General features: G+C 37.1%; 3 protein-coding genes across 3 annotated transcripts; 2 read left to right on the plus strand and 1 right to left on the minus strand.

The window, feature by feature from the left end:
- Positions 1-942: 942 nt before the first annotated feature.
- LOC106136528 (protein boule) lies at positions 943-33,289 on the minus strand. Its single transcript, XM_013337106.2, has 4 exons — positions 32,456-33,289; positions 8,597-8,659; positions 8,186-8,342; positions 943-7,732 (listed from the first exon to the last, which is right to left on the minus strand). The coding sequence occupies exons 1-4, from the start codon at positions 32,828-32,830 to the stop codon at positions 7,587-7,589; spliced, it is 741 nt and encodes a 246-aa protein (XP_013192560.1). The 5' UTR covers positions 32,831-33,289; the 3' UTR covers positions 943-7,586.
- Positions 33,290-34,017: 728 nt separating this feature from the next.
- Positions 34,018-65,872, plus strand: LOC106136517 (dual serine/threonine and tyrosine protein kinase). The gene is made up of 22 exons (XM_060951600.1): positions 34,018-34,246; positions 40,094-40,244; positions 40,834-40,994; positions 43,147-43,263; positions 43,620-44,054; positions 44,907-45,103; positions 45,866-45,972; positions 46,356-46,600; positions 47,274-47,390; positions 47,907-48,021; positions 48,351-48,586; positions 49,262-49,430; positions 50,862-50,949; positions 52,380-52,547; positions 53,438-53,567; positions 55,085-55,203; positions 55,842-55,933; positions 59,075-59,207; positions 60,510-60,700; positions 61,908-62,133; positions 62,333-62,418; positions 62,803-65,872. The coding sequence occupies exons 2-22, from the start codon at positions 40,130-40,132 to the stop codon at positions 63,039-63,041; spliced, it is 3,486 nt and encodes a 1,161-aa protein (XP_060807583.1). The 5' UTR covers positions 34,018-34,246; positions 40,094-40,129; the 3' UTR covers positions 63,042-65,872.
- Positions 65,873-78,276: 12,404 nt separating this feature from the next.
- Positions 78,277-83,500, plus strand: LOC106143219 (trypsin 3A1-like). Its single transcript, XM_060951462.1, has 6 exons — positions 78,277-78,283; positions 78,852-79,000; positions 79,794-79,915; positions 80,814-81,075; positions 82,284-82,433; positions 83,348-83,500. The coding sequence occupies exons 1-6, from the start codon at positions 78,277-78,279 to the stop codon at positions 83,498-83,500; spliced, it is 843 nt and encodes a 280-aa protein (XP_060807445.1).
- The last annotated feature ends 60,679 nt before the right edge of the window (positions 83,501-144,179 follow it).

Below are 144,179 nucleotides of genomic sequence, written 5' to 3' on the forward strand. Positions count from 1 at the left end.
GAATATAGGAACATCTTATGAATTATTCTTTAATCCTGCTGTTAAAGAAACAATACATACATGAAATCACGCCTCTTTACTACAGACTAGAAACTACATCAAACTACATCTAGAGACTACATCATTCCACATGCCACGATCCCTGCATACTTCTTTTGCTTCAATCACTATCATAGCTCTCGCCATGCAGGCTCGTCGACTCTTCAGGACACTTGACCTGGCCTTTCATAGACTTGATCAATATTAGTTTATTAACTAATTTATTTAGGCATCTTTTTCATATTCTGTGTATGTTTAAAATTGTATAATGTTGTATAGTGAACTTATACCTATGTATGCAGATGGACATATAAATTCTACGCTGTGCCGTGTGGTTCCCAGAACTTCAGAAAAGGACTACTATTAAAATTCTTTGCCATAGATGTCGTAAAAAACATATAAATGTATACATACACATTAATTACGAACATACTTCGAGGCTGACTCAATTTGTGTAATTTGTCCCTTATATTTATTTATTAAATTTTAGCTTTGTTTCTCCTTAAAGATTTTGTTTGTCTCTGTCCCAAATACCTACCATCGTAATCGGTACAGTTAATTTCGAGTTTTGTCTTAACAAAGAATCAACCAATTTTTTTTCACTTGTGTGTTGTGTGATTCCCGACACTTTATAACAGGACCACTTCTAATTTTTCCCGTGGATATCGTCAAAAGCGACTAAGGAAAAGGTTAATAAAGTAAAGATTTTTGCTGTACGCGATGGGACAGAAACCTGTCACTATCTGATCTCAATTACATCCTGAACTCGGCCTTTCAGTCTTTTCAAGACTGTTGGCTCTATTTACCCCGCAAAGGACATAGATGTGATTGCTGTTTAAGTATGTTTGTACTTTTAAGGTAGGTGGAAGCCGCGGGGGATAGCCGGTTAGAAATAAAAAGCCCTTTTAATCCATTAATTAATTTATTAATACGTGACTTAATAATAATTATTCGTTATTGCTTCATTATTTATTGTACTTCTATTACAGTGAGTTAGCATCCAGTGATATGGACTAGAAGTGGCTTGCTTTTATGCTAGAAAGTGTAAGAATTCATAAATAAATAAATATTGTACAGTTATGTAATGAAATTTAATTAAAATATAATAATACTGTCGTCTTAATGGGTGTTACAATTTAACTGAAAAATTTTACCTTTTCACTATATATGATTTTAGTTTAAATTTTTTTTCATAATACCTAAAATAAGTACATACCATATATAAATCAACAAATATTTTTTCTGTGTTTTTGACTTTAATTGAAAACTTATTTGTGTCCCCGTCCAAGTGGCGGTAACTAAAATAAAGTTTAATTTTTATATATCTTATTATATAAAAAAAGAAAATATAACTGACCCCAGACATAGACAAATATGGGACAAACTAATGAATATAATAAACAACAAACAAAATTATTGAATGAAATTATGACGAAACAATATAATTATATAAGATATTAGATATATTCTTTAATTAGTTCGGGTTATTATCAAATTTTACACTTTCTAGCCAAGTTGTATAATACACAAAATGCTGATAAATGATACAAGCAGACTTGCCAGACGCCACTACATACAGCAGTGATTTTGATCAACATCCCTTATAAATAATATATAATTTTACGTCTTAGGAAAGATTTAGCCTAATACACACACAAGTCAACAAGGAGAATATAGAATATTGATAAATTATTTTTATTAGCATTTATATATCTATTACTTCAATAACAATATCACATACGAATAATAACTAGACAATTATTTTTAATTATAACAATCAACAATTACATACATTCGATGATATTATGGTGTAGTTTACATAAAATATTTACTTAGTAATTAATTCGTATATAATTTAATTAATTATTACTTATGTGCGTAATGATTGAATATGATCACGATAGCGCGCATTCTATATTAATAAATATTGTTAGTTATACACTAGTAATTAATGTATATACTATTTTGAATTATCGAAGAAATGTTTTGACCATTAAATTGTAATTTATATTGTGAAGTAGTATTTTTTTTTCTTTATAATTAATTAACCATATTGTAAAATTTTTAAATTAGGTAATAATTAGCAAATTTTAAAGAATCACCTTCTAAAACACGTAGAGTATTAAAAAAGAAGGTAGTAGCAATTTTATTTTTGATATAAATACAGTCATACATAGACTGACTGTGTTTTACAGAGTTATATTACTTTACGTTAAATGTGGCTTCATTTACATGACTTTTACTATCCCAGAAACCACGCCTTCATTCGAGATAAAAGTACTCAGATTCAAAAATTTTATTTGTTCTTTCTCATCGGTATTTCTGATAATATTATGTAAGGAAAATGTCAACAGTCAGCTGAGTACTTAAGGCATGAGGCGAGAAAATCACACCTTCTCAACTTCAACATTAGATTCTATTATTTTTATATCTAGTGGTCAGTTAAAAAGCATTACAACGCGTGGCGATCTACGGGGATCCTTAAAAGTAGTCAACAATAAAATATTACTATGAAATATTTCTATTATCAATCAACAAATCATATTTCGCGACAAATGTACGTCTCTCTAAAAAGGTTAAAACTATCTTAACAAAACGTTGGACTATAAACTTGTAAAGGTTTATCAAAATTTCGTTTATTTTAAAGTGACATTGTTGAAATTACAACCAAACTCGCACTGTTACTGATAACATGATGATTTACACGACCATTTCTAGTTCATTCCCATTCATTGAGCACTCATATCTGTATAATTAATTAATAGTAAACTTTATGCTCAAATGTCTCTTTAAATACAAACGACGAATACAATTCGAAAAATTGGACATAAAATATATTTAACTAAAATATGAAGATGTGGTGTATTTTTTGTTTGGACATTGTTTCTTTTGGTATCACGATACATTTTATTTCTGTGAAGATTATTAGAAAATAAATTTCTAAATCTTCATCAAAGCTGTCTTGCATGAGTTTTTGTGTTTAGATAAAAAAACAGCTGAAAATTTTCCTTCCAGCATTCTAAATTTTCGACAAAAACTGAATAATCTTAAATATTTTCCAAATCATTTTGTTTTTAAGAATGCAATTGCAAAGCATTGAGAGGAAGAAAATTAGAAAAATGGGATTTCATTCAAATTGTTTTTCAACGCAATATCCATCTCTGTTTGAAAATCAACCGAACTGGACGTTTTCAAATTACCCTTTAAGGGCAATAACTACTCAAAATAAATTCTCTTCAACAAATTTAACGGTATTGTCATCGTCCCTGTACAAACATCAAATGGATTTAGAGACGGTATTAAACATCAAACACAATTTGAAATACGACTTTCCCATAATTTAAATGTCAGTCAGAAACAATAATATAAAAAACAAAAATTAAATTTTAATTAAGCTTGTGACCACAAATAAATATATAATTATATATTATATTTAATATTGATTCACCGCTTACAACAATATTTTTCTAAGCATTGTTACTAAAGAGACGTGTTTAAGATAATCTTAAAAATATACCTAAATTAATTAGATTAATATTGTCTAATCATTTTAAATTCACGACACTAACTCCATCTAGCGACAGTATATACAAGACACGTTTACCAAAAATAAATAATTTTAGCGTATTGATTTAGATATTCGATATGTTAGGCAGTAGAGTTTCTAGGCCACAGAAGAAAGATAGCTATGCATTATAATAGTACATAAAGTATAGAAAAGTAGCAACTGAATTATATTAAAATACTTATAATTAAAACTGAAAAAAACTTAAAACATTTTACCTTTGTAGGTAAATTGTTTACAATTTAAATTAATTACAAACAGTTTGTTTATACTTTTTAGTTTTATTTAGGAGTAAACAGATAATAAAATAACATTAAATAGTATTTAAACTGTCCACAAAAATAATTGTAGATTAATATAAATAAAATAAATATTATTATAATTAGGTATAACATTATAATTAAAATAATAATATAAATCAACAAATACTTCTCTGTATTCTGTAAACGATTATTCAAGCAGTGACACGTGATAGAAAATTTATATTATATTTAAAAACATTTCATTATATTAGATGGATATTAAAAAGTTTCTTGTACTTGGAGGTTGGATAATACAAAAATCCATAGAACTATGTTCTATACGAAAAACTAATTATTATGTAAACAATTTCTCTACATGATGATAATTATTTATAGGTTTTTTTTTTAATTGTAACTTTCTTACAATATTTATTTATACGATTTTTTGTTGTATTTTTTTTATCCAATATAATGTGCAAGTTTATATATTAGTTAGTTACAGTTAAAAGCGATAGAATACAAAAAAGGAAAACAGCGTAACTAAAAGAAAATCATTATCATCACGAGAAAGATTTAACAAATCATGAAAGTATAACCAAATTTTGAGCACTGAAGCTTTTAATACTATACTTACAATAAATAGTAAAAAGACGACCAATTGACAGCATTTTAGTTACACTAGTCGTATATAATGTATAATATAATAATAATTGAGATGAAGCCTTATTTTTATAAGTTCAGAGCAAGCTACGTTAGTGATACACCCGACTCGCATAAAATCTTCTAAAGAGACCAATCTCATTAAGAGTTTAGTAATTTATGAGAGCTATAGATAACACTATATCAATTTTCTAGTATACTTCGGTTGATTTACGTTATTTCATAAAAAAAATCATAATGTTATTATGATTATTGTATTTGCATTGATTAAAAAAAATTGGGCATTCGTCGCAAAAATTAAGAAAATAAGGATTCTTTTATATTTGCGCTACCGACCATTCTGTGTTTAATTTTAATATTAATTTTTAGTACATTTCCAATCCATATTTCAGTATCTATAGCTCTTTATAAAGATACCTTACATATTAATAAGACAAAAGACTTACAATGAGTGATAAAATACTATATCGGAAAAGATAAACATCCACGTACAATAATTTACGTATAAGAGATTTGTGATTTTATGTAGATCTAGAAACTGACTTTTGCGCACAAGAAATATATTTGGTCCTAGATTGAATTCCAAAAGCTTTGTCGCTGACGATACAGAAAGTTCAAGAAACTAAGTGACTAAATAAAACTAATGCTACAGTATTGAATATTCCATATCACATACTTGACGATTCACATTTATTTATCGCTCCAAAATCACTAACGATGTTGATAAAAATTAAAATTAAATTAATTTTAAAATTAAATTAATATTAAAATCACACCTACAAAATAAGGAGCGGAATTGGGGGGCATGTCATACTTCAAACTTTATTAACTCGTATCTACATGGAAGTCTCTATGATTCATTTAGAACATTCAACATTTTACACTATTGTTAATCTGAGATTGTTAACATAAACATTTTTCTCAATAACATTCAAGAGTATAGAAATGTTAACTTCAAAATTTCCATAACAAGATAAACGCCTAGCGGTTTTCAATAACATGACCGTATTTCAAAGTTGACGTTCCTCTAACGCTTCTTGGACCCCGGGTTCATTAAGACAGCATCACAAAACTATATGATCTGGTTAAATTGTGACATTAACATTATTTATTGCGTGAAATTCACAGTCATATATCAATACGCGACCAAGGGATAGGATAAACTTGGGATTCTTCTTGCGGGCGATAACCTAGCAACGTGTTACTATTTGAATCTCAATGATATCATACCGCCTGAACGTTTACTTCGCAAGAGATATGTACATAACTATATGTATGTATGTATTCACAGTAATTGTACAACATAAGAGTTGTGAGTAATTCCTTCTCGAATAAGACATCGTTGTTGATGAACTTTTAAATAATAACCTACATACATACATACATATAATCACGTCTATATCCCATGCGGGGTAGATAGAGTCAACAGTCTTAAAGAGACTGATAGGCTACGTTCAGCTTTTTGGCTTAATGATAGAATTGAGATTCAAATAGTGACAGGTTGCTAGTCTGTATAGTTAACAACCTAACATTCAGTAATAACTTGAAAAATAAATACTACGAAAATAATAAGACGTTTAAATCATATCGCATATAATACTCCAGATCGCATAGAATTGTGATACTTTAAATGTCAAACAACAACAAGTAAATGAAAAAATTGCTTTTAAAAATAGGTATCTCTGTTCTAAGTCTTAGGGTACAAGAAAACAATCTTACGTTAAGAATAAACAAAACTCCTTCGCAAGGATAACAAGCAATTACAACAAATTTGTCTTTTATAAGAGGTAACGTATTCTATAGTCTAGCAAACTTAGCCATTTGTGCTTAATTCGTTATTTTTATTAAGTTGTGCCTATAACGCACGTAAGTAAGTATATTTCTAACAATGATAGTCATACAATTATAGTATCAAATGTCTCTTGAAATGTGCTATGTATGTATATATATCTAAATGTATCTTTTTTTCGTAGTGATTAAATAATAGCAGAGTATTATCCAACTCATTTTGATTGTATTTATAGTTAAAATATTATTTATTTATTTAATAAACTTTTTTATAAATAAACTTAAATATAAAAAAAACTAAATAATATTTTTTTCTGATTTTTAATTTTAAATCAGAAACAAGATCATTTGATACTAATACGTCACAAATATAAATAGCACACAACTTCACGATTTACATTCTTATAAATATTTGAAGCTATAAATACTTAGTTCTATAAATAAAAGCCTGACATCCTAGGACAAAATCGTCGAATCACACCATGTATAGCCAAATCTTGAACACTTTCATCACATACCTTCTATGACTTTGACTAGTTTAGTTTAGGATCGCACAGATTTTTTTTTTAATGGAGCTTGCTGACTTCAGTTTATTTTTTTGAGTTTAAAAATTTTTGTTGGTATTATTTTTTCTGTATATGGTAACATTCTTGTATAAATATATCTATTTATTTGAAATATGTAATGGATTGCGAAGTTTTTAATATTTTTTATTTGACATGACATTTTTTGTTAGATACAAATAATTTGGGAACAAAAGTTAGCAAGCTCGAAATGGATCCGTTAGTTAAAGGAAGTTACAAGTGAAAATGACGATGACTTGGAAGACTTGAGCAAAAGGAACGTAATTTTTTAACAGTTTGCTAACATCGAACTCATTGAAGCAAGTATGATAATTTTAGCGTTGTTTGACAGTAGTTGAAAAAGACAGCTTGAAATCAACAAGATATTTTAATTTCATGGATGCCTATTACTTAAACAATTATTTAATAATATATACTCGTAAAAACATTACAATTTTGATGTCATTTTAATGGAATTGGAATTATGTTTTTTTACTTGTCAATTAACTCTTATTAACAAAATTGTTATAAAGTTTAAATTTAACAAGTATTTAATTTAGAGATGTCATTTGGTCATAACTCATAACCGTTGGAAAATTAGAATTTAACTTAACATTTCAATGGCCAGTATTGACATTTTTATACAACAAATATTAAAAAAAAAATGTTCATTTCAAAAAAAGAAATTCAAGCTGTCCTTTCAAAAAAAGAAACTCAAACCAGCGTGTTTCAGTAAATGAACGCCGGGTGTAGCGGCGGCGGGGGCGCGCGGGGCGTCTTGTCCAGCGGGCCGCAGCACGCGGGCTCACAGCAGGCGCTGTACGGTGCCGGCACTAGCGTGTACTGTGCTGGGGGGCCGTATATAGCGGGAGTGGCTGAAACAGTTATATACATACATACATACATAAAATCACGCTACATCTTTCCACTTGCCACGATCTCTGTATACATATACATACATACATATAATATACATACATAAATAAAATCACGCCTCTTTCCCGGAGAGGTAGGCATAGACTACATCTTTCCACTTGCCACGATTTCTGCATACATATACATACAAATAATCAAGTCTATATTTCTTGCGGGGTAGACAGAGACAATAGTCTTGAAAAGACTGATAGGCCACGTTCAGCTGTTTGGCTTAATGATAGGATTGAGATTCAAATAGTGACAGGTTGCTATCCCATCGCCTTAGAGAAGAATCGCAAGTTTATAAGCCTATCTCTTAGTCGCCTTTTACGATATACAGTGATACCAAAGTTAAAAATTTAATAATTACGAACATAGACTGCAACGTATTACTTAATAATAGTTAAACTTACTGTCAAAAGGTAATTGATAGACCGCGTAAGGGGGCGGGGGTAGTTCGCAGGGCGCGCAGGCGGGGAGGGGCGCGAGGGGGGGCCCGCACAGAAGCTGGTAGCATAGCGGCGCTTGGAGGGGTGCCGACTCTGTGCTTAATACTGGTAGCTGGCTCATCTGGAATTTGAAATGAGAATTTTTACGTCGACAATACTTAGACTTTATAATAGACTAGCTGTGGCCGCGACTTCGTCCGCGTGAAATAGTTATTTTGGACATCATTGAAGCCCACAAGGATGATTATTTTTTTGCCTTTTTTTTCACATTTTCCATTACTTCTTCGCTCCTAATTACGCTTCGCTGCAACTAAGATATAACTATAGAGATGATAATATATGTATGTTGATTTTAAAGCTACAATTCTTCTTTACCTGTTTTCTAACAGCTTGAGCAACCCGCAGTCTCCCTAGGGGCGAAAACATGACGCCTCCACTCTGAAACAAAAATTTTTCAAATTACTTACGAGAAATTGCCGTGTGGTTTCCGCCTACCAATCAATCAAGACCCGCAAAATATCTAGTACTAGCAGTGCTCGCGACTTCGTCCGCGTGGAAAAGTTATTTTGGGCATCATTGAGGCTTAGGCCCTTAAGGAAGAATGCCGTGTGGTTCCCGGCACCAATACAAAAAAGAATAGGACCACTCCATCTCTTTCCCATGGATGTCGTAAAAGGCGACTAAGGGATAGGCTGACAAAGTTGGGATTCTTTTTTAGGCGATGGTCTAGCAACCTGTCACTAGTTGAATCTCAATTCTATCATTAAGCCAAATAGCTGAACGTGGCCCTTCAGTCTTTTCAAGACTGTTGGCTCTGTCTACCCCGCAAGGGATATAGACGTGACCATATGTATGTATGTATGTACTTTTCCCTGTTTTTTCCACGTTTTTCATTATTTCTTTGCTCGTTATACTACCAGCGTGATGTTATATAGCCTAAAGCCTTCCTCTATAAATGGTCTATTCGACACAAAAAGAATTTTTCAATGCGAACCAGTAGTTCCTGAGATTAGCGCGTTCAAACAAACAAACAAACTCTTCAGCTTCATAATATTAGTATAGATAGTTACACAAGTGGGTGAGCTTTCAACCAAAGCTTCACAAACACTTCCTCCACACGTACAACTGCACCGGAAATGGCGACGTTTCCGGTGCCACTGTCACGGCAGTTCGGAGCTTTGTATTTGGAGGCTTAAATATTGTTACATACATACATAGATAAATCACGTCTATATCCCTAGCGGGGTAGAGAAAGCCACCAGTCTTAAAAAAGACTGATAGGCCGCGCTCAGATGTTTGGCTTAGTGATAGAATTGAGATTTGAATAGTGACAGGTTGCTAGCCCATTGCCTAATAGAAGACTCCCAAGTTTATAAGTCTATCCCCTAGTCGCATTTTACGACATCTGTGAGGAAGGGATGGAGTGGTCTTATTCTTTTTTGTAATGGTGCCTGGGACCACACAGCACATTATTAATCATTAAAATATTGATTTAATAAAAAAAAAACTAAGTTAGCTTATAATGAGTGCTTAAAAATATTGACCTATTATTTTATAAGTATCTACATTTGAATATCTCGGGTCTATACATCCCGGATTTCTGAGAGGCTTGCGTGGGGATATAAATCCAACACGTAGTGGCCCTTTGGAGAAGTTGATGTTATGTCGGTCTCCTGCCAAAACCCGTTCCCAGGCATATTAATGGATGATATGTTCGTTCATGAACAGATCTCGGCAGGAGGTGAAGCTATTAAAAAAAAGGGAAAATAATTGGATGGACTCAAAAAGGACTGTTGCTAAAGAAGTTCGGGCACCAGTTTTTCAAGTCTGCTGGCTCTGTCTACCCCGCAAGGGATATAGATTAAATGAATGAATGAAAATAAAGCATCGATTTCAATATTTTTTTGTTTTTAGGTAGGTATATTTATTTAATATGCTTACAAACACACGTTTACAAAGTCGTACTTTTTCCTTTAAAGGTAGGTAACTTTTAACAATCTATACTAATATTATAAAGCTGAAGAGTTTGTTTGTTTGTTCGTTTGTTTGAACGCACTAATCTCAGGAACTACTGGCTCGAATTGAAAAAATATTTTTGCATTGAATAGACCATTTATCGAGGAAGGCTTTAGGCTATATAAAATCACGCTGCAACTATAAAGAGCGAAGAAATAATGGAAAATGTGTAAAAAACGGGGGAAATTATTCACCCTTGAGGGCTTCAATGATACAGCTAGTGTACTATAAACCTAGTCTTAATGTATCTACGCCTTACGAAGATATTAAATTTCCCGTTAACTCGCTTTCCAAAATCCGCCATTGTTAATTTTGCCGTTCCGTTACAAAGATTAATTACAGACGCACCGATTTGAAAAATATTTCAAAACAGTTTTAAATTATTATCATTTTATTTTAATTTATTTTTTGTTTTAATTTTTTTACAAAATGTAATTAAATAATCATCTCTTTTCCACGCATTTTGTATAAAGCGACTAAGGGATATGCTTATAAACTTGGGATTCTTCTTTAAGGGGATGTTTGAATCTTAATTCTATGATTGAGCTAAACAGCCAACGTCACATATCAGTCCTTCGAGATTGTTGGCCCTGTCTACGCCGCAAGGAACATAGACATGACTATATGTATGTATGTACGTAAAGGCAAATAACAAAAGAATATTGTACCAGATCCAAATGTCTCAATCCGAACTCGAAACTTCACAAGTGAACGAAGACTCTTTTACAATAGAACTGGAAGAATATTATTCTAATATTGAATGTGGCTAGTCAGCGGTAGCGCATTATTGGAACCTCCTTTTGTACGCGAGAATCTTTATTCACCTTCGTTCATTGATCAAGTCAGGGTCGTATTAATAAAGGTCAGGTCAAGTGTACCCTCAACCGATGAGCGTTCACGAAGAAAATAATATCGATGCTTTCGGCAACAATTGTCGTAAAAGCCAATTTGGCTAAAATGACTTTTTGATACAGCCCTACTCAACTTTTGACGCTCTATCGATGTATATATATCGTATTTAAATCGGGCTTAAAAATTTGCTTTTACACCCAACATTTTACATTGGTCTAGACGTGCTTTTCTTTTTAAAGTGGTGTGTATAAGACACATTGCTTCAAAGCCTTGATCTATTAGGGTGTAAAATATGCTTCTCAATATTTGCCAGTGACACAAAACATCGTAAATACAAATGATATAAAAACTTGCGACTTACACCCCGTTAATATTATGAAGATGAAATTTTTTCTGAGAAACAAACGTCATAACTCACACCTCTCGTTGAATTGGATCATTATTTGTGTCGTATTTTCAATAGCTATTATTTTTTTTGTAGAAAATATGGCGTAAAACAAAAACTAAAATAGTATTCGAATTACAACCCAAAATTTTGAAAAAACATGTCACTTTTCAAAAGTTAAATTGCATTACGTCGTACGCATTCTGTCCAATATAGTGATCTCTTTTGCGTATGTAACATTTCAAGCAGCGAGAGAACAAGACAAATAACTATTGGTCTATATTTTATTACCGCACGACTGCGAAGCACATACTGACCAAGTACTTTAAGACCTGAAGAAAAGAGCAAGTTATACTAACTAGGACGAAAGCGGGGGTGCGAGGCGGCTCATATTTAAGTGGCTCATTTCATCGGTCGCATGCGTCGTGTTGATACGTTGACAGCCATTACTAACAATAACAATATTTCTCTCTGTTACGTTTAATTGAACTTTTAGTGATTGTTTTATTTTTATTGTGCAAAATGGATGAAGAAAATAAAAAGGAAGGAAAGCTCAACTATTTGTTAAAACGGAAAAGAGCCGTAGAATCATTAAGAGAAGCTATGCAAAAATCAAAAAGGTATGTAGTATCAAAGTAGGTACCTACCTATACCTAGTTTATAAGTTTGTTAGGAGATACTTGTTTTTTTTTTAAATTATTTTGACGGTATGGGTCTCATAAATGTGTACTCAGTATATACCTATGCATTAGGATTAATAACATTTCTACTAAGTAAGTAGTCATACTAAATTCAGCAAAATTATAATGACTTAGGTAGGTACCTATTTTACTTGATTTTCATTTACGCTAATATGTCTTTTTTTGGTTTTTACGACCCAAATTAGTATTTTAAATGTTTGTACGCCCAAACAACTGATTGGAAAAGAATACTTATGTTAGAATGTTTATAAGTGTAAAACACATGTAGGTATACTTTAATGTACTAACAAACTGAAATTACCCTACCTTTGTGTTCATCGGTTTTATTCATATTCGTATTCTTATGTCATCATAATCAGTTCGGCCGGTTGGAGCGTGATTTACACAAACAGACAAATAATACAAACTTTTACTTTTGTATTAGGTAGGTCCACAGAGTTTTGAATACTTACTTTAAGTTTTATGTATTCTTTTATTTATATAAATACTTACTATTAAATTAAGAGAAAGACATACATTATAAATTAAACTAAATGATTTATTAAGTACATTTTACTTGCTTTACATTTACGCTAACATGGCTTGATATGGTTTTTACGACCTAAATGATTATTTAAATAACTTTTACACCCAAGCACTGATTGCAAAAAAAAATATGTTTAAATGTTTGCTGGTGTAAAACATTTAAACATAATTTTATTTTTAAAATCAGTTTTCAAACCCGGGGTTTCGCTTCCGCTATCTTTAAGTATTTTAAAAAAATATTTGGTTTTTCATTTTCAGGACCCAGGATATGAATATTAAGAGCACAAATAATTTGGAAGATACTAAAATAGATCAAAATCTTGAGTCAGAAATAGAATATATAAACAAGCTAGATAAAAAGAGGAAAGTAAGCCCTAAGTCTAACACAAGTAATGGAGGCAGCCAAAGCAATAGCACAAAAAGTGTATCAAACTTATCATTCAGTCCAATTCATACAAATGATAGCTTTACCACTTCAAAGAAAAAAATAAATATTTTGTCAGTTTATTCAAAATCTACGGATTGCGACACATTTACTTTTGTAAAATCGCATTCTGATTCCCCACTGATTACACCACAATTAAGTCTATGTACACGTGACGTTGATCCGTGTTCATCTTCAGGTCTTCCTCAGCATCCTTACCCTCCTATTGAAAGTACTATTGACCTGAGGATACCGTCAAGTCATCATACAATACCCACCGATTTCCCTATCGCACCCATCAAATCTCTGATGCCGACCCTCTTAATGGACCGTCATTGTGAAGACCCTACTACAGCAGACACTGACAAGCATACGTCTGATTTGTTATTCGCATCTAATACTTCACAGCCGAGTCCATCAAGTGAAGTTTCGTTACCAATATGGCCCACAGGAGATGATCAACCGACGATGCCCACTGAGCTAACTATTGTACCTCTGACAAAGTCGCCGGTCAAACCATCTGTAGACGGTCTGCAGTCTGAAGATCCTACTCCTGCCGATACTGACTTGTTGGTGTCTCCTACCGATTTGTTGGTCGTGCCAGTTACTGCTCTGCAACCAAGCTTATCAAGTGACGTCATAGTTCCGGTAGGTAACGCAAATCGACAACTGGCCGTACCTGTTAAACTACCACTTGTACACTTGAGTACGCTGCCTCCCAATTCACCTGTAGACGGTCTACAGTGTGAAGATGCTACTACTGCCGATACTGACCTGTCAACGTCTCCTACCAATTTGTTGAACGTACCAGTTACTGCTCCGCAAACAAGCACATCAAGTGACGTCATATTACACCTGAGTAGGCTGCCGCCCAATTCACCTGTAAGCGGTATACAGTGTGAAGATCCTATTTCTGCCGATACAGACCAGTTGATATCTCCTACCAATTTGTTAATTGAACCTGTGAATACTTTGCAACCAAGACTATCAAAAGACGCCGTTTTGCCTGGATGTTCCTTTGATGATAACCTAAAGCAAAAGCTTAAGAAAAGACGCAAAGTTTCCATAAAGTCGTATATGGACTTTCTACCTAGTGATGAAGAAAATCCATTTTCCGCTGGCAGTTCAGATAATTGGAGCCTAAATGAAAGCGAAAGTTCAAGTGACAATGATGGTAAGAAGAAAAAAAAACGATTTAAGAAAAAGAAACCCGTAGAAAACATCGTTAACGATTTTGCAGAAAGAAATGTTAAACCAGTTAATAAATATAAAAAGAATAAAAAGCTCAAAGATGCAGGATTATTGTATGAAAATAGAAAGGGAGAAATAAAAGAAAACAAGAGTTTAAAAGAAAATCCTTGTCATCCAGAAAAATGTAAAAGAAAATGCTTTGAAATTAATGAAGAAAAACGAAAATCAGTTTTTGAATTTTACTGGTCTCTCGATCCTCAGCGCAGAAAAGATTGGATTGTTCGGTGTGCACGTCCGACACCAATTAATAGAAAAAGGACTGACTCTGCTAATAGTAGAAGACAAATTACGTATGAATATTATATAAATGAAGGAGAAGGTAGTAGAAAAGTTTGTCAAAAATTTATATTAAATACATTGGACATAACACAAAAGTTTTTACTATATACACTCGCAAACTCGAAAGAAGGTATGGCGCAACTTGAAAAAAGAACAAGAAATTATTCAAAGTATTCAGAATCGGCTAAAAATTATGTGAAAGAATTTATTGATAAACTACCAGTTAGACCGTCACATTATGCTCGAAAAGATAGTAATCGTGTTTATTTATCAAAGGAAATAAAAAACGTTTCAAACCTTTATCAAATTTACTTAAAAGATTGCACTAAGGAAAAAAAAGAAAACGTTAGTGAAGGATTATTTAGGAACATATTTTCTGAGAATTACCCACACGTAGGCTTCCATATCCCTAAAAAAGACAAATGTGTTGTTTGTTTAAATGCAGAAAACCAGAAGGATTTACAAGATGAGGAAGATAAGAAAAAATTTGACGATCATGTCCTGGAAAAGAAAGCAAGTTACAGAAGATTTACAGCTCATCAAAAACTTCATGTCATTAGAAATGAAACAGTAACCGCTAGTTTCGACTTGCAAAAAGTTTTGAATACCCCTCACGGGGAAAGCATGCTATTATACTATTCCCGAAAATATGCTGTGTTTAATTTTACAGTTTATGAGAGTAGAACTCAAGATGGATATTGCTTTACATGGGGAGAATGTGACGGTAAAAAAGGCAGTGATGAAATCGCTACTTGTTTGTATAAGTATTTAAAAATTGCAGATGAAAAAGGCGTCCAAAATTTACTTTTTTATTGTGACTCATCTGGGGGTCAAAACAAAAACAAAACGGTTTTAGCAGCATTAAATTATTATTTAATGCATTCTAATAACTTAGAAGTAATTCAGGTAAATTTTTTACTTCCGGGACATACTTACATGCCAGCCGACTCGATGCATGCAGTTATAGAAAGAGAAGTGAAAAAACTTATAGTTTGGAGTCCATCTCAATGGCCTACATACTTCGAGTCAGCGCGAAAACGGCCGAAACCGTATATAGTCAATGTGATGGACCACACGGATTTCTTGGACTGGGGTGAAATTGCGTCAAACACTTTTACAAAAGAAACATTGAAAGATATAAAATGGAGGAATATCAGAATAGCAACTTTCAGAAAGTCAAATTTAAACCAAATGGAGCTTAAATATTCGATGAAAGAAGATGCTGTAACACATACGATAAACTTGTTTGAAGACATTAAGCGTAAAGGAAAGGGTAGAGGCAAAGCGAAGAATAAACCGAAAGAAAAGACAGACGAAGAAAAATATAAACAAGTAAGAGACTTGAAACCAAAAGCACTCTACACGAATAGACTACCCATTACAGCCGCAAAATATAAAGATCTTGTGCGACTGTGTGATCAAGGTACAATTAACAAACGATTTCATGCTGAATATAAGCAGCTGCCCTATCAGTCTCGAGATATTGTAGAAACTCTTCCTGAGACTGACGAGGAAGATGAGATTTCTAGTTAAATTAGTTATTAAAATGATGCCACTAATTACTTTAATCACCAGGGAGAAGATTGTGTTTTATTTTTCAGTTACCAAAGTAACTTCTGATAATATCGATTCTTTACGTTGTTTTGTTTTGTACTAAGTTTGTTTCTTTATCGTTCTAGTAAGATTTTTTTTTCTACTGATTTATTTTTTGACTCTTGATAAAAAAAAGTAAGGTCACAATTTAATTTGGTCTAAAACAATAAATAAATTAATTAATATAAATTATTTGTGTTTTATTTCATATTTTACATTAATATTAATTTAAAAATACCGCAAAATCTAAATGAAATTCATGATTTTTACGTAATGTTATTTTGAAATTTTAATGTTTACATCAACAGTTGATTTAATACGAGGTTTTTAACTCCAATTAATAGCTAACATTTTTAAAAATTGGTAAATACTTCTAATTTGTAGTAAACGCAGCAATAGATCTTGTTATATCGGAAGTCGTAAACACCGACTTTTAAAATTTTCTGGGGTGTATATCCAGTTTAACTTTTAAGATACAGGCTTGACATAGATATAAATAAAACGTTGCGAAAGATCATGAAAATTCATGTATTTCGTGTATACATCATTATTTTATAGGTTTTAAAATAAAGAAGATATTACGGAAAATATTTTTTTTCATTTGTTTTTAGCTTATTTCCAAAAGTGCCATTTTGGTTTTTACGACAATTGTTGTCGAAAGCATCGATATAAGTTGTATGTGGAAAGATATTAATATCACCACATAGTTTAACGCAGCCTTCAGTTTTTAAGGCTGTACTTTTTGGCTCTGTCTACCCCGTACCGGATTTGGACGTGACTGTATGTATGTATATTTTTAAATAAATATAATATATTATAGGTACAGGACAAATTACACATATTGAGTTAGCCTCGAAGTAAGTTCGAGACTTGTGTTACGAGATACTAACTCAACGATACTATATTTTATATTAAATATCTACTTATACAGATACACATCCCAGACCCAGCCCAATCAGAAAAAAAAAAGAATAGGACCACTCCATCACTTTCCCATGGATGTAGTAAAAGGCGACGAAGGGATAGGCTTACAAACTTGGTATTTTTTTTAGGCGATGGGTTAGCAACTCACTAGTCACTATTTGAATCTCAATTCTATCATTAAACCAAATAGCTGAACGTGGCCATTCAGTCTTTGCAAGACTGTTGGCTCTGTCTACCCCGCAAGGGATATAGGCGTGACCATATGTGGAAAGATATTAATATCTCCACATAGTTTAACATGGCCTTTTTAAGACTGTACTTTTTGGCTCTGTCTACCCCGGGATATGGACTTGACTATAAATATGTATATTATCATGTATCTAAATAAATAGACTATATGTATGTATATTATCATGTATTTAGACACTTAAATAAATAAATTTAGTCACTAAAAGCCGTAGACGCAAGGCAAAGCCTTCGGTAATTAGGCGTAGTTGGCGCTAGTAATTTAAGTTAATAGTACTTATAGTTAATTGGCTCTGTACTGTACGCTCGTGATAAGGACAGGCAGTAACTAAAAGCTTAAATAGGACTAGTTCTTGGCACTTGGTCTGTTTGTACATACATACAAACATACCTACATATGATCACGTCTATATCCCTTGTGAGGTAGACAGAGCCAACAGTCTTGAAAAGACTGAAAGGTCACGCTCAGCTATTTGGCTTAATGATAAAGTTGAGATTAAAATAGTGACAGGTTGCTAGCCCATCGCCTAAAAAACGAATCCCTAGTTTGTAAGCCTATCCCTTAGTTACCTTTTACGACATCCATGGGAAAGAGATGGAGTGGTCTTATTCTTTTTTGTACTGGTGCCGGGAACCACACGGCACTGGTCTTGTCTGTTTGTTTAAGATATATTCATCACTAGCTGTGCCCGAGACTGCGTCCGCGTGGAATAGTTATTTTGGGCATCATTCAAGGATGAAAAATTTACCCCTTTTTTTTTGTTTCACATTTTCCATTATTTTATTCGCTCCTTATAGTTGCAGCGTAATGTTATATAGCCTAAAGCCTTCCTCGATATAATGGTCTATTCAACAAAAAAATAGTCACTATTAGAATCTCAATTCCATCATTTAGCTATATAGCTGAAAGTGGCCTTTAAGTCTTTTCAAGACTGATGGCTCTATATACCCGCAAGGGACATAGAAGTGATTATATATTGTATTTATGTGTAGGTATGTAAGATGTATAAAAGGCGGAGTTAATACTATATGGCATTTGATGAAAATTTTTAAGTTGATATCTATCATAATACATAAAATATATACAAGAACATAATAAAAATACTAGCTGTGCACGCAACTTCGTCCGCGTGGAATAGTTATTTGATTAATTATTCATCATTGAAGCATCAGTCAAGGATGTTTTTTTTCACATTTTTCATTATTTCTTTACTTCTTATAGTTGCAGCGTTATGTGATATAGCTTAAAGCCTTCCTCGATAAATGGTCTATTCAACGCAAAAAGAATTTTTCGATTCGAACCAGTAGTTCCTGAGATTAGCGCGTTCAAACAAACAAACTCTTCTTCTTTATAATATTAGTATAGATATGTATACCTCAAGTTTCAATTCTAAACACTCGTTATTTCTTTTTTATAACCAAACTTTCTCGTCCGGAAGGGATTTAATAATGGCCCAGTTACACGGAAATCGTTAGGAGAAATAGAAAAGGGGGGAGAATTACGAAGTACTTATTTGTCGCGTGTTTGCGAAGTGTTACAATGTTTTATTGGATATTTTTAAGGGTTTCCAACTTTGGATGATAAATGATAAACTTTTGACCCTCCGAACAGAATAGGGGTTAGGTTTAATAATAAAAGCTAGCTGTGCCCGCGACTTCGTCCGCGTGGAATAGTTATTTTGGGCATCATTGAATAATGGCCCATGTTTTTTTCCATTATTTCTTTGCTCCTTATAGTTGCAGCGTGATGTTATATAGCCTAAAAGCCTTTACTAAACTACTATAAATGGTCTATTCGCGGACGAAGTTGCGGGCACAGCTAGTTATAATAAATTAGTTTTAAGTAATTTATCGATATCAACCAACATCGTAAAATCAAAATATTATTATGTAATTACTTTTATTTATTAAGATTTTGATTGGAAAAATTGAAAATGTTTGAATTTGATTCAATGTAAGATTTATTTTTATAGGCTTTATTAAGACAATTTGAAACATGCTAAAGATATTAACTTATATAAATAATATTATTATTATATAAATAATATCAACCGACAGGCTCAGTTCTGTACGTCATAAATAGATCAACGTGACAGATTGATTTACGTTACGGGAGTTACGGGTCCAGAAATGTATAACATATATGCCTGTCTGGATTAAAAGCTTACATTGGAGACTATAACCTAGACTTAAAAAGGCTTTCAAAATCAAATTTATTATTTTTTTTTTTTTTTTTTTTATGTAATTACTCGTTGTTGCCTGAAGGGCTTAACAACTTAACCGGACTTTTAGTGGCGGGGCCTGAAGGGCCTCCTGCCGACGCAGTGGCTGCTCAAAGGGTTCCCAGAGTGGGACGAACCTCGGCTTTGGCGCCACCCGTGTAGGTTGAACCTAGTGTTCAACTGCCATAAGGGCTGACTAAGTGGCGGATCCACCGGGTGCCGCCGCGGGGCGGTACCTAGTGAACCGGCCACTAGTCCTACTTCTCCGCGTTCGCCGGCGAACGCGGTGAATGTACGCGACTATGTCGGCACGGTGCCTCTGTTGGGAAGGTAAGGGGTCTGAGGGGGGGACGGCGGCCGTAATTGGGTCGTCCGGATCGGAGAGGATATCCCTAGGTCTTCTGTACCTTGCGTTGGGTGCGGGGGCATAATTGGCAGCTTGCACTACCAGTGGGTTCGGGTGGGAGGGCGCTCGCTCAAAGAAACGTTGGGACGTTTCTTTGAAGTAACGAATTATCGATGGGATTTCCAGTTCCCTGTGGAGATCACTCATTCTGGTGTACCGGGGGGCCCCGGTAGCCTTCCGGAGGAATCTATTTTGTATGCGTTGAAGCAATACAATGTTGGATTTTGCCGCGTGCGCAAAACACACGCTGGCAAAAGAGAGGACGGGGCGGATGCACAACTTGTATAATGTCAGTTTATTTCTAAACGACATTTTTGGGTTGACGATCATGGGGCTGAGCTTGTAGAGGTACAAGGCAGCTCTGTTTTTGACGCGTTTGATATGAGGACCAAACGTCATGCGACTGTCTAGGGTGACTCCTAAATATTTGGCTTGTTTGGCCCAGGGAATGGGCCTGCCATAGATCTGTAGGGTGCCAACGATCGGCGTTGAGCCTCCCCGGCGGGGTCTCGTGGTGATGTTGGGGTCCCTTGAAAAGTACACTGCTGTACTCTTCGTGGGGTTTACCTCGATCCTCCATAGGCGGAACCACTCCTCCAGAGCCTTGATGGCCTGTTGGAGTCGTTTCACTATGGTGGTCGATTGTTTGTGGGCGGAGTAGAGTGCCGTATCGTCAGCGTAGAGCGCTACTTCCACATTCGGGGTTCGCGGAAAGTCGCTAGTGTATAGCGAGTATAGGGTCGGGGATAGCACGGATCCTTGCGGGACTCCGGCTCGGATGGGGCGGGGCGACGAGAGACAGCCCTCCAGACGGTAGCGGAACGAGCGGTTTGACAAAAAGTCTCGTAAGATGCGCACGAGAGAGGATGGCAGCCCCATGCGAACAAGTTTGAAAATCAAACCTTGGTGCCATACTTTGTCAAACGCCGTGGCCACGTCGAAGAAGACCGATCCCGTTTTCCAGCCCCTGTTTTTATTGTATAGGATGTGCTCCGTGAGGCGGTGCACTTGTTGGACGCACGAGTGTTTGGCCCTAAAGCCAAATTGCTCGTCGGGGATGAGGCTTTTAGACTCTATATAGTCTTTCAGCCGAGCGAGTATAATGCGCTCGAAGATCTTGCCCATGGTGTTGAGCAAGCTGATGGGTCGGTAGGAGGAGGGGTTAGCCGGGTCCTTACCCGGCTTGGGGATACCAATGACTGTTGCACTTTTCCATGCGTTAGGAAAAGTGCAGTTTTCCAAAGCAGCATTGAAGATGCATACTAGGAGAATCAAGAGAGATTGGGGAAGGCGTTTGAGAACGTTATTAGAGATGCCGTCGGCTCCGGGGGCCTTTCGGGGTCTGTATGATTTGATGATTTCCTCGACTTCGTCGAGGGTGGTGGGGCGGAGGGGTATGTCCGGGAGGGACTCGTCAGAGTTAGCGGGAGTGAGAGTTTCCGCAACGTTGTTGACCTCTGCGAGATGGACTGGGTCTACCGGCTCGAGACTCGGGGAGCATTGCTGCTCCAGGTTGACTGCTAGGCATTCAGCCTTTTCCTCGTCTTCGAAGGCGATCGACCCGTCGGGTCTGTTGAGTGGGGGAGCTGGCTCGATTCTGTTTGAACGCAGAGCTCGGGTCAGATTCCAGAATGTGGTGTGGGATGGTTGGAACTGTGATAAGGTGTTATCCCATCGTTCGTTTCTCAGTTCTCGGATTTTCTCCCTCACTTGACGTTGAAGGGAGCGTAATTCGAGTCTGGCGTCCTCGGTGGGGTATGCGTCATAGTGTCTCGTTGCCGCATTCTTACGTCTCATCAAATCGCGTACGTCATCGGGCAACTCCCATCGATGGGTGGGATCCATCGATGCGACTTGCCTGGTGCAGCCTATTACAGCTGATTGTAGGTGATTTGTGAGGCGGAGAATAGCGTGGTCTGTCTCGTCAGGGGTGGTGATCTTATCGGGGATGTCATCTAGATCGGGAGACGGCCGGTCGAGAGCTGCAGAGAGCTTCTTCCAGTCGGTCACCGTTCTATGATGAACAGGTTGCCCGTTGTCAACTGGACCGAGTTGCAAGAGCACCGGGCGATGGTCGGATTCGAGTTCGGCGTGTACCTCCAGAGCCACCACCTCGAGGGCGATGTTCTTGATGAGGGCCATGTCGATCACACTCGGGGTGTGGGAGACTATGCGGGGATAGTGAGTAGGGGCTACGGGAGCGACAACTTCAAAGTCCAACTCGTCCATGAGACGTTGAAGGGCTAATCCATTGGAGCTATCCGTGGCAGAATTGAATAGGATGCTCTTGCTGTTGAAATCGCCGGCTAGAATAGTGGCGTTTCCAAGGTCGAATAGTGATTTAAGATCACTTTCGAGAAGTCTCTTTGCGGGAGGGAGGTAGCAGGAGGCGATGTTGACCGACTGATGGCCGGTCATGCTCAACCTGAGTATAGAACATTCGATGTTCTCGAGAGTCGGGGGAGGGAGAGGGATGCAATGTAAGCATCTTTTGTAATAGATGAGAGTGCCGCCTTTAGGGCCGACTCTATCATTACGAATTACGTTGTAATTAGCAATTCGCGGGGAGCGATTTGCGGGTTTGAGAAAAGTTTCTTGCACCAAGAGAATGTCGACTTGATGGTCGACGAGGTACTTACTGACTTCCTCTCTTTGTTCAGAGAGGCCATCAGCGTTGAAGAACGCCAAGGTCAGGGAGACTGGTTTAATTCTCCGATTCGAGCTACCCATTACGGTCGCTTGTTGAGGGTGGATTGGGGAATCTGATATTCCCCGATCTGGTCAAAAAAGGATTTATAGAGGAACATAACCTCCATCCGTTTAATGATGTCATTGCCGGCCGCAATGAGGGCGCGCCCAATAACGCCGATCATTTGCAGATCGGGAGCGCTTCTGAGCACGCCGAAGAAAGCGGCCGACGCGTCCTCGTCCGTGATGCCGTCACCGACCGCGCCATTGACGCGGGCGGTGGCGATTTCGCGGGGACGCTGGTCCGTCTGTCTCGTCTGAGGGGGGGGGAGGTTTTGCACTGCTTTTGGCGGTGATGATTCAAAACCTGGGGGGGGGGGGAAGTCAAAGCCGCAACAGGTGAGGCCTGAGGCGACGGAGCATGTTTTGGAGCCGTCCAGGGATTCCTAACCGCGGGGGGACGCAATTGGACGTTAGTCACGTCCGCATAAGTAGCGGGGCGGGAGGAGGGAGGGGTTGGGGCCGTAGGTGCAGCCCTCTGAGGGATTTGGGGAGGCTTGCCTTGGGGCTTTGGAGTAAAGCCTTTTTGCTGCCTTTTTGGTGCTTTCGGGCAGCCCCGCCAGTTGGCTGGGTGTCCCGATTCACCGCAAAGGACGCAAGCGGGCGGGTCGGAGGAGTCCCGAGTGCGTGGGCACTCTTTAGTGGAGTGGGAGTTTAGGCACTTTACGCACCTAGGTTTGGCGTGACAATGTCTCGCCGAATGGCCGTACAGCTGACAGTTGTGGCATTGGCCGACAACGCCGCGGCTGAGGGGTTTCTCGACGTTGATACCGCCGAGGCCAGCCACCTCTTTAATTTGGAACACCGCTTTCGCGGCCTTTGTCATTTCTAAAATGACAAGAACAAGGTTGAAAGGCTGCTTAGTGCCTTTGTTTGCTCGGTACATCCTATGTACCTCGAGCACGGGGAGATTTTGGGACTTTAGATCCTGGAGGATAAAGTCCTCCGAGATCTCGTAAGGGACGTTGCGGATTACGACGCGTAGTTGGCGTTCGTCCTCCAGGGCGTATGTGTGGTATGATATGTTCCGTTCCCTCAGAAATTTCTGAAGGGCACGGTGGTCTTGTTCGGTTGGGATCTTGATTCTGATCCCATGGCCGATGTTGGTGGCCGAAGTGAAACGGATGTTCCGTTCGTTACAGGCGGCCGACACCATCGTCCACTTGCTCTTATCTTGGAGGATAAGAGGAGGGGGGACTTTGGATCGGCTGCCGTTATCGGGTTTGGGCGCGGGATTGGGTTTAGAGGGCCTGGCCTCGCCCGAGGGCTTGGCGGCCTTGGTAGGCGGGAGAGCCTTATCTTTTGACCGTTTTTGGCGTTTATTGCCAACGGTGATGAAATCTTCATCGTCCGATGAAGAGGGAGAGGCGGGAGAGAGAGTGGTTGTCTCCATGTGGGTGTTCATGGAGTCATCGGCGGGGGTGTCCGGCTCCGAGGAGTCGGATTCCTCCATAGCAGTCTGGGACGGGGGGGAATTGGCTTCAGAGTCCTCCGAAGCCTGGGATTTGGCCTTCTTGGCCGAGGTGCCGATTAACTTCGGCAGATAGGGACTGAGCCAAGGCTGTTTAAGCCTGGCGAACAAGCAGAACTTGTTTAAGTGGACGCTTGAGGTCAGGTAGTCCGTTAGGACATCCCTGAACGTCTCCACAATATGCTCCGGGAGTTCATCGGGGTCGGGGGGTTTCTCCATTTCGAGTAGGAGGGGAGGGAACGCGAGCTATACTTTGAATACGTACCGGAATGGGCCGCGCTGAAGATGTTATCGCACTTCACTTTTTACACAGTCACAGTCACACCACTTAGGGTCCACAAAACACAAACCGCTTTAGGATGGAATTCGAAATGTTTATCGACCGGGGCCGTAACTCACTGATGCTCACCGCGCTTCCAAGAACACACAGCGTTGACGGGATGGGCCGCACTGAAGATGTTATCGCTCGTTCGTTGCCTTAGAGTACACCACACTTAGCTTGGCTGATACAGATGCCGAAATTGGTAAGGGTGCCGGGTGCCGAAATTGCCTTGTCTGACTGACGTCTGGTGGCCGAAACTCACTGACTCACTGATTCTCGTTAACTCGGAGAGGAGCTCGGAGAGGAGCTGTGAACTCGAACACGACTTGTCGACGAATGGCCGTCCTCAAATTTATTATTCATACATACATACATATAATCACGTCTATATCCCATGCGGGGTAGACAGAGCCTACAGTCTTGTAAAGACTGATTGGCCACGTTCAGCTATTTGGCTTGAAGATAGAATTGAGATTTTTATTCATTATTATAGGATACTATCATATCGCTTAATAATTGTCAAATCTTTTGGTTTCACAACATTGGTTGACGTCAAATAAATTACTTAAAACTAAGTTTACTGCCGCTTTCAAGGCGTCAGTGTCGAAGAAGCGGTAACAAACTGCACTGCAGCATTTTCTTTAGACTAAACATTTCTTTTATATTGTAGAACAAATATATTTATAAATACTATCTTTTGCATGTGAATTCGCTCCAGTGGTCTTCTCCCCCTTTTTCGAAATTAATAGCATATTCCATTCAATAATTCCTATGTTTTACCTTAGGGACAACTCTATCTCTGTACCGAATTTCATCAAATTAAAATTTTTTATTCATTGTTATGCGACACTTTATTATCACTTAATAATTGTCATATCTTTTGGCTTCACAACATTGGTTGACGTCAGATAAACTATGTTCTTAAAACTAAGCCGAATCTGTGTAATTTATGTATGTATTTTTCAACCGATTTCATAACATAAGTCTCAATTCGGTCGCATTGCAAAAGTCAACTGCACTTAGTAACAAAATATTGGCAGCGCTAGCGCATTTTTCAAGGATATGCATGAAACGCCAAACAATATAAATTATAATTTAATGGTGTTCTGGAATCATCCTGGCTCTTAAACTGACTTTAACTCCTCAGTTAAACGAAGTATATTGTGATAAAGTTAAACTTTACATTTAACCCAACGTTATTTTCTGTGCTTAACACTAGGTATGTGTGCAAAATTCATGTCGATCGGTTCAGTAGTATTGATGTTAAAGATGGACAAACAAACAAGCAAACACACTTTCATATTTATAATAATAGATAATAGATGCTCACTCTCGTAAATGATTCAGTATTAGTAACATGTTATGGGTTCAATACTCGTTTTTATTTTTGTAGGCTCTCTGTACCTAAATTTAAACAGACCTTCAGAGACCTCTCAGCTTTGATTGAATAAATTATAAAGTTAATGGTAATGTGTCGTGTGGTTCTCGACGCTTCAGTTACACTTAAGTAAACATAATTTTTTACGTTTTGTCAAGTATAGGTATACATAAATACAAATTTTCATATATACGTACATATGGTCACGTCTATATCCCTTGTGTATACGTTGTGTCCCTTCCCAAATGTAGAAACAGTACCTACATTCGTGTTGTTTATTTATTAAAGCTTGCTAACATTAACCCTACATTTTATTAACCCTCGCGACGATCTGAGTTGGCGATACGGACGCGAATCAATTTACTTAGCGTCTCGCGTGTTAGAAATCAAGATGGCGGCGGTGTCGTGTTATGTGACAAATATTTATGTGTAAACGTTACATTCAGATTGGGTCGTTTGCGTTTACCGGATAAAATGAAATTAAAAATTTGTATTTTTTTTTTAGGCGACAAGCTAGCAACCTGTCACTATATGAATCTCAATTCTATCATTAAACCAAACAGCTGAACGTGGCGTCTTTTAAGACTGTTGGCTCTGTCTCTCTGTTACAAGGGATATAGGCGTGATTATTATGTATGTATGTATGTATCATGGTAGCGTAAATCTGAGTTATGTGCCTTAAGCTGAGAGGCGTAGGTTCGAATTGACAGCGGTAGAATTTGATCCTGGGTCTTTTAGCGCCAATTATCACATATTTTTTAAAACAGCCGACGCACAAAAGTCACTTCAATGTCAGGTGAATACACCACAGGCCGATCTAACATTTTATGAGGGCAAGGAACCTATATTTTTAAAGTAAAAATTAATTTATTGCTCTCCAAAAAATCTTATTTTATTCCGTTTGGTTCCCGGCAGTTAAGAATAGGATCGCTACATCTCTTTCCCATGGATATCGTTAAATTTGACAGAGGGATAAGCTAATCGACTTAGGATTCTTCTAGTAGGCGATGGGCTAGCAACCTGTCACTATTTGAATCTCAATTCCATAATAAAGCCATACAGCTGAATATGGCCTTGTAGTCTTTTCAAGACTATTGGCTCTGGCTACCCCAGAAGGTATATAGATGTGACTTTATGTAGGTATGTATGTATTTCCCTTACTCCTGGTCAGCCATTAATTAAAGCATGCAAATTATTATAAAATTACACATAAGTCACTTAAGTCAAATTAATTAATTCTTGATAAAATGATGATAATATTATGTCAATTTGTTACAATAAATAAAATAAAAAATAACTTCATACTTGTCAATATTTGATTACAATAAAAATTTTATCTAAAATTGAGGAACTCATGGACGGTATAAAAATAATGTTCAATGAGCCAGCAAAATAATTTCTATTTGAATAAATTATAATTCCCACACTTATGTCTTCCGGTATTTTGTTAATTATGAATATGCACATAAATATGCACGTAACAATTCTTTTTAAGTCTTTCGCTTTTCGGTGTTACATCTATTTAACACTAGTCTATGCACATTTCTTGTGCTTCTTGGGTATACCTCTTCAGCCTCTTTGAACAATTTGTAATTAAGTTTTACAAATTTGCCAATTTCAAATACGTACAGACAAGGAAGTGGAAGAATGTTTAATAATTTAAAGAGAGCCTTACTAGTGTATGTATATATGTGAAATAACTCAACAAGCACAACCAATCCGCACCCAGCCCTCTCAGACGTCCCGAAGCGGAAAGCTCTCGATAAAAGCTTTGAACGTGAAGCGCTATTGTCTTGTACGAGTAGCTTTCTGAAGCCACTCCAGCGCCACTTCTCAATAGCTTAGGGTTTTAAGATTTTCAGTGTTCAGGATATTTTTTTATTAATTTTTTTTTTTTACTTTTGGATGTGATTCCCGGCACTAATTAAAAAAAAAAAGAATAGGACCCGTTCATCTCTTTCCCATGGATCTCGTAAAATGCGACTAAGGGATAGGTTTAAAAATTTGGGATTTTTCTTTTAGATGATGGGCTAGCTAACTGTCACTATTTGAATCTCAATTCTATCATTAAGCTGTTAAGCTGAACGTGGCCTATCAGTCTTTTAAGACTGCTAGCTCTGTCTACCCCGCATGGGATATAGACGTGATTGTATGTATGTATGTAAGATGTTTAAATAACGGAGTTGTTGCCGTATGGCATTTATGAATGAATGAATAAATTTTAAAAGGCAAATCCATACTTACAATTTACAGAGAAATCATAATATATCTTATATATAAAATTCTCGTGTTGTGTATGTTCGTTCCCGTACTCCTCCGAAACGGCTTGACCGATTCTCCTGTAATTTTGTGAACATATTAAGTAGGTCTGAGAATCGGCCGACATCTATTTTTCATACACCTTAGTGATAAGGCTTGTACACACTTAACATTTTTTTTCACTAGAAATTATTTTAAAATTATTTATATGGCGAATAACGTTTGCCGGGACAGCTAGTTATATAGAGAATTATTAAAGCAAAAAACAATATATGTATGTAATTTTGGAGCTTCGATGGTCGTTGGGCAGCGAAAAAAAAATAGGTTACTAGTGTGTGCCTGCTATTTCCCTTCCCTAAGCACAGTTTGTAAAAGTCAAATAAGGGCAAGTTTAATAAACTTGGGATTCAACTTTTAGGCGATGGGCTACCAACCGGTTTAGTTGACAGCTCGTCATTTTACGTATTTCGGCATTATCTTAATACGTGGCTTAATTAATTAGATTTAAAATTATAATGTGATACTAAGTAGGTACCTCTATGTATAAGTTTGTATGTCTACTAATACATAAAAAATGTTTGCAACATCCGAAAGGGTAAATATGTATGTAGATCTGTTATACATAATATTTAAGACCTTGTGGTACTCATATTATGCAAATAAAATTTTGAATTTGAATTTGATACGTGGCATTATTATTACGTCTCTTGGCTTAACTAGACAATATCTCCTACTTATCCTACCATTATTTGATTCTCTCTATCAATGAGCCCTATAACTGAAAGTCCTTTCATTTTTAGACTTAGTTCTGTCTGTTCTGTCTAGAGCCGTGTGGTTCCCGGCACCAATAGAAAAAACAACAGGACTACTCCATCTCTTCCACACGGATGTCGTAAAAGGTGACTAAGAGATTGGTTTATAAACTTAGGATTCTTCTTTTAGGCGATGGGCCAGCAATCTGTCACTATTTGAATCTCAATTCTATCAAAGAGCTAAACAGCTGAACGTGGCCTTTCAGTCTTTTCAAGACTGTTGGCTCTGTCCACCCCGTAAGGGATATAGACGTGATGATATGTATGTATGTAGCTACCCCGTTAGAGATAAAGGCGTGATAATATGTGTGTGTTTTAAAGGTTATGTTTAACTTTGCGTGCCCATTCGCTCGGCATATTGGCCGAATGGTTGACCTAATTTTAACTGTACCGTCAGCATATAAGGGTCGTTTACAAGGTGAAATCGATCCTTCATACCTCATCATATATTTTTTGTACATACATACATATAATTATGTCTATATCCCTTGCGGGGTAGACAGAGCCAACAGTCTTGCAAAATACTGATAGGCCACGTTCAGTTGCTTGGCTTTCCTAATGATGGAATTGAGATTCAAATAGTGACAGGTCGCTAGCCCATCGCCTAAAAAAAGGATCTCAATTTTATAAGCCCTTAGTCGCCTTTTACGACATCCATGGGAAGGACATGGAGTGGTCCTATTCTTTTGTTTATTGGTGCCGGGAACCACACGGCTACATAAAATCACGCCTCTTTCCCGGAGGGGTAGGCAGAGACTACCTCTTTCCACTTGCCACGATCTCTGCATACTTCCTTCGCTTCATCCACATTCGTAATTCCCTTCATGCAAGTTCGGCGGTTTCGAGTACTTTTGACCTGACCCTTTATCAGGACGTCCTTAATTTCCTCATGAAAGCATTCCTTTTTCTATTCCTGACGCTATATCTCCTTTCACATCAAAACATTCTCATCTATACATATTGCATAGTATGCAGGGATTGTGGCAACTGGAAAGATGTAGTCTCTGCCTACCCCTCCGGGAAAGAGTCTTCTTCCTCCTGGCTATAGTCCCGGTTGCATCCTCACCTCTCTGGAGAGGAGCCCAGGTTATGCATTTGACCATGGATTCTAGATTAATTGACTCAGGTTTTTACAAGAAGCGACTCCCATCTGACCTCCGCAACTATTGCAAGTCAACCTAACCCGTATTGGATCCATGGTTACACATCCAGTTGCCTGAATGTGCAGGTTTCCTCGCGATGTTTTCCCTCACCGTAAGAGCATCGGTTAGTATTCAAAATAATGTACATTACTTTGAAAATAGTGATTATGCTCTAGACATCATGCATTTTGACCGGCCACTTTACCATTTCGACCAACGACGCTTGATTTTTTATATGACGTATGTATGTATAATTATTTCCGGGTCACCTACAATTTAATTTATATAGGTAGGTATGTACTTATTACTTTGATCAGCGAAAAAATGTTCCACGCGATTGAACCCGCGACCTCTTGGCCAATTTGTTTGCTCTTTAATCAGAAAACATGTGCGTGATAGTAATTTAGTGTTGTTACATCAGATAATTCTAATATGTATAAAGACTTTAGAGGGTTTTGTCCGCGAATACGCTTCCGTTGGAAAATACAAAAAATAACTGTATGTTAGGTTGCTTAATTTGTTAGTGGGTGTTATATAATATCTGTGTTAGTATAGGTAGTGCCGTGTGGTTTCCGGCACCAATACAAAATAGAATAGGACATCTCTTTCCCATGGATGTCGTAAAAGGCGACTAAGGGATAGGCTTACAAACTTGGGATTCTTTTTTAAGGCGATGGGCTAGCAACCTGTCACTATTTGAATCTCAATTCTATCAGTAAGCGAAATAGCTGAACGTGGCCATTCGGTCTTTTCAAGACTGTTGGCTCTGTCTACCCCGCAAGGGATATAGACGTGACGCATGTATCAAACATAAGGTTGCCTAATTTGTTAGGGGGTGTTATATATCTGTATATGTATAGGTAGTGCCGTGTGGTTCCTGAAACTAATTGAAAAAAAATAGGACCACTCCATCTCTTTCCTATGGATGTCGTAAAGCGACTAAGGGATAGGTTCATAAACTTGGAATTTTTAGGGCGATGGGCAACCTGTCGCTATTTGAATCTCAATGCCAAACAGCTGAATTAGGTCTATCAGTATTTTTAAGACTGTTAGCTCTGTCTACCCTGCGAGGAATATAGAGGTGATCATAAAAAATAAATAAACATAGGTACCTAAGAATTAATTCAAAAATATTTCCAATTTGAAGGAAATTTATTTGCCTAGTAAATATAATGCATTACGTCCGTATAAGTAGTTCTACGAGTACCTACCATCATTAAGTTCTATAGATGCAATGAAAAAAAATGCATTCAGAACTTGCGAAAGTATCTATTGTTATTTCATTTCGGTAACTGGTATGATTTTAACCTTACTAACTAGGTAGGTTAAAATCATTACCATTGAAACAGCGATTACATCTAGTTAAAAAAATATTCAATTTCAAAATTTTTCATTCATACATACCTAATACGGTATAAAATAAATTTTGAAGGCAAATTGATAGAGTGACCTAAAATAAGTGGGTTTAACTAAAACACTAAGTAGAATATTAAATTAGGTCCGAGATTTAGACTGTAAAAATAGTTTCTGACCTTAAAAAAAATTTGACACAAGCGCTTCAATAACAACGTAAACTACTTATATATACATACATACATACGGTCACGTCTATATCCCTTACGGGGTAGACAGAGCCAACAGTCTTGAAAAGTCTGAAAGGCCACGTTCAGCTATTTGGCTTAATAATAGAATTGAGATTCAAATAGTGACAGGGTGCCCATCGCCTAAAAAAGAATCCCAAGTTTGTAAGCCTAAACTACTTATCTATGTATATAAAAATCTAAATTGCCTAAATATAATACCTACATATAGATAGCTTGCCTACATTGTAAGTGACATATGATATGATGGTCTACTTAACACAATTTTTTTGTGCCGTGTGGTTCCCGACACCAATACAAAAAAGAATAGGACCACTCCATCTCTTTCCTATGGATGTCGTTAAAGGTGACTAAGGGATAGGCTTACAAACTTGGGATTCTTTTCTAGGCAATGGATTAGCAACCTGTCGCTATTTGAATCTCAATTCTATCATCAAGCCAAAAAGCTGAACGTGGCCATTCTGTATTTTAAGACTGTTGGCTCTGTCTACCCCGCAAGGGATATAGACATGACCATTTGTATGTATGTACGATTTTTTTTTTTTGTAAAAGGTATGTATACAAAGAATTTCGTAGGGACTTTGATAAATGAGCAAAACCTACGAACGTACGCTCGGCAACAGATTCCGCAAGGCCGACCTTATCTTGTGATAACGAGATACTAAAATTAAACATACCTGCTTCACTATCAGCCGAGCCACACGAGGACTTGCAAAGGTCACGAACCCATAGCACTTGGAGACACCAGCCCGGTCATAAATCACCCTAGCGGCTGTCACCGTCGAAAATCCAGAGAAAAATTTCCACAAATCTTCGTCTGTGGTCGTCAGTGAAAACCCTCCCACGAAAATCCTGTTATGTATAACAGTCCCGAATTTCGGAGCGTCAGTGGGGGGTAACGCATCGTCTCCCTCCTCCTCGGGGGAATTCAACAAAGCCTTCAACTTCTCGTGAGGATCAACATTCTTTCTACAATTTGCAGCACTCTCCTCGACCATGTGAGCGCAACTCGCCGATTCACTCCTTATATACCTTTTAACACCACCTTCCATATTTAAATTAAGTCTTAAAACATGTTCCCTTGTTTACTAAACTAAAAATTTCTAGCGATTACTAAAACGGTCGACTAATGATCGCGGTACACAACAACTAGACCCGTTGTGGACTGATATTGATTCGCGAGGTACGTATATTGACTTGCGCGGTAGCCTTCCTCACGCATAGCAAAGTTTAACTGATTGTTTAATAAAAATACCGCGCCGTTTTGAGATAAGACTCGTTTGAAATGATACACACTAAAAATAGTGGTTGAGCTATTGTGGAACGCTATTTTTAATGTACGCGGGAATTGGGTCGGCGCGCGGTTCGTGTAGACGTCGAATGTTTGCCAATTGGTTTGATTAGGTGGCGCTGTGATCGCGTTTGCAAATTTTTTTTTAACTACCGCCTTTTTAAAGTTATCTAACTGCTGAGTTTAGGGTAACAAGGGTGGTCCAGCGGGGATAGCGTGATACGCGCTACGCCGTTATTATCGCACGATAGACTATCGCTGTTTCGCTTTTATTGTGATGTGAAACGGGACAGCGATAGTTTATCAGGCGATTAAAACGGCATCGCGCGTACCAAGCTAGCAATATGATGATCCATTACGCAGATAAGCTCGATTTTGTACTGACAAGTCTAAAATCATAAATAAGAATGTTTTTTTAATGTTACAGTTTCCAATTTTTTTTGTAAAATTGATTAGGGAAGTACCTAAAAACCGGGAAGTAAAATGAAGAAAACCCATGATGAAAACAAACATTATGAGGATTGCCCCTAATCTTTGTTGATAAGGTACGTGTAAGCTTATGGGGGTCAGTAAATTAAACCTTCAATTGTCTTTCCAACCAGAAACTGAAAAAAGAAACAAATATTTATGTGATATTTTACCTTAACCCATTGTCTTGAAATGATGTTTGTATTTGAATTTTGAGCCTTTTGAAAAATAAAACAGTTACAATACCTCATTGTGCATGGTGGCACTGTTTGATCAATCTCACAGATAAATACAGATATAAATAGCAATCTCTACCTACTTCAATGTAAAAAAAATACCAACGAAAATCCAACATTTTATTATTTTCAAATTGGAAATTTCAAACGTTAAATAGGCAGCACTGAACTTGTAACTGTCACTGTCATGTCAATGTCATCTCTTCATTTGTTGCTCCTATCTGTTCTGTCACTGTCACTATTGCACAGTGCCTGGCAAGGTGACGTTATATTGTGGGGCCGATTTATTTATTTTTGTTGATTTTCCTTTCGTTCATTGTGCGAATTTCACTTTAGAACACGCAACAAAATACAAGGACGATACAACAAACAGGTGAAATTTTGTGCTGTATTTGTGCGGTTAGTTCAGAAGCGAACTATTGTTGTGGTACCTCCAAGAGTATAATCAAATTAACTTCTGATTCGACATCAAGGTGAGTGTTTTTCTTCTGTTAATCAACTCAAATGACCCGCTAACAACTCTTTAAAGATGATAAAAGTGCAAGTAGCTCACTATAATAACGGGAAATCATATTTATTACTGACGGTGTTTTGTAAGTCACCCTCAAATTGTTTCGCTATTATAGTTTGTAAGCCGGTTTGGGTGCTGTACCATTATATTTGTGTGTTGTGTACGCAAATAGACTTGTGTAACTAGTTTCTTGTTATTTGAACCATAAAATGCTGATCTAAATGCTTTGTGGCATCATAATATGAAGACAATTGTTTTGGTTTTTTATTTATGTGCTTGGGGTAGAGTTATTTATAGACCTGATAACTTAGAGGAAACTTACTATAAAAGAACTTTTATTCTATATTTTTTTTAATAAATTTATCTTTTAAAGATGTGAAGGTAAGTAAAGAAAATTATATTTAAGTTTTATATGTTCTGGGGGCCAACCACAACGTCTTATAGCAGTATTAGTTTAATATTACATTGATTTTTTGCACCACGAGGTCTTTAAAACAAGCTTAAAACAATATTACTTTTTCAGATAGTTTTGGTGACGTCACCTCTATTTCGTTCATTCAAATTGGTACCATGACGTGACTTTACGCCTATAGCATTATTGTTTTAATGTCAAATTTAGCAATCTTAAAAAAGTTCCTCTTTCGCAACGGATACAACATTATTTACTATTATTTGCTGAAATAAGTGAGTAAATCTACATAGTTTCGGAAAAAAGCTTATTAGAAAGTGAACGTGAATATTATAGGTAGTGACTGCAATTGTTTAGCAATGGATTTGAACTTCGAAATTTTCGATTTCTTGGAAGCCGACGAAGCCGCTAACTCCGAAGAGGTTAGATCAAGAAAACGCCGTCGTATGTCGTCGTCTTATTTAGTAAAATTATTTTAAACCACATAACTAAAGTTTTATTCTTGAAATTGGTTTTGTACAAAACTCACTTTATTTCAATGGTGACGCTGAAGAGACGAATATGAAAATGAGCCATAAGATTAAAATAGGCCTCACCTATTATGGCTCAGTCGAAGAAAGTTTTTTATTCACCATTTAAAACTAACATAAATCTTATTTAAAGTTTGAAACACTTGAGTTGGGTTTGTTTACATTTCAAATTTTTTTTCGCCTATGACAGCATGCGACCTTGCGTTCCGTTCACGATTCACCTCGTCATAAAGATTAGGTTTCATACTTATTTATCAACATTTTAAATCATATGTTTGAGATATTAGTTTATATTACATAATAAGTTACGTAAATATCCTAATGTTTTTGTAAATAAACACTTAAATAATTTACAGCAACTTTTATACTTATATTATTATAAATTTTTATCATCGTACTAAATGCGTTATACGGAACGACAATTGAAAGCGATTGAAGGGGATGGCGTTATGTATTATATATAGCGCTGTTTCTTTTTATCCTTTAGCAGGGAATAGACAAAGTCAATAAATCATTCATTCTTTCGCAACACTAAGCAGGAATAAAATAAGATTGCGTGATAGAGGTCATGGTACGAATATGAGTAATGTTATTACAAGCTTATAATAAGACTTCCTTGAAATAAGATTGTTTTACAAAAGCTTGTGGTTGGCCCCAGGTTAGTAAAATTCTAACAAATAAATATTATTTTTCTTATTTCCAATTGAATTGTCAGCTGTTTCAACATATTTGATTTATGTATTTTACCCATGATGCCTGACTATTTGAATCTCAATTCTATAATTAAGCCAAATAGCTGAGTGTGGCCTATCAGTCTTTTCAAGACTGTTGGCTCTGTCTACCCCACAAGGGATATATAGTGACCGTATGTGTGTATGCCTGACTCCAATATTATCTTTTTAAATCTTGTTAAATAACTAACTGGTTTTTTTTTTTATGGCAAGTAGAAAGACGTAGTATCTGCCTACCCCTCTGAAAAAAATGTGTGTGTTTATTACACCCTTTCATCATTTAATTGACAGATCTTTGAATAACAAATACTTAAGTACCTATCCCTTGTAATATGGGCCATGGCTGAGATAAAAAATAAGGTTGACAATGATTAGTGATGCACTATTGTTTTCTCTCCCAAGGTCCTTGTCCTCACTCATTAGGTTATCAGGTCTGGGTGACCTGGGGTATCAGGGGCACTATTAGTACAGGGATCTGACCCTGGGTTCTGTTGTGTAGGCCCTCTAGTCATCCATAAAAAGTTTTGATCACATATTTCTTGTTAAATGATCTCAAACGTAACATCTAGGTCTTGGATGTTCATCTATACATATAAGTATTTATTACAATTCCATATAACTATTCCATGGGCACTAGCTGTGCCTGCAACTTTGCGTGTTAAATAGTTATTCTGGGCATCATTGAAGCCCTCAAGGATGAATAATTTTCCCCAATGTTTTTCACATTCTCCAATGTCTCTTTTCTGAGTTACGTATATTAGTTTGAGGGCTAACCAATGCTCTTATGGAGACAACCTGCACTTCAGGCATCTAGAAGAGCAACCATTATCCATTACGGTTTAGGTTCTCCTGCAATGGTTGACTCACACAATCCAGGATCCATGGTCAAGGGTCCACCCCAGGCTCCTCTCCAGAGTGCTGAGGATGCAACCGGGACTATAGCCCGCAGGAAGAAGACAACTCCAGCTGTTATGGTTGACAAACCCTTGAGTTTAGCGCCATTGCGTTACCAAGCGGAAAGCACTGATGCTATTAAAATAAATATATTTAATAAACAAAAACTATAAATTGTAGATAAACTTAGAAAACAGCGCAAGTTGCATAGTTATCTGAGTGTGCATACGTTAACCTTTCACCGAGCTTCCACTGATAACACGGCGTTTTAATTGGATAAGTTAACTTTTTTCACTAATTAGTTTTTAAATAATAAAAAAAAAATATTGGAAATCTACAAATTGGTTAAACAAAAATACGCTAAATGTAGCAGTATAGCATTAGAATAGAATAGATTGATTTTCAAAATAGGATACAAGGTATTGACGTCACGTCACTTAAATTTAATTATGTAACTACTACCGCTTCCAAAGCGCATGTGTAGAAGAAGCGGCGGAACAAACTACACTGCAGCATTTTCACCGGACGTCAATTTACAAATATAGATCTGTTAAATCTAAATCGTGGACGAATGCACATTGTCATTGTCTACATTAAAAAACATGAATGAATGTTAAACTAATGATTTCAATACGAATATTTCGTCAAATTTGCTGTTTTTACGTATAAATAAAAGATTTATTCAGAAAGGTTTGGATGCGCCAGGCGGAGGATTCAATTATTTATTTATTTAAACTTTATGCACGTTAAATGTAACAACAGGTGGACTTAATGACTTAATTATCGGAATGTTCAGGTTCCCACTACTTTTTATTTCAGCTATTTGACTACTTTTTCTAGGTACTATTTAAAATATCTACTGGGGGAAAAAAATCTTTTCTACTCCTGCAATACACATTAATGTTTTAAATGTGAAAGTGAGTTTGTTTGTTTGTAACCTATTTATAATTAAACCACAAAACCGAACTGCATGATTTTTTGAATGCATATAGTGTGGGATATGTAGAACTGCTTTTATCCCGGTAAAAACGAAAGTTCCCACGGGATTTGCGAAGAACCTGTATTTAGTAGGTGGAGTTGAATTCGCGCATGCGAAACTGCGGGATAAAGATAGTGTGGTCATAAATCGAGTAGGTCTGGCCTGCGACACAGGGCGGAATCGAACGTGACAATTGCTTGGAGGATAAATAATAAATATATATACATTATACATACTACCTGTCCCGACAAACATTGTTTTGCCATATTAATAATTTTGAAGTAATTTCTAGTTAAGAAAACATGTTAAGGGTGGACAACCCTTATCACTAAAAAAATTGATGTTGGCGGATTCTCAAACCTACTCAACATGCTCAAAAATTTCATGAGAATCGGTCTAGCCGTTTCGGAGGAGTATGGGAACGAACATTGTGACACGAGAATTTTATATATAAGATGTACCTATACAGAGGTTGTGTTATCCTCGAAGTAAGTTCGAGACTTGTGTTATATGAGCTTAGAGCAATGCAGGCTTCCGTTCCTCGGAAGCCAACTGAACGATATGATATCTATACTTATATTATAAAGCTGAAGAGTTAGAGATATAAATATCGGATATGGCCAGGGCCAATCAGAATTTTTTTATTTTCATAATAAGGATAATGTTGAAAAAAAAAAAACTAGTTGACTGAAAACATACATACATATGGTCACGTCTATATCCCTTGCGGGGTAGACAGAGCCAACAGTCTTGGAAAGACTGAATGGCCACGTTCAGCTATTTGGCGTAATGATAGAATTGAGATTCAAATAGTGACAGGTTGCTAATCCATCGCCTAAAAAAGAATCCCAAGTTTGTAAGCCTATCCCTTAGTCGCCTTTTACGACATCCATGGGAACGAGATGGAGTAGTCCTATTTTTTTTTTGTATTGGTGCCGGGAACCACACGGCACATGATGAAAACATGACATTCTTTTTTCACATGTGTGATAGAATGCTACATTATATTTCAAGGATTGCACAACAAAGTGCTATGTTCACGTCACCGCGAACGAGATAGATGTATGCGATATTGAATGAGTGGGAAAGAGATGACGCGTATTTCCTCTCGGCTGCGTATGAGTCAGACAAATTACGATGCTTTGAAGCGTTTCGTTATTAGGCTTAGTTTACATTGTAGGATTTTTTTAATAAGACCCTGCATGTGATCTAACCTTATGACCCATAGATGATATGGTTATATAGTCCAATACGTCTTCCGTGTCAATGATTCTAATATGTCATGAGTTCAAATCTCATGGGAACTTATAGTTCTTGGTTTTTAGTTTGTGTAGGAAATTTTTCGAAACTCGTGAAAATTTTCTATCTACATTTGGTTTTTACTATAGATTGTTTTTTTTATTGAACCTCGTCCTTTTTTGAGGTCGGTTAAAAATTATGATTTGGTAACTGGTACTTATACCATCGGGTTGGTAGCTCTTATAACGCCAGGTTTATAATGTTAACCTTTTTATATTTTACTCTACATCCATCCATCCCACCTATATAATCACGTCTTTATCCCTTACGGGGTAGACAGAGCCAACAGTCTTGAAGGGAATGTGAGGCCACGTTCAGCTGTATGGCTCTGTATCCCTTAGTCTGCATGTAACTCTAGCTTTACATCAACCGGGTTTTTCCTGAACCACAAACTGCGATAGTTGAATAAAGCACTTTTGTATGTGTTGAATGTTGTTTGTATGGTCTATGAATTATTCCTCTATTGGTGTTCTAAGCAAAGGTTAATACTATATTTAAAAATAGAACGTAATTAATTAATATTACGATACTAGCTTTTATCCGCAGTTTCGCCCGTGCGAATTTAGCCTTACCAAAAAAAGAATGCAAGTTTTTCACAAATCCTACGGAAACTATAGTTTTTTACTAGGATAAAAGGTTAACTGTCTACCCTGTAAGGGATACATACGTGTATAGATCATCGCCAACCAACCAACCGCCGACTAACATATAAGTTCTGAGTTTATAAGTAAATATAACCCATCTTCTTGAAATATCATGTATATATAATGAAGAGTCTGGAGAAGGACATAAGGTAAATACCTCTCATCCCGCTAAAAACGTCCCCGTGGGATTTGCGCAAAAACCTATATTGTTTTGTGGGTGGCGTTAAATTCGTCGTTTTTATTGATGGCGCTAAATTGGGGCGGGCGAAGCTGCGGGTAAACTAAATAAGGATGGTAATTATGAAATAATTTATATTTTCCAGTTAGTATTCGCATGACATTACCATCGCACATTAAAAATGGCGGGCGGGTGCGCGTGGTCGCGTCGCGTGGCGGCGCGCACGCGCACGATGCGCGGTCTCGTGCGCGACACGCAGCGCGCTTTGCACGACGTCTGCGATATATTGAACTATGGTTTGTGTATTCCTAATTCAAAGTTTTGATTATTGTGAAGTTGACGTTGAAGAAAATGCTGCAATGAATGCAATAGAATAGATTGGTTTTCAGAATTGGATACAAGGTGTCACTTATTGACGTCACATCACTTAAATCTAATTATAACTACTACCGCTTCCAAAGTATGCATGTGTAGAAGAAGAGGCGGAACAAACTACACTGCAGCATTTACACCGGACGTCAATTTACAAATGTAGATCTCTTAAATCTAAATCGTCGACGAATGCACATTGTCTACATTAAAAATATGAATGAATGCAGTTTGTTACCTACTGCTTCTTCTGAACTGACTCTTTGGAAGCGGCACTAAACTTAGCTGTAAGTAATTTTTTCGACGTTGTGGAACCAAAAGATGTGACAATTAATGACATTGGAAATGTCCCATAATAATGAATAAAAAATATATAGTCAGTGTATATATATGTACCGTGTGGCTCTCGGTACTTTAGAATAGGTCTACTCCATTTAAGATAAGATCAAGAGTACCGCTCAACTGTCCAGTTGTCCTCGGGCAACAGCTAGTATTTTATAAAATCTGCCCTTTCAGATCAAGAAATCCTAGGCACAGTGCAAGATATAGGCACCCAGTGCAACCGACCCACAGCTTTGGTAGTCCTGGGGAGCACTCCCGCCGCCCGCGCTCGGCTTTTACACTGTCTTCTTGGCAGGAGGCTGTTGCCTGAACCCACGCCCAGGGGGTGTCGCTGGGTGAGTATCCTACCTTCACCCATGGCTCATATCTATTGAACCTAATCTCTAAACAGGAGGCTGTTGTCTGAACCCACACCCAGGGGGTGTCGATGGGTGAGTATCCTACCTTCACCCATGGCTTGAATCATCATCATCTCTTGAACCTCACCTCTAAAATAACATCTCTTAAACCTCACCTCTAAAATAACAGTATTTATAAAAAGTTAACCCCCAATGTGTCGTGTGGTTCACGGCACTTTTACAAATAGGACCACTCCATCTCTTTCCCATGGATGTCGTAAAAGGCGACTCAGGGATAGGCTAATAAACTTGGGATTATTTTTGTGAGGCGATGGGTTAGCGACCTGTCACTATTTGAATCTCAATTCTATCAAAAAGCCAAATAGCTGAACGAGGCCTTTCAGTCTTTTCAAGACTGTTGACTCTGTCTACCCCGTAAGGGATATAGAAGTGATGATATGTACATATGTATGTATGTAAGCACAAAAAAATATATAATCTTATATGGGTTAGCAAAGAGCTAGTCTCTGCCTACCCCTCCGGGAAAGAGACGTAATTTTATGTATGTATGTACTACTCTGTCAAGAAAGTAGCAGGAAAAGATCAATAATACACAAACTGTTTGTTATTCATCCAAATTTATTTTATCACCTTCAAAATATGCTCCTTTAGAAACGATACACTTACGCCAACGAATAATCCAATCATCAAAACATTTTTTAAACGCTGTTTCCGGAATTGAGGTCAGTTCTCGCCGCGAATTCTCTTTTATGTCTTCTACCGATTGAAAACGGGTGCCACGAAGTGGTAATTTGAGTTTAGGAAAAAGAAAAAAGTCGGCTGGAGCCATATCTGGTGAATATGGTGGTTGCTCGATGGTATTTGTTGAGTGTTTGGTTAAAAATTCGTTCACAATGATGGCCTTGTGCGAAGGTGCATTATCATGGTGCAAAATCCAAGAATTTTCTTTCCACAAATCTGGCCTTTTTCGTCGGATTTGCTCTCTTAAACGCCGCATAACACTCATATAATATTCCTTATTTACCGTTTGACCTTCTGGCAAGAATTCCGAGTGCACAACACCGCGATAGTCAAAGAAAACAGTCAACATGACTTTGACTTTTGAACGACTTTGGCGTGGTTTTTTCGGTTTCGGTTCAGTTGGAAGGCGCCACTCCGAAGCTTGTTGACTAGTTTGCATGTCAAACTCGTAAACCCACGTCTCGTCACCAGTAACAATGCGTTTCATGAATGTTGGGTCGGAATTGACTCGTTCTAGCATGTCCTCAGCGACTCTCATGCGATTGAGTTTTTGAAAAAAATTCAGGTCTTTTGGGACTAGCCGAGCGGCAACATGTTTCATACCCAAATTATTAGTTAAAATGGTACGGATCGACTCGTGAGATACAGAAAGTTCGGTGGCTATCTCTCTCAAAGTTGAATGAGGATTTTCAGTCACTATTTCCTTCACTTTTGCGATGTTAACTTCAGTTGCAGACGTTGATGGCCTACCAGAGCGAGGCAAATCTTCCATCACATCTCGACCGCTTTTGAACGCTTTGTACCACTCATAAGCACGAGTTTTTGATAAAGTCGATTCACCGTAAGCCTTCTGTAACAATTTCAGTGACTCCGAACACGATATTCCATTGGCAATGCAAAATTTAAGACAAACTCTTTGTTCGATGTTTTTATCCATTATGAAATTAGCAATACACACTAGATATGATATAACTAAAAATAGCACTGTATTTAATGTAAACAACAGATGCAACTCAAACTCCGCGCCAAAATGGAAAACAGTTGTGCCAATCTAACAACAACAACAAAAACAAAAATTTGAATTTGGAACCATAAATAAATAATCCATTCCCGATACTTTTCTGACTGAATGTATGTATGGGTTAGGTTCCCCTGCAAAGGTTGTGGAGGTCAGACGGGAGTTGTTTCGTGTTGACAACTTGACTCACCCAATTAAGGGTCATGGTAAAAAACCGCATCCTGGGCTCTTCAGAGATGCGAGGATGTTACCAGGTCTTCTTCCACCTGGCTTGAGTCCTGGTCGCATCCTCACCTCAAACCAGGTAGCTGGAGAAAAAAGAAGATCAATGGGACAGTGACCTAATATAATGTTTTTTTATTATTACAGCTAAAAATTCAGTACGGCAGCAGCACGCAGGTCCACCTGACCCTGGGCAACTCGGAGTTTGAGCTGGTAGAAGAGTTGGAGTGCAATAAGAGACCGTGGGAGACGCTGCCTTTGGAGGTAGGTACACTGCTATTTTTACGGTCATCATCATTCTGCGATCCAAGTAGGTTGCTAGCCCATCGAAAAAGAAGAACCTAAAATTTATTGAAGTGTTTGAATCACAAATCTTTCCCGCGGTTGTCGTAAAAGGCGACTAAGGGAATGGCTAATTAATTTGAGATTCTTCTTGTAGGCCATGGGGCTAGCAACCTGTCACTATTTGAATCTCAATTCCATCATTTAGCAAAGCAGCTGAACTTAGGCTACATTCAGTCTTTTCAAGACTGTCGGCTCTGCCTACCCCGCAAGGGATATAGACGTGTCTTTATGTATATATATGTAAAAAAATTGTTAAATATCCTTCTTTGTTCCAGGATTTACTCCGCCATCAGCACAACGACCTATCAACCGTTCTGGAAATCGAACTGAACAACTCATTCCTTAAGGACGGCCTTAAGATCATTGTACCACCGGACATACACCCAAACCCGGGGGCAACAAGCTATCAGACATTGAAAGAAACCAATACAGACTTGTATACTAAACGTGAAACAATACTAAGACATTACAATGCTATATATTTGTACGCTTTAGACAGAATAGGTAAAAGTGTTTTTAGTGAAAATATAGGTGACGTTATGGTGACGTCGAGAAGTGATGAGGACTTTTGGGCTTCGTTCAATTTGTATAGCGTGTCGCGTGTGAGTGATGTCAGTGAAGTTAGTGAAGTGAATGTGAGTGCTAAAGAGGAAGTGCCAGTGAAAGTAGTGAAGGAGAGTAGCGGTGAGCCTTCGGTTTTTGATGGGGAGGTAAGTTTTTTTTTAATCTATTTTTTTGATAATAAATCTATACTTAATATTATAAAGCTGAAGAGTATGTTTGTGTGTTTGAACGTGCTAATCTCAGAAACTACTGGCTCGATTTGAAAAATTATTTTAGCGTTGTTTAGACCATATATCAAAGAATGCTTTAGGCTATAGAACATAACGCTGCAACTGTTAAGAGCAAAGAAATAATGGAATATCCTTGAGGGCTTCAATGATGCCCAAATTAACTATTCTACGCGGACGAAGTCGCGGGCACAGCTAGTATAAATATAAATGTATATGGAACAAATTACACGGATTGAGTTAGTCTCGAAGTAAGTTCGAAACTTGTGTTATGAGATACTAACTCAACGATATAAAAATCACAGGTATTAACGCGCTCATAACGTACTTTTATTTTATCTCGGACGTTATGAATCGTGTTACAATGATCCGCGGTCACCGAGCGACTGAGAACCAGCCGGCTACTGCTTCGTCAGGCAGAATGTTCTTCTACCGCCAAATTGTTAACACGCCAACTATTGTCACGATACACACTAACAGAGTCTGTATTTAACCGTGTGTTACCAATAAAAAAAAACACTAGGACCACTCCATCTCGTTCCTGTGGATGTCGTAAAAGGCAAATAGGCTTATGAACTTGGGATTCTCCTTTTAGGCGATGGGCTAGCAACCTGTCACTATTTGAATCTCAATTCTAGCATTAAGCCAAACAGCTGAACGTGGCCTATAAGTATTTTCAAGACTGTTGTCTCCGTCCACCCCGCAAGGAATATCCCCGTGATCATATGTATGTATGTAAGTTTAAAATCAGTTGTAACAATCTCCTTTCAGAACTGCCTCGATCTTCATCAGATCAAAGAAATCAACCCTCACGTGCAATTGCTGTTCGTTCTATTCTCGGACAGTGTAGACATGTCCGCCATTAGGGAGCAGGAGGGGGTGAACGAAGCCACAGAGTCGGCAGAAGACATGTACAGAGCTGATGATCTGCCGGAGTCGGATCAGGGTTTATTGGAGCCCGTTATGAGGTATTTATTTACTAATTTATGTACACAGAAATCATCGAGACTGATAAATAAAAGAAACAAAATTACAAAGGTTCTGCTTAATTCAAAAGAAATCTCTTCCAGCAGACCCGAGATAGGAAACATGATGGAAAGGGTGACAGGCGTGTACTCCACTCACACAACTATTAATAGATATACATAAACAAATACATAAATAAAATATAATAAAATATTAGGTATTTTTTTAGATAGTCTCCTTTTTTATTTGTTTATTTATTTAAAACTTTATTGCACAGAAAAATGTACAAAAAGAGGACTTAATGTCGTTTGGTTCGACAATGTTCACGATTTAGATTTAAGGGATCTATATTTGTAAATTGACGTCCGGTGAAAATGTTGCAGTGTACTTTGTTCCGCCGCTTCTTCTACACATGCGCTTTGGAAGCGGTAGTAGTTACAATTAGATTTAAGTGATGTGTAGTCAATAAGTGATACCTTTGTTTCCAATTTTGAAAATAAATCTATTATCTACCTGTCAACCAGCTGACCAAACAGAAGAACTTTAAGTTGGTGGTGCGACAAAGTATATTCTTCTTTCTATATTATATATCCTGGTTGTCGGCCATAAAGTTTTTCAACGAAAGTCACTCAGTCAGTCAGTGCCACTCGATTTTCGTACGTGAAGTGGCGTTGTTCGCTCAATAACCGACTGAACTAGATATCAATCATTCGTTCAATGACAAATTCGTTTTTTCAACTTATTTCCATTAATTTCATTCACAGAAGTGAACAAGAATCTCCCATCGAGAGTAAGAGAAGCGCTGCCAACAGAAGATTGAGAGAAGAACAGATTGGCTTCATGAATGAGCTCCTAGACCAGTGGGAGATGTGTGAGTGTCTGTGTTAAATACATACAAACATACATACAAACGTGGTCTTTCACACTCTTCAAGACCGTAAGCAATGCCAACCCCGTAAGCATTAAAGACGTGATTATGTGTATATAGCGTGTATATGTGGTGCCGTTCTCGGCACCAATATAAAAAAAGAACTCGTAAAAGGCGACTAAGGGATAGGCTTACAAACTTGGGATTTTTTTAGGCGATGGTCTAGCAACCTGTCACTAATTGAATCTCAATTCTATCATTAAGCCAAATAGCTGAACGTGGCCATTCAATCTTTAAAGACTGTTGGCTCTGTCTACCCCGCAAGGGATACAGACGTGACTTATATGTATGTATATGCCCATTCATAATCTTTCCCCTGTTTCCAGGCAGTCCACCTCCGAAACACCATGCGAAGAGCAGATGGCTTATAGCCAACGACACTGATATAATGCGTACGGTCGACCACAAAGTTGTGTCGCAATACGCAGGCGCGGGCGCACACAGCGCCGGGGAGACTTGCGAGCGGGGGGGTACTGTGAGCTCCCGGCCGGCGCTGCTGGGCGCGGTTGTCAAATTTGCGACAGAGTGCGCTCAGAGCGCTTTGTTGGAGTGCAGCACGCAACTAAGCGAGGTAATTAAAATTAAAAAAAAATAAAATTAAAAATATACGGCATTTTACAGTCCATTCAAAAATGGATCTTGGAGTATTGTAATAAATAACACAATCTTTTATTGCAATGTATTAGAACAAATTCAAAGAACGTTCTCACTTTATGAGTCATTTAAAAATGGATTTTGGAGTATAGCAATAAATCACACAATCGTTTATTGCAATTTATAAGAACAAATTCGAAGAACGTTCTCACTTTATGAGTCATTTAAAAATGGGTCTTGGAGTATAGCAATAAATCACACAATCCTTTATTGCAATTTATAAGAACAAATTTAAACAAAGAATGTTCTCACTTTTATTAGTCATTTTGCAGTCTATCAAAAATGGATCTTGGAATATAGCAATAAAGCACACAATTCTTTATTGCAATGTATTTGAACACGTTCAAAGAACGTTCTCACATTTATAATTAATTTAACAGTTCATTCAAAAATGGATCTTGGAGTATAGCAATAAAGCACACGATCACTTATTGTAATATATTATAACAAATTCAAACAAACACAGTTTTCAATTTTATAAGTAATTTTACAGTTCATTCAAAAATGGACCTTGGACTATTGCAATAAAGCACACAATCCCTTATTGTAAGGATATTTATTTATCAATTGCTTTTTTAATTTTGTTTAAGGTCCACGTGAAGCTTCTTCAACAGTTCATATTGGCTTCGTTCGACCTTGCGCGGGAGTTGCAAGTCGTCCCCAAGAAGATACAGTATGTGGCAACACAAGAACAACAATTATATGAAGTAAGTTGGGTCTTAAATATTAATGAGGTGTTTGCTAATTTTTTATCTAAATCATTACATTGTACATACATTAAAGTATTTTTGAAATTTGGCTCATTTTAAAATAAGGTTACGACGCAATCGCGTCATTTGTATGAAGTTATAGAGTTTTTATACCTTTAAGGGAATGTTGTGATGTGAAAGGAGATGTAGTTACAGGAATAGAAAAGGGTATGTTGAGATGATGGATGAAAGCAGGTTGACTAAGCAGATAGACAAGGAGAGAGTGGAGGGAAAGGTCGGGGTTGGAAGACCGAGACGAACGTATCTTGTATCTTATGTATGTATGTATTGTTAGACTCTCAGTTGATGAATTGAAGCTAGCAGCAGAAGATTACGATATGTAACTATCTTCGCTTCGTCATAGAGATGACGTCACAGATTTCATACTGGATTTCATCAATTTCCTAAAAAATCTATAAAAAATTTCCATTATGTCGATTGCGTATTTTTTTTAAATTTTTTTTCTCAATTTAGACTATCAACAACAAATTCAGTGAGGGTGACAAAAAACAAGAACTGGTCGGCATTATGCAAGAGGTTCTCCATGAGATGCAGACGGAAGTCGATAATATGGATTGGAGCGTAGATGGTAAGACATCCAATTACATTATGACATACATATAGTCACTTTATATCCCTTGCGGGGTAGACAGAGCCAATATACTTGAAAAGACTGACCGTTCTGACCGGCTTAATGATAAAAATTGTTTTTGATTTTAGCTCATGGCTAAAAGGAGGATCTCAATTTTATATTGGCTTTTCCCTTAGTCGCTTATTACGACAATCATGGGACAAATGTGCGAGTGGTTATATTCTAAAGTGTCAGTTTTCATATGTTTTTACAATTACCTCTGGCTGTCTCTCAATCGATAATAATGATTGACGTGAACATAATTATTCCACACACCATTGTTTCAGATCTGCCCTGCCACCGAGACACACGCTTCCTCACCTCCAACTCCATGTTCTACTCCACGCGCTCCTCCCCTCCCCCCTCGTCCTCCCCGCCACCACCTCCCCTCTCCTCCTCGTCTCCGGGGCGACCGGAACCAACTTCGGACGGTGAGGAGGCGTTGTCGTATGACAGTTACAATTTCGATGATTACGACATCATCAATGAGAGGGAGGAGAGTTTGAGCGTCAGTTATGTAAAGGTTTGTGAATGAAAAGTGCCTTTTTGAATACCAGCCATTAGAATAAATAAGGTACAAGTTACACAGAACGTGGTTCCTGGCACCAATAAAAAAAGAATATCACCACTCTATCTCGTTCCCGTGGATGTCGCAAAAGGTGACTGAGAGATTGGCTCTGTCTACCCCGCAAGGTATATAGACGTGAACATATGTGAGGCGACAGTCTTGAAAATACTGAAAGGTACTTTTGAGCTGTATAGCTTTGTGATGGAATTGAGATTCAAATAGTGACAGGTTGCTAGCCCATCGCCTGCAAGAAAAATCACATGTTTATAAGCCAATCCCTAAGACATCCGTGGGAAAGAGACAGATTAATATTCTCTTTTCTATTAATAAATAAATAAACATAAATATATACGGGACAAATTACACAGATTAAGTTAGCCTTGAAGTAAGTTCGAGACTTGTGTTACGAGATACTAACTCAGCGATACTATAGTATCGCTGAGTTTCATAATAAATACTTATATAGATAAACATCCAAGACCCAGGCCAATCAGAAAAAGTTCTTTTCTCATCATGCCCTAGCCAGGATTCGAACCCGGGACCTCCGATATCACAGACACTCAAGACTTCTATTATTGCCGGGAACCACACGACACTATTTATTTATTCATATAATTTATTTATTCACAGTCGAACTCGGACGACGCGTCAGTAGTGATATCCCAAGCGAACAACATCCGGGTGGAGAACGAAGAGACGTTCGGCTTGTCCAACGCCGTTTGCTGGACGAACGCCACGGTGTGCACTAACGCCGGCAATGTGTCCGTCAAGGAGGCCTCGCTTGATGTACAACAGACGGGTATGGTTACTCATTTCGTTTCTCATTTTGTTTCTCATCGTTTCTCATTTAGTTACTCGTTTCGTTTCTCATTTCGTTACTCATTTCATTCCTCATTCTCTTACCTACTTTCTACCTCAATTACCGTCTCATTTCTTGATCCTTTTATCATTCCATTTCCTCACTTTCTTTTCTCATTTACTTCCTTATTTCTTTTTGATTTTCCTTACTTCTTTCTTAGTTTGCTTATTCATTACATTCTTCAGTTATACTCTTAACTTCTTGATATTTTATCATTCAATTCCTTATTTACATTTAAAAAATTATGCAAATTAAGTGGTTGTTATTTAATTCCTAACTATCGTCATTACATTTCTCACACTATTTTTTAATTACTCGCTGCCTCGCTTGATGTCCAACATACAGGTAAGATTTTTCTCTTACTTTCTCATGTTTCTCGCTATGTTTCTCACTATGTTTCTTATTTTCTTTATTTTCGTAACACACTTTCTCATTTAATAATCTAGCTTACCTTATTACATTCCTCACCTCCTTACGTTCTTGCTCAATTCCTCTCACATTTACTCTTTCATTTGTCATTTTCAATTCTTCAGTGTCACTCATTCTTCATTTTCGCATCTTTCACCACAGTCTGCACTAACGCCGGCAATGTGTCAGTCAAGGTGGCGTCCCTTGATGTGCAGCAGACAGGTGAGCTGCTATTTCATTTCTCTAGTTCATTTCTCACTTCATTTCTCACTAACTGAATATTTGTTTTATCTCTATATTTCTCATTTACTCTTTAGAAGATAGTTTTAATTATTATTAGATTTATAATTTAAGTAAGACAGGTATTGCAAGCGCACGTTCCGTTTCGACGGGAATATCAGGAAATCTCTGCTTACTGTGTTGCTGGATCTTGTGACTATAACTGAACCCACGCTATTTTAAATTGTTAAACTAGTCCAATAAAGATTGTCGTCGTTGTGCTACGTATTTTAAAAGTTTCATCACCCTTACCTGGGACGTTTTATCTATTTTTTTTTTTTATTATTATTGTATGAAGGATCTTTACAAAACATTAAGTAGGTATTAACTTAGCATAGCGAAACCACTGAGAAATGTCACATTGTGCAGCAAGAAGAGATTTCTCTAGGTAAGACACCTGCCAAATTTCAGATATTTAGACTCCGCTGTTTAGACAGTGTGTTGGCTAGTCAGTCAATCACTTAGTATCAGAAGAGTGTTATATGTTTATAGATTTAATTAAGCTATTTTTGTCAACTGGAGTTGGTAACATTCAGATTATCTTGTATGTATTGATATTATATTCAGGTTTGCGAATTTATACATACATAGGTACATAAAATCACGCCTCTTTCCCGGAGGGGTAGGCAGAGACTATAGAATTTATAGGCGAATTTATTATAGGTTTTAATTTCTTTGTTACAGTTCTCTCCAAACTCAGCCGCAAGATCAGTCTAAAACTAGTCAATTTCTTAGACTGTCTACGCGAAACATATTTTGGGACTTTGCAAAGGTATTTTAAATCTATATTTGCGTTTTTATGCCTCAAATTACGTTACTGATTCCAACATATATACTGGAAACATTATCCAAAAAAAAAAAAAAAAAAACAGACAGACAGACACGTGTATCTTATAACACCCCTTTTTTGCATCGGGGGTTGAAAAGAAAGTTTACACATCCCATTATGGAGTGAGACCGAAATATAGTTAAAATTGGGGGTATTATAAATACTAATATACGTAAATGTCCCCAAAACGATTGGCACAGTTTTTGTGTTAGTCAATAGGTAGTAATAAAGCTAAAAGATTCGTATGTTTGTAACAAATAAACTCAAAAACTTCTCGACTGATTTTTGACACAATTTTAGGATAGATATTCGGGAGAAACATTGGCTATTTTTCCGGAATTTCCCATGCGACAAAAGCCGCGCGCAAAAGCTAGTTTTACCATAAACTAATCTTGAAATCTGCATAATCAAATAATTCTTCTAAAATTGATAATGGTCACTTTCCTCCCAGAAGCCAGTTTACTATAAACTAATCTGCATAATCAAATAATTCTTCTTCTGAAATTGATAATGGTCACTTTCCTCCCAAAAGCCAGTTTACTATAAACTAATCTGTATAATCAAATAATTCTTCTGAAATTGAAAATGGTCACTTTCCTCCCAAAAACCAGTTTACTATAAACTAATCTGCACAATCAAATAATTCTTCTTCTGAAATTGATAATGGTCACTTTCCTCCCAAAAGCCAGTTTACTATAAACTAATCTGTATAATCAAATAATTCTTCTGAAATTGAAAATGGTCACTTTCCTCCCAAAAGCCAGTTTACTATAAACTAATCTGCACAATCAAATAATTCTTCTTCTGAAATTGATAATGGTCACTTTCCTCCCAAAAGCCAGTTTACTATAAACTAATCTGCACAATCAAATAATTCTTCTTCTGAAATTGAAAATGGTCACTCTCCTCCCAAAAGCCAGTTTTCTATAAACTAATCTGTATAATCAAATAATTCTTCTGAAATTGATAATGGTCACTTTCCTCCCAAAAGCCAGTTTACTATAAACTAATCTGCACAATCAAATAATTCTTCTGAAATTGATAATGGTCACTTTCCTCCCAAAAGCCAGTTTACTATAAACTAATCTGCACAATCAAATAATTCTTCTTCTGAAATTGATAATGGTCACTTTCCTCCCAAAAGCCAGTTTACTATAAACTAATCTGCACAATCAAATAATTCTTCTGAAATTGATAATGGTCACTTTCCTCCCAAAAGCCAGTTTACTATAAACTAATCTGCACAATCAAAAAATTCTTCTTCTGAAATTGATAATGGTCACTTTCCTCCCAAAAGCCAGTTTACTATAAACTAATCTGCACAATCGAATAATTCTTCTTCTGAAATTGAAAATGGTCACTTTCATTTCCAGGTGTCTGGAATCTCTGGAGATGTCGTGCAGACAGGAACTGGGGGGGCGACCGGCGAGCGAGGCCATGAGGCAGCTGCTGTCTGTGGCGAGGCAGGTCCAACTCCAGCCGACCGGCTCGTTCTCATTGCTCAGGTCGTTATTGGACTCGCTACGGAGATTTTTGCATAGGTAACTTGAAATTGTTTAAAGGATAGGTTTGTAAACTAATAAGTTTACAGTTTAATAAAATACAAATTAAATGCGTTATAGATTATCTCACGAAATGACAAGTTTTCTATCACTAACACATGCGTACAACGCCGCCATCATGATGCTTCACATTTTTTAAGCCGCACTCCGTCCGCCTTTTTTGCTACGTCTATTGTAATGATACGTGGTCTTTCAGCCTTTTAAGAGTGCTGGCTCTGTCTACTCTGCAAGGGACGTAATTATATGAATGAATGGTAATGATATGTATTATCCTAAGGCGGCGACTAAGGGATAGACTTATTAACTTGGGATTCTTTTTTTTAGGCGATGGGCTAGCAACCTGTCACTATTTGTATCTCAATTCTATCATTAAGCCAAACAGCTGAGCGTGGCCTATCAGTCTTGTCAAGCCTGATGTCTCTGTCTACCCCGCAAGGGATATAGACGTGCCCATATGTATGTATGTATCAGTATTTTTAAGGATTGTTGACTCTACCCCGCATGGGATATATAAGTGACTATATGTATGTATGTATGTATGTATATGTACATAATGTATGTATGTATGAAGAGAGTTATGAATGTGGATGAAGCGAAGAAATATGTAGAGATCGTGGCAAGTGGAAAGAGGTAGTCTCTGCCTACTCCTCCGCAAAAGAGGCGTGATTTTATGTATGTATGTATGAAGAGAGTTATGTATGTGGATGTAGCGAAGGAAGTATGCAGAGATCGTGGTAAGTGGAAAGAGGTAGTCTCTGCCTACCCCTCCGGGAAAGAGGCGTGATTTTATGTATGTATGTATGTACGTACATGTATGTATGTACATGTATGTATGTACATGTATGTATGTGTGTATGTATGTCCGCCAGACTGCGTCTGTACGGGTCGGAGTCAGACATGGCGTGCTGCGCGCTCAGCCCCGCGTGGCGGCGCCGAGTGGCGCTGCATGCTTTACACTCCCTGACTCCGCACCGCCTCGCCAGGATCATATCCGCTCAGGTGACTTACTGAAACATACTGTTATTAATTTTATTTTTTTTTAAACTTCATGCACGTAAAATGTACAACAGGTGGACTTAATGCCACAAGGCATTCTCTGCCAGTCGAACCTTTGGACCGAACTGAGATGGAAGTACGGGTAGTGCGATAACTGTAAAATAGAAAATTATATAAATATAAATAATAGTAGGTTATTTAATACACTTGCATATAATATATTACATTACAAACATAAGTATGACTATATATATATATATATATATATATATATATATATATATATATATATATATATATGGAGTATATATATATATATATATATATATATATATATATATATATATATACTCCATATGAAATAAACATACATATACTACATACATTGGATGATTGAGTAAAGTACTTTATGTTTTTTTTTTTTTTTCTAAGTTTTCCCCTGAGTGTTACTCCACACCCAGGGGGAGTTTATTGCAGTATCTCTTTGTGTGGTAGCAAAGACATTATAAGACATAATTGTAAACTTTGTGTGTGATAAACTATATCTTAACTTATCACTTAACCTAGTCTGCTTCATTTCTTATACAATGGATAAGTTATAAGTATTTTTTTTTAGTATCGCTACAATTTAATGTTTTCCTCTATTACTCATTACCTCTATGTTTGCAACTGGCCACTAATAATAAAAAAAAAAGAGTTTTTCAGACAGAACTTAAATAAAAAAGTGACGATCGAGAGACAAGTTGAAGAGCAAATTGTTATAAGTTCCGTTTGTATTTAATGTAAAATTTAATTCTTTTAACGAAGATATACAGTTTTAAATTGGTTCAGAAAGAGTGGTTTTGTTTTCATTTGTTTTAAAGTACATGTTGTCGCGTAACATAAAATTTTGAATGTCATGAACACATACATACATACACACATAAACGTTGAGTTCTGAAACTGCGGGCTCTGGCTACCCCGTAACGGGTTTAATGTATGTATGCATACCGCGCACATTTAGAGAGCAGCCATACTTTATTTTTTATTATGTTTGAATTCAAATTTATATTTATTATAGTTAACTGCCGCTTCCGAAGCGTCAGTGCAGAAGAAGCGATAACAAACTGTACTGCAGCATTTTCTTCAACATCGTCAACTTCACAACTATCCAAATGTAAAATGGAAATGTGAACGAGATAATATATTGTTCAGATTGATTGATTTATATGAGATTATAATAATAAATGTATCATTATTTTAATCTCAATTCCATAATTAATCCAAACAGCTGAATGTGGCCTATCAGTATTTTCAAAACTATTGGCCCTGTCTACCCCGCAAGGGATATAGATGTGATTATATGTATGTATGTAAGTATCAATATTTTTATGCATTCTTCTCGGTTAAGAATACTCTCGACCTTTTATTAGAACTTTCTTGTTATTTTTAATGATAAAAAAATAACATAATTAATTGAAAAGATAAATTGAGTTTCAAAACAGGAAAGAACACGGTTAAAATGCTTTTTCTTTTAACAGATATTGGAGAAACTCACTTTGGCCCACGAGAAATACCAATCCGCTCTTGTTACACTAGAAGCGGCTTTAGAAGGAAGACTGCATCATACCGAAGCCATCAAATTAGCTATTAGGAAAAAGTATGTATTTATTTTATATGTTTTATTAACATTATATGTGTGCCGTGTGGTTCCCGGCACCATTTGCATAAATAATAGGACCACTCCCATCTCTTTCTCACGGATGTCGTAAGGCGACTAAGGGAGAACCTTATAAACTTGGGATTTTTCTATTAGGCCAAAGGCATGCAACCTGTCACTATTTGAATCTCAATTCTATCACTAAGCCAAACAGCTGAACGTGGTCTATCAGTATTTTAAGACTGTTGGCTCTGTCTACCCCGCAAGGGTATATAGACGTGATTATATGTGGAAGTTCTGAGAAAATTCAGGTTGACACGCTTACGAAAACAAGGTAAAGAACTTCCACGATTGAAAAAAATGTGACAATCTCCAGAGGGATAAAAATTACCATGAACTTCGGAATTGGGAAGACCTAGACGAACGTATCTTGATCAAATAAAGGCTGTCCTGGTAAAGGGTCAGGTCAAGAGTACCCGAAACCGCCGAGCTTGCATGAAGAGAGTTATTAATGTGGATGAAGCGAAGGAAGCGTGCAGAGATCGTGGCAAGTGGAAAGAGGTAGTCTCTGTCTACCCCTCCTGGTAAGAGGCGTGATTTTATGTATGTATCTACGTAACCTTCGCCTCGCTTTTCAGATACGCACCGTCGTTCGCTCGTCTGTGCCTCGAGAGCACCTCAATGTGTGACCTCCTCATGTACGGGACCCCGGAGTTGGGCAGAGAGATAGGTGAAAATTAAAGACTTAGGCATACATTAAATCTAGATATGCTACAGCTTTGGAATTAGTGAATCTATTTTGATTTTGTTTCAAAATTGAATTAGTAGGGATTCCTAGCTATACAGGGTGACTTTTAATTCAACTGCATAAATTTAACTGTTAAGTGTACTCATCTAAAGGATATTTAAAAACGTTGAAAGATCGGAATCAGAAAATATCGGTTCATATTTCAGAAAGTACGAAAAAAATAAAAGTATCAAAATCCACGATCCTAAATACATCATATCACCCCGGGCGGCGGAAAAGCGACGCGTAAGATTTAGAGGTCAACGACACAATTCATTAAGAGCTGAGCGATCACGACAGCTCTGTACTTTACTTGATCTTGATAATAGAAAAATAATTTATTTTTCAGACATTTATTTACATATTTAGTTTTAATTTCTTTTTGTAGTATTGGTCTTTAATAAAGCGTGTGACGTAGTTTTGAGGGTTTTTTAAATGTGAAAATGATGATGTTTAATTGAAATAAAAATAATAGTTTAAAAAAACTAAAAAACTACGCTTTTATTGCTAATCAAACTAAAAAATAGAAAATAAAAATTAATGACAAAGGAATTCAGTAGTAGCAAGTCAAACAATCAGTTATAGTCAGTTGTAGTAGTAATTACCTCGGATTAAAATTATAACAAAATTAAGTTTATAAACAAAACAATTTAAATCAGAGTAAAAAGCGTGGGGTGCCTGATGTAGTAAATATTAAAATCATTCTATTAGCATATATTTATGACAAGAGAGTTATGAAAATGAAGTAAAATGAACCCCACGCTTTTTACTCTGATTTAAATTGTTTTGTTTATAAATTTAATTTTGTTATAATTTTAATCCGAGGTAATTACTACTACAACTGACTATAACTGATTGTTTGACTTGCTACTACTGAATTCCTTTGTCATTAATTTTTATTTTCTATTTTTTAGTTTGATTAGCAATAAAAGCGTAGTTTTTTAGTTTTTTTTAAACTATTATTTATTTTCTATTTTTTAGTTCGATTTGCAATAAAACGGGTAGTTTTTTAGTTTTTTTATACAATTATTTTTTGGAAGTTAACACTTCTGGTATAACTATCTTACTAGAAAAGACTTTCGCAACCATGCGCCCATCACCGGAGGTTTTCACAACTAACTTTCTTAAAGTTATATGTGGCCTGATTGGATTAAATCTCATAATATTCTCATCATCATGATTCTTTTTAAGGCGATGGGCTTGCAACCTGTCACTATTTGAATCTCAGTTCTATCTTAAAGCCAAATAGCTGAACGTGGCCTATCAGTCTTTACAAGACTGTTGGCTCTGTCTACCCCGCAAGGGATATAGACGTGATTATATGTATGTATGATGATTGTTAAACCCAGTTGAAAAGAATTTTATAGTGATAAATCATCACTGTTAATAATATTTTTGACTATCCAGCAAACATAATAATTTTCGATTGTGGCCTTGCCAGGAATCAAACCACAAGATTAAGAGGCAGATTGATACAGGAACAAAAATATTTCAAACATACCTCCACTGCCTTTACAACCAGGAACGCAACAAAGTTTATCTGAAGACATCGTGGCACTTTTGTTGTAAAATCTGTCTTTCACAAAAACAAACACAAACTTGGGACTCCTATCTCAAATAATAAGGTACTTTTTACAGGAGTCCTATCTCAAAATATCTGCACAACACAGTAAACACAGTCAGAGTCCAATCACAGATGATAAAATCACACGAATATCCGGAAGAACAAAGCTCGACTCAACGGAAGATTCCAAACTCCAAATAACGACAAGTTATCAGCACAAAACAAAGTGCAAATAGGTAAATACACAGGCACCGGTAAAAAACAACAGAAAGAAAGTTTACAGGTGTTCGAATCGAATTCAATCAAAACTTACTGCAAAACTTATTTGACATAAAAAACTGTCACTCATTTTCCAAACGAGTATTACAGTGTTGCTATTATAAATAGGCAAAAGATACCTAATGTTAATTCAAGAATTGCATTAATATGTTAAATACGTATTAAATATCGCAAAGTTCTGTAGGTAGTAACTTTATTCTTGTATTTTTGTAAATTTAGTTGTTCAATTTTCATTTATTACTTTTGTTTTATTACTTATATATTTTTTATTGTTTTAAAATATTCTACTAATTCTACTATGGTTTCTAATGGTAATTCTAAATGGAGCAATGCGATGAAATAAAGAAGCCTCAGGTTAATAGTAACATTATATGGAAATATATTACATCTCTTTTTGACTCATTATACGTCAGAACTTCTTGGTTTCTTGTATGGAGATTACTGGCACTGGTGCTATCTCTGTCTCTCTTACTCTCATACGAAGGATCTAAAAATGAATTTATTAATCCTGACAGTTTTAATAAGGATAATGAGAAACTCTTATCAAAATATTGCATTGTCATCGGTCCTTGATACGTGTGCAAAGTTCCAAGTTGATCAGACGTTTAGAAATCAGTGAAAATTAAGCTCAAAGATTCCGTTACATACATACATACATACATACATACATACAACCCAAGCTAATAAAAGCGTAGTAAAAATAGGCTCAAACGGCTCAGAAGCATGGGTATAGTCTTTGTTTAAAAGGATGCAGTTGTTTTAAATGTCACCCTGTATTATCAGATCGGTCCATGATGGCCGCCGCCGTGGAATCACATCTTAAGGACATCCTCAAATGGGAAACGAAACTGCTTGATAAGATAATGAAAAGAGTACTATATCTTCCTTTATCTTGTCAAAATTGCGCGAGACTTTCTTCTGTAGTAAAAGAGTGGGCATTAAGCGATGATCTTCGAATTTTAGCTGCTAACGTGGCTTTAATAGCACTAGATTCAGCGTTGATAGCGCTGAGTTGGCTACACTGCCTCTTTCTTAGTTTGCGTTGGTTTTCATACATTGTTTTTTTTTTACAAATACAAATACAAATATTTTATTTGCTATAAATGCGGTACAATTATAGGTATTACAAAGCATATACATTTCGCGCATTTAACCAGTCATAGCATGCAAAAATACAGAAAATTAAAATTGAAATGAAAATTAAAATTATGTCATATTAATGGTTTTTTGTTTTTATTAAGGCCGCGGTCAATACGGCGTGGTTTACTCTGTGCGCGGCTCGTGGGCGGGCCACAGTCCGGCCGCCGTCAAGTCCGTGTTGCCGGCGGACGAGAGGCATTACCACGAGCTGGCCATGGAGTTCTTCTATACCAGGTGAGAGGGTTTTTTTTTGGGTCAGGGTCATTTTCGGGTCAAGGTCACTAAAAGTAACTTTTGAGGTCAAAGTCAATAAAGGTCACCTTTGAGGTCAAGGTCACTAAAGGTCACTTTTGAGGTCAAGATCATCACAGGTCACTTTTGAGGTCAAGGTCAACAGGGGTCACTTTTGCGGTCAAGATCATCAAAGGTCACTTTTGCGGTTAAGATCATCACAGGTCACTTTTGAGGTCAAGGTCACTAAAGGTCACTTTTGAGGCCAATCTCACTAAAGGTCACTTTTGGGGTCTAGATCACTAGCGGTCACATTTGGGGTGTAGGTCACTAGGGGACACTTTCGGGGTCGAGATCACTTGGGGACACTTTGGGGTCAAGACCACTTGAGGACACAAGCCACTTGAGTCGCTCAGTGACTACGGATCATTGTAATTGTAACACGATTGGAAACGTCCGAGATAAAGGTACGTTACGTGGGCGTTTAATACTTGTATTACACGTATTTATAAATTTTATATTCCGTTGCGGTCTCCCCTACGCCTTTCTCCCCCGTCCGGGGCCCCTATATCACCCCCCGGGCCTTTGTTTTTGGACTACTGCAGCCCTCGCCAAGTTAAGCAGCGCGCTATCCTCTGACGGCTACTTGCTGGACTGCCTATAGCTAAACCTTCAAAAAGCTAAAAAACGCACTTCTATAGGGCTCTCGGGCTGTCAAAAGGGGCGCAGGGGAGACTGCGGCGGCTCGACGTCACACAATATATATTACATATACTAGCTGTGCCCGCGACTTCGTCCGCGTGGAAAAGTTATTATGGGCATCATTGAAGCCCTCAACTATGAATAATTTTCCCCGTTTTTTTCCACATTTTCCATTATTTCTTCGCTCTTAATAGTTGCAGCGTGATGTGATATAGCTTAAAGCCTTCCTTGATAAATGGTCTATTCAACGCAAAAACAATTTTTCAATTCGGACCAGTAGTTCCTGAGATTAGCGCGTTCAATCAAACAAATTCTTCAGCTACATAATATTAGTATAGTATTATGTAGCTGAAGAGTTTGTTTGTTGGCTGCCGGCACCAATACAAAAAAAGAATAGGACCATTCCATCTCTTTCCCAAGGATGTGGTAAAAGGCGACTAAGGGATAGGCTTACAAACTTGGGATTCTTTTTTAGGCGATGGGCTAGCAACCTGTCACTAGTTGAATCTCAATTCTATCGTTAAGCCAAACAGCTGAACGTGGCCATTCAGTCTCCTCAAGGGATATAGACGTGACCATATGTATGTATGTATGTACATATAGGAGTATCCCGTGGCACCCGCGCATCGTGCGGCTGCTGGGCTCGGTGGTGCAGCGGGGCGCGGGGGCGGGGGCGGGCGCGGGCCCCGGCGTGCTGCTGGTGTCGGAGCGGCGCGCGCGCGACCTGCACGCGGCCGTGCGCGCGCGCCTCGGCGCCGCCGCCAGCCTGCGGGTCGCCGCCGACATCGTCGAGGGTGGGTGTCATTTATCCTACACTTGTTATAATGACCAGTATTTATATACATCTGTCTATATACATTAAAAAATCGATTACATCGTCGAGGGTGGGTGTCATGTTCCTCTGCTTGTTATAACGACCAGTATTTATATATATACATTAAAATCGATTTAGTTGAGTTACATGTCTGGGAATATTTTTTTTCTATATATTTTCAACCTTTTTTACTCAAAATATTTTTTACAAGATGGTTGCTAGGCAATGATAATAGTATTTTTATCCTGATGTTATTTAAAAGCAATTGACAACTGAGTTGGTACTCCAAGCTTAAATCAGTATAAAAAATTAATTAAAAAAAAATTACACGAAGCCACTCTCATTTGACCTCCGCAACCTTTGCAGGGGAACCTGACTCATATTGGATCATGATTACACATTTAGTAATTCCTGAATGTGCAGGTTTCCTCACAATGTTTTCTCTCGCCGTAAAACCATCGGTTAGCCCTCAAACTAATGTACATAACTAGGTCTAGGTTAGATTTGAACCTGTGCCTCACTAGTTCCTTAATCGTTAAACCACCGACGCTATAATAATATAAGAAACTTATTATCTCTTGGTCAGGTTTATTCCGAAGATTATGCTGTCTAATCAGAACCGCTATTTCTTTCTTAAAGTCAACGCAGTTGAGTTGCTATTACGGCCACCATGGGCTTAATATCGTTGCAATGAATGTATTTAGTTCATCTAAAACACTGTTATTATCTATTGGTCAGGCATATACCAAAGATTATGCTGTCTGATCGGAACCGCTTCTTCTTTCTAAATGTCAACGCAGTTGAGTTGCTATTATGACCACCATGGCCTTAATATCGTTACATTAAATGTATTTAATCATTAAGAGTTTGGACAAATATATACGGTTTTTTGTTTTATGTAAGTAGTATGATGCCGTGTTTTTTTTTGAGACAAGCTTTTGCGCGGGGCTTCGCTCCCGTGTGTGTGAATTCACGATCTTATATTACTTCTGAAGGTCTAATTTATCTCTGTGCTAATCAGGACTGAGTTTGATTTTGTTTATTGCAAACAAAATTATTAATCTTCTCTCTATTAAACCCGGTAACTTAGCGTGTAAAAAAAACGTTTTACCCAATATTTCTAAGATATATTAGATTCTATCAAGCCGCGTGAAACAAACCTTAAGATCATTTGTTCTCCCCCAAAGGTATCCGTTACCTCCACTCCCTCGGCTTGGTCCATCGCGACATCAAGATGAAGAATGTCCTTCTCGACAGCAATGACCGCGCCGCCCTTTCTGACCTCGGTTTCTGCGCAGCCGAAGCCCTAATATCGGGGTCAGTGGTGGGCACGCCAGTCCACATGGCACCCGAATTGCTTAATGGAGAATATGACGCGTCTGTCGATGTCTACGCCTTTGGGATATTGTTCTGGTGAGTTCTGTTTATGGAATGAATAATCGTGTGGTTTTCAGCACTTTAGAATGGAACCACTACATATCTTTCTCATGGACGTCGTAAAAGGCGACTAATGGATTAGCTAACACATTGTTTTGGTCAATAACAAAACGCCCCATACTAAATGACACTAGTAGTAGTCCTTATTATTAAAATATTCGCGTTTATATTCCAGGTACTTATGCGCTGGAAACGTTAAACTGCCGACCGCCTTCGAAATGTTCCAGAATAAAGAGCAATTGTGGAGCAAAGTTAAACGAGGTGGGTAACTGCTATTTAGCTTTATAATTGATTTATTTGTCATCATAACTTCTCTTTGGTTTATCCCGACTCAACCTGGAGCCAAAGTACTTCCAGAATGAATAACTTTCAATTCATAGATGTTTTGTAAATTTATAAAAAATGTAGTGCCGTGTGGTGTCCATCACTTTAAAATAGAACCACCCCTTATCATTCCCATGGATGTCGTAAAGGGCGACTAAGGGATAGTAGATTTATAAACTTGGGATGCCTTTTGTGGGCGATGTACTAGCAACCTGTCAAAATTTGAACCTCCATTGCATCACAAAGCCATACAACTGCGCAAGGAATAAGTGTGTAACTATATGTATAGAGTTAAAACCTGTTAATTTTCTTTGTACGCAGGTCTTCGTCCCGAACGTCTACCGCACTTCACAGACGAGTGTTGGGAAATTATGGAGTCTTGTTGGGCCTCAGAGCCCTCCCAGCGGGCGTTGTTAGGCGACGTCCAGCCAAAACTGGAGAGAATGCTCGAGAAGGCCTTATTAGAAGACCAGGGCCCGACCGAAACGCATAGGGAGTATAAGGAGTATGATAGCGATGATAGTTTGGATATGACTGGCATTGATAGGGACCTAGTGTGATATATAATTAAAGAATATCGAATTTACTTTCGTTAAAATATATACTTTCGTTCGTATCGTAAATGTGAAAGTATTTGTTCGTCATGTAATGGTCTTGAAGCCACCACAACGGGCCTTATTATGCCTCATTAAGTCAAAATTCGAAGATATCAAGGAAAGACTGAAAAGTATATGAAGTTTAAGGAGTATGATAGCGACGTGAAATGCATTGATAGGGACTTTGGTTTGATACATGATTCCATATCAAATACTTCCGGAAAGTATTGCATTGTATGTGCAAGTGTTTTATCGTCGTGGTTAAGTCATGACGCTGTCACAACGGGCCTTATTAGGCGGCGAGCTACCGAAACTCGAAAATGAAGATCAAAGAAAGACTGAAACGTTTAGCTAGTGTGAGGAGTATGATAGAGTTAGTTGGATTGATGGAGTCCTGGTTTGATTTTAATACAATATAAAATACTTTCGTATTGTGAATTAATTTTGTGTTTCTTGCTTGTGAAATAATTTGTTTTGGTTAATGATTTGTCGGGTCTTGTATCTATTACAGTGGGCCTTAAAATACTCGGGGCCTTATTACAATACAAGTCAAGGCTTAACATTAAAGGGTGTGTAATGACTATAATAGCAAAGTTTGTATTCGTTCGCCGTGTCTTATTTAGCGCCTTGGTTTATGCCATACAATAATAATGAATTATATTTTCCAATAAAGTAATAGGTGCCAAATAATGCAAAATTTCATTTTCAGCCCCGTTAACTAGGAATTTAATTAAGTTACCCTCTGCTGTGTCAAACGGAACTTAATCCATAAGCATAACGTATTCATGTTTTATTGCAAAAAGAAATTGCAACAGCTGTGGATAAGACATTGAGGAACCACACGGCCAATTTGTACCATAATGATAGTAATGCCACTAAAAAAATTGTATTATATACGAGTAATTTAAGAAGCTAAATTTGAAAGCTACTACTTTCAGTCGATTCTATGTCGTCGTAACCTGTAAGGTTCTTAATTCTTAAATGCTAAAGATCAAATTGATTATGAAGTCATAGACTTATGTTTAACATAGTACCCTTTTAAAAGGATTTCTTTTTTAGAGGACAAGTTTTATGGTGCAATAAAGTTTATACAAACTAAGCCTGCTTGTGATTGGCCAAAAGTTACGTAAATGTGATTTTGATTGGTGTAAAAATTGTGATCTCAATGAAATTGGCCTAAATATCAAAGAATTGTAAATAGTTTTAAGAAAATTTCTAAAAAATTTTTGTTGCAAAAATAGTGACAAGTCACAAAATTAAATAAACTTTTGTATGATATCAAATTGTTTGGATTGCATTTGTAATGTTATTATGTAATCAGGTTTTTGAATGGCACAGTGAGTTAGGTAGGCGGGTTACCGTTAAAAATTAAAATATTGCAGCGTACACAATATAATTATATGGATTTGATATTTTAAAAATATAAAGGTAATCATAACACTTCATATTAGTTTATTCGTGGACAATAAAAGAAGTCAATAGTTTTTTACCATTTGCAAATTGAAACTACAATATGAGTATACACTATACAAACAAATACATACTGAGATTTTAAGATCTGATCCCCAATCGTGAGCTGAGGAAAATATATTTTAAGAAACTTTCAAAACATCATATTCAGTTCTGCCCTCGAGATATTTAGACAAGCTCTTCATCTTGAAGACTTCGAAGCAAAAGAAAATGCGTAAAAAATCCTCCTTTTTTAAAGTCCGTTAAAATTCAACAACTTTTTTTATTAATTTTTTAGAAGCGAGTGTAGTTTCCACTTATAATGCACTTCCCCTTTTGAAGATTGAAGTTTAATGAGATATTTCTTATTATTACCAAAGGCACAACAGATATAGTATCACTATTAATAATTCTGTCAATGTTCATTTAAATAAATCAAATCTTAATAATCAATTTTGTAGGTTTATATTTGTGATACTGTGGTTTACGCTTTCGGGTTAGTTTTTAATTTAAATTTACATATATTTACCTCTTTCAGGGGTAGACAAGGCTCTCGTATTTCCAACCCGATTATGACACGAAGTGATATGAAAAAAGTTATTTTAAGATAATAATATTTCTTCTTAAGTTTAAGAGCTAACTCTTGTCGGTGGAGTTAAGGGAAGCTTCCTCCATTCGTCTCTTTTCTCTGTTTTTTTTTTATTTTTTGGTTTTTGTAACGTTTACTTTTTGCTTTGTTTGATCAAAATATTTTATTCTTGGTCTTCCTCTTCCTATCTTTCCGTTAATTTATGAAACTAAAGTAAAGGAAAGTGATATTTATCGATCATAAAATGTTAAGTTTTTCATGATATTTATAAGAATTAAGGGCAGAATGTCACCCAATGAATTTGTATATAAAGCTTTTTTTTTCCTATGGCCTTATTAGCTATATGCCTATGTCATGATTGTGTCATATTAAAGATTTGTAATATGTGTAGCAGTTTTAAGTCCAATTTTATATTTTTCATATTGACGGGATGCATATATGTAGGTATACGGGCCTATAAATTATTAATTTATTATGAAAGATTTAAAAAAGTCATTAACTTACTTTACATTACAAATACTACACAAAATAGGCATAAGGTGTAGCAGATTTTAATGAAGCAGTATTGTTTGTTTTGGAGCTTGCTTTATTTGCAATATTGAAACTATTTTATTGCCCTTTCTTAATTTTTTTATATGTTTAAATTAAGCTATCTGCTAAATTAAATAAGAAGCATTTTCGCTCGCACCCATGAAGCACCTTTTAGATTCCGTATACGGAATTCTAACATTGTTTTAAAAATGAAATATAAAGTACTTTTAAATATTATTATCGCATTTTTATTTTTTCTTTTGTGTAATAAAGCCCACTTTGCAAAAGAAAGCATAATAATGTTGTAAATTTTGCGGTCTTTGAGTGATGGAGTGAAGAACCCAGTTAACTATAGCCAAAAATAAAACGATTTTAACGACAGTTATTGCAATTGTCAGCAGCGATAATATCGATATTGAATGTAAATAGTATCGACGGTAACCGCGCTATCGATACTATCAACAGTTTATCGATACCATTGCCTTTGTTCAACTATCGATAGTGGACTATCGATCGGCAACTACATGATTTCCGAATGTCGACTATCGAAAGTCATACATCGATAGTTCAACAACACTATACCAACACCACTTACAAATACCGTAACAGGTATTAATGAGATCAGGGTGTTAGAGCAAGCACAATTAGGTCACAGCCCTCATAATTCTAAGCCAGTTAGTGCTAACAGCTGTGTAGTGTTGCATTAGGATGTGAGCCATACCAATGTTACCAGTTCTTTAGGGTTGCCACACTATGTGAAGAAATCATTTAAGTATATTAAATATACCTATGCTTCTTATAAGTAGAATTGTGGGCGAGTAATACAGAACGTGTCGTGTGGCTCCCGGCACTAAAGAATAGGACTATTCCATACCTTTCCCATGGGTGTACTAAAATGCGACTAAGGGATGGGCTTATAAATTTGTGATACATATTTTGTTTTGAAGGCTAGCAAACTGTCTCTGTTTTTATTTCAATTTTATGACTAAGCCACGCAGCTAAACGTAGCCAGTCTTTTCAAGACTGTTTTTTAGCTCTGTCTGCACGCAACGTTTATAGACGTGGTAATGTGTGTGTAGTATAGAATTTTAAGTCACCAAAGACATATTGTTGGTAAGAAAGAAACAATGCACAGTTTGAAATGCGGGGCTGACACATCCTCCCGTGTAACCGAACGTTAGGCAGACTTGTGGCGACATCACTAACGTCACACTCCATCAACCAATCATAACGCAAGAATTTGACGCCCTCAGCCAATAGTGGTAGCGGAGAGTCTAAATCTCGCTATCATAATTTTTAGGGTTCCTAACAGGTAAAAGTAGGTCCTATTTCTTGTTCTAGCTAAGCCTCTGCTATCTGTTCCAGTTCATTAAATTTCAGCATACATCTCAGCCATAAGCTGTCAACTTTTATTTTCTCCATAATAGCGCCAAATATCCAGTAAGAGCGAACCACGCATGCGCGCCACGGCGATATCGAGACTAATCCAATTATAATCGACTCTGACATCGCCGTCCAATCATAGGCCACGACGCACGCGCCACCACTACAAGTTCCCACCGCGTACGCCCGCCATGTTTTTGACTCTCTTCCTTCTTCTCTTGCAAGTCACCGCGTGCGCATCTTTCCTAACACTGTCTGTAAAATACCCTAGTCAGGGCTAATTAATTTAAAGAACTCAAACTCTTGTTCTCATCTAAATAGTTTTATATATTAATTCTGTGTAGTATACCAATAAACCTTTTTATCAACATAGTGACTCTTTTTATAATCTACTAGCTGACCCGGCAAACGCTGTTTTGCCAATTATTTTTATATATTATTACGGAACCCTATTTTTTTCCAAAATAAAATATAGTCTATGTTACTCGTGGATAATGTAGCTTTCAAATGGTGAAAGAATTTTTAAAATCGGTCCAGTAGTTTTTGAGCCTATTCATTACAACCAAACAAACAAAGTTTTCCTCTTTATAATATTAGTGTAGACAACACTACCTCATAATATTTGTAAGACGCGCCAACCCTGACTTGGTCGTAGGGCGACAAGCGACAATTAATTCCTTTGATCTCGCCGCGTGATTGCCGATGTCACGTTGTTCACAAGCGCATGTTAACGCGGACACACAGACAGATAGAATGGCGAACTTTTTATGTTAATACATACATATAGTGACGTCTATATCCCTTGCGGGTTAGACAGCTAACAGTCTTGAAAAGACTGATAGGCCATGTTCAGCTTTTTGGCATTTAGATAGATTGAGATTCAAATAGTGACAAGTTGCTAGCCTATCGCCAAAAGAAGAATCCCAAGTTTATAAACCTATCTCTTAGTTGCATTTTACAACATCCATGGGAAAGAGATGGAGTGGTCCTATTCTTTTTTCTATTCGTGCCGGGAACTACACGGCACATTTTATGTTAATGATACTGGAAATGGGATTTGCAGTGACGACTATTAGGATTTGGAATATTAATTAGTAATATCCTACCGATTGGGATGGGAATTACCCATCCCAATCGACTACAATTACCAATCGCCTCCGCTTATGACCTAGTTCTAATTGCAAGCGACGTTCATGACTTGGACGATTCTCAGACCTAGGTACGCAATATGCTAAAAAAAATTCATGAGAATCGATCAAGCCGTTTCGGAGGAGTACGGGAACGAACATTGTGACACGAGAATTTTAGGTAAGTATACTCGTATATAAGATTTTCTCTTCAGTTTAGCATGAACGTATTGTGCAAATCTAACATTGACTAAACTTATAGGCAGTGTGTCTCACATCATAATAACACGTCCGGGTAACGCCGGGAGACAGTGCCCAGACGCTGGTAGGTGATAAATGAACCTGGTGTCATGTTAAAGGATTATTACCAGAAAAACATTATCTATCTTCAGAATCTACGAGAAGAGGACGAGTCCAGGTCAGCAGTGATAAGAAATGGGATAATAGTTTAAATAATAAATAATTATAATATTTACGGGCGGATCACACAGATTGAGTTAGCCTCTGTGGCGCAGCGGTAATACGCTTGTCTGTGACACCGGATGTCTCGGGTTCGAATCTCGGCCAGGGCATGATGAGAAAAGAACTTTTTCTGATTGGCCTGGGTCTTGGATGTTTATCTATATAAGTATTTACTATAAATATAGTATCGTTAAGTATTTGTAGTTGAGTTGAGTATCCCGTAACACAAGTCTCGAACTTACTTCGAGGCTAACTCAATCTATGTAATTTGTCCCGTATATATTTATATTTATAATTACTTTATTTCTTGCTTACCTTCAGGCAGATTGAAGTCGAACGCATTCAGAGTCTTCTTCCTCCTGATGGTAAGTCCCGGTTACATCCTCACCACTGGAGAGGAGCCCGGGGTTCGCTTGGCCATGGCATGGGTGAGTCAGGTTTTTTTAAAGGGACTCCCATCTTACCTCCGTAACCTTTGCAGCATTTTGAGGAAACCTTCATATTTCCCTCGAAATTAGGAGAATTATACATACATACATACAAATGGTCACGTCTATATCCCTTGCGGGGTAGACAGAGCCAACAGTCTTGGTCTGAATGGTTCAGCTATTTGAATTAATGATAGAATTGAGATTAAAATAGTGACAGGTTGCTAGCCCATCGCCTGAAAAATAATCCCTAGTTTGCAAGCCCATCCCTTAGCCGCCTTTTACGACATCCATGGGAAAGAGATGGAGTGATCCTTTTCTCTTTTGGATTGGTGCCGGGAACCACACGGCACTAGCAGAATTATAATTTAAATTTATCAATTTTCAATTGACAATTTATATTATAATTTAAACTTGACTTTTACACAATTATACCTTATACATTTTCAGAAGTCGGTATTATTTTGATAAGGATTATTCGGTTTGCCAAATCGACCGTTTCCCCCGGTCAAATGTATCACTTTTACCATCTACGTCCTGCAGATAAAGGTCGTATAAAATAATAATGTCGTCTGAATTAATTAGGTTATTATCAGTTTTGAAATCGCGACCCTAAAAGTTAGTCTCGTAATGTTTGAGTGGGATTGTATTAGTATTTATTATTATAACTAAACCTATTCTAGATCTTATCTTAAATTGACGGCCTTTTGGCATATTCTTGTCTTTAAACTTTTAGGTGTTGTCTTTATACTTTTGCGCCGTGTGGTTCCAGGCACTGATATAAAAAAAGGACCACTTCATCTCTTTCCCAAGGATGACGTAAAAGGAAACTAAGGAATAAGCTTATAAACTTGGGATTCTTCTTTAAGACGATGGGCTAGCAACCTGTCACTATTTGAATCTTAATTCTATCATTAAGCCAAATAGATGAACGTGGCCTATCAATCTTTTCAATACTGTTGATGTCTAGCCCGCAAGGGATATAGACGTGATTATGAATATGAATAAACTTTAGGGTTTGAAATCGATCCATGGTCATCGTCAGATAAGGTTCAGAAGTAAATTTTATTCCTCACGATGTTATCCCGCACGTATGTATGTATGTATATGTCATTGGTACATGACTTCGTTAGATTTGAACCTATCCTAGGTCACAAATTCTTTTGCCATTTCCTCATACCCTCCACCACTAATATCCATCATAATCTAAAGCCCTATATTGTTCTCATCCTTGCCATAAGTCGTAAAACTCCGTCTAAAACCACAACAAAGCTAAACCCAAGGGTTTAACGTCAATTTTATGCTCTAAGGTTTTCGACTAATGAAAGTAATTTTTCCTCACAACGAATGCGGGGCAGGCTAACCCCACCCTTCTTATTATGTGCATTAGTATAAGGGGGAATGATAAATATTTTGATAACAGTCTTATTCTGCACCCTCGTTGTTTTAATTAGGTACAGTTGTGGCGAAAATATTTGTTAATTCGCTTATACATACATATGGTCACGTCTATATCCCTTGCGGAGTAGACAGAGCCAACAGTCTTGAAATGACTGAATGGCCACATTCAGCTATTTGGCTTAACGATAGAATTGAGCTTCAACTAGTGACAGGTTGCTAGCCCATCGCCTAAAAAAGAATCCCAAGTTTGTAGGCCTATCCCTTAGTCGTCTTTTACGACATCCATGGGAAAGAGATGGAGTGGTCCTATTCTTTTTTGTATTGGTGCCGGGAACCACACGGCACTTTTAATTCGCTTATTTTTGAATTTTTTCCGCGATGTGTAATTTTTGTGTGAGTCCTGTTTGGTTTCCAACTTTAGAATAGAACCACTCCATATCTTTATATAGAATTGTAAAAGGCGATTAAAGGAAAGACTAATGATTTTGGGATTTCTAGCTCTATGGCTTTATGATGGAATTGAGATTGAAATAGTGACAGGTTGCTAGCCCATCGCCTAAAAGAAGAATCCTTAGTTCATAAGCCTACCGTTTAGTCGCCTTTTACAACATCTATTCTAAACCGTACGGCATATTTCAGAGGAAAACGAAAGAGTAAGGTAATACTCTTTCGTTCAAAAATTTCTTCTCTTCAAAAACTTCAAAAATATTTCATGGTTTCACAGTTCTCAGATGGCATATCGTGGAATTCACTTGGAAACTGTGTTGTGTAAACCAATTATAGTAGTCAAATAGATCCAACACTGGTTTTGAGATGCAAATACGACTCAATGTGTGCCGAGACACGATTCTAAGACAAATATAAATGATATATATAATGAAGTGCCGTGTGGTTTCCGGCACCCATACAAAAAAGAATGGGACCACTCCATCTCTTTCCCATGGATGTCGTAAAAGGCGACTGAGAGATAAGCTTACAAACTTGGAATTCTGTTTTAGGCGATGGGCTAGCAACCTGTCACTATTTAAATCTCAATTCTATCGTTAAGCTAAATAGCTGAACGTGGCCATTTAGTCTTCAAGACTGTTAGCTCTGTCTACCCCGCATGGAATATAGACGTGACGATAATGTATGTATGTATGAAGCGGCAGTAAACTTAGTTTTAAGTAATTTATTTGACGTCAACCAATGTTGTTAAACCATACGTTTTGACAATTATTAAGCGATATGAAGTATCCTATAATAATGAATAAAAAATTTGAATTTGAATATGTCCAAACAGTTTTCATCCCGAATGTACCAGAGATGATATTAGCTCACACAGCTGAATAACATGTCTTACGTGGGATTACTAATTATGGTAATTACACGTACATCTATCGTGGTCGTAGGAGACGGGCAAGGCCAAGGGTAAGTGAACGAATTGTTCAAGAAGGCGTGAAAAGATTTTTTCCGAAAAATACATACATATGTATGCCATCACTACATAGTATAAAAGCAAAGTGGCTTCCCGCGTTTGTGCTTGTGTATGTATGGATGTATGTACGCTTAGATCGTTAAAACTACTCAACGGATTTTGATGAAGTTATACTTAATAGATAGAGTGATTCAAGAGGAAGGTTCATCTTATATATAAAATTCTCGTGTTTTGTGAGCATATTGAGTAGGTCTGAGAATCGGCCATCATCTATATTTCATACCTCTAAGTGATAAGGGTTGTCCACCCTTAACATTTTTTTTTAAACTAGAAATTACTTAAAAAATTATTTATATGGCATAACAACGTTTGCCGGGACAGCTAGTTATTTTTTGACGGCCTCTCTGGCGCAGCAGTAATACGCTTGTCTGTGACACCGGAGGTCCGGGGTTCGAATCCCGGCCAGAGCATGATGAGAAACGAACTTTGGCTTAATGATAGAATTGAGATTCAAATAGTGACAGGTTGCTAGCCCTTCGCCTAGAAAAGAATCCCAAGTTTGTAAGCCTATCCCTGAGTCGAAAGACATCCTATTCAAAAGTACCGAGAACCACACGGTACAACATCTTGTTTTCCATAATGGTTCTTTATGAAGGCATAAGTTTCTGATTCGCGGCCCAAAAATTAAACAGAAGGAGGTCGTTAAACAATCCACAATTCGCTAACTTAATATTTATTTCCGTTTTTCATTCGAACAAGCTGTGAAAATCGCGAAAAACTTCCAACTCGATAAGGCATTCTAATTGGCTAAGTTAAGTTTTCTTAACCTTGATATATTTTATTTCTCTTTGAAAGTAAAATGGTGGGTTCTGTCTATTAGCATTAAAAATTAAGCTGTAATGTACCGTATTATACCATAATGAATTTTAAGCATAACGTTCTTTCGCATAAATATTTAAAGCATAACCCACCTAACCTAGCCTAATATGTAAAAAATTATGCACCATTTATCCATATGCCATAAATCAATACCTTAGATCTATTATGCCAAAACCGTTAAGCCAAAAACAGTAGGACAAAATAATTAATGCGAATAAAATATTGGCCCCTAACTGTATTTGAATTTGATAATTTTCAGTAATTTTTGTATCTATATTTATCAGTTATTTTTGAAAATATTTATTCAATAAAAAAATCATTTTTTTACTAGCCTTTCCCGTAGTCGCCTTTTACGACATCTATGGGAAAGAAATGAAGTGGTCTATTTTAAAGTTCCGGGAACCTCAATGAATATAATAATGAATGAATAAAATGCCTACCCCTAAGTCTGCCTTCCCCTCCGGGAAAGAGGGGTGATTTTATGTATGTATGTATACAATGCTTTTAAATCATTGAATAAAATTATGTGACAAGTTAAAAATTGTGTAGAAACAAAATCAATAGTATAATATGTTAAAAAAAGTTTACATAGCCAATTGTCCAGTTTCTGAATACGCTTATCTCAAACTTTTACTTCAAATTTATTCGTCTTTTTAACAATCTGATGTTATGAATTAATTTTACGAGGAAATTGACAAATCTAAGTCGACCTTGTCAAAACAAACTTTTTGGACTTAAACACGAGTTATTAACTTTCTAAAAAGTATAATAAAACAATTGTAATAAGTTGTAAAATTCTCAAACGCACCTTCGATACTGGTCTGCGATGCTATATTTTTAGCCCGAAGATTGACTATTTCCCCGATGGATAGGCAGAAGATCATCTTTTCACTTGCTATCCCTGACTTTCGCTATCCACATTCATAAGTCTCTTCATGCAAGTTCATCAATTTGGGTTCTCTGATCAAGAACTTTTGCCAAAGCATTCCGCAATATAAATATTTAAGTCCGTCCGTCTAAGCCTTTCTCCATACAATTTTTTTATTCTCACTCTATTATCGTATATTTTAATTAGTTATCCTGATTAATCATAACGTACATACATACATACAGTCACGTCCTTATCTCTTGTGGGGTAGACATAGACAGGGAACACAGTCTTGAAAGACTGAAAGGCCTCGTTCAGCTGTATGGCTTAATGGTAGAATGAGTTATTCTAAGTTTATAAGCCTATCCCTTAGTCGCCTTTTTCGACACCTATGGGATAGATATGTAGTGGTTCTGTTCTAAAGTGCCGGAAATCACACGGCACAACCATAAGCATTTCATATTTCATGATAAATTCGTCTATTGAAAAAAAAAGTCATCAAATATTGTCATTGGTTAATTTAAAAAAAAGTAATAAATAAAATTAGTTTTAAAGAAATCGGCCAATCCATAAAAAAGGTTTCGCAAAATCCTAAGTGATTTTGCCCAAGGCCCGTGGTAAGGGCTATACATAGATGTAAATTTAGATAGAAGGACTGTGTCAGTTTTAAGAATCCGTAAATAGAACGAGTGACGGAAATGGACGAAGATTAACAGTCGAGTGGAAATTTTGTGTTTGAGAAAGTGCATGCTTGACCTATTAAAATATTAGGGTACTCAATATGGGTCCTATTCACTGTTTTGTGTTGCTTGATCCAAAAATCTGTACGATCAATCAATACTGATATTTTGAAACATGTTGATTATTTCTGAATTGTAGACATATCTAGTTTAGTTCGGAAAATATACATACATATGATCATGTCGTTGTCCCTTACGAGGTAGACAGAGCTAGGTCTTGAAAAGACTTAGTGCCCAGGTTCAGCAGCATTGCTTAATGACGTGGAACTTAGTGACAGGTTGTTAGCCCATCGCCTAAAAATCGATATTTTACACAAAACATGAATTCACAATTTGATGATAGTGGATGAATTATTTGCCATATGATTATAAAACCTACTAAGAACTTTATAAAAACATATATATCGTTACACATGACTCGAACTATGTGACAAAAATTTTACAGTTGACGCTCCTTCTACACCAATTTCCAAAAATGTTATACCTCTATGCCACCAGAAACACTCAGGCCGACTCAATGACATAAAACAGGCTTTTTGTAAATAAGCGAAGGGATTTTCTTCGGGCAAAATTGAAAAATGTAGCCTTATCATTAAGGACATAATTACAGATTTAAAAGCCTTTTGTTGCAGTGAGAGTAAGGGCGGCGTTCCACTTATATTAGGGGGACCCAAGGCTGAGTGTTTTATTAATGTTTTACTTGCCACCATGCCGTGTGGTTCCCGGCACCAATAGAAAAAAGAATAGGACTACTCCATCTCCCTCCAATGGATATCATAAAAGGCGACTAAGGGTTAGGCTTATGAACTTGTGATTCTTCTTTTAGGCGATGGGCTAGCAACCTGTCACTATTTGAATCTCAATTCTATCTTAAGGCCAAATAGCTGAACGTGGCCTATCAGTCTTTTCAAGACTGTTGGCTCTGTCTACCCCGCGAGGGGCGAAGCTGTAGGTAAAAGCAAGTGAAATACATACATACATATAGTCACGTCTATGTCCCTTGCGAGGTAGACAGAGCCAATAGTCTTGAAAACACTGAAAGGCCACGTTCAGCTGTATGGTTTTATGATGGAATTGCGATTCAAATAGTGACAGGTTGCTAGCCCATCGCCTAAAAAAGAATCCCAAGTTTATTAGGCTTAAAAACGCGGCAGTTCAGCTAATAGAAAATAATACTACAATAACCAAGGCAGTGAAAAATCAATTTGGCTGACCCCTGAGGCAGCGGTAACTCCCCCTCCATTATAGAGTTATCCTGCTCGTTCCCAAATGACCCTCCATTCATCCCGAACCCCTATAAAAGAACCGCACTTTCAGAAAACATACAAAAACTATATGCTAATTTGCTTGTTCGTCGGGTTTTTGTATACAGATTTTTGCATTTAAATTGTCCTACGAGTGGGGTGTAAATTTTTCTGTGAAAAATATTGGATTCTTTTGTGACCCATGGATGATAGATAGATAAACTCTTCATTCCAAAAGTAAAAGAGAAAAGAAAATACAGGTTATGAGGTACAAAGGCGGACTTATCATTTCATTTTATATGTACTGCGCCAATAGCCTTTCTATTTTAATTTCCTCCTACCCTAAGGTTGACTGGAAGAGATTGCTTTAGCGATAAGAGATTGCTTTAGCGATAAGAGATTGCTTTAGCGATAAGAGATTGCTTTAGCGATAAGAGATTGCTTTAGCGATAAGAGATTGCTTTAGCGATAAGAGATTGCTTTAGCGATAAGCCTTTGTACCTCATTTTCTGTGTTTTTCTTTTTCTTATGGTGCAATAAAGAGTCTATCTATCTATCTTATCGCTAAAGCAATCTCTTCCAGCCGACCTTAGGGTGGGAGGAAGCTGAAGATTGGAATGGCTAAAAAATAAGGTAGACATATGGGGTCGATGTATTCCTACAAAAGATTATGCCTGGGGCTACGTCCGCGTTGCTAAAAAAATCTGCTAATGCCCGTTTTACCGGCATTTTCATTCATTCAAAACTAAACTTCCCGTGGGATTTGCGAAACAAACATACACACATAAAATCACGCCTCATTCCCGGAGGGGTAGGTAGAGACTACCTCTTCCACTTGCCACGATCTCTGCATACTTCCTTCGCTTCATCCCTATTTGCAAAACATAAGTTAATTCATGTCAGTCAATATCAAAATTGAATGAAACATAAGTCAACACTTCAATGCATATGTTTGTTGATTTTACATAACATATGTATGGACCGTAGAAAATAATATTATATACTGTTACGGAAAATTTATTTTTATCGCATTTCCGAATTCAAATACTCGTATGACATTTTTCGCGTAGCTAAATAAGTTAGTATTTGTCAAAAAATTTATAAGTATTAAGAAAATACCACTTCAGAAAATTCACGATATCACGTCTTTATCAGACAGGGTAGACAGAGTCGACAGTCTCAAAAAGATTGAAAGTCTACGTTCAGCTGTAGTGAGATTTATAAAGAGACAGGTTGCTAGCCCATCGCCTACAAAAAGAATGCCAAGTTATTAACCTATTCCTTATTCGTCTTTTACGACATCCATGGAAATATTTGGAGTTGTTCAAAAGTTCCGGGAACCACACGTCACAATCAGCAACAGGGATAAGGCACTGTTGTCATTGAATATGTTTCAATAGTCATGCTTTTCAACTGACCATTTCTAATGAGCTTACAAATTTAATCTGACGGGCTATTAACAATTTCTATATTTTGTGGGCTTATAGATTTCTTGTTGAACATAAAGTGTGCATTTTTTGGTCTCTGTAGCCCAGCGATGACATACATACATATGGTCACGTCTATATCCCTTGCGGGGTAGACAGAGAAAACAGTTTGAAAAGACTGAATGGCCACGTTCAGCTATTTGGCTTAATGATAGAATTGCGATAAGTTACACATTTTTGATAATCAATAATGATGTGCCGTTTGGTTCCCGGCACCAATATAAAAAATAATAGGGCCAGTCTATGTCTTTCCCATGAATGTAGTAAAAGGCGACTAAGGGACACGCTTATAAAGTAAGGATTCTTTCAGGCGATGGGCTAACAACCTGTCACTATTTGAATCACAATTCTATCATTAAGCCAAACAGCTGAACGTGGCTATCAGTGTTTCCAAAACTGCTGGCTCAGTCTACCCCGCGAGGGATATAGACGTGATTATATGTATGTATTCTCCTACTGTTAATGTATGTGTGTTTTTTTTTATATCCCGTAACCCCCCAAGAGGTATAACTGTGTTGCGCGCTCTAGTTTCGTACAAATCTATACTAATATTATAAAGCTGAAGAGTTTGTTTATTTGTTTGTTTGAACGCGCTAATCTCAGGAACTTCTGGTTCGAATTGAAAAATTCTTTTTGTGTTGAATAGATCATGTATCGAGGAAGGCTTTAGGCTAAATAACATCAAGCTGCAACTATAAGGAGCGAAGAAATAATGGAAAATGTGAAAAAAAATGCGGGAAAATTATTCATCCTTGAGGGCTTCAATGATGCCCATAATAACTTTTCCACGCGGACGAAGTCGCGGGCACAGCTAGTATCTAAAAATAATAATAAGTAATATATGTATATAAAAGCGAAAAACACTCACTTAGGAATCACGAAATCTCGAAGTCTACTGAGCCAATAAAGATGAAATTTGGCAGGAAGGTAGATTTTAATTAGGAGGGATCCACTAAGAAAGGATTCTTGGAAATTCTATTCCTAAGGGGGTGAAATAGGGGTTGCAAGTTTGTATGAAACTTCGTCATTTTTAGTGTGGGTTACGCGGACGAAGTCGCGGGCACAGCTAGTATACTATATATAAATAAACGTGTGAGCTATATTTTTGTAATTACAGTCCATAGAAGATGGATTCGCCACGGATTAGATTACAAGTGTAACTCTTTGCAACCTGTGTTCTTTTTTTAGTCCATAATGTGTGGTTTGTTTGTGTGTTTGTTTAGTGTTTTCGTCGCAAGTGTTCAAAGTAACTATAATGGTATTATTATTCATTAAAATTTTACAATTATTTTAGTGCCAAGTGGTGCGAGGCAACAATAGAAAAAAATATAGGATCACTCCATCTCTTTCTCACGGATGTCGCAAAATGCAAGGGATAGGCTTATAAACTTGGAATTCTTTTGGGCGATGGGCTAGCAACCTGTCACTATTTGAATCTCAATTCTTTCATAGACGGGGCATAGACGTCATTGTATGTAGAATAGAATAGAATAGAATAGATTTATTTTCAAAATTGGATACAAGGTATCACTTATTGACGTCACATAAATCTAATTATAACTACTACCGCTTCCAAAGCGCATGTGTAGAAGAAGCGGCGGAACAAACTACACTGCAGTATTTTCATAGGACGTCAATTTACAACTATAGATCTCTTAAATCTAAATCGTGGACGAATGCACATTGTCTACATTAAAAAACATGTATGAATGTAGAACTGAATGTATGTATAAGCAATGGTCAATAAAATACAATAATATTCTTACTAGCAAACTACACAGGCCGTTTGACATCAGAATGTGTTGAAAAGTACTACCGGACCTTCGTGACGAGATCGGTGCCGCCCAGGAACTACAAGTACTTCCACGAGCTGACTCCTGAAGATGTGGAAGATCAGAATGACTATACTGAAATCGCTGTAAGTTCTGAATTGCTTTTAACTGAATTTCGTCCGAGAGAATCTCTAACTGAACTATCAGGTATAAATCTATTCAGGTATTATATGTCAGGTATAAGGTAGACCCAAAGATATGAGTTCTTGATGTGACCTGAGTTCATAACTCTTTGACAAATTTTAGGAAATTGAAGAAGCCAAATATATTATATCGACCGTGTAGAATCAATCAACAACCTCGTGTTATTATAAGTTATACATGCATACTAAATTAAATAAAAAATGGCACAGATTCGAATCCCACCTCGACCATGTACCAATGACTATTTTCAAAGTTATGTACATTAGTTTGAATGCTAACCGATACTCTTACGGTGAGGGAAAACATCGTGAGGAAACCTGAACATTCAGATGACTGGATAAGAAACCACGATCAATCCAATACGGGTTAGGTTGCCCTGCAAAGGTTGCGGAGGTCAGATGGGAGTCGTTTCGTAAAAATCTAACCCACCCAATCCAGTATCCATGCTCCAAGGCATACCCTAGGCTCGTCGCCATAGTGGTGAGGATGCAACGGAGACTGAAGTCAGGAGGAAGAACATTATGCAAATATATTTGTAAATTGACGTCCCATGAAATTGCTGCAGTCGAGTTTGTTCCGCCGCTTCTTCTACCCATGTGCTTTGGAAGCGGTAGTAGTTATAATTAGATTTATGTGACGTCAATAAGTGATACCTTTTATCCAATTTTGAAAATAAATCTATTCTATTCTATGCAGAATAGTCAATCAAGTCATTGTACTCGTATATATTCACAGTACCGGATAGTGGGGGGGAAGCAGATATCAATTGAACAAGCCCCGTATCAGGTTTTGTACGGGAAGTTCTGCGGAGGCACCCTCATTGCCCCGGAGTGGGTCATCACAGCTGCTCATTGCCAGTAAGGTCAAATTTACATACATACATATATATGGTCACGTCTATATCCCTTGCGGGGTAGACAGAGCGAATAGTCTTGAAAAGACTGAATGGCCACGTTCAGCTATTTGGCTTAATGATAGAATTGAGATTCAAATAGTGACAGGTTGCTAGCTCATCGCCTAAAAAAGAATCGCACGTTTGTAAGCCTATCCCTAAGTCGCCTTTTACGACATCCATGGCAAAGAGATGGAGTGGTCCTATTTTTTTTGTATTGGTGCCGGGAACCACACGGCAAGGTCAAATTTAATGAGTTATTCATTTAAACAAATATATTATAGAAAGACGAAGAAATGGAGGACGCTCCATTTGAGAGAGTTACCTGTTAAATAAAATCATATAGTTGCTTGCCGCGAACCTTTGACATTAGACCTTAGTCGCCTTTTTCGACATCCATGGGAAAGAGATGGAGTGGTCCTATTCTTTTTCCTACTGGTGCCGGGAACCACACGGCACTTATTGATGTACATACATAAATATAAAAATAAGTGACGCACTAAGTTTGCGGCCTTTTTTAATTAATTGGCCATATTTTTGTTAATTATAACTTGTAACGCCAACTAAATATCTTCAATAACAGCATTGAAGGAGAGTGTGGAGGGAAAGGTTGGAGTGGGAAGACCTAGACGAACGTATCTTGATCAAATTAAGGACGTCCTGGTCAAAAGTACCCGAAACCGCCGAGCCTGCATGAAGAGAGTTATGAATGTGGATGAAGCGAAGGAAATATGCAGAGATCGTGGCAAGTGGAAAGAGGTAGTCTCTGCCTACCCCTCCGGGAAAGAGGCGTGATTTTATGTATGTATGTATGTATGTAATAACAGCATTCGTGTACAATAAAAATATTACAAATTCCACAGAGAGAAGGAAGATTTTGTCTACCTCGGCTCAACCTACCGCTCACAGGCCATCCCCTACAGGATCTGCGCTCACTTCACTCATCCCCTACACACAAGTAGTCCGAACTCAGCTCACTCCCACGACTATGATTACCAGCTCGTATTACTGGAGCAGCCGGTGCCGATCACTAGGTTCAGCAGGCCCATAGCTATTGGTAATGTGGACGATGTGAGACCTGGGAACATGATTGCTGTCAGCGGCTGGGGGCATGCTGTTTTTAAGGTGAGAACTTTTTTTTAATTAATAAATATATACGGGACATATTACACTGATTGAGTTAGCCTCGAAGTTAGTTCGAAACTTGGGTTACGAGATAATAACTCAACTCTTATAACAAATAATTATACATATAGATAAACATCCAAGACCCAGGCCAATCAGAAAAAGTTCTTTTCTCATCATGCCCTGACCGGGATTTGAACCCGGGACCTCCGGTATCACAGACAAGCGTACTACCGCTGCGCCACAGAGGCCGTCAATATTAATGAGGAAGACACAAGGTTCAAATAAATAATTAGGTTTTTCTAAAGATCATAATTAAAATTATTACTACATATATATAGTCACGTCTTTATCCTTAGCGGGGTAGACAGAGCCAACAGTCTGGAAAAGACTGAAAGGCCAAGTTTAGCTGTTCGACTTAATGACAGAAATGAGATTCAAATTCCAAGTTCATAAGCATAGGCTTTTGAACTTGGGATTTGAATTTCCTTCCATGGTTGTTGTAAAAGGCGACTAAGGGATAGCCCTTAGCCATACAAGTAGTCGTATTATAATTTCTATTGGTAACATAATAGACCCATCACGGCACCAGAAAGAATGCATAGTTTATTTTCCTTTCATTGGTTTTTAGAACCTGATATAGGAAGAGAAATTGTAAGCACACACTATGTTCTTTCTTCTCCACCAGACAAGCATGGAAACCAGGGTGATAATACATACATACATAAAATAATGCCTTTTTCCCGGAGGGGTAGGCAGAGACTACATCTTTCTACTGGCCACGATCTCTGCATAATTCCTCCGCTTCATCCACATTCATAACTCTCTTCATGAAACCGCCGGTTTCGGGTACTCTAGACCTGACCCTTTGCCAGGACGTCCTTAATTTGATCAAGATATTCCATACATACATATGGTAACGTCTTTATCCCTTGCGGGGTAGACAGGGCCAACAGTCTTGCAAAGACTGAACGGCCACGTTCAGCTATTTGGTTTATTTATTAAATTGAGATTCAAATAGTGACAGGTTGCTAGCCCATCGCCCAAAAAAAGAATCCCAAGTTTGTAAGCATATCCCTTAGTCGCCTTTTACGACATCCATGGGAAAGAGATGGAGTGGTCCTATTCTTTTTTGTATTGGTGCCGGGAACCACACGGCTTGTTATGAAGAAATTGGGTGCTAATAAATTGTTATTTATGTTTCACAGCAAAGAAAGATGGAGGACATTCTCAGGCAAGTGTCAGTTCCAATAATAACGCGGGAGAAATGTATTCAGTCTCCTCATTCGATGTACCAGAACATTACCGAGAGGATGTTCTGTGCTGGCTATGAAGAGGGGGCTAAGGATTCTTGTCAGGTAAGTTTGATAACTTAATTTTACATACATACATACACACACATATTATAACGTCTTTATCCTTTGATAGGTAGACATAGCCAACAGTCTGGAAAAGGCTGATAGGCCACGTTCAGCTGTTTGGCTTAATGATAGAATTGTGATTCAAATAGTGACAGGTTGGTTCATCGCCTAAAATAAGAATCCTAAGTTTATAGATAGCCTTATTTGCTCTTTACGACATCCATGGGAAAGCGAAGAAGTGGTTCTATTCTTTTTTTATTGGTGCCGGGTGGTTCTAGGGTTAATTTTATTTATTTATGTATGTTGTCGTGTGTAAGATTAAAAAGTGATAATAAAAAATGTCAAATTGTGAGGAATTGAATTGAGCGCTTCTCTCTCTTGTAGTTCCCTCCTTAGTTGAAGAAGAAGAAGAAAATGCTGCAGTGCAGTTTGTTACCGCTTCTTCAGCACTGACGCTTTGGAAGCGGCAGTAAACTTAGTTTTAAGTAATTTATTTGACGTCAACCAATGTTGTTAAACCATACGACAATTATTAAGCGATATGAAGTGTCCTATAATAATGAATAAAATTTTTGAATTTTAATTTGTGTTGTTGAGTACAACTAAATAAAATGTGCCGAGTGGTTCCAAGCACCAATACAAAAAAGAATACGACCACTCCATCTCTTTCCCATGGATGTCGTAAAAGGCGACTAAGGGATAGGCTTATAAACTTGGAATTCTTCTTTGAGGCGATGGGCTAGCAACCTGTCACTATTTGAATCTCAATTCTATCATTAAGCCAAATAGCTGAACGTGGCCATTTAGTCTTCAAGACTGTTGGCTCTGTCTACCCCGCATGGGATATGGACGTGACCATATGTACGTATGTATGTAACTAAATAAAATTATGAGACTTGTCTTAATTCCAGGGTGATTCAGGTGGTCCAGCGGTGCTCAAAGGCAAAATAGTCGGCTTAGTGTCATTTGGTGTCGGCTGCGCGCTGAAAGAATTTCCAGGGGTGTACACCAACATACCCCTGGCCAGAAAATGGATCAGATCTGTGGTGGGCTTGCCGTTGTAAAATAGGAGAGAAATAAATGTTTTGGTCAAAATATTTCGTGTATTTTATTCATACAACACGCCGTGTGCTTTCCGACACTTTGGAATGATACCACTCCATCTTTTGTCATACATATGGTCACGTCTATATCCCTTGTGGGGTAGACAGAGCCAACAGTCTTGAAAAAACTGATAGGCCACGTTCAGCTTTTTGGCTTAATGAAAGAAAAAAAGAATCCCAAGTTTGTTAGCCTATCCCTTAGTCGCCTTTTACGACCTCCTTTCTTTTTGTACTGGTGCCGGGAACCACTCGGCACTTTGTAATGGATATCGCAAAAGGCGACTAAGGGATAAGGTAAATAAACTTGGGAGTTTTTCAATTATGTGATGTCCTAGCAACCTGTCACTAAGCTGAACGTGGCCTTTTATCCTTTCGCAAGACTGTTGGCTCAGTCTACCCCGTAACTGATAAAGACTGGTCGCAGAAAGTGACCGATTTCTTAAATTAATTGAAATAACTTAATTTTCACAAAGAAAGTTTCCTGCAAGCTCAGTGGAGCTATTAAGGGCAAGCTTTTATTGTCCAATTCACATTTCACTTTCAAAGCGTTTCCTTTTGATCTGTTCAATCAATTGGTGTCCTTTGTAATTTTCATTTAGATTGTTTTCAATGGCCGGCGAATCAGTGGGATTCCGGCTTTTTGGAGAGGAAAAAATTTTCCGCTAATTTGTTATTGACGTCGTCGATTTATGTTGTACTAGCGCTTCGCCCCGGCTTCGCATGGGCAGCGTTTATAGATGTGAACCTTCCTCGTAAATCCTCTTTCCAACGTTTCAAGCAGGAACAAAATTCGTCAAAAACTTATCGAGATTAGCGCTAACATACAGACGGAGAAAATAGAAGAGCTTTTTGTAGTGAAGCTTTGTCGGCGGTTTAGGAAGAAAGAAAGAAAGAATAATTATCTTAATCTTAATTTAATATTGACCTCACCCTTCGCTGAATTAATCTCAAAAACTTCCAATATTTTGTTATAAATATATCATCCTGAATTATATAGATATATATAAAATCATGTTCAAATTTATAACACTCCATTTGGCGTTGGGGAGTAATGTTTATCCAAAAACATTTTGTCGGCTATCAGAAGTTGATTTTTCATATTACATAGAAACCGTTCACATATTCAGCCTTCGCGCGCCCTTGAGCAGATAGTGGTGGGAGAAACATACGGGGGGTTATTTGGGGCGGGAACGGAGCGGCCGTGTGTCTTAATTTGTTTCTATTTTAATACATAGGTTATAAATATAACATAACTTTGTTACCCACAGGGATAGGTAGAAGCTTCATGTTTCTTTCGCTTCATCCACACTCTCTTAATGCAAGCTCATAGATTTAGGGTACACTTGCCCTGATTTATACAGAACGCCGGTGATTCGATCAAGGCTGATTACAGACATAAAAATTAACGTTTCTAAAGAATATTCTCGCCCGTACGTTAACATTCCACCGACTATTCAACAACAAATTCAAAACTTTATTGTAAAACAATCCAAGCGAGTTTTTCGTATACGCGGACCAGTTGCAGTGATATATTTACACATACTACCTTAAAGCATCTAGACTAGACAGATGACTTACCCGGCACCGCCTGTCGATGTCTCCTATATGATGTCGCGAATAACAACAATTGCATGACATTTAATTGCATGCTACCGCTGCCATAATGTTCAAATGTGATACCAAGATCGCGGCACGAGGAAAGAATTCTCTGCCTACCCCGCTTGGAAACAGGCATATTCTTTATGTAAACGAGTGCACTAGATCGTGACAAGAGGCAAGCCCCTGACCATTCCTTTAGAAAAGAGACGTGATTTATTACAGGTTTATTGGATATATGGCATAGTAAGTATGTTTATTGTACATTATTCACCCCACAAAGATTCTTTGCTCAACCCAATGGTAGACTGTTAGATAATGCTATTAGCATTAAATCCGCCTCTTGCATTTTACAAATTGTTATTGTTACAAGAAAGAATAAATAAATTAACAAAAATGAGCGCGTTTTTAAACAGATTTCCCACCCGTATGCTCCCTTCTCCATCAACATTCCACCGACATCCGCGCGAGTGTTTTCCTAGCGTTCCTCCGCGCGACTGTTTCGTATGCGCGGACGCGCTGCGATGATTTATTTACAAAGGGCCTGATGTCTCCTTTATTTATGCCGGGAATTCGTCCAGATTTGACAATAGGCCGTGTTGTCTAGTCCCGCTTACGAAAAAGAGGAATGTTTATAAGTTATACAGTATGTGTATAGTAATTTTGACGCAGAAAAGGTTTATTGGTTGGGTTTTTTTTTATCTATGAATTCGTAATTTTTTTTTTCAAAACCCTTTAAAATTTTGTAAACCTTTGAACACAAACATTACTTGCATAATAATTAATGAAGTTGGAAAGTTACAGTGTGTTCAGGATTGTTTGCTTAACAGAAAGTAATAACGGTCACTTACATAACATATAAATTATTTTATATAATTTTAAAGTGCCGTGTGGTTCCCGGCACCAATAAAAAAAAAAGAATAGGACCACTCCATCTCGTTCCCATGGATGTCGTAAAAGGCGACTAAAGGATAGGCTTATAAACTTGGGATTCTTCTTTTAGGCGATGGGCTAGCAACCTGTCACTATTTGAATCTCAATTCCATCATAAAGCCAAACAGCTGAACGTGGCCTATATCAGTCTACAAGACTATTTGCTCTGTCTACCCCGCAAGGGATATAGACGTGATTATTTGTATATATGTATCATTTAATATATTTAATTTTGCTTGTGTTTACCAGTACTTTATTATAGGACTACTTTATAAGAACATACCATATAAATCTTTCTCATTGTTGTCGTAAAAAGTTACCAAGGGAAAGGCTGAAAATGAATTTGAGATTCTTGTTGTTTGCGATGTGCTAGCAATCTGTCATAATTTAAATCTCAAATCCGTCATGAGCCATACAGTGGTTTTTCAGTCTTTTCGAGACTGTTGGCTCTTTCTACCCCACTAGGGATATGGACGTGGCTATAATGTATCACGTCTCTTGCTCGGAAGAGCAGAGATTCAATTTTTTCATAATTTTCTATATTACAAGTAATTTTATACTGACCAATAAAAAAGGTTAATCAAAATTTTTTGTGACAGAATGATTTATTTCTGTCTGTCTGTTATGTATATTTTCATTCCGATAAGCAGATTAAAATAACGTACCTACATAATTATAAACAAAAACAATCTGTCGTTTCGAAATTCGAAAAATTTATAAGAAAATAAAAATTCTTATAGCCCATTTGTATATTTGTATAATACACAGGGTGCTTCAAAGTGTACTCGTTAACAAACACATACCTGTTCCCAAACTGCCCATAATGCGGGCTCTCATTCATAACGAGCTTCATTACAACTTTACCCGCATTTTTGGGAAGTTTTTCGGGTAATTTGGGCATTTATTAGTTCAAGACAATTTTGTAATTTATTTTCTTTATTTGAGTATGAAATATGAGATTTATATTTACTTAATTGATATTATATATATATAAACTTAAATATGCTGTGTGGTTTCAAGCATTTTATAATATCATATCTTCGCTTTTTCATTGATGTAGAAATTAACGCAAAAAGCGAGTAAGGGAATAAGCGTATCCCCTGCGAACCTTTAACCTCCAGAGAGATAAGAATGTAAACCGGGTTAAACCCTAGGAAGAAGAAGAATGGGTACTAAAATCAAACTTCCTCGTTTCGTACATACATTGAATCACGCCTATTTCCTAGAGGGGTAGGCAGAAACTACATATTTCCACTCGCCACGATCCCTGCATACTTCTTTTTCACCATATTCATAACTATCTTCATCAAAGCTCGTCGGTTTCGGGTACTTTTTATCTAACCTTTCCTGTTTCTTAAAAACTAATCATAAAAAAATCTCAAGGGCTTCTGAAAGCTATAAGTTAAGCCGATATTGTTCCGGGACCCTCGGGAACCCGACTAAATTAAAAAGTTCCAATCATAATAACGACCACGTCATTCTGCAGGCTTTTATCGATAGCCTCTTATTGCTTTAAGTCCGCTTCGTTTGGAAGCTTTATTATTTTTTTGATATAAATTTTAATATTTTTTGGGTGGCCAGTATATATAGGCTTTCATCAAATTCGGTGAAGATACCAGTTCACCAAAATAATTGCGAACAGGTTTTTGTAATATAATATTGTTTTAACCCTTAACCACCTACGTGCGGTCTCTCAGACCGCAACGTATTTTTGAACCATTTTTTTTCTTTGTGTTGGTATCGTACGGCCGCGTGCTTCCAAGTACCTTTTCTACATGTCACTTAGTATCGCGCTTGCGCTCGGCGAGGGAACATGTGCGCGCGTTCGCTCTAGGTAAGTGAAAATCTTTTGCCAGCGGTCTCAGAGACCGCACGTAGGTGGTTGCGGGATTTTACTGTACTTATACATTTTATCTGTTTTAGTGGCAATATGAATAGAAACGACGAGAATATTCAAAGGTGGCTACAGCAGGAGATATCAGATGAAGAAGATTTACCAAATGAAGATTGTAGTGATGTGGAAGATAATGTAAGTGAGGATTACGCTCAGGTTGAAGACTGTGAATCTGAATCGGAATTGGAAGGAGATGAAGAGGACAACAATACAGTTCATTCTGAACCAACAGTTGCTTCAAGGTCACGTTCGCGTTCCAGGACGCCTCAAGTTGATAGTGACTCTTCAGATGATATTCCGCTTGCGCAATTACAATCCAGAAGTAGGCCAAGAAAGAAAAATTATTTTGGGAAAAATCGGTTTCGCTGGGCTTCTGTGCCTAGTATCGCTCGCTCAAGGACACCACAGCATAATATTGTAAATCAAACGCCAGGTCTAAAACCAGTTTTCCGTGCAATGCTCAATAATTCTACCATGCCATTGGATATATGGAGTCTTTTGTTTACCGATGAGATGCTGGAAAAAATAGTGCTTCATACTAATGAGAAAATAAGAAGAATTAGGCCGAAATACAAAAAACAGACGTGTGTTCAAGACTTGGACCTTATAGAACTAAAAGCTTTCATTGGGCTTTTGTTTTACACAGCGATTTTTAAGGAAAATCATGAGCATTACACGTCATGGTATAGTAGTGATGGCACTGGGAGAGAGATTTTCCGATGTATTTTGAGTAAGAATCGATTGGAAGTTCTGCTAAATACTATTCGATTTGACGATGCAGAAACAAGAGAACAACGTCGTGAACAGGATTTGGCTGCTCCTGTTTCGGAGCTCTTTCAGTCTTTAATACAGAACTTTCAAGACGTTTACTCAATTGGAACATGCGCTTGTATAGATGAGATGCTAGTGGCTTTCCGTGGGCGCTGTAAATTCAAAATGTTTATGCCAAAAAAGCCAGCTAAATATGGCCTAAAAATTATGTGCATTACAGATGCAAGAAATGGCTACCTTATTAATGCCTATATATATCTCGGCAAAGATTCTGATGGGCTTACTTTGACCCAAGAACAAAAGCGTCTATCAAAACCAACTCAAGCGGTTTTACGTCTGATTCCGCCAATCGAAAACTCAAATAGAAACGTCACTGCTGACAACTGGTTTTCTTCGATCGAGCTGGTCAATGTTTTGAAAGAGAAGCACCTTAGTTTCGTGGGTACTTTGAAAAAAAATAAGCGAGAAATACCGCCAGAATTTAAACCATCTCGAGCGCGGGCAACAGGCTCTTCAATTTTCGGTTTCACCAAAGATATCACGTTGTCTTCTTACGTACCAAAGAAAAACAAGGCAGTAGTTATGGTGTCAAGCATGCATCACACTGCAAGTGTTGATGAAAGTACAAAGAAGCCTGAAAATATATTATACTACAATCAAACTAAAATTGGAGTAGATCTACTGGACCAAAGATGTTCAAATTACTCCACTGCTCGTCGGACGCGCAGGTGGCCTTTGGCTATATTTTATAGAATGCTGGACATCTCTGTTTCAAACGCTTACGTCATCAATTGTAGCAACCAAGCACAGAAGACTGAAAGTCGATTTAAATTCATAAAGAAGTTGGCCGAACAGCTTACGAAACCACACATGGAACGTCGCGTAAAAAATGATCACATTCCACGAGATGTCAAAAATTCTATCCGTCGTGTTCTGCAGATATCAGAAGACCTACCAACCTCTTTCACGACGGAAAAACTTGAAGTTCGCAAAACATGCATCACCTGTGATCCGAAAAAAAAGCGTAAGACTGCTTTCTTATGTTTCATGTGTAAGAAACCAATTTGTTTAGAGTGTTCCAATAAAATGTGCTGCAATTGCATCGAAAAAATTTAAATGTTACGGCATTGCAATTTTTGTTTATTTTCATACTTTTACTTACTTTTTTTGTTTAGTATTATAGTTGGACGATTGAAGTTACTAAAAATAATAAAGAGATGTTAAACATTTATGTTCCTAAGATTCTAGATCTCATTTTCTATGATAAGTCAAGAAAAATTTATAATAATGTTTTTATTTAGTTTTTTGAGTATATGGCTAGATTTTTACGTAATTTTTGTTGGCTGTGGCTCTAAAATTAAAGTTAAGAATAAACACAGTTCGTAAATGTTATCAGTTATTTCATTATTCCTTTAAGTTTTAAATAATAAGGTCAAATTTTGCTGGAGTCTGTGAGACCGCACGTAGGTGGTTAAGTGACAAATATAGGTGGTAGGTGGTACAGGGTTAATGATTGTATTTTTATTAGTTCGCGATAAACGTATTAAAAATCTGTTTACATACATTCATAAATTAAGTCACGTCTGTATTATTTGCGGGGTAGACAGAGCTAATAGTCTTGAAAAGACTGAAAGACCACGTTCAACTGTATGGCTTATGATGGAATTGAGATTCAAACAATGACAGTTTGCTAGCTAGACTAGCCTTTAACGACATCCAAAGGAAAGAGATGGAGTAGTCCCTACTTTTTTCTATTGGTTCCGGGAACCACACGGCACCAATAGAAATCGCACGAGCACTCCTTTTTTCATTTAGCATTTTAATCTGTCACCTTGACTGTTCAACTACTGATCACTTCTAACAGGTAACTTAACTGTTTAATTATAACATGCCGTGTGTTGCCGTGTGGTGCCGTATGGTGCCGTGTGATGCCGTGTGGTGCCATGTGGTTCCCTGCACGAATTATGAAAAGAATAGGACCACTCCATCTCTTTCCCATGGATGTCGTATAAGGCGACTAAGGGACAGATTTATAAACATGGGATACTTCTTACAAGCGATGTGCTAGCAACCTGTCACTAATTTGAATCTCAATTCTATCATTTAAGCAAACAGCCGATCAAGGCCAATCAGGTTTCAAGATTGTTGGCTCTGTTTACCCCGCGAGGGATATAGACGTGTATATATCTATGTATTATTACAAATCTGAAATTCATCGGCGCCGTTTCGATCACAAAAGGAGAGATTCGTCAAGTTAGTTTCGAACCGAGTTTCAAACTTATCAGTGATTTATTCAAATCTTGATGAATGCTGATGACTCTTTGAGTATCGCGTCTTTAGGATTGCATATATATCTATATATAATCACGTCTTTATACCCTTACGGGGTAGACAGAGCCAACAGTCTTGAAAAGACTGATAGTCCACGTTCAGCTGTTTGGCGAAATTATAGAGTTGAGATTCAAATAGTGACAGGTTGCTAGCCCGTCGCCTTAAAGAAGATTCCCAAGTTTGTAGGCCCTATTCCTTAGTCTCTTTTAACGACATCCATGGGATAGAGATGGAGTGGTCCTATTTTTTTTTCTATTGGTGCCGGGAACCACACGGCACGTCTTTAGCATTGCTAATCAAGAATTTGCTTGGAATCGTGAGATGTTCCTAAAATTAATTTCTTTTTTAACGCTAACCCGATTAACTGATGCCGTGATATTCCGGCATTTGCGAAAAGAACCACTCTATATTTTACCCATGGGTGTCGTAAAAGGCGAGTAAGGGAAAGATTTATGAACTTGAAGTTCTTCTTGTAGGCGATGGACTAGAAACCAGTCACTATTTGAATCTTAATTTCATCGCTAAGCTATACAGCTGAATGTGGCCTATCAGTCTTTTCAAGACTGATGGCTGTCTTTGATTATATGTATGTATGTATGTTTGTCTGAACCCGAGCCTACATTACATATCATCACGTCTATATCACTTGCGAGGTAGACATATATTAAAGTCCATAATTCCAAACAAGTTTTTACCGCAGCTTAATTCCTAATAAACTTAAGGATTTGTTGGAATACATTTCTTGGAATTCCCGCGGGAACAGAAATTGTCAGGATCATTCCCTTTATACGTGCTTTAGTGCATTTATAAAAAGAACTGCTATTTTTCGCGTCGGCTGCAATATAAAAAAAACTTTACACAACAGACGAGTAAATGAGAGTATTTCAACAAGTGACGTTGAACTATTTTTTAATTCAAACAGCATCATAAATCGCGGGCCGCCGGCGCGTCCTCTGCCGTTGACAGAGGCCGACAACGGCGCTTTCAAAAAACGATAAGGTTGGATCTACTGTCCACATTTAGAGGCCACGAAATGTGCGAGACTGAAGCGCGACAACATACATACATACATACGGTCACGTCTATATCCCTTGCGGGGTAGACAGAGCCAACAGTTTTGAAGAGACTGAATAGCCACGTTCAGCTATTTAGCTTAATGATAGAATTGAGATTCTAATAGTGAAAGGTTGCTAGCCCATCGCCTAAAAAGAATCCCAAGTTTGCAAGCCTACCCCTTAGTCGCCTTCTACGACGCTTTTACACTTTTTATACATACATAAGTACATTCATTTAGTCACATCTATATCCCTTGCGGGGTAGACAGAGCCAACAGTCTTGAAAATCCTGAAATAAAACGATCAGCTGTATGACTTTGTTTTTTATTACGACATGAAACGGGACTGCTATAGTTTATCGCGCGATAAAAACAGCTTAGCGCGTGCCACGGTGTGGGGTCACCTTTTCTCAATTATCATTCCACTCCGTCCAGTCAGCAGCGTTTCTCGTGGCCACACCGTGAGTAACGGCCATTAATTTAGCGGACACAGTACGAATGCGGCTGACATGATACCTGACGCGGCAACGATTTCCAACGGACAATCAATTTCCCGTCGCATTGTTATAATAATGTATAAATAATGGGTTTTATAATTATAAAGAAAAAACCATTAGGCATTTTTCCAAACATTTTCTTTTTTATTTTTGACTTTTTTATTTTGCGATAATAAAGAATACCTTTAAACAGTAGAAATAATGTCTTAATGAAGTCCGTATCATTTAATTCTAATTTTAAAGCATAACTACTCGTATGTGCTGTGTGGTTCCCGGCACCAAAACAAAAAAGAATAGGACCACTCCATCTCTTTCCCATATATGTCGTAAAAGGCGACTAAGAGATAGGCTTACAAACTTGGGATTCTTCTTTTAGGCGATTGGCTAGCAACCTGTCACTATTTGAATCTCAATTCTATCATTAAGCCAAATAGCTGAACGTGGCCATTCAGTCTTCAAGACTGTGGGCTCTGTCTACCCCGCAATGGATATAGACGTGACCATATGTATGTATGTATATATGTATTTTTCCAAACATTTTATTTTGCGATAATAAAGAGTTCTGTAAACAATAAAAATAATGTCTTAATGAAGTCCGTATCATATAATTATAATTTATAACGTATTTTGGTATATCTTGGATAGATATCTTCGACTTCATCGTCACTTACCATCAGGTGAGATGGAAGACGAACAAAATTAATACAATATTGAATTCGCGAATTAATTAATTTAAAGTGAATACGTAGCAAAATATTTTAATTAAAATAAGCTATTTATGTCGATCTAAATTTCATTTAAAATATCCGCCGTAATTTTATAGCTCAAGATTAATTGATCAAGATATAGTTAAATTGATTATGAATAAGATTAGTCACGTGTGTTATAAACAAATAATTAAATAAAATGGATGAACGTAGATTTTTTTGAGATGAAATCTTATAAATAAGTTACGAGAGTTATGAATGTGGATGAAGCGAAGGAAGTATGCAGAGATCGTGGTAAGTGGAAAGATCTACCTTTCTGGAACAAGGCGTGATTTTATGTAGGTATGTATGAAGTCGTACAAAAAAGCAGTGATATTATAAATAAATAAATATATACGGGACAAATTACACTGATTGAGTTAGCCTTGAAGTAAGATCGAGACTTGTGTTACGAGATACTAACTCAACGGTACTTTATTTTATGATAAATACTTTAATAGATAAACATTCTAGACCCAGGCCAATCTGTTCTTTTCTCATCATGCCCTGGCCGGGATTCGTACCCGGGACCTCCGGTGTCACAGACTAGCTTACTACCGCTGCGCCGCAGAGGCCGCCTATATAATTAGTGAATTTATTTGTTTTACGGAATTTTGACGCATTTAAAACTTAGATTCCCGTTATTCCCGTCAATTGGGAATTTTTAGAAGAAGAAGAACAAAATGTTGCCTAAGCTCATTATGATGGATCGGATCTTGAACAAAGATGTGAAGACAAGATAGCTGGCTCTGTCTACCCCGCAAGGGATATAGACGTGACAACCTATATGTATGTAAGTGCAAAGTTTGTCGAAAGATATGCGGTGAGTCTCCAAAGTGTTAATACATACATACATACATACCGTCACGCCTGTTTCCCATTGGGGTAGGCAGAGACTATGGACTTCCAACTTGCTACGAAGTAGTAACGCATCTATACTTAATATTATAAAGCTGAAGAGTTTGTTTTGTTTGTTTGTTTGTTTGTTTGTTTGTTTGTTTGTTTGTTTGTTTAAACGCGCTAATCTCAGAAACTACTGAACCGATTTGAATAATTCTTTCACTGTTAGATAGTCTATTTATCGAGGAAGGCTATAGGCTACATTTTATCCCGGATTTCCTACGGGAAACGTCAACAATGCAGGTGGAAGTTGAATGAGTCGGCCATCTGCGAGCTTTCCACGCGAACGCTGCGCAAACCAACAAAGATATAGTAAAACAATGTACTAAAGATGTGAAGTACTCATTTTTTGCCACAAAAAAGTCCGCGAGAGCATATATCTATCTCTTAAGGTTTACTTACAATAACCACTTTTATGTTCATTTTTTAAGATTATTTTTTCATTATTAACATAAGTTATTTTGAAACCAATTTTCTTTAATTCAGTATTAATCCTTATCCAAATAAATATGTTTATTACTTTCGGCTTTTCATGTAGACTAAAATTGCCATTTACAGTATATAAATCAGACGAATAGGTTTTGAGATATAGTCGTTATAAGGGTGAAAATCATTTTAAACGACCATTTCGACATAAAAATTTGTCCTCATGCTATATTTAAAAAAATATTATCAATTCTACTGCAACGAATACATACAACTATAGAATTATACCTTGTCTAGCTAAATAAATATAATGTATTGTTTTTTTGTACCAGTATTTAATAATATCCTTCTTTTTTCACACCGAACCGGAATTTTCTCCATACAAAATATTTTGTCCTATTCACGACTTGCGTTACAAAATACAACCGAATAAAAATTCTAGTAACGATATTAAAACAATTGGTTTTTTTTCGGTATATATTATGATTTGTAATTGATATCAGGTAAAGCTAATTACATTTATATATATTTATATAATAAATATTAATTTATAAATTGATGTCTATAATTATCTTCCATTTTATTATTCATTTTTGTCACGACGAAATTTTGATAATATTTGATATTTGTAATTGTCAACACCTGCTCTACGAGTAGCCAATCCGGACGCTAGAAGCTACTTGGATCGGCCATTTTGTCATCGTATGTAAAAGTGTGTGCAGGCGTGTTTCCTTATTCTTCGTGAAAATTCCAATTTAAATTAATCAGCTTTGTTGTTTTCAACAAACAATACAGGTAAGCGAATACATAATTTTAGTTATTGATTTATAGACAACCATTGTCGACTATTATTAAGGTTGAAGGTGCTTTAACTTATTGCAACTCCTGTTTCATTAAAAATATTTAAAGTTATATTCTAAGCACAATATCTTTTCATTTTTGTTATGTTTCGTTACTTTTTTTTGTAACGTCACAAAAATGATATAACAAAAATGAAAGAAAGCCGCATCCACACAGCAATAAGAAGCTGATTTTTGTATTTTTTTATTTTTAAAATGGCGGTAAGTTATATTAACCTATAAACATTGTTCCTGATTTTTTTTATCTTTTTAGAATGCCGATGTCAGCAGCTGAACGTCAACGACTATACAGACAACGATTGAAAGACCAGGATCCACAAAGAATTAAGATTAAAAAATTTAAACAGAATAAAAAAAAATATGTAAAAGTTTCCAAACTAACAGAAAATCATTTTTTATTTGAATTATTGATTATTGATTAAACGAATTATAAAAAGTAAGGTGTTTTAGTATTATTATACTTTATCAATCAATGAAAATAATTATTTAGGTACCTATAGTATGTCCGTATTATTTATGCGAATTGTGAAGAGACCCTAATAATTTCATTTTTGTTATTTTTTGTTACGATTTTCATTTTTGTTATGATTTCATTTTTGTTTCATTTTTGTGACTATGGTCGTTTAAAATGATTTTCACCCATAAGCAATTTGCAGCGAAACATTTAATACGGCGAACCAGCGTTCTTTCTAATACGCGTGACCGCCTGACCGCCTGAGGAGGATGTTTGCAAAAATAAATATGATGCCCAAAATAACTATTCCACGCGGACGAAGTCGCGGGCACAGCTAGTCTGAATATATTATAACAATACTGTAGTAGCGTTTCATCTCAAGTTACTTACCACGAACTGGATGTATTGGCTGGTTGCCAGTTATGGGATCTGGTTTGAGTGGGCTCCTACCATTGGACTGTCAAACATAACGTTTAAAATTCCTTGCGGGGTAGACAGAGCCAATAGACTTCAAAGCACCGAGAGGCCACGTTCAGCTGTTTGGCTTAATGATAGAATTGAGATGTAAATAATGACATCGCCTAAAAAAAGAATCCCAAGTTTATAAGCTTATCCCTTAGTCGACCTTTGCGGCATCCATGGGAAAGAGACGGAGTGGTCCTATTCTTTTTTCTTATTGGTGCCGGGACCACACGGCATAATTGCAAAAAATTAAAAAAATATATTGCGGGAGTACTAATGACAAATATTAGGGTGCGTTTTCGATCCTTTGGGTATACTATATCCTTTAACAATTAGATGCTGAATCCTTTTTCAGAAAGCTTACATTATTAAATTACAAATAATCACGTCTATATCCCTTGCGGGGTAGACAAGGCCAACAGTCTTGTAAAGACTGATATGCCACGTTCAGCTATTTGGCTTTAAGATATAATTGAGATTCAAATAGTGACAGGTTGCTAGCCCATCGCCTAAAAGAAGAATCTCAAGTTTATAAGCCTACCCCTTAGTCGCCTTTTACGACATCCATGGGAGAGAGATAAAGTGGTCCTATTCTTTTTTCTATTGGTGCCGGGAACCACACGGCACAGGAAGCTTGCCGAAACAATATAGGTTGGGATGAAACATTACCAAACAATGACATTGTAAAATGGGAACAATGGTTTTTAGATATTTCTGATCCGGCTCAAAGGACCAAAATATAGGAAATATTTTGACGGCCTCTGTGGCGCAGCGGTAGTACACTTGTCTGTGACACCGGATGTCCCGGGTTCGAATCCCGGCCAGGGCATGATGAGAAAAGAACTTTTTCTGATCGGCCTGGGTCTTGGGTATCTATATAAGTATTTATTATAAAATATAGTATCGTTGAGTTAGTATCTCGTAACACAAGTCTTGAACATACTTCGAGACTAACTCAATCTGTGTAATTTGTCCCGTATATATTTATTTACTTATAATATGTTTGCAGCTTACGTATCTTCGAGTTCCAATGGTGACCAGGGGGTGGGTACACCCAAGCACTTGTTCCGATCGCTGGCGACGCCCATAACTTACAGACAGACGTTTTATTTTAGTCATTTCTGTTTTAATTATATTACATTGTTATATATATTTTTACACTATGAAATTGTGGAACCATTATTTATTTATTTATAAGGCAACACAATAGACACTAAGTAATTAGATACAAGGTTTCTTAATAACTATTTTTTTTTTTATTTAAATGATTGAGTTAGCCTTGATGTAAGTTCGAGATTTGTGTTACGAGATACTAACTCAACGATACTACATTTTATAATATACGAAATACTTATATAGATAAATATCCAAAATTTCTTTTCTCATCATGCCCTGACCGGGATTCGAACTCAGGACCTCCGGTGTCACAGACAAGCGTACTACCGCTGCGCCACAGAGGCCGTTAAATTAGTTCGTAATCATCTTTTTTCTTTCTTTTTTATAAGTAGTTTTAACTATAGTTTACTTTGAGTACCTTTAAATCGTAATTTAAATTAGCTATCGATACATTTTTGACGTAATAGCATTCGATATACAGCCTTACGATTTAATAAACCAGTCCATTCTGCCGTAGAAATAACAAAGAAAGACTGGAGTATAGTTGGAAATGAATAATTCATGACCAGACTGATTGGCATTGAAGAAACGTCCCTATATTGTCCCTTGCTCGTCTGGTAAAAGTGCCGTGTGGTTCCCGGCACCAATACAAAAAAGAATAGAATCACTCCGTCTCTTTCCCATGGATGTCATAAAAGGCGACTAAGAGAAAGGCTTACAAACTTGGGATTCTTTTTTAGGCGATGGGCTAGCAACCTGTCACAATTTTAATCTCGATTCTATCATTAAGCCAAATAGCTGAACGTGGACATTCAGTCTTTTCAAGACTGGTGGCTCTGTCTACCCCGCAAGGGATATAGACGTGACCATATGTATGTATGTATTCTATCATTAAGCCAAATAGCTGAACGTGGCCATTCAGTGTTTTCAAGACTGTTGGCTCTGTCTACCCCGCAAGGGATATAGACGTGACCATATGTATGTATGTATGTCGTCTGGTAAACTTGGGGGTTGTATGGAATCAACTATTGCGGTTATAAATTACTAGCTTTTACACTCAGCTTCGCCCGCGTGTATTGAGAAACCAACTGCAGAAATCAACGAATCAAACGCCACCTACAAAAAGCGATGAATTTTGCGCCACCAGCAACGGTAACTATAGTTTTTGCGTATGATCTTTTTATGTATCTGCAGTGTAGTTTGTTCCGCCGCTACTTCTACACATGCGCTTTGGAAGCGGTAGTGTAGTTATAATTAGATTTAAGTGATGTGACGACAATAAGTGATACCTAGTAACCAATTTTGAAAATAACATACATACATACATACATATAATCACGTCTATATCCCTTGCGGGGTAGACAGAGCCAACAGTCTTGAAAAGACTGATAGGCCACGTTCAGCTATTTGGCTTTATGATGGAATTGAGATTCAAATAGTGACAGGATGCTAGCCCATCGCCTAAGAGAAGAATCCCAAGTTTATAAGACTTCCCTTTTTGAAAATAAATCTATTCTATTCTTATGTAAGTATGTTTAAGGTAAGAGAGAAAGTATAACAGTATTTTGAAAGGTTTTATAATTCCGAAGCTTTCCAAACGCCATCGCAAATTTACCACAAAGACATTAGGTACTTATTACTTTAATACTTTCTAACAAGCGTTAATTGCGAGAAACTGAAATATCTCGAAGGACTTGGAAGCTGTAAATAAAGCTTATTGCTTGTTTACGCATTTACAGGAATAAGTGTTCTATTGTGCAAGTGATGTGTGCCGTGTGGTTCCCGGCACCAATAAAAAAAAGTTATTCATTTATTTCTTTCTCCCGGATGTCGTGAAAGCCGACTAAGGCATAGGCTTATATACTTTTTTCTTGGGATTCTTTTAGGCGATGGACTAGCAACCTGTCTCTATTTGAATCTCAATTCTACTCTATTCATTAAGCTTATATCTGAACGTGGCTTTTGAGGCTTTCCAAGACTATTGGCTCTGTTTACCCTGCAAGGGATATAAACGTGACCCCCTTGTCTGTGACAATGGATTCCCAGGTTCGAATCCCGGCCGACCGGACGTTATAAAAATGAAAATTAATAAGTGTAAGTTACACCGCCCAGCCCGTGGGTCCAATCGGGCCACGAGCCAACAAACTATCATAACAATGACCCACTTTATGAAGAAAAAAAATGGGTCTCATGGGAATTGGCGACGTATTTCGCCGGAACGGTAACGAGGTAAAGCAGAGTTAGGCCAGAGCATGTTCCCGATTTATGGACTGTTTCATTATGAGAACTCAGGGAGGCTGCGTTTGCACCGATGTGAGCATTTGATGTAAATTATTTTCGGTGTTCTTTTGTGCGGACTTGACACAAATAGTTATAATTGTTATTTTTTTTGTGCCAATAATAATTGAGTTAATGTTAAAAAGAAATATATACACAATCGTTTTGAAAAGGAAAAAGTGGTTGACAAGCCTACTTAATCACTGTAACGCATAAACTGAACCTCTCTTTATATCTCTGAAAACTATGCTTACTGGTAATAGATTTGAAATCTGGTATGTAAGGATAGATGAAAATAAAAAAAAAATAGTAAAAGATAAATAAATTAACAAATAACGAGCCGGTAGTTAGTTGTATCAGAAGATGAATCAATTATTTTATACATTAAACTGTTAAACACTTATATAATATTGTAATTCTTTACCGAGCTATCATAAAACACACAAATTAAAATAACCGATTACGATGCATTTTCTTACAATTCGTTGACAAGTTTATTCAAATTCAACAGCAGTAAAAAATCACCAGTATTGTAACAGCAAGAAATTGATTATATATAATTATATTTACATACATACATACATATGGTATACATACGTCTATATCCCTTGCGGGGTAGACAGAGCCAACAGTCTTGAAAAGTCTGAATGGCCACATTCAGCTATTTGGCTTAACGATAGAATTGAGATTCAACTAGTGACAGGTTGCTAGCCCATCGCCTAAAAAATAATCCCAAGTTTGTAAGCCTGTCCCTTAGTCGCCTTTTACGACATCCATGGGAAAGAGATGGAGTGGTCCTATTCTTTTTTGTATTGGTGCCGGGAACCACACGGCACATAATTATATTTATATATATATTATTTAGATTATATATATTATACCTATTCGTTCCGGTGTGACAGGGTGCCCGGCCGCGTCGCTATCGCCTGCATTATGCATGGCGGTATATTTTTACTGTTACTAGTCTCCAAGACTTAATATTACTATCACTTAGCGAGGCTTCAGTAACAATCGTCTGCCGAGGTGGAATCTTGGTGACATTTTCCTTGAGTGGAGAAAAATAAACGACCACATTTATTGCATGAAAAGATTATTGAATTGAAGTGTATTTTTGTTGATATTCATCAGATGATATCACTTTATGATAATGGTACATTGAGCGTCTGTATTTAACTCCATGAAACTCTTAATTTGATCCACTCTCGATTGAGAGTGGATTACATTACTGATTAGTAAAGTGCCCGGTAAAATGCGTGATGCGCATAAAAAGGCACAGCTTCAAATCCCATCTCGGCCGAGTACCAATGATAATTTCTAAAGCCTCGATACATGCATACTGCAAAATACATACATTACAAACAAAAAAAAATTAATAAATACAAGATACATAAAATGCATACAAAATAAATTCCTTTTGTAAGCGATGGGTAAGTAATGACCAGTAATTATTTGAATTTCGATTCCATCATTAAGCCTTTTTAGTCTTTTCAAGGCTACCAAAGTCTACCCCGCAAGAGATATAGCTGCGTGATTGTATGTACGTATGTAATCACAGCAAAATTAAAAAAACATTCAAATTCAAAATTGAAAATTTTAATTCATTATTATAGGATAATTCATATTGCTTCATAATTGTCAAAACTTTTAGTTTCACAACATTGGTTGACGTCAAATAAATTACTTAAAAACTAAGTAACTTAAAAACGAAGAAGCGGTAACAAACTGCACTGCAGTATTTTCTTTAACATCGTCAACTTCACAAATATCCAAACTTAGAATAGAATGTGGAGAGTATACATTGTTCAGATTAATATGTTTATATGAGATTTTAATACTAAATATATATATGGATTTTATGGACAAGCAAAGTCTCGGGGCAGCAGTAAGTGTTTTAACAACATCAGCAGCGGACACTCTCTAGTTAATTCTGACGACATCTCCTCACGTACTTCGACTAGCTGCTTTGTGTTTGACATTGATCACTTACATGGTAAATTTAATAGACTACATATACCGTGATAGTGCCGTGTGGTTCCAGGCACCAATAGAAATAATTATAGGAGCACTCCATCTATTTCCCATGGATGTCGTAAAAGGCGATTAAAGGATAAGCTTGTATACTTGGGATTCTACTTTAAGGCGATGGACTAGCAATCGGTCACTATTTGAATCTCATTTCTATCATAAAGCCAAGCTGAACATCGCTTATCAGTATTTTCGAGACTGTTGGCTCTGTATACCTCTCAAGAGATATAGATGTGATTATATGTATCCCATCTAATATAATGAATGCGAAAGTAAATTTATCTGTGTGTTTGTTACCTCTTCACGGATTATCTAATGAATTGATCTTCTTGAAATATAACGTTTATACAATAGGCTATTTGACTGTAATAAAAATATACATTTCTTTTATGTAATCAGTCTTAATATTATTTTTTTGGAGCGATTTGTAATAACGCGAGATAAAAATATTGCCTTATTTTATCAAAATCCGTCTCAGAAAATTAGGTTTTTTTATGCAGCTGTCACGTGACTAAAAACGAACGTGATTGGCTATTTCTATTATGACGTCAATTATCCATAAACAGACTGTGGATCGTACTGTTCCTTAGTGTTCGCTATAATTTTTCAAGATTTTATAAGTGTTTGATCGCTCAGGATTACTCAGATAACATAGGTATTTAATAATAAAAACCAATTTCGCGAAAGCTGACAATCGAAACCTACCAAAAGACTTTTGGTAGGTCCACTTTTGGCAAAAGTGGACCCAATAATGGTTGGCGTCTTCTTCAAAGACAATCCAGATTTCTATGCTGCCGAACTGAGGAATGTGAAAACATCAATGTAAGTATATCTTGGTAACCACTGATCTTAGATCATTATCTGAAACCACTTCTTGCGAATATTCAAATCCATCGGCATAGAAAAAAACGATTTCGTAGGAGATTTTATTGTTGTATTAGTGCATTGAGGCACTGCACAACATTTATAGAAACTCATTTTAATAATTTTCACACATATGACGTGGCACAAGTTAAATAAAACAAGAGAAAATCAAAACTTTTCGAAACACCAACAAGCTTTGTATGATATTTACACGAAATTTACGTCACTGCATGCCATGGCCGCCATATTGCTAAAAGTCGCGTTTTGGCGGCATATTTGAATATTGCATTTTCTTTTTCGATTTTTTAATAAAATAGCTGTAATAAAGGCAGAAAAGTATTTTTGTAGGGCTCCTTATAAACAAATAAATAGCCTAAGATAGTTTTTAGAACTTTGTCAAATAGCCTATTAAGAGTCTGGAAAAGAACGTAGGATACTTTTCATTACTGTATTAACTATAATTTCCGTGGGTTTGCGAAAAATCTGTATTCCTATGAAGGGGCGCTAAATTCGTCGCTTTTTGTAAGTGGTACTCAAATTCAAAATTTTTATTCATTATTATAGGATACTTAATATCGCTTAATTATTGTCAAAACGTTTGGTTTGACAATATTGGTTGACGTTAAATAAATACTAAGTTTGCTAGCAAGCTAGTGATCTATAACATTAAGATATCATTGGCACGGCGTCGGTTAAGAGACATCACGTCTTGCGCAGAAGGCGGATCTAATCTTCATAATATGTCACCCGAAGTACTAATATTGAGGAAATTGTCCGCGCCGGGATAAATAGCTGTGATTTGATGGAAAGTGGATGGCTTATGAATGTCAATTCGGCTGGCACTTTTAGTAATTAAAAATTGCTATTTATAAATAATGCAGTTATTCAATGTGCCATGTGATTCCCGGCACCAAAACAAAAAAGAATAGGACCACTCCATATCTTTCCCATGGATGTCGTAAAAGACAACTAAGGGATAAGCTTACAAACATGGGATTCTTTTTTAGGCGACGGGCTAACAACCTGTTACTATTTGAATATCAATTCTATCATTTGGTCAGATAGCTGAGCGTGGCCAATACGTCTTTTCAAGACTGTTGGCTCTGCCTGCCCCGCAAGGGATATAGACGTGACCATGTGTGTGTGTGAGTGTGTGTGTGTTAATAATAAATTGTCGAGTAGACTCAAACGTAGTGCGACGTCCGGCCTGATCCCATATGGCAAGCGATGCCTCATTATTTAGACCCCCTTTTCATTCCGTTTCACCCCACTACTGTTACGTTTCACCCCACCGCCGTCCCGTTTCACCCCCGCACCGACACCTCCTCGTGTATAGTTAATTTCACATGATGTCATTCTGTAAGCTTTGTTGGTCGGGTCCGAATGAGAAATGAAAGTTTGTAATATTTTGAGTTAGGTTTTAATTTTTAATTTCAGTAACGTTTAGACGTTCATCGTGTAATTAGTAAGTAATCTTTCTATATATCTAAGTGATATACATATAGTCACGTCTATATCTCTTGCGGGGAAGACAGAGTCGACATGTCTTGAAGAGACTGCAATGCAACGTTTAGCTGCATTGCTCAATGATGGAATTGAGATTCAAATTGCGCCTACAAAAATATCCTAAGTTTATTAGCTTTTCCCTTAGTCATCTTATTTGACGAGTGAAGAGAGTTTTTAATATGGATAAAGCGAAATATTTTGGTAGGGACCGTGGCAAGTGGAAATATGCCTCTTTCTACCCCTCCGAGAAAGAGGCGTGGTTTTATGTATGTATGTATTCGTTTTAACATCACTGTAGGTACCTCCTCTGATACTGCAGTATCACGCGACATTATTCAGTTTTCTAAGTCCCAATTCTGAGAAAAAGTTTAAAAGCCTTACAAAACAAGTCATGAAGTATTCACATGCCTTTCTTTGTAGTGTTTCCATCAATTATTCCTGAACATAAGGTCCCGAGGGACTGAGGACTTTGGAGGAATAGACGTACGACTTGAACCTTTATTACTTGTCTTGTTCCTCCTGGCTTTAAGTCCCGGTTGTATACCACCACTCCTAAAAAAAAAGTTGGAATTGGGTTACTGTTCCGATTGATATGGTTCAAACTCATTTTCATTCAAGGTTTTTTTGAGAACGTTATACATAAATAAATAAATAAATGTACGGGACAAATTACACAGATTGAGTTAACCTCGAAGTGAGATCAAAACTTGTGTTACGAGATACTTACTCAACGATACTATATACATACATACATACATACATACATACATACATAAACTCACGCCTCTTTCCCGGAGGGGTAGGCAGAGACTACCTCTTTCCACTTGCCACGATCCCTGCATACTTCGTTTGCTTCATCCACATTCATAACTCTCTTCATGCAAGCTCGGCGGTTTCGGGCACTTTTGACCATGTACGATACGATACTATATGTTTATCTAAATATCCAAGACCCAGACCAAAATAGAAAATTTTTAAGTTCACTTCGAATTCCAATAAATTTACCGATAGATGTTTAGCATAAGTATATTTTTTTCTTAAAGTGCATGTTTATAAGTTCAAATCAAAGTGAAGTTTCAGTTCATCAAGGGTTCAACTATTTTTCTAGTGCTTAAACAACTTAACAACAACAACTCACTCAATCCAGGATTTATGATCAAGAGCGTACCTCGGGCTCCTCTCCAGATTGGTAAGGATGCAACCGGAACTAACATCAAGAGGATGCGCACAGAAAGTGAAAAACTAGATAAAAACTTACTAATTAGTTTTCATCATTATCATGGCCTTTCAGTCTTTACTAGACTGTTGGCTCTGTCTACCCCGCAAGGGATAAAGACGTGATTATATGTATTTAAGTATCATGGCATAGCTATATCTTTACGAATAATCGCACAGTTCAGTCGCCCGTCTGCAACGACACTATGGGACATTTCCGAGTGACGTCAGTTTTTGTGCGCCTGACCACTCATTCACTTTTTACAGTTTCGCCCTATCTCGACTTAATTTTGGGGCTTTATTTGTTAAACCACTGTCTGAATAAAGTAGAGTAATGTTAACACTTTTGTTTATTTCCGTATGCAACCTTGAATCGTATTTTCAAGAAAAGGTCTGTATTTTGAACGAAAGCATGGATAGCACATACGTACATATTATCAGGTCTATATCCTTTCCGGGGTAGATAGAGCCTTGAAAAGACTGATAGGGCTTTTAATTCAACTATTAGAAGAAATCATGTCACGTCACGTATATCCCGTACGGGGTAGACAGAGCCAACAGTCTTGAAGACGGCCGACGGCCTTTGTGGCGCAGCGGTAGTTCGCTTGTCTGTGACACCGGAGGTCACGGGTTCGAATCCCGGCCAGGGCATGATGAGAAAAGAAGTTTTTCTGATTGGCCTGGGTCTTGGATATTTTATTATTTATAAGTATTTATTTTAAAATATATTATCGTTGAGTTAGTATCTCGTAACACAAGTCTCGAACATACTTCGAGGCTAATACAATCAGTGTTATTTGTCCAAAAAAAGAAAATAGTCTTGAAAGGACTGATAGGCCACATTCAGCTTTTTGGCTTGATAATAGAATTGAGATTCAAATAGTGACAGGTCGCTAGCTCATCGCCTAAAAGAAGAATCCCAAGTTTATAAGCCTATAGAAATATGTTATTACATAAAAGTAGTTGTCTTCATTTACAAGTCGGTTAAACCGATGATAACGGCTTTTACAAGGCGGCATGCTCCGTCGTAAATCACAAACTTGCCTCATTTTGTATTTCCCCGTTTTTTTGGGAAATTCGTAAACATTGCCGACAAAAGACGTAATAATTGTGTTTTATTTCTTGCATTCTTATTTTGGAGAATGAGATGAGTTATGTATATTAATGTGTTTTTTATTGGATAAACATTTCTATACTAGTTTCTATGCGTGACTTCGTTCGTGTGTAGGTCGTGGTCTTTATTAAGTCTTACAGAGTTAATTTACACGTGTTCTTTTTAAGAAGTAGACATTCGGGTGATCGGTCCCTAACCGAAATCGTATATCTACATCTGAATTGTATATTGTCATGGAAAAAAGAGTGAATAAAATAATGATCACTCCACTCCATCTCTTTCCCATGGATATCGTAAAAGGCGACTAAGGGATAAGCTTACAAACTTGGGCTTCCTCTTTTAGGCGATGGGCTAGCAACCTGTCACTATTTGAAGCTCAATTCTACGGTTAACCCAAACAGCAAAACGTGGTCTATCAGTCTTTTCCAGACTGCTGGTTCTATCTACCCCGCAAGGGATATAGATGTGATTGTAAGTATGTATTATTCGACTAGTTTGTCTTTCATACTTCACATTACAATTAATGTTCATTTTAATTAATAGATTCCAAATTAGCTTCGTCGTCCACTAATTGATTTTCAAATTTCATATTTTCGGTAATGACGTCCGGGAAATATGAAATTCGAGTTTATTAACTGATCGGCATAAAATTTTATGACTGCTGGCCATAGACCTGTAATGAAATAGACTACACAAGTAGTGACGTTCAATTATTGTTTGTTTGTTTGTAATATCTTTATTGTATAGAAATTTACACAGTATTTAACAAGAAAATAGTACTTAGTTAATAATACATAATAATAATACATGTTAATAGTACATATTATTATGCCTTTGAAACATAGCTCTGTGACCGATGGTATTAAGATTCAAATAGTGACAGGTTGCTAGCCCGACGCCTACGAGAGGATTTTTTTTACATACAGGACAAATTACACATATTGAGTTAGTCTCGAAGTAAGTTCGAGACTTGTGTTACGAGATACTAACTCAACGCTATTATATTTTATAATAACTACTTACATAGATAAACTTCCAAGACCCATGCCAATCAGAAAAAGTTCTTTTCTCATCATGCCCTGGCCGGGATTCGAACCCGGAACTCCGGTGTCACAGACAAGCGTACTGCCGCTGCGCCACAGAGGCCGTCTATGTCAAATTAATTATCTTTTCCATTCGTCACCTTTTAAGGCATTCACATCTATTAAAATATTTATCAGTACGATTGCCTACAGGTGAAATCCGAAGGTATCTGATATTAGCTGTTCCCCCCAGCTGCCGCCGTGCTGTTCTGTCAAAATTTTGTAATATCGTTATTTTAAGGATAAAATTGCCTTTAAACTTTGAAATTAGTAACATCACTCTCGATTTTTCTAAAAGAAATAACGGGTAGTTCTTATAAACTACATACATACAATCACGTCAATATCGCTTGCGGGGTAGACAGAGTCAGCAGTCTTGAAAATACTGAAAGGCCATATTCAGCTGTTTGGCTTAATGATAGAATTGAGATTCTAATAGTGTGACAGGTTCGCCTAAAAAAAGACCCCATGTTTATAAGCCTAACCCTTAGTGCCCTCCTACGACATCAATGGAAAAGAGATGGAATGGTCCTATTTTTTTTTTCTATTGGTGCCGGGAACCACGCGGCACATATTTTTAAGATAAAATTGCCTTTAAACTTTGAAATTAGTAACATCATTCTCAATTTAGATATAAATCTTCATGTTAGCAAAGGGTAATATATCCGCTAAATAACCGTATGTTAATACACCTCAGCTAATATTTATTGTCGACAAATTATTATCAGTCACAACAAGTTTTTTGCTCGACTTGGCGGGGGCACTGCCGTGCTCCCAGATATATTTTAAAGAAGCAAAGCGAACTTGCGAGCGTTCTTTATGCCAGTGAAAAATAAGAAACGAAAAGTATTATATTTCCAAAATGTACAGTTTACACACGTCACAATTTTAAGTCGCCGGCGCACATCGGGTAGTATTTTATTCATGCCACCACACAGCATGAAACTAGAGCGAGCCACCAAAATGGTTATTACGAGGGAGACTTTGGTGCAACGTAAATTTTCAGTTTCACAAACAATTTTGGTCAAAATGGCGGAATTGTGAGGGCTGCCCGATGCAATACCAATAAATCCTGTGAATACGCCACGACAGTGCCGAGACACGTCGCTTACCGGAGAATAGGGAGGGGTTCCACTTATTGCTTACAAATTTAAACAGGTAGTACTAACGATTTAAGGTTTAAAATCCTTCGAGGGCTTCTGGGCTTCATACTTAATAAATAAATATATACGGGACAAATTACACAGATTGAGTTTGCCTCGAAGTTCGAGAGTTGTGTTACGAGATACTAACTTAACGATACTATATTTTATTAAAAATACTTATATAGATAAACATCCAAGATCCAGGCGAATCTGAAAAAGTTCTTTTCTCATCATGCCCTGACCGGGATTCGTACCCGGGACCTCCGGTGTCACAGACAAGCGTACTACTGCTCCGCCACAGAGGCCGTCATATTGTAGCATATGTCTTTATTGCAAATTATTTTATAATTTAACCTTTAATATCTTATCGCCCACATTGTGACCCCACCCTTTCACTATATCATCAGAGAGACGATTTGCACGAACAACGCTGTCGTAAACTTTCTTATAACAATTTACATACATACTTAAACTCACGCCTTTTTTCCAAAAAGGGTAGGCAGAGACTACATCTTTCCACTTACCACGATCTCTGCATACTGCTTACGCTTCATCAACCTTACATAACTCTCTTCATGCAAGCTTGGCTTTGGGTACTCTTGCCATGACCTTTTCTCAGGACATTCTTAATTTGATCAAGGTACATTCGTCTAGGCCTTCCCACTCCGACCTTTCCATCCACACTCTCCTGGTATATTTTCTCAGTCAACTTTCTTACATTAATCCTCTCCACATGACCAAACCATCTTAACACCCTTATCTCAATAATGTTTTATTATAAAAAGGTATTTTTTATATCATCCAATAAAACCTTAAAAAGTGGGTTTTAGTTAAAAAAAAAGTATAAGTTACATACGCGAGCGAAGTTGGAGGAAAAGTTACATAACATAACATATAATCACGACTATATCCCCTGCGGGGTAGACAGCACCGATAGTCATCAAAAGACTTAAGGCCACGTTCAGCTGATTGGCTTAATGATAGAATTGATATTCAAATAGTAACAGGTTGCTTGCCAATTCTCCCAACTATATAAGTAGCCCCGAGTATAAAAAAAAGGTTGGTTGAATAATTCTTATCTTAGTACACTCATAGATAAGAATTTTTCAACCAGGTATCTGGAAGAAATCCCCCCTAGGGATAAATCCGTCATTGTGCATTATTGTTTTTGTCATACTATATGTACTTTTATAAAAATTTGTAACGTACAATAGTGTATTTACAAAACAATCGTTGGTTAAACAAAAAAAAGATGCAAAAATCGATATACGTACATTATTATGAAAAGAAAAAGCTGATTGATTGACTGACCAGCTAACGCACAGCCCTAACTTCTGGGTCTAGATCTAAGTCTACGAATACTCTAAAAGAGGATGTCCCAAAATTCCCACAGTAATAAAAATTATGAGAATTTTCATTTTACATACCCACTATAGTTACCGTTAAATCGATTCTGATTAGCCGCCGAGCTTCAACGTTGAGTTAGGTTTGAATGAGACAGAAAACCTTGTCTGTCTGTTAGACTTGTATCTCGAAAACATTGCTAATGACCACAAAAAGCTGCGACGTTAACAAACCGTTACTGAAACCTCGGGAAAAAACTGAAAAAGCTTTTTACACGTTGAAATTCCTAATGTATTATTAACAATTGTAAGTGAAAACCACTTTTAAAGGTTAACGAAGGCATCGAGAGGGTCAGTACATACATACAATTACGTCTTTATCCCTTACGGGGGTAGACAAAGCTTTTAAAAGGACTGTTTCGGATTTTCTCTCTTAGTGATATACCTAATTGAGATTAAATAGTGACAGGTTGCTAGCCCATCGTCTAAAAGAATCCCAAGTTTATAATCCTATCCTTTTTGCTGCCTTTTACGACATCCCTGGGAAAGAAATGGACTGGTCTTATAATAAAGTGCAAAGAACCACACGGCACGTCAATGCCAACGCACAATAAGACACGGCACGTTAATTAATTCAAAATTCAGAATTTTTATTCATTATTATAGGCTACTTCATATCGCTTAGTAATAGTCAAATCATTTGGTTTCACAACATTGGTTGACGTCAAATAAATTACTTAAACCTAAGTTTACTGCCGCTTCCACGGCGTCAGTTCAAAAGAAGCGGTAACAAACTGCACTGCAGCATTTTATTCCCGAAATCCAAATCAGGACACAATGAGATTGCTATCGGCTCATTTTGATTCAGATGTGATTTGGTACGGTATCGTTACCCTATTGTTAGTCTGTCTGTATGTATGTAGATACGATACTCGTAGATCTTGATTCAATAGATGCGAATTGATACGCACGCTCCACAAACCCAAAACCACGAGAAGCGGTGTGGATCCTATGTGAATCAGAGGGTTAGTAGAAGTTTTACGCGATCACACGAGTCGAGCAAGTAAACGCGAATTTGTATGTGATTAAATCAACGCCACCTAGTTGTAACGCGATGGCACTAATGCTGTTCTATACAGATTCTTGAGAGGCACAAAATTCACACGGGCGAAGATGCGGCTAAAAGATAATCTATACTTATATTATAAAGCTGAAGAGTTTGTTTATTTGTTTGTTTGAACGCGCTTATCTCAGGAACTACTGGTTCGAATTGAAAAATTATTTTTGCGTTTAATAAACCATTGATCGAGGAAGGCTTTAGGCTATATAACGTCACGCTGCAACTATAAGGAGCGAGGAAATAATGGAAAATGTGAAAAAAAAAACGGGGTAAATTATTTATCCTATTGAGGGCTTCAATGATGCCCAAAATAACTATTCCACGCAGACGAAGTCGCGGGCGCAGCTAGTCCACACTAATAATAAAGAGGAAAGATTTGTATTTTTGTATGTTTGTGTGGAATAAACTCAAATACTACTGGTCCGATTTTGATAAAATTTGGCACAGATATAGAATAGACCTTCAAAAGTGACAGAGGCATAAATTTGTTTTGAAATAAATTTATTTCATAATATAAAACACAAAAATATGTCCACCCGTGCGAAGCCGGGGCGGGCCGCTAGTTATTAATAAAGGTTGAATTGACGAAGCATGTCGTTTAATAACCACGTCGGAAGGGGAACGCCTAGACGAATGTGCATATTTATATGTAGTCACATCTTTATCCCTTGCGGGGTAGATAAAGCCAACTGTCTCGAACACATTGAAAGGCCACGTTCAGCTTTATGGCTAAATGATGGAATTGAGATTCAAATAGCGACGGATTGCTAGCCCATCGCCTACAAGAAGAATCCCAAGTTTATTAGCCTTTTCCTTAGTCGGATTTTACGACATCCATCGAGAAAATATCGCAGGCCACGTTCAGCTTTTTGTTTACGTTGGTTATAAATGTGTGTATTTTCTTATCTTGGGCATGAAATATATGTATATTATGTTTTGTCGAATGTCGAAACTATAATAAAAGAACTAGGTATATCTTGTCTCATCCATTCTCCTTAGATTAATGATGTGATGACGATGATTTGCATACAGCCCGCATACTGATGCGTTTTGATACATTCATGATTTGCAAAATGAATGACGCTGCCTACCGCCTATTGAGAATAGCTATCATCAATACATATGTAAGTATAATAAAACAGTAAAAAAAATTGTCTGCCCATTGAGTTGATTTGACAAATCTTTCTTTTTTATAATATTTGATACAATCACAGTAGTAGGTATATGTATATTTATTTTATATGCAGTATAATAATATATCTATAGTCATACTTATGTATGTAAACTATATTATATGTAAGTTTTTAAAGTAATCTATTATTCATATTTTTATTTCTTTTACAGTCACTGCACCCGTATATCCATCTCAGTTTGGTCCGAAGGTTCGACTGGCAGAGAATGCCTTGTAGCATTAAGTCCACCTGTTGTACATTTAACGTACATAAAGTTTAAATAAATAAATAAATATTACCAAGTATAGATATGGATTTGGTTATTATTATTTCTGTAAAATGAAGATATTACAAACACACAAACATTCCCTAACAAATATAGTGAAGAGTATCTCGGATCGCGAACAAATGGACTAGCATGATATTCTCAGACGTAGCAATTTAATTCTGTATCGAAATGCCGTGTTCCGATAGCGGAAAAATTGTGCATAGAGTGCGGAACGTTCAGAAGTGGCTTTTTATTTTATTTATTTTTAAACTTTTTGCCTTTTTATTACTATTTGAATCTTAATTCCATCATTAAACCACACAGCTGAACGTGGCCTTTCAGTCTTTTAAAGACTGTCAGCTCTAACTACCCCGCAAGAGATATTAATAAATATATACGAGACAAATTACACAGATTGAGTTAGCCTTGAAGTAAGATCGAGACTTGTGTTACGATATACTAACTCAACGATACTATAATAATAAATATCTACTTATAAAGATAAACATCAAAATCCAAGACTCAGGCCACTCAGAAATAGTTCGTTTCTCATCATGCCCTGACCGGGATTCGAACTCGGGACCTCCGGGGTCACAGACAAGCGCACTACCGCCGCTCCACAGAGGCCGTCAAATATTAAAGACGTAGATTTATGCAAGTTCAATAAGCAGACTCAAAGTGAAGTTATGATTGCGGGGTCGACAAGGCAATATCGATACAATCTGAACGATACGAGTTAAGTTTTGATTACCAGTTGCATAACTTAGTGTTCCTCAGTTTGTAACCTAGACGGTGTATTGTACAAGTTATGCAAGTTCAACTCCAAATTGATTTTGATCGAGTTACCGCTTCCTTACTCCCATTTTACGAGTACCTATAGAGATGTTATGTTGAGATTGATGAATTTTGTGAGTCTACTACAAATAGAATAGAATAGAATAGATTTATTTTCAAAATTGGATACAAGGTATCACTTATTGACGTCACATCACTTAAATCTAATTATAACTGCTACCGCTTCCAAAGCGCATGTGAAGAAGAAGCGGCGGAACAAACTACACTGCAGCATTTTCATGATTTGTGATTATTGTATGTATATAATAAAAAGCAGAAATTTATTTTACATACATATAGCCACGTCTATATCCCTTGCGGGGTAGACAGAGCCAACAATCTTGAAGACTGAATGGCCACGTTCAGCTTTTTGGCTTAATGATAGAATCGAGATTCAAATAGTGGTAGGTTGCTATACCATCGCCTAAAAAAGAATCCCAAGTTTGTAAGCCTATCCCTTAGTCGCCTTTTACGACATTCATGGCAAAGAGATGGAGTGGTCCTATTCTTTTTTGTTTTGGTGCCGGGAACCACACGGCATTTATTTTACATTAATTATTAAACTATATCGCTTCTACTCTTACTCTTCCTCCTGGCTTTAGTCCCGGTTGCATGCTCACCACTCTTTACAGGAGCCCAGGGTATGCCTTTGACAATGGATCCTGAATTGGATAAGTCAGTTATTTACACGAATCCGTCTGACCTCCGCAACCTTTGCAGATAAACCCAACCCGTATTGGATCCGTGGTTACACATCCAGTTGCCTGAATTCAAAAAAAAAAATTCAAAATTTTTTATTCATTATTATAGGATATTATTATATCGCTTAATAATTGTCGTATGGTTTAACAACTTGGTTGACGTCAAATAAATTACTTAAAAACTAAGTTTACTGCCGCTTCCAAGGCGTCAGTGCAGAAGAAGCGGTAACAAACTGCAGGTTTCCTCACGATGTTTTCCCTCAACGTAAGAGCATTCAAACTACATCCATAACTGCAAAAATAGTCATTGCTTCATGCCGATTGGGATTCGAACCTGTCCCTTTTTCGCGCCGTACGCATTTTAACCGGCGCTCTATCGCTTCTATCCTTTCCTAAGTCTATAATATTGAGCCCAGCTCGCAGTCAACATTAGCATATGTGACGGAATGCGACGACCTCCGAGTGCGCTGTATGAGACGCCGAGACGATAAAATCAAGTAAGTAATTTGTATTGCTTCTATTTTATAAACCGACTACGGAAAATGTAGGAAATTCTTTATTCCTCACATACATTACATATAGTCACGTCTTTAACCCTCGCGGCGTAGACAGAGCAAAACAATCTTGAAAAGACTGAAAGACCTCGTTCGGTTCTTTCACACAATGAGATTAAAATAATCCCAAGTTTTAAAACCTATCCCTTAGTCGCGTTACTTCATCCATTGGTTCTATTCCTTTTTCTCTTTGTGCCTGGAACCACATGGGATTCTTAATTCAAAAGGGAAAGATTAACAAAATGAGATATTTGATTTAAGGTAAATTGTCGAATCCATAAAAGGAATACACCAGAACGTGTTCTTATTTGGTCGATATCCAATATTATAAATGCAAATGCGAGTTTGTGTCTGTGATTGTAACCTCTTCACGGTTAAACTAATGATCGGCATTAAAGTTTTGAATGCTCATACATACATATGGTCACGTCTATATCCCTTACGGGGTAGACAGAGCCAACGGTCTTGTAAATACTGATAAGCCACGTTCAGCTATTTGGCTTTAAGATTTGAGATTCAAATAGTAACAGGTTGCTAGCCCATCGCCTAAAAGAATCCAAAGTTTATAAGCCTATCCCTTAGTCGCCTTTTACGAAATCCATGGGAGAGAGATGGAGTGGTCCTATTCTTTTTCTATAGGTGCCGGGAACCACACGGCACAAATAAATAAAATCTAGAAAAATAACCTTAAATTACTTTCCGTGGCGGAATTAGGAATATGAAAGTAGGGCGTCATTTTCACAAATACTTCTCGCTGCAAAGGAAAAGGCGACTGAATGGACCAGATCCGGGGCGGAGCCCTAGGGGACTCCGCTTATATCTGCATGTAGACTCACGCTGTTAATAATGTTTTCAATTGCTGCAGTACGAATTATGTCACTTTTTCATATGAATCAATTGTATGTGTTAGTGCCGTGTGGGTTCCAGCACTTTGAAATAGGATCAGTCCTTTTTTTTTATTGGCTCAAGTTTAAGTTGAGAATTACCACAATATTTTTTAAACCGAAAGTTGTTCGTTTTTTTGTAAACTCTTTATTACATAGCTTGAAATGTCATCAAGCCATACAGCTAGCTATACGCAGCCTTTCATTCTTTTCAAGACTGTTGGCTCTGCCTAACCCGCAAGAGATATAGAAGTGACTATATTATGTTTGTATAATTATATTACACTAGCTGTAGCAAACGTCGTTTTGCCATATAAATATATTTGTTAAGGGTGGACAACCCTTATCACTAAGGAGTATGAAAAATAGATGTCGGCCGATTCTCATATCTACTCAATATGCTCACAAAAATTTCATGAGAATCGGTCAAGCCGTTTCGGAGGAGTACGGAAATACTTGTAAGTTATGTGAGAATTTTATATTTAAGATTATATATTTTATATGACACTGTGGCGAAATGTATACGCCACAAGTCACAAGAATAAAAAATTAAATTACGCGACGCTATCAATCAAAAACAGCGAAAAACCCTTAATCGTGCAAGCAAAGATTACACGGATTGGAGCTATATATACAACCTCCGACACAACATCGTCGGAGCCGCGGTTCCCCAGGCATAACACTTAGCCTGGCGGAAGATCTTCCCTTTGGTGGCGGTCGCTCCCGTTACAACACCGACAAAAGCTATTTCAAATATATAAGTAAACAAGACTAGTAACATACTCCTTATAATATGTACGTGCAACGGGTCAGCAGCTTTAAGCTTCAATTTAATAGCTTTTTATCGTGAATGGGATGCATTAAAAGCTGTGCGATGCAGCTGTGACCGATACAACTATGTGCCAGGACTCAGACGAACGACATTTTAATATAAATAATACAGACATACATAAAATCGCGCCTCTTTCCCAGAGCGGTAGGCAGAGACTACCTCTTTCCACTTGCCACGATCTCTGCATACTTCTTTCGCTTCGTCCACATTCATAACTCTCTTCATACAAGCTCGGCGGTTTCGGGTACTTTTGACCTGACCCTTTACCAGGACGTCCTTAATTTGATCAAGATACGTTCGTCTAGGTCTTCCCACTCCGACCTTTCCCTCCACACTCTCCTTGTATATCTGCTTAGTCAACCTGCTTTCATTCATCCTCTCCACATGACCGAACCATCTTAACATACCCTTTTCTATTCCTGTAACTACATCTTCTTTCACATCACAACATTCCCTTATTATTATCTTATATATTATTAGTAAATAATATATAAGTAAATAGACTAGTTGAATTTCAATTTTATCGTTAAGCCAAATAGCTGAACGTGGCCATTCAGTCTTTTCAAGACTGTCTGTCTGACTGGCTCTGTCTACCCCGCAAGGGATATAGACGTGACCATATGTATGTATGTATGTATGTACGAGTAACATACTCCTTATAATATGTACGTGCAACGGGTCAGCAGCTTTAAGCTTCAATTTAATAGCTTTTTATCGTGAATGGGATGCATTAAAAGCTGTGCGATGCAGCTGTGTCCGATACAACTATGTGCCAGGACTCAGACGAACTACATTTTAATATAAATAATACAGACATACATAAAATCGCGCCTCTTTCCCAGAGCGGTAGGCAGAGACTACCTCTTTCCACTTGCCACGATCTCTGCATACTTCCTTCGCTTTCATTCATAACTCTCTTCATGCAAACTCGGCGGTTTCGGGTACTTTTGACCTGACCCTTTACCTGGACGTCCTTAATTTGATCAAGATATGTTCGTCTAGGTCTTCCCACTCCGACCTTTCCCTCCACACTCTCCTTGTATATCTGCTATAATAATATAAATAAATATATACGGGACAAATAACATAGATTGAGTTAGCCTCGAAGTAAGTTTGAGACTTGTGTTACGAGATACTAACTCAACGATACTATATTTTATAATAAATACTTATATAGATAAACATCCAAGACTCAGGACAATCAGAGAAAGTTCTTTTCTCATCATGCCCTGGCCGGGATTCGAACCGGGACCTCCGGTGTCACAGACAAGCGTAGGTACTACCGCTGCGCCACAGAGGCCGTCTAATGTTATGAATGTGCATGAAGCGAAAGAAGTATGCAGAGGCCGTGGTAAGTGGAAAGATGTAGTTGCTTCCATCCTCTCGTGGTATATGGTGGAATTTTATCCAATGTATATAGTGTGTGGATCCTATATGTGCCGTGTGATTCCCAGCAGAGCCGTGTGGTTCCCGGCACCAATACAAAAAAAAAAAGACCACTCCATCTCTTTCCCATAGGATAGGCTTATAAAATTGCGATCCTTTTTTTAGGCGTTGGGATAGCAACCTGTCACTATTTGGATCTCAATTCCATCATTAGGCCGAGCAGCTGAACTTGGCCATTCGGTCTTTTCAGGACTATTGACTCTGTCTACCACGTAAGGAATATAGACGTGACTATATGTATGTATGTATACAGCGTGTGGTTCCCAACACTTAAGAATAGGCCCACTCCATATATTACCCATCAATATCGTTAAATGAGACTAAGGGAACGGCTAATATACCTACTTGGGATTCCTCTTGTAGGCGATGGGCTAGCAACCTGTCACTATTTGAATCTCAATTCCATCATTAAGCCATACAGCGGAACGTGGTTTTACAGTCTTTTTAAGACTATTGGCTCTGTCTACCCCGCAAGGGATATGAGTATTTCTCTATATAATAAGCTCGTCTGAGTTATACCGAAGCGGCCCGGCACATTCATGCGATCTGTATTTATTAGCGTAATGCATCACCGAGCTCTCCACTTATTGATGAGACCCGTTCATAAGTTCTTCACGTAAAAACATTCTAGAATATTTTCTACAATATTTTTCAATATATTTACAAATACCATCGTTGGTTAAGCATCCATGTTCTTTTTTACAAAATACAAATATGATTTATATTTGTATTGTTGAATTGAACCTATTCGTTTTAAAAATTTTGTTACTAGGTCTTGGTTTGACGGTTCTAGGTTAAAAGAATTTATTCTCATAAAGAGATTACAATAAATCCACTTACATGAGAAAATAATTTACAAATATGCTTACACTAAGATGCAGTCACCGTGATAACATTTTAAACATGGAGCAAACAAAAGGTACAGAAAAAAAACCATTATCCAGGTACACTAGATTTTTATAAACCTTATAAGCCAATGTATATTATTATTTATTATCTATATATAAATATTCATTAAAGATATATAATTTATGTAAGTACTTAAGAAGAAATAGCAGCAAATGACCAGGATATGTTAAGATGGTTCGGTCATGTGGAGAGGATGAATGAAAGCAGGTTGACTAAGCAGATAGACAAGGAGAGAGTGGAGGGAAAGGTCGGAGTGGGAAGACCTAGAAGAACGTATCTTGATCAAATTAAGGACGTCCTGGTAAAGGGTCAGGTCAAAAGTACCCGAAACCGCCGAGCTTGCATGAAGAGATCGTGGCAAGTGGAAAGACGTAGTCTCTGCCTACCCCTCCGGGAAAGAGGCGTGATTTTATGTATGTTTTTCATATAAAATAAAATATAATTTAAGAGCGTCGCTGGCTGAAGGGTTTTGTTGCCCGGCTAAAATGCGCTAGAAATGCGCGTGGCGTCTAAGTCATACATAAGTTTCAGTGTTAATCGATGTTCGAATTAATTAACCGGGTACTTTATTTAATAAGTGAAGCTTTTTGAATGAAAACATAAAAGATTTAATTAATTCGCTTGATAACAATCTGTTATATTGCTCAGACAATTAGTATTGAATCCGGTAGCGCTGTCCGCCATTACATAGGGATTAATAGGGATTCTATGCAACGTGCGCTACAACATATTGTTTGTGAAGGATATTGCACTATATACTATGTTATGGTGCCGTGTGGTTCCTGGCACCAATAAAAAAAAGAATAGGACCACTCCATCTCATTCCTATGGATGTCGTAAAAGGCGACTAAGGGATAGGCTTATAAACTTGGGATTCTTCTTTTAGGCGATGGGCTAGCAACCCGTCACTATTTGAATCTCAATTCTATCATTAAGCCAAACAGCTGAATGTGGCCTATCAGTCTTTACAAGACTGTTGGCTCTGTCTACCCCGTAAGGGATAAAGACGTGATCATATGTATGTATACTATGTTAAGGGCGTCGGTGGTCGATCAGTTAAGGTGCGAGAATAAAAATAAGTATACACAGGTTTGAATTCTATTGAAGTGCCGTGTGGATACCGGCAGTTTAATATAATAGGACAATTCCATCTCTTCATGATTTTCAACATTCATCTTTTCAAGACTGTTGGCTCTGTCTACCCCGCAGGGATATGGACGTGACCATATGTATGTATGTATCCATCTTTTCGTCCGCGGATGTCATAAAATGTGACTAAGGGAACGGCTACGGAAGCGGAATGCGGTCTATTAGCCTTTTTAAGACTGTTGGCTCTGTCTACCCCACAGGGGATGTAGATGTTTATTTGTATGTAGGTTTAAATTCTACAGCAGCCATGTACCAATGATTATTTTCTAAGTTACTTTCTACTTTATAACAAGGTACTTAGACGTTCGAAACTCACGTAGACCACGCGTACAAGTGCCAACATTTTCTATATATATTTCCCAATTTCCTAAGTAATTTAATAATTAAATTGACTTTATAACTTTTTTATTTCATTAAAATCAGACGATGTGAAAGTAATCACGTTACAAACATATATACACATACAAAACATGTATAAATTTATGCCTAAGTTGATTTGTAGGTGAACATTTTCACATATTTTTTTTTAGTTTTAGTCAGACTTAAAATTAAGAACAAAAAATTTGATTAATAATTGAAAAGAAAAAAAAATTGCATCATCAATTATATTTTCTTTTAGTCTGCACCAAGAGGAAATAACTAACACTTTGAGAATTTCATAACAGCTCTGTGCACACTAACGGCAACCAGATAAACCCGTAAACACACGTTAGCGCTACGTCTACGGTTTATAAAATATAATGTGCCCAAGGTCTAGGAAAATAATGTACCAACAATTCTTTAAAATTTAGTTAAATCAAGTCCGAGATAAAAAATAACTCTATACATTAGTTTGAATGCTTACCGTAAATGCATCGGTGAGTATTCAAACTAATAACACACATACATATGGTCACGTTTATATCCCTTACGGAGTAGACAGAGCCAGAGTTTTGAAAAGACTGAATGGCCACGTTCAGCTATTTGGCTTAATGATAGAATTGAGATTCAAATAGTGATACGATGCTAGCCTATCGCCTAAATACGAGTAAGAATCCCAAGTTTGCAAGCCTATCCCTTAGTCGCCTTTTACATCCATGAGAAAGAAATAAAGTGGTCCTATTCTTTTTTATTGGTGCCGAGAACTACACGGTACTAAAGGTAAGAAGATAAAAGAGTTTCATACCTTTAGTACAGTTTAAAATCAGTTATTGACAGGTTGCTAGCCTATCAATTATTATGAATCATAAGTTTATGAGTCTTCCTATTGCTTCTAAACATAGCCATCTTGTTTGTTCCGTTATTAATAATAATTCTCGTTAATAATAATTCGCGGGACAAACATTTTGCTAAAATGTTTGTCCCGCACCGCATTCTACGACAAAGGAACTCGCCGAATTAATTTCAAAGCCAGTCGCCACTACTATTTCAGTTGCTCAAAGTTGAAAACAAACTTTTTATTAAAATAGTCATAAACACACATACAAGTACATTATGTGAATATACTTTTGTACTCGTATATATCATACTGAATCCTACTAATATTATAAATGCAAAAAATGCTGTTTGGCTTAATGATAGAATTGATATTTGAATAGTGACAGGTTGCTAGCCTATCGCCTAAAAAAAAAAGAATCCCAAGTTTGTAAGTCTGTCCCTTAGTTGGCTCATACGACAAGATGGAGTGGTTCTATTCTTTTTTGTATTGTTGCCGGGAACCACACGGCATATTTATATTGTGGCGAAATCTATACGCCACAAGTTACAAAAATAAAAAATTGAATCACGCGACGCTTTCAGTCAATAACAGCGAAAAACCTAAATCGCGCAAGCAAAGATTTCACGGATTGGAGCTGTATATACAACCTCCGACACAATATCGTCTGTCGCGTGGTTCCCCAGGCATAACACTTAGCCTGGAAGATCTTCCCTTTGGTGGCGGTCGAGCTGAATCATCGCTCCCGCTACAATATTAAGAATTTCTAAATTAATATTAAAACTCTCTTAGTAAAAAGCATTCATACATATAATACATTTAGTTCTACGGATGTTGCCCTCGACTAAATAAGCATTTATCTCACCACACACAAAGGATGTGTTTCAAATGAATTATTCTAGTCTCAGTCATGCAATTATTCTTCTATGTATGTTAAGAGGAAGTACTAGATGTTTAAAAATTCCAACTAATAATATAAAAAAGTTAGTTAGTTTGGTTGTTTGTTTTACCTAACCTTTTTGAAGTATTGCATATATATATATTATTAAGAATCGGTCCCTGTCCTGTTTTTATCTCACGAAAATCTATTGCTATCCCGTTTCCCATCATAATAAAAAGCGAAACAGGATTAGTTTTGTGCGATTAAAACAGCGTCGATAACATAAATAACATTGGGTACTTTTAATACCGGTAAAGCCATAGTTTCCGCTGAATTTGCGAAAAGCCTTTTGTAAGTGGCGCTAAATTAGCGCACGCGCGAAGCTGCGGGAAGAAGCTAGAATTATTAACTTTTAGTGTTCCCACTAGTCCAATTAAGTTATCCTATAAAAGGGGCAACCTGGAATCAGCGTAGATAAGGCAAAAGGGAAAGGCTTTTTATGAAAATACCCATGAGTCGCGGGTAAAGTCTGAACATTATTGTCTTTAAAACATACATACATACATACATATGGTCACGTCTATATCCCATGTGGGATAGACAGAGCCAACAGTCTTGAAGACTAAATGGCCACGTTCAGCTATTTGCTTAATGATAGAATTGAGATTCAAATAGTAACAGGTTGCTAGCCCATCGCCTAAAAGAAGTATCCCAAGTTTATAAGCCTATCCCTTAGTCGCCCTTTACGACATCCGTGGGAAAGAGATGGAGTGGTCCTATTCTTTTTTGTATTGGTGCCGGGAACCACACGGCAGATCTTTAAAACAGTCTTTAAAACACGGCACGGTTTTTAAAACAGTCAAAATTTTTCTGTCCGCTACAGTGTCGCGTCGAATCGTTTTCACACTTATATCCTCTTAAATAATTCACTTTGTCTTAAATCTAAATGATACTTATTATGCATTTATAAAGATAACTTTCGAGATAAACTGCGTTTGTGATGTATTTAAAATTATACACATATAATCACGTATGTACGGCGTAGACAGAGCCCACAATAAAGAAAAGAATGGAAGGCCGCGTTCAGCTGTATGGCTCAATGATGCAATTGAGATTCAAATAGTGACATTATGTACCAAACAAAAATGTGTTTGTAAAATTATTTAATGCAAAATTGTATCATTACAATATTACTCGTACTAAATAAATCATGCGGTGTGTTTCGCGGCACCAATGGAAAAAAGAATATCGTAAAAGGCGACTAAGAGATAGGTTTAGAAACTTGAGATTCTTTTTTTTAGGCGATGGGCTAGCAACCTGTCACTCTTTGAATCTCAATTCTATCATTAAGCCAAATAGCTGAACGTGGCCTATCAGTCTTTTGAAGACTGTTGGCTCTGTCTAACCCGCAAGAGATATAGACGTGATTATATGTATGTATGTATGTTAATGTATGAATGTATGAACTAAATAAAACACACAAAAAATTACTTCATGATCATTATTTAAAAACAATTTACATTATAAAAAAGCGGGTACTTCATCTTGGTAAAATTAATTACTCATTGTATTTCGGATCTATAACTTTTCATTATTATTAAAACGTAAAAGTTAACTGAAAATGAAAGATTTATTTATTTTTATTGCACTTGCATTGCGTAGATAAGTCAGTCAGCCAGTCAATAAATTTAATGAAACAATAAAAATATTTTGACTGTTAATTTAGTATTTTTTGACTGTAATGGATAGTGCTGCGTGGTTTCTGACTATCTCTCTATCTCTTTTCCATGGATGTCGTAAACGGCGACTAAGGGATAGGCTTACAAACTCGGGATTCTTTTTTAGGCGATGGTTTAGCAACTTGTCACTATTTGAATCTCAAATCTATCATTAAGCCAAATAGCTGAACGTGGCCATTCAGTCATTTCAAGACCGTTGGCTCTGTCTACCCCGCAAGGGATATAGACGTGACCAAACGTATGTATATATGTATACAGGTGAACGCTGCATTTCAAATCTTTCCGGGACAGTTGGCTCTGTCTACCCCGCACGGTACATGGACTTGAATATAAGCATGTATTTAATACAGATTCGTGATCCGACTTACACAATGTATATAGAGCAATTGCCAGTAGACAACCAAATTTGCTTGTGACATAGGATTTGCAACGACTAACTATCCCCATGCCGAAAGCCAAGATGTTTACTATAAGAAACACTATAGTAGCCACACTCAAAGCGTACATAAAAACTGTCACTGTTATCGTTAAGTCCTGTAAAAAAAATACATCATCATGAACACATCTGTTCTTTTGCTATATGTTCATTTATACATTCATCTATGTAAATGTCATGACGTAGTTTTTGTGTAAATCTTTCCATGGTTGCAATTCTACTTGTGAAGTCTTGTAATAAGCAATCGCATTATATTATTATCACTTATATATCATATAAATTAGACTGTAAGACTTCCATTAATAAATAAAATAAAAATAAAATAAAATGTGAAGTATGCAGAGATCGTGGCAAGTTGAAAGAGGTAGTCTCTGCCTACCGCTCCGGGAAAGAGGCGTGATTTTATGTATGTATGTATGTATCATGAACACCGTGCCGTGTAGTTCCCGGCACCAATAGAAAAGAATAGGACCACTCCCATCTCTCTCCCATGGATGTCGTAAAAGGCGACTGAGGGGTAGGCTTATAAACTTGGGATTCTTATTTTAGTCGGGCTAGCAACCTGTTACTATTTCAATCTCAATTCTGTCTTAAAGCCAAATAGCTAAACGTGGCCTATCAGTCTTTTCAAGACTGTTGGCTCTGTCTACCTCGCAAGGGATATAGACGTGATTATGTATGTATTATGAACACACTGGAGGCCGCCCGCGACTACGTCCGCATGGAAACCCTATCAATCCCGCGGGAACTCCGGGATAAAGTAGACTATGTGTTATTCTGGGTCTTCAGCTACCTACATGCCAAATTTCATCGTAATCGGTTCAGTAGTTTTTGCATGAAAGAGTAACAAAAATCCATACTGACATACTCACAAACTTTCGCATTTATAATAAAAGTTGGATAAGTTAGGAGTAAACTTAACTCGTAAACGAATGAAGTTGCATGAAGAGAGTAATAAATATGGATGAAGCAAATTCAGTATGCAAGGTAGAATTAAAAGATTGATGAAGGAAAAGATGCAGTCTCTCTCTACCTTTCCCTCAGCCCCGTGAAAACTATCATACTAATAAAATACATGTGATTCCTGGCACCAATAAAAAAAAGGAATAGGACCACTCCATCTCTTTCCCATGGATATTGTAAAAGGCGACTAAGGGAAAGGCTTATAAATTTAGAATTCTTCTTTTAGGCAATTAAAGGCAACTGTCACCACTTGAATCTCAATTCAATCTTCAAGCCAAACAGCTGAATGTTCAGACTGTTGGCTCTATCTTCCCCGCAAGGGACATAGACGTGACTATATGTATGCAAACATACATATAATCACGTCTATCCCTTGCAGGGTAGACAGAGCCAACAGTCTTGAAAAGACTGAAAGGCCACGTTCAGCCGTTTGGCTTATTGATAGAATTCAGATTCAAATAGAGACAGGTTGCCAGCCCATCGCCTGAAAGAAGAATCCCAAGTTTACAAGCTTATCCGTTAGTCGCCTTTATGACATCCATGGGAATGAGACAGAGTCATATTCTTTTCAATTGGTGCCGTGTGGTTCCCGGCACTATTACAAAAAAGAATAGGACCACTCCATCTCTTTCCCATGGATGTCGTAAAAGGCGACTAAGGGATAGGCTTATAAACTTAGGATTCCTCTTTTAGGCGATGGGCTAGCAACCTGTCACTATTTGAATCTCGGTTCTATCATTAAGCCAAATAGCTGAACGTGGCCATTCAGTCTTTTCAAGACTGTTGGCTCTGTCTACCCCGCAAGGGATATAGACGTGACCATATGTATGTATGTATGTATGGTGCCATTAACCACACGGCACACTATATGTATGTACTGTAAATATGTTAAACTCACGAAGCACAGTCCCACGAGGAGTGCTACGCTAGCTACCCATGCCAGACCGTCGAGTACCAATAATATGCTCATCAGGAATGGTCGTCTGAAGACGTTTTGTGGGCAAGTAGCGTTGCTGATAACTGCGTGACATGTGCCGTTGTAATGCACCAATTCACCATTCAAATACACTGCATAGTGACTCATTGAGCCGCCGAGCTGAGTGGAGGAGGAGATGATAAATATGGAGCGGTATTGAGAATTATATCAAGATGTTTTATTTCAATCTCAATTCTATCATTAAGCCAAATAGCTGAATGGCCACGTTCAGCTATTTGGTTTAATGATAGAATTTCATCTTTTCATGACTGTTGGCTCCGTCTACCCCGTATGGGATATAGACGTGTCAATATGTATGTATGTATGTATCAAAATGTTTCCCTCAACGTTAAAACCATCGGTTAGTTTACAAACTAATGTAGGTACGTGACTTGGGAAAGTTGTTATTGGTGCATATTCGACGTGGGATTTGAACCTGGTTTTGAAATTTGAACTCTTGAAAAGGTTGCTGAGATCAAATGCGTGTCGCGTCGTGTAAAAACAAGACTCACCCAATCCAGGATTCATAGTCAAAGTCATACCCCGGGCTCCTCTCCAAAGTGGTGAGGATGAAACCGGGACTATAGCTACGAAGAAGAAGAAGAAATAAAATGGTAATAACATTTGAATAAGAAAGATCTTACCACAGCATACCAGATGCCAAATAAACACACACCTATTTTCAATGGTATGGAAAAACAACATAAATTTATCTCAGGAACCCATCCGAATACCACCATTTTCGTCTTAAATCCCCAATTTTAGTAAAAATTACAATAATGATAACAAGAAGAACTAGTTGAATATCTTATATTTTATTTCTTAAATGTTTCAGGTAAAACTGATAAATACATATGTTATAAATGTGTAAAATAATGTATTTATAAAAATACTCTGAGCTGATAACCTCAAGAATGACAGAATAATTATTGACATTTTGTGACAATCTGGTTTTTTTTTAAGAAGAATGTCATATAATAATAAAAAGTTAGGTTCTTGTTCATCTCAGAACTAGCGACCGGCCGCGGCTTCGTTCATTTTTTAAACAAGTATAAAATATTTTATACTATGTGCGAAACCTCAGAAAACTGTCTTTCCAACTTTCTGAGATTAGCGTTACATACGAACAGAGAGAGTGCCGTGTGGTTCCCGGCACAAGTACAAAAAAGAACAGGATCACTCCATCTCTTTCCCAAGTACATCGTAAAAGGCAACTAAGGGATAGTCTTACTAACTTGGGATTCTTTTTTTAGGCGATGGGCTAGCAACCTGTCACTATTTGAATCTCAATTCTATCATTAAGCCAAATACTTAGCTGAACGTGGCCATTCGGTCTTTTCAGGACTGTTGGCTCTGTCTACCCCGCAAGGGATATAGACGTGACCGTATGTATGTATGTATTACAAAAAAAATATATAAAATTTAGATAATAAAAGATCAAGCCTTAAAATCTCACAAGTGTTAAGCATTATCTAACTTTAAAAAAATCTCCCCCACCCTCTAAGGGAAAATAGACTTTAGGGGCCAATTTCTGATGAATTGAGTTTGTTATTGAACTTTTATGACGAACTAATTTGCGCGCACCGGCTAATCCTACCAATATCATAAATGCGAAAGTTTGTATGTCAGTATGGGTGTTTGTTACTCTTTCACGCAAAAACTACTGAACCGATTACGATTAAATTTGTTATGTAGATAGCTAAAGACCCAGAATAACATAAGGCTACTTTTTATCCCGGCGTTACCGCGGTATCGATAGGGTTTTCATGCGGACGAAGTCGCGGGCGGCCTCTAATATAATATATGTATTTCTATGGTCTAACTTGTAAGAGATGATAACGTGAACATGATATTAAAGCAAATTCCTTAGAAATCCGGCAGTACATTTTTCACGGAATGGTCTTAAATACATATGGTCACGTCTATATCCCTTGCGGGGCAGACAGAGCTAACAGTCTTGAAAAGACTGAATGGCCACGTTCAGCTATTTGGCTTTATGATAGAATTGATATTTAAATAGTGACAGGTTGCTAGCCCATCGCCTTTAAAAGAATTCCAAGTTTGTAAGCCTATCCCTTAGTCGCCTTTTATAACATCTATGGGAAAGAGATTGAGTGGTCCTATTCTTTTTTTATTAGTGCCGGGAACCACACGGCTCTTACGGTGAGGGAGAATATTGTGAGGAATCCAGCACATTCAGGATACTGGATGTGGAATATAATATATGTATTTCTATGGTCTAACTTGTAAGAGATGATTCCGTGAACATGATATTAAAGCAATATTCCTTAGAAACTCGGCAGTACATTTTTCACGGAGTGGTCACTCCAGAATCCAATTATTTTCGAGGGGCCCGCTCCTGGCCGGCGACGACTGACGTCAGGTACCCTATCACAGTCTAGACTGTGTTAAGGTGGAGTTAAAAAACCTAGATTACCCAGGTGTTGGGGTTCTTAATACTTTATTATTTGTAAATTGACGTCCGATGAAAATGCTGCAGTGTAGTTTGTTCCGCCGCTTCTTCTACACGTGCGCTTTGGAAGCGGTAGTAGTAATAATTAGATTTCAGTGATGTGACCTCAATAAGTGATACCTTATATACGTATGCAATTGAAAATTATTCTATTCTATGTAATATAATTTATTTCAATCAATGTTCGTTACATTCATATTTTAAGTGCCGCCGTGTGTTTCCACGCACAAATAAAAAAAGAGTAGGACCACTCCATCTCTTCAAGGCGAAGACGTAAAAGGCGACTTATAAATTTGGGATTCTTCTTTTAGACGACGGGCTAGCAACCTGTCACTATTTGAATCTTAATTCTATCATTAAGCCAAAAAGCTGAACGTGGTCTATCAGTGCTTTTAAGACTGTTGGCTCTGTCTACTCCACGGGGTATGTAGACGTAGTTATATGTATATATGTAAAAGTTTTATTGTATATATTTCTTACGCTTCGTTCGCCGTAAAATCAAATTTTATATATAATGACGTCTATAACCCTTGCGGGATAGCTAGTACCTACATACAGTCTTGAAAGGACTGTAAGATTTTTTTTATAAAAAGCTATTATGCATTAGCTAGTGCCGTGTGGTTCCCGGCACCAGTGCCGTGTGGTTCTCGGCACCAAAAAAAGAATAGGACCACTCCATCTCTCTCCCATGGATGTCGTAAAAGGCGCCTAAGGGATAGGCTTATTAACTTGGGATTCTCCTTTTAGGCGATGGGCTAGCAACCTGTCACTATTTGAATCTCAATTGTATCATTAAGCCAAACAGCTGAACGTGGCCTATCAGTCTTTTCAAGACTGTTAGCTCTGTCTACCCAGCAAGGGATATAGACGTGATTATATGTATATATATATATATATATATATGTATGCATTAGCTTTTTCCGCGTCAATCATTTAGTTCCTTCTTCTATCCAACAGATGACCTCTTCAATTCACGTGATCACTTTGTCGCCACCACAATAAAAACTTCTCGAAACTTCTCTAAAAGTTTCCTTTTCCTGAAGTTGGACCGAACCCTAAATACTGGACAAACAACTTAGCGGGCTTATTCTGTACTGTTTTTTGTAAGCATACCATTTTTATGAAATATTTCTTTAAGTATATGATAAGATTGTGACCTTGAGATTTTTCTTGTAGGCGATGATCTGTCACTATTTGAATCTCAATTCTATCATTAAGCCAAATCTCTGAACGTGGCTTTTTTTGGAAAGACGGGAACTGTTGGCTCGGTCTACCCCGCAAGTGATGTAGACATGATTGTATGCATGTATAAGGAACTGAGGTTCCTGACACTTCATGCTAGTACCTTTCCATATCATTCCCATTAATGTCGTTAAAAGCGACTAAGGGGAAGGCTGATAAGGTTGGGATTCTCCTTGTAGGCGATCTACTACGAAACTTTTAATATTTGAATCCCAATTTAATTATGTAATACAGCTGACATAGGTACAGTCTTTTCAAAACTGCTGGATCTGTCTACTCCGCATGGGATATAGACGCGATTATATGTACGTATGGATGTACGCTTTGTGTAATTGCTGGCTCTGTCTAACCCATAAGTGATAAAGATAAAAAAAAAAAATCCAAATTTATAAGTATCACTTTAAAGAATAACACCGCCAATCGGTAATCGAAGCGTTGACAAATTCACTGGCAACTTTTTTCATTTGTCCACTAACAACTCGGGTTATTGGCTTTCTTTAATGTTGTTTTCTCGCTCACACCCGTAGGAACGATTGAATGATAGAAAAAGAAAAGAACAGGTTTAGATTGGCCCGGGAAATTGACGGTTGCAATTATGGCGCTGGTGGATTATGATCTGTGTTCGACTTTTGAAAGGTGTTTGGAAACGTGTTCCGAGTTTAAATGTCGTTTGTGTTTTTCGTATACTACTCTTGCGCAGGGCATCGTTCCCGTGAGAATTTTTAAAACATACATATATATAGGTAATCACGTCTTTATCCCTTACGGGGTAGACTGAGCCAACAGTTTGGAAAACACTGATAGGCCACGTTCAGCTGTTTGGCTGAGAATTAAAATTCAAATAGTGACAGGTTGCTAGCCCATCGCCTAAGTGAAAAATCACAAGTTCATTAGCCTATCCCTTAGTCGCTTTTTACGACATACATGGGAACAAGATGGAGTGGTCCTATTCTTTTTTTCATTGGTGCCAGGTTATAATAGTGACAGGTTGCTAGCCCATCGCCTCAAAAAGAATCCCAAGTTTGTAAGCCTACCTCTTTGTCGCCTTTTACGACATCCATGGGAAAGAGATGGAGTATTCCTCTTCTTTTTTGATTTTGGTGTCGGGAACCACACGGCACAATTAAACCAACATATAAATAAAGAAATTTATCCAAAAAATAAGTAGTGCCCTTGTACTGAATTTCTCTTTATATTAAGTTCAATTCTAATATTTTTTCCTTGATGTAAATAAATATAAAAATAAATAAATATAAACCGGGCAGATCACACAGATTGAGTTACGAGTAGCCTCGAAATAAGCTCAAAACTTGTGTAACGACATACAAAATTATACTATACTAGCTGTGCCTGCCACTGCGTCCGCGTGGAATAGTTATTTTGGACATCATTGAACCCCTCAAAGATGAATAATTTTCCCCGTTGTGTTACAGATTTTCCATGATTTCTTCGCTCCTAAAAGTTGCAGCGTGATGTTATATAGACAAACAAACAAACTCTTCAGCATTATAATATTAGTAGGTATAGATTAATAATACTTATATCGATAAACATCCAAGATCCAGGCCGATCAGAGAAATTTCGTTTTTCATCATGCCCTGGCCGATTCGAACCTGGTAACAGACAGACAAAAGAAAAAAAACAAGTTTTTTCTACTTTGCCTCAGCCAATGAAAGTAACTTAAGCTTTGAGCATAAAAGTTGCTAAAATTACTTGCTTTATTTGCGATGCATTCCGAATGAAAATATTTTCTTTTGTAATAATAATCTACATTCCATTTTCAGAGGAATCTCTTTTTCCGTGGATTGAAAAAACCTGCAGTGTAGTTGGTTCCGCTGCTTCATTAAATGCGCTTTGGGCTAGCAAAATGTCACTAATTGAATCTCAATTTCATCTTGAAGTCATGCGAATGAACGTGACCTTCAGTCTTTACAATACTGTCGGCTTTGTCTACCCGGTAAGAAATAAAGGCTTAAATTGGTTTAACTTATTTCTTTTCCTAACTAGTTTTTGGGAGCCCACGCTAAGACCATCCTATTATCACGGCGCGGACGGATTAAAGACTAAAGTAAAATCAATCATTTCTCGAGAGACGTTAGTGTAATTACCAAAGTTCTTAAACTCCATTATTTGAAATAACAAAGTTACCAAAAGCTAGTTCAAAGTAACAGTGTTGCTGTAATAGTTCACATTGTGCGAGTGTTAAAAACGAGTAGAACGTGGGTCAGTAAAATTAATTTCACGCTACTTTCTATTCGCTATCGAGGGTAGATCTTAAAATTTGAAAGTCATAACTACTAGTAGTGTAAAAGTTAAAAACAGTGAATATAAAAAAAACCACGACACAAGTTTTAATTTCTCTTTAAAAAGTAAGAATTAATTAAAGAAACTCAATTTTATAGTACCTTAGTTCGTTTTAAGTAATTTTAAGAAATACCTCGCGTTGGGGTACAGGTGAAAACCTTAAAATTTTAATTACAAATAGCATTTAGTACCGTTACTCGTTAAATAAATAAATTAAAAGGTCATTACTTTAACGCACGATAAACATTTTCAACACAAAAAGACATAATAAGTAATTATATCTCTTTTTATATACATACATATAATCACGTCTGTATCCCTTGTGGGGTAGACAGAGCCAATATAGTTGAAAAGACTGATAGGCCACGTTAAGCTGTTTGGCTTTAAGATAGAAGGCTACCAACCTGTCACTATTTGAATCTCAAATTCAAATAGTGACAGGTTGGTAGCCGTCACTATTTGAATCTCAAATTCAAATAGTGACAGGTTGGTAGCCCATCGCTTAAAAGAAGAATCCCAAGTTTACAAGCCATATTCCATAGTCGCCTTTTACGACATCCATGGGAACAAGATGGGAGTGATCCTATTCTTTTTTTGATTGGTGCCGGGAACCACACGGCATTATCTATTTTTCTGTTTCTTGTTATGATTTCGGCACAGTTTTATTCCTATAACTATCCATTGAACGTGCGAGTAAATTGCTCACTATTCTACTCGCCCAATGTGAATTACGATAGCACAATACGTGCACTCGCTTCTTGTTAAACTTCATAACTCAGTGACGGCTCTGTCCCATTTTGTTTATGTGCACTAGTTGAGCTGAAACTGCACTGCATTGTTTTTGTCTGTATTAACCATTTAAAAGCGTTTACTTGTTGACTGTGTAAAGTAAGTGAAGTCTACTAATCAATTTGGGAAATTCAAAAGATATGTAGAATTTTTCAATACGATTTTCATGTTCGTGGGGCAACAAAACAGTGCCGTGTGGTTCCCGGCACCAATACAAAAAAGAATAGGACCACTCCATCTCTTTCCCATGGATGTCGTAAAAGCCGACTAAGGGGTAGGCTTATAAACTTGGGATTCTTCTTTTAGGCGATGGGCTAGCAACCTGTCACTATTTGAATCTCAATCCTATCTTAAAGCCAAATAGCTGAACGTGGCCTATCAGTCTTTACAAGACTGTAGGCTCTGTCTACCCCGCAAGGGATATAGACGTGATTATATGTATGTATGTATGTATGGGGCAACAAAATCGGTTCAGTAGTTTTTTTAGATATTCAAAATTCAGCTTCCAAGACTTTTTATCTTAGAACTATTCATCTACAGAATGAATTCTTTAATTTTCGTGACAGAATAGAAATTTAAATTCTCAGGAGATGACGTAAAAGGTGACTAAAGGAATAAGTATATTCATATTGTACTTACAGTTGCCTACTGTCCTGGTAGCCAGGAAAAAAAATTAGTCCTGACTTTTTAAATTTCAGACTTTAAAAATTACAGATTAATGTTAAGGAACACCTTAACTGTTTGAAAACACTGAATAAATCAAAATTTTATCGTCTCTCCTACTACTGAGTTCGGATTTCGGATATGATTTAATGCCACGATAACATTATGAATGCAAGCAAACCCGGTTACATGTGCAGAGGAGATTAATATCAAGAGTCTAAGTTAAGCCGCGTTACAAACATTTTTGGGTTCGTGTTAGAGATTAACCGTCACAGAATAGAATAGAATAGATTTATTTTCAAAATTGGATACAAGGTATCACTTATTGACGTCACATCACTTAAATCTAATTATAACTACTACCGCTTTCAAAGCGCATGTGTAGAAGAAGCGGCGGAACAAACTACACTGCAGTATTTTCATCGGACGTCAATATACAAATATAGATCTCTTAAAACTAAATCATGGACGAATGCACATTGTCTACATTAAAAAACATGAACATGACACACACACAATTTTGTATACAAACAGAAAATTAATAAGAATGTTGTAAAATTGAATCAAACTGTTGCTGTAAAAAAATACGCCGGTCAGCTTCCGAGTTATCTTTTTCCACTCACCGTCCGTCCTCACATTTAAGTTAATTGGCCAACAAAATTATCATCTGTCGAAACGTAACTCCAAAATTTTTTTCTGCCTTTTTTACCTGGGCGTGGAAAAGGTGGCATAGAAATAATTTGTTCGTATTCATTTATTTGTCAATTAAGTGTAAGAACATTGGTCTTTTAATTAGGACGGGAGTTGACTTGGTTTCCCAAGTTTCGCCTTTTACGACATCCATGGGAAAGAGATGGAGTGGTCCTATTCTTTTTTCTATTAGTGCCGGGAACCACACGGCACTGCATGAAGTAGTAGAACATAAAATATTATATCAATAGGTTGTAGTCTCTAGGCATTCAATCTACTCCGCACATACAACTCCATATTTACTTGGTGACGTTGAAAAATTCGCCGAATGAAAAATGCGGTCGGGATGCGGTAAATTTATGTGACTAGTGGCCGCGCGCGGCTCTGACCGTTATTAATGTGGATAGTTCATGGCGTCGTAATGGAATGAGCGTGTTGCAATCTTGCAGTTTCTACCGATCACGATTTTGATTTCTAAGATTTGTGATCACTTCGGAAAATGATTTGTTTGTTTGTTTGTTTGTTTTTTAATATCTTTATTGCATAGAAATTTACATAGTAACAAAAAAATAGTACATAGTTATATAATAAACAAATCATTTGTAATGGCGGACTTATCCCATGAAGGGATCAAGGGATGTTTTTGTAGATAAGAAATTGGCGTGTTATTCGTGGGTTATTGGAAAGGCTAATGAACTTGGTATTCTTCTTGTATGCCGAGTGGTTCCCGGCACCAATAGAAAAAATAATAGGACCACTCCATCAATTTCCCTTGGATGTCGTAAAATGCGAATAAGTTGTACTTGGGATTCCTCTTTTAGGCGATGGGCTAGCAGCTTCTTACTATTTGAATCTCAAAAAATGCTATACTTATGCATTTTTTTTTGTCAATAGTCATTTCCATCAGAAAGCCATACAGTTGTTATCATGGAACTACGAGTTTTGTGATTCTGTCTAATCTGTATTAAGGACGTGACATATAATATATGTATGTGTGTGTTAGTGGAGAGGATGAATGAAAGCAGGTTGACTAAGCAGACATACAAGGAGAGGGTGGAGGGAAAGGTCGGAGTGGGAAGGCCTAGACGAACGTATCTTGATCAAATTAAGGACGTCCTGGCAAAGGGTCAGGTCAAAAGTACCCGAAACCGCCGAGCTTGCATGAAGAGAGTTATAAATGTGGATGAAGCGAAGGAAGTATGCAGAGTTCGTGGCAAGTGGCAAAATGTAGTCTCTGCCTACCCCTCCGGGTAAGAGGCGTGATGTTATGTATGTAATAATGTGTATGTTAGTTAAATGAACATAAGAAAACTAATGAAACTATTTCATAGAATTATCCTATAAAACGCCCTATATCATCGTCTACGCCGTAGCACCGTAGCGCTACGGCGTAGCACGTCGCTACGGAATCTCATTACCTCGGCATATTGTTTAGAATAACGGCGTAAAATTGACATTGTTACTAAACCGAGTTAAGGTGATAAAGGCGATATAACACCGCCTTTAGTACATACATTAAATCGAGCCTCTAGCCATTTTCCATAAACTTGGGACTCGTATTTAAACAATTTGTACAATACATATATACATATGGTCACGTCTATATCCCTTGCGGGGTAGACAGAGCCAACAGTCTTGAATGAATGGCCACGTTCAGCTCTGCCTACTGCCTCTCTGCCTACCCCTACGGGAAAGGGGCATGATTTAATGTATGTATGTGTCGTGCGGTTCCCGGCACCAATACAAAAAAGAATAGGACCACTCCATCTCTTTCCTATGGATGTCGTAAAAGGCGACTAAGGGATAGGCTTACAAACTTGTCATTCTTTTTTAGGCGATGGGTTAGCAACCTGTCACTATTTAAATCTCAATTCTATCATTAAGCCAAATAGCTGAACGTGGCTATTCAGTCTATTCAAGACTGTTGGCTCTGTCTACCCCGCAAGGGATATAGACGTGACCATATGTATGTAAAAGAATTAATGCCAGGAGAGAGTTCAGAGGAAGATATAAATCGCTTTATATATTTCTAAACAAGGCTTAGTAATAGAAGGTAATTTTAATTAATGCATTAATTAACTGACGATGCTAATGCTTACTGAACGTATTTGCAACGATGTGCATAATTGGCTAAGTTAAGTTTTTTTTAACTTATCCTACTACTATTATAAAGGCGAAAGTTTGTATGGATGTATGGATGTTTGTTACTCTTTCACGCAAAAACTACTAAACCGATTACCATGAAATTTGGTATGTAGGTAGCTGAAGACCCAGAATAACACATAGGCTACTTTTTATCCCAGAGTTCCCGCGGGATTGATAGGGTTTCCATGCGGACGAAGTCGCGGGCGGCCTCTAGTATATTATATTTTTCTTTGTACGATTTTTGTGTTTATAATAACAGACCGAATTTTTTTACATACCGTAGAATCAATTATTACATACCGTTTGAAAAATAAACTAACAAGGTCAGCGCGAAATTTTTTTTGTCAAATAAGAAATCAGCATGTATTATAAAAACTTTAGAATTTTTTTTATGAGAAGTCTTTTTCTTAGCCTTGTGGTTTCCGGCAGTTTAGATAAGAACCACTCTAGGTCTCTCCAATGAATGTTGTTAAAGGCGACTAAGGGATAGGTTTATAAAATTGTGATTCGTCTTGTAGGCGATGGGCTAACAACCTGTAACTATTAAAATCTCAATTCCATCATTAAGATATGCAGCTTGGCGTGGCTTTTCAGTCTTTTCATGACTGTTGGCTCTGTCTACCCAGCAAAGGAAGTAGACGTGACTTTATATGTAGGTATGTATGCTTATACAGTAAATTATAATAAGTATAAAGTATAAGTGCTTTATGTGTACTACTTATACATACCTACATATAAAGGACTTCCTTTCTCAAAAAATTTAACTTAGCGAATTATTATTTGCAACATAATACTAACTTAGCCGTCGGGGGGAGACGCACATCTCACGCTTAGCTTCCTGAAGCTTTGAATAGCTTCATAAACAGATATGAAAGTTCATGTTTCAAATTGTAACAAAATTTTCAATTTTGTAAAATTAATAATGCCGTGTGGTTCCCGGCACCAACATAATAGGATAACTCCATCTCTTTCCCATGATTCCTAAGATCTTACCCATGGATTTCGTAAAAGGAGACTCAGGGATAGTGGTACGAACCTGTCACTGTCTGAATATCGATTCTATCATTGAGGCAACTAGATGTGTAATAATGAAACAATAGAATAGAATAGATTTATTTTCAAAATTGGATACAAGGTATCACTTATTGACGTCACATCACTTAAATCTAATTATAACTACTACCGCTTCTAAAGCGCATGTGTAGAAGAAGCGGCGGAACAAAGTACACTGCAGCATTTTCGCCGGACGTCAATTTACAAATATAGATCTCTTAAATCTAAATCGTGGACGAATGCACATTGTCTACATAAAAAAATGCATGAATGTAAAACCAATAATTTCAATACGGGGCAGGTTCCCTTGCTAAGATGGCGCAGGTCAGATAGCAGTCGCTTTGTGTCTGCGCTGCAGTGTAGTTTGTTGCGCCGCTACTTCTACACATGCCCTTTGGAAACGGAAGTAGATATGATTAGATTTAAGTGATGTGACGGCAATAAGTGATACATTGTATCCAATTTTGAAAATAAATCTATTCTATTCTAAAAACCTGACTCGGTCAATCCAGGTTCTCGTTTAAAAGTCGCATCCGGGGCTCTTCTCCAGAGAGGTCAGGATATAACCGGGACTAACTCCAGGAGGAAGAGGAAAGTCTGAAGTCGCAAGTATACTCCAAGGTTTGATTTGAACCTAAGTCAAAATTCAGTACACTCTATACATAAATCTATTTAAAATTGGCAATCCATAAAAAAAAATATATGTATTTTTTTTATTTATAATTAAAAACTCATATAAATAAATTAATGTGAACAATGTGTTCTCTCGTCCACATTCTATTCTATAGTTTGGATAATTATGAAGTTGACGTCGGTGACGAAAATGCTGCAGTGCAGTTTGTTACCGCTAGTTCTGCACTGACGCCTTGGAAGAGGTAGTAAACTTAGTTTTAAATAATTAATTTGACGTCAACCAATGTTGTGAAACCAAAAAAGATTTGACAATAATTAAGCGACATGATAGTATCCTATGATAATGAATAAAAATTTTAATTTTTGAATTTTGTTTACAATGACTAAAAGGGTTGATGGAAATGTTACGTTGGAGTTACCGCATTACCGAACTTTCGCGAAAGCTCGCAAATTACTAGCGCGGAAGCCTAAAAGTTTGCGGACCTGAACTTGTGACCCACTTCTCGTGTGCCACACTATATTTAAGTCAATGACGTATGTATGTGGCTGAGTGGTTGGACACGTAAAAGGTTAGGTTCGAATCTCAAGTCACCTTTTTTTTTCTTTATTTTTTCAAATTAAAAATTGACGTCAAACAATATATAGTACATTTGATTACGTGTTTATCCTTTATGGGGTAGACAGAGCCAACAGTCTTGAAGAGACTAGAAGGCCACATCTAGCTCTATGGCTTAATGATGGAATTGAGATTCAAATAGTGATACGTTGCTAGCCCATCGCCTGAGAAATCCTAAGTTTATAAGCCATATATATACCTTTGTGGTTTTTTCGCCGTCCATGAGAACAAGATGAATTGTCTTATTTTATAATCTTATTCTTTTTTTCTTTTGGTGCCTTGAACCACACGGCACATAATCGTCCATAATTGTGCAAAACCATTAACACAGAACAAAACACGAGTATATGCATTCCCCTCATGACCCAGCACTCCAACAGCATTGAAAACTTACATATACATACATAAAATCACACCTCTTTCCTGGAGGGGTAGGCAGAGACTACCTCTTTCCACTTGCCACGATCTCTGCATACTTCCTTCGCTTCATACACATTCATAATTCGCTTCATGCAAGCTCGGCGGTTTCGGGTACTCTTGACCTGACCCTTTACCAGGACGTCCTTAATATTTAAACTTACATATTTGTGACATATAATAATTCATTTGTCATATCACCGTTTTTTTTTAACTCCCGAACATCACAATAACAAAACGTTAAACACAAAATGATTCCGACTAAAACATCCGAAATAACACAAAGCGAAATCTCCAGCGTTTCGAAACGAAACGGCGAAATCTGACCGTCTTTGTTATTCAAATCATTGCTAGATTTATTTCCACCGCATCCCCCCAACATCCTGCCCTTTATTGCTATTATCATAGAATCCATTTTCGCATGGAGCTTCCGCTATTGCAAATATCCTTTGTAGCAGATATTGTATTAATTTCATCTTTTTTGCGAGTCCCTGTATGCTACGATGACTCAGCAAAGGCGGTGTTGCATGAGTGAGGATACATTTCTAGAGTAGACAATTTTTTTTTATCGTTTTTTCTTTGCTATTAATAACTGTTCGTTTAAAGATTAGGAAATAGACTTATAAACTTGGGATTCCTCTTGTAGGCGACGGGCTAGCAACCTGTTATTATTAGAATTTCAATTCCATTATAATGCCATACAGCTGAATGTGGCCTTTCAATCTTTTCAATACTGTTAGTTCTGCCTACCACGTAAAGTATATAGATGTGACGTACTCTATGCATGTATGTTGTTCGTTTTCTGATCGATATGAATATGTAAAAATCCTGATATAAAAATAAAATGTATGATAATGGTCAAAAGTTACATCTCGGATACATACAAACATATAAGCACGTTTATATCCCTTGCGGGGTAAACAGAGCCAACAATCATCTCAGATATCTACAGAAAGGCTATTACCGGGACGAACGCCAGCACAAAGGATATCAAGTAAAAAATATATTCTTTGTGTTATATATCCATTTTAAAGTGTTTTTAGGTAACAAAATAAATTATGATTTAAAATACAATTAAAAATATAGAAGGTGCGGCGTTATATAGTGATACTTACTCATGCGCCACATTCTCTTACAAATAGGTTGCCGAGAAGCCTCTCTCATATTTATCTTAATCTGTCCATAGCAGCCATTAGGCGGTGACTCGGTGGAGTGAATGGAGATCTTTTACGATCGACGTATGACATGTATTTACGTTCAATTTTAATACTTACTAGCTGTGCCCGCGACTTTGTCCACGTGGAATAGTTATTTCGGGCATCATTGAAGCCCTTAAGGATTTAAGAATAATTTTACCTGTTTTTTTCCATATTTTCCATTATTTTTTTGTAGTTACAGAGTGAAGTTATATAGCCTTAAGCCTTCCTCGATAAATGGTCTATTCAACGCAGAATAATCACTGACGATGATTTCTCTCACCGTAAGGGCATCGGCTAGTATTCAAACTAATGTCTACTAAATCTGAGTCAGATTTAGTGAACTAATGTACACTAAATCTGAGTTCAAAATACGATGTTTTAGATCAATTTAGTCGAAGCTTTGGCTAAGCTTTTGTCTTACTATTCAAAGATGTAAATCAGATATTATGCAACTACATAATGCACAGATAGATTCGCAACGTCTGGAAGTGCTTAATATCATAGTCCCGGGTTCATTCACCGATCTTTCTCATGGATGTTGCAAAAGACGATTAAGATAATTTTAGTCAAGCCTATATATATATGTATATAGTCTCATCTATATTCCCTTTGGCTTTAACAGACAGTCTTGAAAAGACTAAAAGGCCACGTTCAGCGGAATAGCTTTATAATAGAATTGAGATTCATATAGTTCCAGGTTGCTAGCTCATCGCCTACAAGAAGAATCCCAAGTCTATAAGCCCCTTAGTCGCCATTTACGACATCCATGGGAAAGATATGGAGTTGTTCTATTCTAAGATACCGAAAAAAACACGGCACGTCTTTGATGTACAAAAACATTTAAAATAAATCACAAGCGAAATATATATAGCATTAAGAATGCTATGAATGTGGATGAAGCGAAGGAAGTATGCAGAGATCGCAGCAAGTGGAAAGAGGTAGTCTCTGCCTACCCCTCCGGGAAAGAGGCGTGATTTTATGTATGTAAGTATGTATGTATTAAGCACATCTAGCAACACTGGATATCTGCAACAAAATGTATGTATGTATGTGAATTTTGATGTGTCTGCGACAGTTTGTACCGTTTGCAAGTGGAAATACTCGTACCTCGGGCTAAAATTTTTGTTATTCAAATCCTAAAAGCGATTGTCTGGAAGTTTTTGGATAGATAGATCGAGTAGGTATATACGAGTATTTGGGAATGATAGTAAAAAGTGAGGAATTATATCGTATATCGTCTTATTTTATTGGACTTCTTAAAAACACATCTTATAACGTCTTACATCGTACCACAGACTCTCTATATAATCTCTTGATGTTGCCAGCGTAAAAATAAGTAAGAGGTCAGTTAACTAAAAGGATTTAAATAAAAGCAAAAAACAAAACTTCTCCCACATAATATATACTTGTACACAGGAATTTGTCTTGTAATGCCAAAAATAAATGGTAAAGGTCTAGTCTATCTTCTAGAAGAATCTTTTACAATATCCATTGGAAAGATATATATACACGGATTGAGTTAGCCTCGAAGTAAGTTCGAGACTTGTGTTACGAGATACTAACTCAACTATACTATATTTAATAATAAATGCTTATAAAGATAAACATCCAAGACCCAGGCCAATCAGAAAAAGTTCTTTTCTCATTGATCGATTCGAATCCGGGACCTCCAGTGTCACAGACAAGCGTACTACCGCTGCGGCACAGAGGCCTCAAGAGATGGAGTAGTCCTTTTATTTTTAAGTACCGGAAACCACACGGCACATAACCGTCCAACAAATCACAGAACAAAACGTTAGGATTCCCCTCACGCCTACCGTTCTACCTGGCGCGGCGCAATAGCATTGAAAAGTTTCAAAAAACCGCGCAATTGTGATAGCGTTTCTATCAAGGATCATAGAAAGCAGAAGATAATTTTTGTAGAGCGATTCGCTCCGATACTGAAGAATGGTTGAAGGAAATGAACAACCAAATGTAATTTAATTTAAAAGACGCAAATTTCTTAGCTTGGTCTCCCTGTATAATCCACTCCAAGATGGTAGTGTTGCGCACGGTTCGAAGAGAACGGGATCGCGTATAACAACTCGGTTAATCTGATACAAAATGTATTCGGATTTGTATGTTTTGCAGCCATTAAATAAATAAATAATCATCATGCCCTGGCCGGGATTCGAACTCGGGACCTCCGGTGCCACAGACAAGCGTAAATATATATTATATACATACAAACACACGCACACACACATACATATATATACTATATCCCTTGCGGAGTAGATAGAGCCAACAGTCTTGAAAAGACTCATAGGCTAATAAATATAGTAAACTAAGTTTTAAGTAATTTATTTCAGGTCAACCAATGATATCAAACCAAAACACATGACAATTCATACATACATACATATAGTCACGTCTATATCCCTTACGGGGTAGACAGAGCCAATAGTCCCGAAAAGACTGAATGGCCACGTTCGGCTGTTCGGCTTAATGATGGAATCGAGATTCAAAAAGGGACAGGTAGCTAGCCCATCGCCTAAAAAAGAATCCCAAGTTTGTAAGCCTATCCCTAAGTCGCCTTTTACGACATCCATGAGTAAGAGATGGAGTAGTCCAATTCTTTTTTGTTTTTTGTATTGGTGCCGGGAACCGGCACATGACATTTAGACACACATGACAATTATTAAGTGATATGAAGTGTCCTATAATACATACATACATAAAGTCACGCCTCCTATCATAATGTATGATTTTTTATATAAAATTTGAATATCTCTTCATCTGCCGACATCTTTCACCTAAGGCTAGCAAGTTTGAACCGCGGCCGCTCCGCATGTAAATCCAGCCATACCTCGCACTCCGCCACATTCACAAGCAAACGAACAAAGGCGACGTCTCGTTCGTTGCATTTATATGCAGATAATGCAATTGTTCACGGTCCAAGTCGCGTGGCGGTTTGTGGTTGGAAAGAATTGTGTTAAATTATTGGAAAATTTTTCGCTAGATAAGTAGGTAAGCTATCTTTGATGAATAATTAGATATATTTGATAATTATAAGAATCAAATCAAATCAAAAACTAAGAAATAGTCGTTTTTGTTTTCTTTTTTTTTAAATAATAACAATTTGAAATAAAAAAAATTAAGACTGAAGAACAATGATAAAATTAAAATCTAATGCCCCATTGTAACTGTCGATAAATTATACCTATGACTAACGATATTTCAGACAATTTAAAGTGGACAGGTTAGAATAATACAATTTAATTTAATGACACCCAGAACAGTAGATAAATACGGTACAGCTATGCAACGATTAGTCAGACAATATAAATATAAAAAAATTTACAAAGGAAAAAACAAAAATAACAGCAGACAATTGGAAGATAAAAAACCACTTCGAAAAACGTAGACGTTAGCGGGTTACCGGTCGAATCCGCCGTAAACCGGTTTGAGCCGCTTCGATCTGGCTTCATTAACATAAGCAGTCGGTTTTCACTGTGAAACACTCAATGTGTACAGGGAAGTGTAAAATATCATGGACAGAAGGAACGCTCCGTTATGTGAACAAGGTTTTGTAAAACTATTTGTACGCCGTGAACGGACACTTCGCGAACTCTTTTGACTTTGATACTATATAAATAAAAAAAAACTATTAACAGACAAACAAATTAACAAATAGCTGAACGTGGCCAGATTGTTGGCTCTGCCTACCTCACAAGGTATAAAAACGAAATTATATGTGTATGTAGG

This window comes from Amyelois transitella, chromosome 25 (assembly GCF_032362555.1).
Source record: "Amyelois transitella isolate CPQ chromosome 25, ilAmyTran1.1, whole genome shotgun sequence".
In the NCBI taxonomy this organism is placed as follows: domain Eukaryota; kingdom Metazoa; phylum Arthropoda; class Insecta; order Lepidoptera; family Pyralidae; genus Amyelois; species Amyelois transitella.

Bases quoted from the DNA above. Each gene is read 5' to 3' on its own strand.
- LOC106136528 (XM_013337106.2), bottom strand. From the start codon at position 32,830: ATGGAAGGTGGTGTTAAAAGGTATATAAGGAGTGAATCGGCGAGTTGC. The intron at 8,660-32,455 runs GTATGTTTAATT...TTTTTGTTTCAG, and splicing joins CTCGGCTGATAGTGAAGCAG to AGTGGAGGCGTCATGTTTTC. The intron at 8,343-8,596 runs GTAAAGAAGAAT...TTCAAATTCCAG, and splicing joins CTCAAGCTGTTAGAAAACAG to ATGAGCCAGCTACCAGTATT.
- LOC106136517 (XM_060951600.1), top strand. From the start codon at position 40,130: ATGGCGGGCGGGTGCGCGTGGTCGCGTCGCGTGGCGGCGCGCACGCGC. The intron at 40,245-40,833 runs GTTTGTGTATTC...CTGCCCTTTCAG, and splicing joins CTGCGATATATTGAACTATG to ATCAAGAAATCCTAGGCACA. The intron at 48,022-48,350 runs GTAAGACATCCA...CCATTGTTTCAG, and splicing joins TATGGATTGGAGCGTAGATG to ATCTGCCCTGCCACCGAGAC.
- LOC106143219 (XM_060951462.1), top strand. The intron at 79,001-79,793 runs GTAAGTTCTGAA...ATATATTCACAG, and splicing joins ATGACTATACTGAAATCGCT to TACCGGATAGTGGGGGGGAA. The intron at 82,434-83,347 runs GTAAGTTTGATA...TCTTAATTCCAG, and splicing joins GGGCTAAGGATTCTTGTCAG to GGTGATTCAGGTGGTCCAGC.